The sequence below is a fragment of the Dipteris shenzhenensis genome, chromosome 16 (genome assembly GCF_047967505.1).
Source record: "Dipteris shenzhenensis isolate YYH24624 ecotype China chromosome 16, Dip_SZ_1.0, whole genome shotgun sequence".
Taxonomy (NCBI): domain Eukaryota; kingdom Viridiplantae; phylum Streptophyta; class Polypodiopsida; order Gleicheniales; family Dipteridaceae; genus Dipteris; species Dipteris shenzhenensis.
This window is the reverse complement of record NC_141611.1, coordinates 7,364,254-7,486,149: the sequence shown is the minus strand read 5'-3', so window position 1 is coordinate 7,486,149 and position 121,896 is coordinate 7,364,254. Positions and strand designations below refer to the sequence as shown.

At 42.5% G+C, this 121,896-nt stretch overlaps 3 protein-coding genes and 1 pseudogene across 7 annotated transcripts in view; 1 reads left to right on the top strand and 3 right to left on the bottom strand.

Annotated features, from left to right (window-relative positions):
- Nucleotides 1–5,326: 5,326 nt before the first annotated feature.
- Nucleotides 5,327–7,300, bottom strand: LOC147892486 (plant-specific TFIIB-related protein PTF2-like). Its single transcript, XM_087387302.1, has one exon. It carries the CDS (start codon nt 7,212–7,214, stop codon nt 5,436–5,438), a length of 1,779 nt encoding a protein of 592 aa, XP_087243428.1. The 5' UTR covers nt 7,215–7,300; the 3' UTR covers nt 5,327–5,435.
- Nucleotides 7,301–25,154: 17,854 nt separating this feature from the next.
- Nucleotides 25,155–33,356, bottom strand: LOC147892485 (ETHYLENE INSENSITIVE 3-like 1 protein pseudogene; annotated as a pseudogene). 4 transcript variants are annotated; one of them, XR_015542374.1, is made up of 3 exons: nt 33,243–33,356; nt 27,854–28,127; nt 25,155–27,300 (listed from the first exon to the last, which is right to left on the bottom strand). The product of XR_015542374.1 is annotated as an ETHYLENE INSENSITIVE 3-like 1 protein pseudogene, transcript variant X1 (transcript). The 4 variants fall into 4 exon arrangements; XR_015542375.1 differs by lacking the exon at nt 33,243–33,356 and adding an exon at nt 33,004–33,231; XR_015542376.1 differs by lacking the exon at nt 33,243–33,356 and adding an exon at nt 30,301–30,407.
- Nucleotides 33,357–41,910: 8,554 nt separating this feature from the next.
- LOC147892484 (E3 ubiquitin protein ligase DRIP2-like) lies at nt 41,911–82,017 on the top strand. The gene is made up of 6 exons (XM_087387408.1): nt 41,911–42,074; nt 47,951–48,050; nt 79,997–81,055; nt 81,214–81,264; nt 81,429–81,501; nt 81,584–82,017. Exons 1-6 carry the CDS (start codon nt 41,960–41,962, stop codon nt 81,776–81,778), a joined length of 1,593 nt encoding a protein of 530 aa, XP_087243534.1. The 5' UTR covers nt 41,911–41,959; the 3' UTR covers nt 81,779–82,017.
- Nucleotides 82,018–118,155: 36,138 nt separating this feature from the next.
- Nucleotides 118,156–121,896, bottom strand: part of LOC147892483 (E3 ubiquitin protein ligase DRIP2-like) — a 20,967-nt gene continuing 17,226 nt past the window's right edge. The window contains exons 3-6 of the mRNA XM_087387660.1: nt 118,923–119,987; nt 118,706–118,756; nt 118,469–118,541; nt 118,156–118,386 (exon numbers count right to left, since the gene is read on the bottom strand). Coding sequence (XP_087243786.1) covers nt 118,192–118,386; nt 118,469–118,541; nt 118,706–118,756; nt 118,923–119,987 — 1,384 coding nt within the window. The 3' untranslated portion in view covers nt 118,156–118,191. The remainder of the gene's footprint in view (nt 118,387–118,468; nt 118,542–118,705; nt 118,757–118,922; nt 119,988–121,896) is intronic.

Here is a 121,896-nt window from a genome sequence, read left to right as displayed (position 1 = left end):
TCAAACTTCTTTAGAAACATGTCCATAAATATGCTATAAAAACACTCAAAAGATATTGCCATATGATATAAATGTGTTAATAAGTAATTATATATCATAGTATTATTACATTGAGAGTGATTATGAGAAATGTTTCTTAAAGGAATCAACACTTTTTTAAGGTAATAACAGGGGTACAAAGGGATGTCTCTAAATAAGAAAATTATGTTGTGTAAAAATGAATGAGTGACTAGTCTGTATATTTTTATGATAAAGGGATCTAGTTCTAGTGAAAATAAAAGTGTAAAAACCATGTTTCCTAAAGAAAAATATTTTTAAAAATCTCTTGAAAAACATGCTCGAATAAACCTGCTCATAGGTTTTTGCTCGTAAAATTGACGCATCCGAATTTTCGCTCTTGACCATCCCCCATGGAAAGGATTAAAGGAAGTTTCATCTATAAAGCTAGAGGCTATTTCAATTCTTAGCTCCAAGGTATGCCCATGGCAAGACAAGGCCTCTAAGCTAGGGTGGAATCAATGTATTTATTGTGAGGGATAGGCCTAATGGGTGTAGGTAGCATAAGTAAAAAAGTTTGAAAATGGTGGACTATAGTCTAATTTACAAATTTTAGCCACCAATAAAGGATGTAGATTGTAATGTGACCATGACACCCCTCGAACATCCACCTTGGGACCTTCTTGGGGAGATTTGGGGGCACATGTGGCTAAGTAGTGGGTGCTTCAAGACCTCCCACATGTGACACTACCTACAGGTACGTGTAGAAGGCCTATGAAGGGGACTGTCTCTCTAGAAATCTCCACCAAGAGTCCTTGGAGTTATTACTAAACAAAATGTTTAGTAATTCCTCCTTCTTACAGTAGATAAATTCATGTTTCTTCCTGCAAACCATCTGGTAGTAGTCACGTATTGTGTCAAGGATGTTAATCCCATATGCAATATATTCAGTGCATAGACCCTCATGGTCCCATTATGAAGCTTCATTACAGCATCCTTCACACCCCCTTTAGTAAAGAGTGTATAGGAAGTAGGACGAGGTACGTGTGAGAGGTCAGGATTAGGATGATTTGGGATGTCATATAACGTGGGCATAATCACACCAATCATGAGTGTCAAGTTGCAAAAATTGGATGAAGACTAGCACATGGCCATGCAACACGTTAAGGCTCAAATGAAAAGGAAAGCGCTCATGACGACCTGAAGACATCCATTCTTTCAAGCAAGGTGAATTGGACCTACTTTTTGCTTCTTGCATTAATAAGGGATCATGGGACAAGCAATGCTAAAGTCTACAATGGGATGTACTTCAAGAAATTTAGGCTTGACATATTTCACTCTAGGCAAAATCCATCAAATCTACTCCCAATTGAATTTCATTCACTTGGAGTTGAGGGGGAAGCTGTCATTAGAATAAAATAACCAACCTATAACTTTAGAGACATTCCCTTTATACAATTGTTTGTACACTATATGCACCTAGTGGAATTTACATATCCTCAACAGAAAATGACTAGCAATTAATAGGCCAAAGAGAGACAAGAGGGGAATCCCTACCAAACCCTAATAAAGGTAGAAAATCACAAGCCATAAACACATAGAGGCCCATATAGTGCCCTTGCACTAAACCAAATCCACCATCTTTGGGTCCATTTCAAATGCTTCATTGGAGGCAAGCATCATGTATCCTTTCATGTTACGTAATCGTACTTGTAAGTTGTTGGCCATTGCAAATCAACCAAGACATTACAAGCACCATCATTGTGCCATTGCTACCTTCATCGTGCACTTCCAGTCGACCTTTGATGAGTGCTTATGATAAGCTTTCCTAGCAATGTGGATTACTTGTATAAATGTACCTAAAAGCATCCAAAATAATTCTGTCAATTTCAATAAGGAAATTTGTGATGTTCCTTTTCTATGTGTTAACTTTCTCCTATTGTTTCTAGAATTCCTTAATCAACAAGTTAAGATGAGAATTTGAGATTTCATAATCAAAAAGTCATTAAAAATAAATGTTTTGATAGGGGATCTCCTAATAAAGAAATACCATGTTATGCTGTCCATTTTCGACTAGTGGAGAGCTTCTTCCCTCAAATCCTACATTCCTCGTGTTCATCGTTATTAATTCAACATTGATGTTGAAAGCTTATGTCATTTCATTTGTTAAGGAGTTGAGTCTCCTCCAAAATACTTTTGAAGTCAAATGTGCCCTTCAATAACAATTGAATGCATTGATGAGAACCCTTCTCTATGGGATGGGATTGAAGACCACAAGAAGATCTCTAAGTTAATATGGGACTTTTGTATTTGGCTAAAGAATGCAAGAAAGGACTTAGGATAGCGTATGTACAACTCACAAGATTATTAAATCAAGGGACATGCACTCTTGTTTCACTTTTAAAGCTTTTTGGTTCCAAATTTCTAACCACAATGGATATACACAATTGCAAAAGCTTGTTGAAGAAGATGAACATGTTTTTGATAAGTGTCACCCTATGCTCACCACATCGTGCCATGTGTCCACCTTATCCATAGGGGTAAATCTACATTTTTACCCCTCTAGGTGATTCATTTTCATGAAGGAAAGATTAAGAATTCAATTGATTGGTTCGATCAATCCTTCAAATGTCAAGGTCTATCTAAAAAAATTCAAGTCTCTTCATTGACATTTTAAATCAAACTCAAGTCAATTTGCTTAAGCTCTTCATTCACATTTGAAAATCAAACTTGGGCTATTTCACAAGCATTGCCAATGCCTCGATAAGCTTTGAATTGTTCAACTCCTCTTCATCCTCAAACTTTGCTAAGCCTTGAGAAGCCTCTTCAAGCCGTGCCAAGAATTCCGGATTTTCTTTTTGATATTGAACTTAAGACAGTTTTGTACTTCTTCAACATTGGGAGTCTTTGTGCTCCATACATTTTTCAAGCAGAACTTGCATCAACTTGAGATGACATATAGAGAAGCATAGGAAACACATGGATGACCGAAAACATTCAAACTAGACCTTACATAGTCGTCAAGGAATCATGACGTAACATAAACCCGTGTTTATACATAAATGATAAAATTTTCCATGATATGTCATCCAAAGGCATGATATAGGTCCTTCAAAGAATAAATAAACGCCTAGAATGCGTAACATCAAACATGGCACATATCAATGACTCACAAGTAGATAAACCATCAAAGCCTTACCACATAAGTCTAAAGTCGTATCACGTATGGAAAGACAATAGCAAAACTGTGGAGTCTAGACTCTACATGTGTGATACAAATGTGGTGGAAGGGCCAGAGTACATTGACATCCCAATAGGGACAAGGGTGTCCAAGCATGATGAGGGAGAACGAATCTTCAGCCTTCAAGCACAAAAGAAGGACAACGTGGATGATGAAGGGGCTGAAGCTAAGACTCAAGAGGGAGTAGGCTGAACTTTGAAGCAAAGAGGGGGTAGGCTGAGAGGGCAAGGGGGGCTGAGCGAGGGTTGAGAGGGCAAGGGCTGAGAGACCAGGTTTCTAAGAAGCTGGAGAGATGGGGTTAAGAGGGCTGAAAAGCTGAGAGAATGGAGCAAAAAGGGCAACACCCATTCAAACTGTTCCTAGGGGGCTCCCAACTTCGGTTACACGTTTTTAACCAATCTCAAGGAGTAAGTGATCAAGTGGATCAACATGTGTTTCTTCTTTTGGTATTAGGTGACAAGGGACTAAACGATCAACTCAATTATAACAAGATTTATACAGCACACTATGTTTTGCTTTGGAGAAACACATTACATTGTAAGGACCTATCATGCAGCTATAGCTACACACTTTTGATTGAGAAGACCTATAGTTTCTCACCTTTTAGTACTGAGTTATTTCATGAGAATAAGTAAGAATCTTGCCTTTAGATTACCAATGCAAATGTGTGACTGGCTTTGGTCATGTTAGTAAACTATCCTGCCTTCACCTTTGTGGGAACATGCAATGTGGCCTAATTTGGGGACCCTATGGATCTGCACGTGGTTAATCATGAGAGGGCTATAGACCCGAGTATCATGGGGGGGCACAAGTCCAAGGGCTTGGATGGAATATCTCACATTGGGGAAAGCACAAATGCGTGTTGGCATATATTGGATTGAAAGTATACATCTCACTGGCTTTTTGCTGACTGCTACTTAGGCAGGCTAAGCATTGGTTAGAGACGGGTAGGAAGCCCACTACTCAGCACATCCTTGGTATGGCATGTGGCATAGCTGCCCATGGTCTATGCCTTCACTGCAGGTTGTAGCTTCAGCAAGGCTATCAACAGAAGTTTTGTCAAAGAGAGCTCAAGGTAAAGTGTATCTTGACGCTTCCTGTATGGATTATGAAGTTGTTAATATTGCTGATATCAAAGAAATGAAGTGACAACTCCATGAACAAGTGCAGAGAGTTTCAAATCGTTGCTTGCCTTGTTGCATGTCCACGTTGATCTCCCCATGACCATCACCTACATCGCAATTGTTTCCCAGCCCGCTTGCACAGCTGCAATTATGATTTTTTAAATGTCAAAATATGAGAAAAGACAACCCATGGTGCATCCAAATACTGATTTGATATAAGACATTGCACCCAACACAATTCCATCAAAGACATTGTGAAGGCCCCACCTGGGGGTCTATCTAGGCCTCCTGGATGCCACGTGGCAGCCTCTGATGAGGCGCATCATGTTGGTCAGGTGTGGGGGACTTTCGTTGGCCACTCGTAGAGCAGTTGACCAGCCCCTTTGGAGGCATTTTCTAGGCTAAGGTTGGCCGACCAGCACTAGTCAGGCCATGGAGAGTGGGGGGGTCAACCCTAAAGGCTGTGCACAGCAGCGGCCCTGTTGGGAAGGCCAGTCAGCTCTAGAGCCAAGAGTAGAGGCCCCTCTTGGGCTGCGTAGCAGCCCCTACATATAGGGCTGATGGGGTCAGCCCCTAGAGCTGCTGAGCCGGCTCCATATGCAGGAGGGGAGCCCTCTTATGTGTGCCAGCCCCTGGGCTGTAGGGGGGTCGGCCCTAGGAGGTGGTGGTTGGCCCACCTCAGGCCTGCTGGTCGGCCTAGTAGACCAGCCAACAAGGGAGGGGGTGGCTGCCTATATAAAGGCCCCCCCTTCTCCCATTTGTTGCATCTCAGTTCAAAGCAGTTTTGCCTATATACAGCAGAGGTTTTCTCCGCAGTTCGGGGCATCTGTTTCAATGCAATCATGCTTCTGTAGAAATTATTGATTCTATCAACCAACAGCCATAGCCAAGTGAGTGTCACACTAAGAACATCTGAGTAATTTCAAGAATGCAAGAAAAATCATGTTATAACTCAGATAAAAAACATAGGCCGCTGTTTGAGTTGCAAAAGAAAGAAAAGATCTTTACACTCGTGAGAAAGTGCTGGATAAGAATTTACTGATTATTGCATAGTTGAGGAAGGCAGAGCTCATCTATCCTTCATCAGGCATTAACCAAGGATGCACAGGCTCCCCCTGGCTCAAGGATAGCAAGAACTCTACCTCACTTGTACTCCTCAAACACTGCAGCAAATCCTCGTCCAGCACTGGCCCATCTTCAGGTTGGACAGGTGAAGAGGAAAGCAGAAGATTATAATGGCCATCCTGAATCAAATCTTCATTGGCCCCACGGAGCAAAAGATACTCTATCAGAAGATCCTCTGCACCAAGCCCCTTCGATGCAATGTGCAAATTTACATGTAATGGTGCTGAAACTGTTGACTTCTGCTTTTCATTCCAAGACCCTTGATGGGACTCTGATGATGCTAAAACACTTTCCCTTTTTAACTGATTTGCCATATCTTGCGTCACTGCCGCAATGCGCTTCTTTGCTGCCTCAATTTTTAAAAGGCGTGCAGCGCGCGCAACTTTATTTGCCACAAAGGATGGAGGTAAAGGCTCCCACCCAGGCTGTTCCCTTTGCAAAGTAGATGCTTCCTGCACCTTAGAATGCTCATCACAATTTACAGCTGGTGCACTGCTGCAGGGATATGCTACCCCCTCCTCTTGTGTAGAAGGAGATCCATTCTGCTCACATGCACTGGCATCCAGCTTTTTCCCTTTAAGACACCTGGTCGCCTCCTTAGCGGAAGAAAAATCCGTGTCCCCTAGCACAGTATAAGGATGACTATGTAAGCTGCTCTTAATTCGCTTTCTGTATTTAGTACATAACGATTTATCAAGGTGACTGACAGCTGCACTCTCATGTGATAAGTTCGGAGAAACCTCTTTCCCTGCCTCCATAGATATGTTTAGATTTGACGAGGCATTTTTATGAGACTTCATCTGCATTTTGGCCTCTAAGTACTGTAGAAGAAACGGCAAATGCCTGTTTACTGTCCTCAACGTGATGTCATTTCCCCAAGGCAGGCTTTGCCCCACGCCAACCAACGACTGCTGGAATTCCTTCAAACGTACTCTGGCAGTTTTTGGATCAACATGCAGGTCTCTGGAAACCTCATTGACCTCTACATGAACCTCATTTGCTTTGGCCACGATCACCACCACCGCAGCCACGATAGCAAGAGGATGGCGACCGGTAGATAAGAACCACTCCGTGCTACAATGGAGAAGGAGATGACCTTGTTTCGATAACCTCCGAATCAAATCTTTCTCCAATTTCATGAAAGGAGGAAAATTCGACAAGATCCTATCAAGGTAAACAACCGGATCAATCTCTGGAGTTTGGATATCCGTAACATGAAGCACTTGGTAATACATGCGAAAAAGCTCCTTGACATCACAATCCACAGCTTCCCCAATCTCTGCGGCGGAAAGCGGCAAGTGGTTTTGTCTAGCTACAATATAAATGCATGAAGCTACCAAAATATCCATCCAGCGACCAGTGCCCCATTGGTCTTCTGTGACAACCTTGAGCAGGTGCCTAACATCATCCGCTTTGTCCTTGGGGAGGCGCAAAAGGGATGCCAAATCATCTAGCTTGCTAGTGCTATATTTCCTCTTTCGATTGGTTTGGCATCCTAATCCGTGAGAGACAGCCCATCCAGGGCGACCAAAGGAGCTAAGAGTGGAGGTACCTGTGCCGCGCCCTCCAACGAAGTTGCCAACACGATCGCCGTCGGTATTGAACTCAGGGTTTTGGAAACGAGTTTCTTCGCGGACAAGGCCACAAGATTCACAAGCGAAGATGCCGGCGATGGGATCAAAAGAGACGCAATCGGCTCCACAACCCTCGCAGATCTCCCTCTCCATCAATCTCTATTCTCAAGCACAGAAACGACTGCACAGAAGAGCAGATTCAAAGCTCCATGTCTCCATAGCCACCAAAAACAGAACGATCTTCCTCAAGTATATTTTAGGGCACAGCTTCCCTTACTCCAAATTTTGGCGGGAAATGTCGTCTGAAGTTTGAAACATATACTGGTCAAGATGACTCGATGACCTTTGAAAACTACAAAGTCAAATGATCACATGTTTTAAGATGAATGGATGACCTATGATGGAAGCCTGTGCATAGAACCATTGCTACGATTCAACCGCTTGCAAAGCATTGTGCAAACGCTGTGTGTGTGTGTGTGTGTGTGTGAGAGAGAGAGAGAGAGAGAGAAAGAGAGAGAGAGAGAGAAAGAGAGTTGTCATTCAGCTTCAACGTTTAAGTCTCAATTAACAGGCCAAACTAGATTTGCACAAATTGTAATAGCCTTGGTTGTCATCCTTTCTCACTCGCTATCAGTTGCTCCGAAACCGAAGTATTTGCAACTGAAGTTTTGGTGCATGGTCATAAGCAAACTTAAGCACGCCAAATTCTAATTGAGTGTTCAGCTAATCAAATCTTCTAATGATTTGTTGTTAGAGTAGTCGCTTATCCTTGAGTAGTTGCTATTTCTTAGATCAAGATCTTGTTTATCTGGGAAACCTATATAAGCGAGCATGGTGTAGCGTGAGGCATCTGCTATTATCCGGCTTATGTCTTAGATTCTTCATCATTCTTGGCACAACCTTATGCCAATTCAATGGACACTAAGAGCATTGGATTTGGGAAAGTTTGTTGATTTCTTGTTTTTTGGCATTTGTTTCGACTTCTTTACTTCCCATTTCTTTACTTCCTCTTTCTTTGCTTTTGTTCGAAAATATATTTTCACAATACTAGTTACCTCTCTCACCCCACCTCTAATTTCTCAAAAAATATATATATGAATTTTGGCATCTTGCTGTCATGGATTGGTTCTAAATGCCTCTAACTCTTGCACTTCACTTGTCACGTTGATACCTAGTTTGTTGACTTGGTTCTTCTCGATTGATCCATTGCAAGTTGAAGAGCTTGCCTTTCTTTAGCATTAAGATATATTTTTTATTCTTGTAGCTGCATGTCATCGGCCACCTATAGTGTCACCCTTGTTTCTAGCTTGTCCTATAAAGGCTTGGATCGAATAGGCTACATAAACACCTTTTCTTTTAATTCAATGATTGATCCATGGATTTGTGAATAGGTTTCGGTACCATGGTTTGATTCCAAGTGCATGTTGCAAGTACATTCGGTCTTTTGGAAAAACCTTGGTGAAGAGCAGCTCAAGTCCTCCAATGTCCATAGGAATCCCTATTGTTGTGACAACGCTACCAAAGGCAAGCAAAGACACAAATTTGCTTTAAAAATCACCTATCAAGAAAATGGCGAGGATATCCTTCAAGAAAAGCTTTCCAAGGTGTTGCCAAGAAGGGATACACTGAAGATAGATGCTTCTTCACTTCCTATTTGTTGTTCCATAGTTTTGCCTAGCATAAGCTTGTGGATTTGTTTAAAGATGTGCTTGCATGTTTTTTGCAGCTCTACAAATCTTGCATAGTGATGATTCACCACATATAAAAGTTAGAACTTAGAAGCACAATAATTGTTTTGCTTATATGTGTGCCCGAGAGCCGCAACTCGAGTGACCCCCGAAAATAGTGTTTAATAGACTTGTTATGATGATGGCATGCTTTCATACAATTGCATGTATTTGAGAGGTGTTTGGTGGAGCATATGTTATTCTATGCTTGTCTTGGCCTTGCAAACAAAAAACTCATCATTGTTGTTATTTTAGAGGTTTAAGCTTCAATAAAATTTTGTTAGCACTATGATGATTTGTGTTTTGAGGATAGTGGAGTTTGAATGATTGCTACTGGAAAACACAGTCAACAATTATGACCTTCAAAAATTATTTTTGCTTCATAGAGGTAGGATTAAAAAAGAAACTTAATAAAATTTTATACACTACATAGTTGTAAATAGATTCTTCAGAAAGAAGTATTTCTTTAAAAGGCTTCACATACTATATTTCAAAGAAAAGGAATTGAAAATCAAAGTGGGTGATTTCTCTTCTTTAAACATTTTGCACTACAAGTAAGATCTTAAATGCAAACAAATTTTTATTGCATTATAATTATCCTCCATTTTTCATTGTCTTTCTTGACTTTGCAATTGCATAAAGCACATTCCACTCACATTGTAGTTACTTCAATCTTCTCATTATCGTATGAATGTGCATGCCAGCAAGCACAAACATTGCAATTAAAAAAGAACAAATGGAATAAAGCCACTCTTTAGCACCATCTGCTTAGCTAGAAATAAACGAGAGGAAACCTTGGAATCAAGTGGAGGCTCCTCAAGAGCTCTAGTCCCCGCGGATCCTAAGCCTTACAACTCAAAATCCTTGCCAATAATACCTACTAAAGATTTGGTGGATTTTGTTCCTTATTGCTTTGTATTCGAAGGCGAGTATTTGGCCAAGTATGGGAGATTTAAAGAAAAGGAACCCTCATATCCCAAAATTGCTGCAAGGTAGTGACAATCACTATTTTGCACACATTTGTCCTTCATTTAAAGGACATTTTGCATGCTGGTGGTTTTTACAGGATAGAAGGTCCCACATTAGCAAAGAAAATAGTTGGGGAAAGTGGGACATGTTCTGTCTCACTTCATCTAGATGCAACCCCAAGTGTGATTAAGTTTGTACCATTTGATTAGGTCATGTGTTCCTGACACTACTATAGGCTCCTATGTGCCATGGGTTAGTGTTCAAATGCAAGCTGGCAAAACCTCTATTACAACTGTAATGGAGACACTTGCTTTTGGTATAATTAAAGTGGACATGGATGGACCTGCATCTGACCATATAATTTTTGCAGATGGGCCCAAGAATTAAGACTGCACTATGGTGAGACCATGCCACAATAGGTTTTAATCTTTTCCTTTTTTGTCCTTCTTAAGCTCATTAGACTTTGTTGTATGTAGCTATCTTATGTAGGGGAGAGGAAAAACATACTTAGCAGATTGGTGCAAGAGTATGCTATTGTTATGCATTTTTTGAAGGATGAACCTTTTATGCATGCCAAAAACATGTTTGATGTGTTTGCCTTCACTATCTTGGCCAACATTCTAGAAGGTTTTTTACATGACACTCTGTAGGATGCATTTGTGCAACAAGTGTCAAAATTAGGATACATACAAAATGTGATGCTCTCTATTGTGTCTGTTTTTAAACTTTAGCAAGTTCGTGCTAACGAGTGATCTTTTGAGGATAGGTTTCTGGTGTCTTGCAGTTCACAGCCTCAATTCTCAGCTCATTGAATGCTTGTGTAATGCTTGCAGATCTAGCAAAGTCAATAGCAATCCCACAAAGCCTTTTTGCTTCTTTTGCAATGCTCCCCAATCCATTGCACGTGTATCTTCGTTGAAGGCTCGAATATTACTTAGAGAGGGTTCCCAGTTTGTTGTGCAAGTTCGTGGCTTCCATGTTGACAATTCGCTAGCTCTTGATTGTGCATTCATGGACTTGTATGCTCGGAGTTTGGTGGCTGCACACACTTTGCTTATGGAGAGTAGGCCATTAGGAAGTATTACAGTCAATAGTTCAGGCTTTTATTGTATTCGAGGGGAATGCATATGTGGTGTCTCTTTTTCATTTGGATGCTATGATAGCCTTCGTGTACTTGACTTTAACCATGCATGAAAGTATGATTGCCTTCCATAGGCTAGTAATGATAATTGTTGATTTGCAAACTTTGTTGTAAGAGCTAATTTTGATGTGAGACCAATGTTAACATTGGCATTTTCAGAATTTGATTGCATCAACCTTAATATTGCAACACTTATTAAATTTCTTTGTCTCAAAGGAGGTTCCAAGAAAGTATTCTCCCTTTGTATTAAAAAATGTTTGCTTTTCCCTTACATGTTCAATTCACATTTGAATGGACTTTTGCCCCTTCAGCTTCTCAAATCATCTATCTTTACTTTTATCTTGTCCATGTGTCATGGTGACATTCATCCCTATGCCTTAATAAATCGAGGCACCACTCTCTTTTATTTTAAGCATGGAGCTTAATCTAAACAATTCCTCTTATCGCTCCTGGCTTTCCTCATCTTCACTGTTTCGTTCAATACAACTTCTAGCTGCCACCATATCCTGTACGAAAATTTAGCTTGTTAGCATAAGAAGTACATGATTAAAAGAAGCGAAAAAGAAAGCTAGAGATATTCCCCTCTTCTACTGAGTTCAAATCAAGCAGCCATGTGCGTAACGTATCCTCCTCGAATGATTTTCCACTCATGGGTCCATACAAAAGGGATCTAAGACAGAATTTGACTTCAGTAAATGAAGTCATGTAGTAACTGGCCATTGTCTTGGAAGGAAAGTGAGAGAAGGAAAGTGAGGGAGTGATAGTGAGGGATGCATAGTGAGCCGCCCCTCCTTCAAGAGTGATAGAAAGTGAGGGAACATACAATGACGTAAAGTAAAAGAAGCACCCTTTTCGAGGTGGTCTTGTCCTTGGATCACTTTTGGTCAATTATTTATTTCACTTTTTGTATACTTTATGTTGTGGATTACTTTCCTTTAGCTCTATCACTCGTTTTTCCAAGATATACCTCCCAATTTTTTATGTAGAGAAATTGAGAGAGAGAGAGAGAGAGAGAGAGAGAGAGAGAGAGAGAGAGAGAGGATAAGTGTAGGAATGTGGTTCGTGAAGTAGAGAAAAAGAGGTAGAGTGAGAACCAAAGAAAGAGAGAGAGAGAGAGAGAGAGAGAGAGAGAGAGAGAGAGAGAGGAAGAAGAGGAATCCAGTTTGTCTAATCCAATCCATCTCACTCGGGTGTGATCAAGTGCCTACCGTAGAAGGTTCTCAAGGTGCCTTCTCTCTTTCCCTCACTCCCTTTCCATCCCCTTCGTTTTTCAATGCGTTTTTTAACATTACGATGTATTTTCATAGGTTCCAATGGATCCAACCGAAGATGATTTGAAAACGTATTTAGAACAACTATATCTCCAATATAGAGATATTTTTAGACCCCCTATTGAAACGGGAACTCTGCCTAAAGCATTTCTCATCCCTAGCACACAAGATGGCGTTGGCTGCTCTCTCAGATTATGACAAGTCTGATTGAGAAATTTTAGAAGATTCAATTAATGAGATGAAATTATGGATCGAACGAGAAGGACACACACCTTTGGAAATCAAGCAAGAAGAGGACTAGGAAAAAGGAAAGGAAAAAAGAAGAAAGACAAGGCAGAGTCAAGCAAGAGTGGCAAACCCTGCCTTGACATATTGTTGAACTTTTGCTTCAGCTGAATTTTCCTGGAACTTGTAGTTGTGCCATAATATCTTGTCAAGATATCCCATGCATTCTTGGGAGACTTGCAGTTCAGAATTTACATAACCATGGCATTTGAAATAGATATTGAAAACTAGTGAAGTACCTCCGTGCTCTTTCTAGCCAAGCTTTATGATTGTTAACTTGTTCTACAGTGGCATTTCTTTTTGGCAAATCAGGCTCTTTCTCATCACCTATAACCAAATCCCAATAGCCTTTTCCAATCAAAAAGTTATCCATTCTAAATTTCCAAATGGAATAGTTATGGTAATCTAATTTCTCACCAACAATCTGAATGATATTATCAAACCCACTTGCATTTGCCATAATTACAAAAAAATAGATTCCTGCAACTTTTTACTATTTTGGACTATCAATATCTTTCACACCTTAGCTTGGATGCAAATACTATCGAAAGAAAAAATGTAGCCAGTGCATGGCTCTACAAACTTCCAGTTCAGTGTAGATCCAAATTCCTTAAGGATTTTCTGATATCTGCTGCTGAAAACAGGCACCTGCACACTTTTGACAGCAGTCCGAAAACTTCAGTTACTAGTTCAACAGATCAACTAAACTCAAAATGCCACTTTGCTACTATCACTGACAAGGCATAGCATTTGTCAAGCTACTTGACATTAACATCCAACCACTAGGCATCCAAATACCATCACATATATCCATGAACATTGCAATATCATGCCTGCAACTGCATTTGACAATTTGACAGTAAGTTGTAAACTGTGACTTTTTCTGATTTTCCCAAGCTCATAAACAGTAAATCCAAATGAACTTGCTTCCAAAAGCAAAGTCGGAGCTTGTATACTTGCCTCCAACTTCTTAGTTCAGACCAGCATCCAAATCCACACAGTTTGAGAAATAAACAGTCTGGAAAATGACAATTTGATCACTGTTGAATAGAAAAACAGCAGCTGCACTTTTTGTGTTTGGAGGAACACGGGAGTCCTAGTAGCTCACAGAGAGACTAAGACTCCACAAAAATGATGTATGAGGATATAGTAAACCTTTGGGGTGCTGGAAAAGGAAGAAAGCAAGTCGTATATCACTTTTTAAGTCTCCAAAAGCTGTCCAAGAGTAAAAAAACGAGATCTACAAGCTAAAGGTTCTCCTCACTTGATACCCGGGGGATTCACATGGGGGAACTTATGATATCATGTGAGTGTACAATAGGGGGGTTTTCTGAAATGAGGAATAAGCTTATACATTAGGGGTGGGGGCCCTTTTTATTTTTTCCCAATATTGAATTTAAGTTAGGGGGGCCATGCCATATTTAAGAGGGGGGGACATAGTATAGGCTACCTTGGGTAACTAGTCCGAACAAGTTTGGTTTTGTGTATGGTTTTAAATAGTGACAAGGAAAGTAGTCTAAAATTTCTTATTGTGTAATCTAAATTCTTGAGAAAGAACGTAGATTTAAGGAAAGGGGGGGACATAATAGAATTTTGGTGGTATCTTATAAGCTTAAATAGGGGTGTTTTATCATCCTACATGGATCTTAAATAGGGGGTTTTCTTGAAGTTCATGCATGCAGGTGATGTCCCCTTTTAATGAAGAGTGAATCCCCCGGGACTTGATAGGAGATGTAGGAAGTTTTTTCCAGCCACTAACAACCTCCAGAGAGCTGGGCGATGAGGTTTGGAGAGACGTTTCACAAACAACCTCCAGAGAGCTGAATGATGAGGTTTGGAGAGACGTTTTTGCTTCTTACTGCTATATATACCTCTTGCTTGGCTCAAACCAAGTCGTAGTTGTCCAAAAAAAGAGATCAACTCCATTCTATCACACCCAAACAGTAAAAACGAGTTGTGTTCTGTCAACATACATCTCCCACGAGCAACCTATGGGTAATAGCGATCTCCCCTTAGCAAGAAGACATCAATTGGACAGCTCCCAAGCCAAACAGAAGCTGGAGATTGCTACTTCAGTCCAAAAAACGAGATCTCTTCTCATCGCTTCAAAGCTTCAAAGTAGAAGAAGCACTCCCGTAAGCTTCCACAAGCAGGGTCCAACCAGAAGGCAAGGAATGGTAGCTCTGATACCATATTAGAAAAACACAAGAAGAGAGATATAGGAAGCAACTAGGAGAGAGCAACAGTCTCCTCCACAATCAGCTCATATTCACCCCACACAATACAATTGAATACTACTAAGGTCACACCCATACATAGTAGATAAGAACTAACTATGGTTGAGTCAATGTGACTCACCTTATTCACCTAGTCACACAACAGGAACAATAACCGAGAGTTTGATTCCCAACACTAGGTCAACGCATGTTTGACCGATGAGATGGCTAACTAACAATAATTAATTATGGTGATGGGTTACGTACTGACATGTGTCAGGTCATGGGAATAGGGCTAAGTCGATGTGTTAACATAAGTTTGATCGATGGGATAGAGCTAAGGTGAGGGGTCAATGCAAGTTTGACCAATAGGATAGCTGACTAACAGTATTTAATTAGGGTGGTGGGTTAGGTACTAGCATGTATCAGGTCGTGGGGATAGGGCTAAGGCAATGATTCAATGCAAGTTCAACTGACGGGATAGCACTAAGGTGATGGGTCAATGCAAGTTTGACTGGCGGGATAGCACTAAGGTGACGAGTCAACATAAATTTGACCAATGGGATAGCGATGACAACGACCCGTGGGGATAGGAACAAGCAGTTTTTCAAACTAGTTTTTGATATTCTTGATGATTTAGAAGTTTCTGTTCATGTTTTTTTGTGATGGGGGGATGCTAAACTACCTAATCTACCTACCCAATGCAAAAAGAAAGAAAGAAAAACAACATTTGAATGCAAAATGAGAGATTTCTTGAAGATGTGACTGTCAACACTCAAAACCACTTCAATTTTCAACTTGATTCCTTATTCTTGGTTTTTTTTTGTGAGTTTTGACATCATACACTCCTAAGCAATTTTTCCAACTATCTTCTTTTTTTTTTTGCCGAAAAAACAGTGCTGATTATATTACTTCGAAAACAAGATACATGAGGTCAGCTTTGCAACTGACGGGGCTGCATTCACAAATCGGACGCAGCCCTAAAAGAAAACAAAAATGTAAAGCTCTCTCTCACGGAGGGATTAGGCGAGTGTGAATGAACAGCCAGAGAGGTGGTGAGTAGCGCCATTGAAGGCCCTGCGAAGTATGCTCGAAGAAGAGGCCCTGTGTATCCCAATCACGAAGGAAACGTCTCCGCTTCTCCCGGCCAGCCCGGGAGTCTTTTCCAACTATCTTCTTACCAACTTAAAACACTAAAAGACACAAAAAACAACCTTCAAATGATCAAAACGACTTTCCCACAAAAAATAATAGTTTTCCTCACTTTTCCATCCAAACTCACACTTCTTCACTCTTTCCTCTCCTACAACTCCACTACTATCAAAGCTAAAATGTGTAGTCTCGACGGTGACACGTGTCATGGGGATCTTGACGGAATGCCGATAGAGCCTCCACTTCAAGCTACTCCACAATGCAAAGCACAAGCCATCCACATGTGTCACTTGTGCATACAACAATGAAGACCAAAGTCAGGGATGATTTTTTTGCATTAGTTTCGTTGATAAGCGAAAGTTTTATATGGGTTGTGAAAGTTTATATGCTTTTATAAAAATAATATCTCAATATATTCGCCACAATTTGAAACTAAAATTAAAAAAAGAGACAGGTTTAGCCTTTAAAATTATAAAATTATAAATAACGTCCATGAAAATTTGCCAAAGTTTTATATAATAAATAAATATATTTGGAAAATTTTGCTAGCATATTAAATTTTAAATTTAAAGATATGGCTAAATCCATAAAATTAAGCACCAAAAGAAGACTTGTGCAATCAAGTACAATCTAGTGTTAACATTTAATGTTTGCTAGAATGATAATAATGTGGAGGTTTTATCTATTTGAACATGAAGCCGTTTGATATTGCATGAAATGTAAATGCAATGTACTATTGTAGCCAATATATTCGGCATAGTACAAATTGAACTCAGTACTCAATCAGTACCTTAACATGACTAATGTGTGGCCTTATATCCAACATATATGGCTAACTTAAGCCTATGGTAGGCCCATCACCAGTACTATGTCTACCCCTTGTCAATGGTAGGGATATATGTCTTCATTCTTCTATCTTCAACAAGGACATGGAAGGACACTACATACACATGTAAACATAAGCAACACGTAGATTCTTAACAAGAAGAATCAAATGATTAAAATGACACAAAATCAAAGAATGAAATTTTCTATGTGGACTTTTTGGGTGACATTTTCTTTGTAGATTTTGTTAATATGGATTCATATGGTGGCATATAATATTAAAAGATGTGTGCGTGGAGTGTATATGTGTGTGTGTGTTGACAAAACATGCGTGCTTCAGGATCTATGGAGTGCTCTAAGGTGGATGGAACCTATGTGGAACATGATGAAGAGAGTGCTCATGACAAGCACCTCAAGTCAAGTCAATTAGGTTCCAAGATAGATTAGCTTGGACTCATAAACAGAATCTTGAGTGATAGGCCTCTTATATAGAGAGTGCCCTTGGAATAGTCAACACTTGTGGGATCCTTTGATCCACATCTCTCCTTGTGGATATCCTCGATCCACATCTCCACATCATGTAGTCCACCTCCTAGGGTGGCTACTTTAATACACTCCTTTACCATACCTTTGCCTCTAATTCATGTGCAAATAGCACCATATCTCAGCATGTGTGTGGTTGTTTCTTTGCTATGTGTGTGTGTGTGTATTAGGGTTCCCCTTTCAAAAGTTAGCCTATAAGTTCCTGATAGAGGATGATGACTTGTGAGTACTATTATGTGGTCTTAATTTATGTGTCGAGGTAAGTAGGTTTTCATTTCAATTTGGTAATAGGAATTAGCTTAGACTACTTACTTTTCATGATGAGAGTTCATAATATTTCTAATTAATAAGTTTAATGTTTGTTGTTGTTAGCCATTTAAGCTTTGCTTTATTTGTTAATTTTGATGTGGTCATGTGGTAATCTCTTATGAGATTATTGGTTGGGCTAGAAGTCATATTAATGATTGTTTAATCTACTTAAAGTGGATATATAATCTTAGATTTAAAAATTTTTACATTTACTAATCCATGGTTTAGTAAAAGAAGCCTTGGAGTAGTACTCTCGGAGTCTAAAAGAATGTTAGGTGGTTGTTGATGGACCTTTAATCTAATACTTATTGAGGTGTGTGCGAGTGCCTTTGTTAGATTTATATTCTTAGGGTGTTACTAATGTGCTATTGAAATGGTAAGGCAATAAAGAAGGGATTGAATGGAATTGATGACAGTTTGTCGAATTGATGTGGCATTGTGTTCCTCTAAGCCCGAACAATTGTTTATTAGGGAAGAGATACCAAGAGGTAGCCAAAGGGGAAAGTGAGCCTAAATTTGAGTGTTTATGTATGCATGTCTCCTAAGTTTGAGTGGTTATGTGTGTATGTATACATGCGCACATGAGTCCATGTGTCAGTGTGTGTGAGGGGAATATATCATAGAAGAGAATTTGTTTGCATATGAGAGAGAGAGAGAGCATGTATGTGTGTTGGGGTAAGGGGGTGAGTAAATTGAGCATAGAGCTAAGTGAAGTGATGTCTACAATGGAGAGGGTCTTGAAACTTGAAGTTTTATTTCATGAAATCAAAGAAATTTGAAGATCCCACACCTCGAGACCCAGTGGAGTGGGTCTCTAACCTATCATAGATGGGTCATGTAACTCATCTTCTTCTTACTATATATTAAGGAGGGAGGGAGGCACAAGAGGATGCCATGTGTCATTCAGAGGGAGTCCATGTTGTAGCCAAAGAGGTCTCCACGTGGCTAGAGGAGGGCATGTCGATTGAAGCACAGTTTGAATTTGAATTTTTTGCCTCTAGACTTCGTGTTATGAGTGCATCTTGCCCTTCCAAAATCCCGAATGAGATTCCCACCACCATCATCTTCAGTGTATATGTAGGCAAGATCTATTGGCATAGAGCATTCAACAATTTGTATCGCTAATAGATTCCATTCATTCGCCCTTTTCATCTCCAGTTATTTTTGCAATCTATGATGTCTCTTTTGTAGGCCAGAGAGAAGCCTCAAGGATATTGGATAGAGAGCGGCGAGTGGAGGGGAAAATCATGTTGTGTGAGAGGAGAGAGTCACAAAAGGCTTGGAGGTGAAGGAGACAGAAGGAGTAGGAAGATCCTCACAAACACAATAGAGAGCAAAGCAGAGCTCATCGCAGACAACCATCTTCTCCCAATGACCTTGATTGGCTTTAAGGAGGGGATGCACTAAAAACTTACATTTTCATGATGGGAAGCAACCCCACAATCACCATAGCCTCTAACGGCACAGAGCTCAGCATGATGCCAACTCTCGTGATCTCCTTGCCTTCTCCTCTCACGAAGTCCCAATCCTCTTCCTACTCAAATTTTGAAGCTCAACTTGACAACTCCTAGGATGACATCCTCGCATCTTACATTGGTGCAATCTACCCAACTAGCCTTGAACCAGTGCTCCATTTCTCCTTGCATGAATATCTCCTTGATCCTTTTTGATAGCTCGATCAACGTGTAGGGGTGTGCTCCCCTATATCACTACATCTCTCTCCAAATCTCGGAGGTGGCCATATTCAGAGCCCCCTATTGAATCATAAAAGAAGAACACTTCAATGAAGATATTTAGTAACTATTCTGGTAGGAAACCTTTTACACAAGATAAGCCATCTTTGGGATGCCTCTTTTGAGGAGGTTCAATGCTCCGATTTAACAATAAATTGATCACTCTTCAACTTTGTGTTGCACGATCTAGACTCTATGTAAAAGAGAGAATTTATGATGAATTTGTGGGGAGAGCCAAAGCTCGGGTGGTGGCGAATTTATTTTAGGCAAGAATAGACCATGGCTCGTAAATGAAAAGTAAAGGATGAAATATGTTCTTTACAAAGATGCCATTGTAGATGGGTTATTATGATCAAACACGTTGTTGCCCCTATGTAGGTGGCCAAGTTGAAACTCATAAGATATATAGCACTAGCTTAGGAGAAGTGAGCCAAGTTAATATATGGAGGAAATCATCCTAGAAGGAAGGAATTATTTATTGAACCCACAATATTCTATGATGTCGAGGTACTAACCCAAGAAAATTCATTAATATTCTAAGGGTTGAAGGGATGGAACTTCTTCATATCTGCATAGAAAATGAGTTCCACTAAGGGGGTTTTGTTGGTGGGTTGGTGCTCTAATGGGCATTGCATGAAGATTTCACAAGAGAGATCTTTGGACAAATGATAGCCATTAGAAGTTCAATAAGGTAGTAAAGATAGAATGACGATAAAGGTTCTTAGGGCAATGCAGCATCTAGATCTAAGGGGCTACAACTATTTATATAAAGAGGTATCTTTTGGTAGCCAAGAGAAAGAAGCATGTCTTTTGTTGCAGGAGATAGAATGTATGCTTCCCTGAATGCCATGGCCCCATCTTCACCCAGCATGTCCCCCCCGCCAACCCCCCACCCCATCGATCATGTCCTCTCTCAATTTTAAAAATTTAATGCCTTTCCACTAAAAGGCCATCGATTAAAATCTATATGAAAAATGCATGTCTTCACTATGTGATCTATTTAATATGTATGTGTGCTGCTTCTATTCATCTATTCTATTTCTTAAGGAAAAGTTGTGAGTTGTTGGTAGAGGAGCAAAGGTGACACATAGAGAGCACAAGACCTTCCTTTACTCTCACCCCCTCCATGTGGCAGACTTTGTATCTGAGGCATGGGCTTGAAGCTTCCATTTCAATTTTTTTATAGGCCTAAATCTTGGAGGCATGGGCTTAAAGCTTCCTCAGTTGAGTTGATTCACCATTGCCCCTCCTCTCTTCGTGTAAATAAATATGTGGCTGTAGGGATTGTTGTTGTAATAATCCATTACCAACACATGCTGGTCGGCAATTCATGTCAAAGATTGTGCTTGATTTTTTATTCTCACTTGCAGCATCATATAGCATGCTACAACTCTTTGGATTGGACATGGGAACGAGGAGGGATAAGGGGACTGCACTTGACATGACGTTGTGAGGGATGGAGCATGGTCTCTTGAAAGCTTCTCTACTGTTTGAAACACGCCATGGTTTTGTTGCTCCATCATCGACGACTACCATTTTGATCATACTTCTCAAAGTTGCCCATTTTGGATGAGAATCCATGGTGATGTTGGTGCAAAATGAAGGATGATAATGATTAGATTCCCAACCCAAGCCACCTCCTATTGATCTTGAAAAGATCTTGTAAATCAGATCAAAGCGGGTTGTGTGAACTCAGCAAACACAACGAGATACAAAGACATTTTACTATGGTGATTGTAGATGAAAATAATATCTTTGGCCTTGGAAGCTAATCTTGAAAGGCCAAGGGACTTACAAAGGTGCAAGAAGCAAAGTTAGTTCATACACTCAACATGTAACCATGGTGACAAATTCTTGTGGCTGGCTCTACTCTCTAGGCTCAGAGGCATGGGTTGAAGCTTTTTGAGTTGAGTTGATTCATCATTGCTCCTCCTCTCTTCATGTAAATGAATCTTTGGCTGTCTCAATCGTTGTTGTAATCATGGATTATCAAAACAAAATTTGCAATGCTCTAGTGGATGTTGAGAATTGAGTTGCACTTGGAGTTCATATCTATGAGCCATCGTTCGCCCCTGCTCCTTCCAATCTCAATGCTTCTTCCAACTTTTGCATCGATATCTAGGCATTACTACAATAATCCATCACCAAGATGATATACATGTCTCTTATCTGACTCTAGGTTATAAGAAGCAATTGTTGTAAGAAATGACTAGCAAAAAGTTTGTAGTGCTTCACTAGACATTGAGAATCGAGTTGAATTTGGCAATGTGCATGAACTTGAGAGCTTTTATCTTAATTGAGAGCTGTGACAAGTCTAGAGTACTATAACTTGATCTTCAAGTATGAATTAAGCATGCCTTCCACTATGAATCAACCATGTAGTGGAATGTGTTATCGCAATGCAACCACTACCTTAGGCAGGAAAATTGAGTTGATTTCTCTACAGGACAACTACATCATTTCGAACAAGAAAGTGGAGGCTGTTCTAATTACAAACTCTTCAAGCCCATTATCATCCACTATAGTAAAAAAGAAATGGTTGAGCCTGCTGCTTTGCTTCTTCTTCATTGGCTATGGTAGGGGGAAACTATTAATAAGTGAACAATTAAATCTTCTTCTTCTTCTTTTCTATTCTTCCTCCTCTTCTTTCTTCTTGAGCTGAGCAATTTTTCTACGTGCACTACTTGGTGCTTCTTCACAAATCAGGATATTGCTCTTTGTTGCTCATTCTTTTTCCTCTCATCCTCCTTGAATGAGGGCTAGAATTATGACATGATGTTGTTGCCTAATCAGTGATGAAAATCCTATGGCATGGATGCCTAAAGCATATACACTCCTAAGAGCATTTGCCCACTTTTGACCCCCCCAAGCTTGAAGAAGTAGGCTAGTGTTCACTCTGCCTTTTGTCACATCAGAGAGCTAGCTTAACAACCCTATCTAGCTGCTATAGTGTGCGAGACTCACAACATATTTATACTTGATGAGCTAGTTGTGGGGATACCCATCCCGTTGCAAATGGCAAACAAGATCCTCCTATTGAGCCCACCACTTATGCAACACAACATCCCTCTGAGTCGATTCTCAATGGGCACTAAGAGATGGCTCTGAGGGAGTCCATAGGTGGAACTACACATTGGTGATCAGCCAGTCCAAACATGGAAGTTTCAATCGTGTCATCTGTGATTGCAAGAGAGGAAGGGCAACTCTGCCTACCATTTGCTTATATTAACACTGGGTGCTTGCGATTATTGTATCTTGATTGACACATACATAGTGGCAACAACTTTGGTAAACCACTCTTCTACTGAGTTGATGGAGTATTGAGAACACTACTACTCCAACTACTTCAACACCAATTCAGGAATCATCCACTATGGAGGACTATTTTCTCTCTCTGAATTTTACCCTTGCAAATAGCATAATGATTCAATTGTTTTTTGCGAGATAAGAAGATTCAATTGTTGATGGTATTGTATATTTGGATTCTTTATTTTAATGTGTTCTTAAATGTTGGGCTACCTATTTGATGATAAGGTAGTGGTGTCTACTCTATCGATAAGCAATCTCTCCTCTTGATGGAGAAAGATGGCGGGGGGCGTGGGTTCACGGGTCAAGCCTTAGGTTGACTTGTGAAAATGAATCTTTAATTATGCGCAAATAAATAGGCCCCGACGATTACTTTTATTCTTGGATTAGTAAAAGTCGAGGGGGAGGGTAAGCGTTCCAATATTAGGAAGTCTCCACCTTCTCGCCTCACCGTCTATAAAAGGTTGGTTCGCTCCCTCTCTGCTCCGCCTTCTCCCTCTGACCTGGCTACCTGCCCAGCGTCACCTTCTGCCTCTCTGCCACTTGCAACCGTCAGGGGGATTTTGGTTACAAAATAAGGGATCAGATCCAATTGATTGGAGCTGTGAATGGTTGTTAGATCGTTAGAAATAAATTAAGCAGCAAGAGTACAATTCGTGCTTCGGGACCTATGCACTGGGTTTGTTAGAGTGCCATGCACTAATCTATGAACATATTTGAAGGCTCAACATTAGTAATCAAACAGAATTACTATGTGCGCTCCATACGGGGTGACTAACACCTAGGGCTTGAACTCAGGACCGGCACATACCCACCCATACGTTTAAACCGCTTGGTCTAAACGTTGTTGGCAACTACAGGTTCACTCTTGCTTGTTTATTAATATAGGTCCATTCCATCTAGCATTGTTCCCCAAGTTATGCAACTTTGAGTTTCTAGACTACACCATGAGTGAAGCATTGCTCCTCCTTGTGTTAGCTTATACATCTCATCATGTTCCTACAGAAAGAAATGGGGAGCTAGTGACTTGATCGAGAGGTAGTGATTCCTAATCCACTCTCCGCTAGGCATTAACCCAAACTTCAACTTCCCTCTTAGTGCTAGTTTTTTGAATCGACTTTATTGCATCATGGGAATGTTTTCAGCGGCAAGTTGAAGGCTTAATGGGCAATATGCAAATGAAGCCTTCACTCTCTCAGCGCCTTAGATAGACTTCGAGGGTAGTGAACTAGAGTAGTTAACCTTTCAAAGCTTCTCCATTTGCTGTTAAGAATTTTTCATTTTGTATATCACATTGTGGTAATGTTTCGGCCCCCAATTCAGGCTTATGGGCAATAAGCAATGGAGGCCTTTGCTTTGCCTACACCTAAGCTAGCCTTTGAGGATATAAAGCTGGAGCTATAAATTCTCCGAAGCTTCTTCACTTGCTGTTAAGAACAGTGTTGTTACTTGGCTCATCTTGTAACTTGTATATTAGGAGTCCGGTCATGGATACATCTTTTACATCTTCGACAGCTTGGCGTCTCATCACAGCTCTAAAAGGTCAACTTTATTTTTTCTTTTGGTAAGTTCTGAAGTCAAGCTCCTTGTGCTAACAAGCTGAGTACCCCCCGTTGTAATGCACAGCCTAGCACTAAGCACCTCTACCTATTCTATAACGTTATCAGATCCTTCTTTCTTGAAACAGAATATATTGTTACCCTTTCCCCAATAAGAAAATAGGAATTTGATGCTCTTATCAACAAAATGGACAAACAGCTTGCGAAATTGGCATTCAAGCATGTAAGGAAAATGTTCAAAAGATGTGAAACTGTGTCATGCACAATGAAATGAAAAACCAATATCATCGACAATAGTTTGATACTCCATGCACATTCGAGTATTTGCTATACTTTGAATGCAGATTTAAGATGTTAGGTGATCACGTAGTGACTTGAAACCATGTTGGCTTTCTTTTTAATACTACAAGTTCATGAAAGAGTTCATAGCATCGATGGGGTTTATTTTCCTTTTTTGTGTGTCATGGAAGAGTTCAACTAGAGTTTATAAACTTTTTAGCAGAAGGAAGAATAATGTTACTCACGTGAATCCCATTACAAGCATCTACATGATAGGGAAAATCACAATGAGTACAATAACCACAATACTCACAATTCTTATCACATCAAGGGTACAAGGTGAGGCTAATTCATTGTACTTGTTAATACCTAACAATTTGGGTATGTTTCCTCTTAGTCATATGGATTCAACCCCATTTATGAGAAGCACCTGCCTTAAGGGGGCCAACAAACTTAGCTTGATGGATACAAGGGAAATTAAAATTCTTAACAAAGTCTCACATTGAGCAGTTTAAATTAGACACTTGGGACGACTGAAATTCCTAGAAGATTAAAATGTTGTGGTGGGCCTTCCCTACTATCAACCAAGAACTTGAGCCGTCATTGCAGATGCTAAATTTCAGTGGAAGATACTAAAATACAACGCAGTACAAAAAAGCCAGCATTCCATTTGGAAAATTTTTGCCTCTGCAACAGAAAAGAATCCACACTTCAAGCTGTCTTAATTGCACAACATGAAGACAGGTCAATGTGGCCAACAAGATTTGAAAGCAGTAATCAATCCAAGATGATCTCACACTGAAAGTACACAAATCCAGTCAGTTCAGCTTGGCCACCACTACAGGAAAAAACCCATTCACCTATCAATCCAGGTCAGACAAGTAGATAATTACAACCAAAGTTTGGATAATCTACAAAAGTATTCACTTCACGATAGCGTACAGTGCAACGAGTACAAAAAACTGCTACACAAACTTTGCATTTTCATGATGCTCCACCTTCAATCATGCTCCAAAATACCAGATGAAGTCCTCAAATGTAGGAAACCCGTCTCTTAACGAGTCTGGACTGTCTATACCTGTTGGGGAAGATGACCTGTAGTCATACTCAGTCATACTTTCCCCAGGTTGAGACCCAAATGGGTTTCCTACACCTTTGCCATCATAACTAGGGAGCCCAGCTTTCTGCACCCCATCATTGATCATATTATTACCATGGCCTTGCTCAAATACTAAGTTCTCTTCCAAGCTGATAGTGAAGGCATTTCTGACCTGATTGTTGACCTCCATGCCTGTTTCAAAATATCCACTACCATCAAGCACTCCTAAAGTTGTTGTACTTGCAGAGCTATTATGTTGTAAACCTGGACAGAAATTCATCAATGAATCAGACTCTGGTAGGTGATCTCCCTCAAATAAATTAGAAGAAACCACATGGCCTGGCCTTCCTTCACTGAAGGCACCTCTATATGGTCCCTGCAGATGAACTGCCCTTCTGTCAAACATCACTGAACTCTCTCTATCTGAATTCTGCAATATGCCAGCTTGCAGTCCTGTATTGGGGCAATCTGCCCCATATGAATAAACAAACTTTCCCTCTGAAAATGCATTCCTATCTGAGGGAGAACAATTGTTTGAATAAGTGGATTTTACATGTGAAATGCCTACAGGCTCTCCTGCTCGCCTTCTCTTTCTTCTAGCCTCTACAGACTGCTGTCGCTCCACCATCATTGCAGCACTCTCAAAAGAAGTCTCTGTTCCTTTATTGTGAGAGCCTCCTTTTTGTCTTGTACTTACGGTAATATCTTGTGTTACAACACTGTCCTGACCCTCATCATTGGTGATGAAGATAGGAGTATCATCAAAATCTTCCGCATCATACTCGCTGGTACTACTCCGGGTTATGTCTCCCGAATTACCTGCACTAGAAGGTCCATTAATGATCACTGCATCAGCAACATTAATTTGCACGAGTGCCTCTTCTTGGTTTAACACTGCTAGCCATGTTGCATTTTCCTTGGCTGTCATCTTGTCTTGTAGACATTTTGACTGCCTCACAAGATTACGAACTTTACTTATATCTGGGGACATGTGCTTTATGACAGCAGTAAGTACCCCAACCTTCCAAGCCTTCTTCAAATCATGTGGCTTCTTGTATGGAGGCGCTCCTTGCCCTTTTGGCAAACCAACTTGTGGCCACCATTCCTCATCACCCGTTGGCCACCAAGGAGGTGCTACCCCTTTTTCTAAAGGAAATCGTCTCTGCTGAGGATTACAATGCTGCATAAGGGCTGAAAGAAGAGAACCCAGTGTAGTGTCCTGAAGCTCTTGAAGAGTGTGTGGGGTTGTAGCAGCAGCCATGGTGCCCTCAAACTTATCCACTAAGCCATGCTCCGCTTGATATTTAGCTATAGCTGCTGGTCCATTCCTGTCGAACCTCACCTTCTCTTTCCACCAAGCTCTCATATTATCTGATGCACCACTCACCGGTTTTCCCTTTTCTGGTATTATGCCATAAACAAATCCCTGTGCATTACAGGCCTCCATCATCTTAATCATGTACTTGAGAATGGCATCCTGTGCCCGTGACATTTTTTTCCTACGAGCTTGCTCATGGGACTGCTTAGGCTTTGGCCTCTCACCTTGTCCTTTCAACTTCTGCTGCTCCTTTATACGTTTCAGCCGAACACGATCTCTCCAGATCTGCTTCTCCAATTCATCCACATCTATTTCATCATCACTAAAGTCATCTTCCTGAAGTCCATCTCCATCATTCTCCCTTATGATGTCTGTTATATCACAGTCCAAGGTTCCAAAACAGCCCATTTCATTGGCATCCATAGTCTCAAGATGAAAACTTCTGATTTGTGAGCTTGTGTCTGAACTACGAAGATCGCAGAGTAGCTCATGTCAGGCTTGATTAACCTGCAATATTAAGCCATTAGTGGCCTATTTCAGCATGTTGGTGTAACAAGATAAATGCCCATATAAGACAAAAAAAGAGGGAACGTGCATTTGTTAAAGAAGCCTTGTTTTCCTTCCAATATCTTGAAAAGGTGCAAAAGCAGGAACAGAACCAGATGCTTGTGACAGGCTTTCAGCATTACACATATATAATATCAAGAAATTAGAATTATCTTAGGCTTTCAACAATGTCTTCATCATGAATTTATCTCTTCACAACTCTAGAATAGATTGAATATAATCTTGACAAAACGAAGATGGGAAGAAGAGGGGTCCATTGGGGCTTTTCATAAGAAGATATAAAAGCAAAGTATCCAAGCACAAGCTGCCCTGCATATTTCAAAAAGCTTTAATATGATGACGTGCCACAACCACAAACCTCTTACTAAACCACAGAAGACTTCACCATAAGCAACCCAAAGAGTAATACCAATGGCTGTAAGTAAAGAACTGCGATAAGAAATTTCTACTACATAGGAGCAAACTTCATTGAAGCTGTGAGGCTTGTACTTGCCTATTAAAGCTGCCCTCTTCTGTGTCCCTTCCTGAATGCTATTTGACAAAGGGCATCGCACTTGCAAGTGCATCAACTTCATGAATAATTCTGCCCCATGTGTCAACGCAAAGCGTGGGCAGCCAACAAAGGAACAGAAAAAGGCTTCTTGATTCTTGGAAAAAACTGCCTTCGTCTTGCACAATATGTCGTGGTGCGCATGATCCTAAGCCTCTTTGGAAATATTTGGTTGAAAGAGGATGTTTAGCAAGGGGAAGCAGCAAGTCCGTCCTCTCTGAACAGAAACAAATTTTATTACAATTTTATAAAATGATTTTTGAGACTGGTCCTTAATTAGCCCATTGGATAGGTTTGAATATTGGAAACCACTGGTGAAAAAGAAAGCGATTGACCACTCAAACACTGTTTAGAGTCTCTTTCATGTTCGGATAATGAGAAGCTGAAACCTTACATATCTATCCAGGAATGTCACAAGAAACGTTTCGTCTACTTCGCCGTTTCGATAGGTTTTGTTTCATTTCATTTCGTGGTGTCACACGAAACGGATAGGTTTCGAAATGATAATATATATATTCAAGGCTATTGGCTACTAAGATATGCTATACTCAAGTTTAGAGTTAACAAAGAGGAATATAAGTCAAGATACCCAAAAAGGATATATAAAACACCAACACATTCTTCAAATTCTCAAGTTTCAACTTCAGATAAATCAATCTTTAAGGATTGAAAAGCATATGTATTCTAGAATCAAGATATATGAACGTTGAATCATTGAAAAAAAATTTAAAGTTTGTTTTAAAAAATATTTCAGAATTTGGGCGAAACAGCGTTTCATCCAGAGCGTTTCGTCCTGTTTCAAAATGTTTCGTGACGAAACGTTTCGTCACACTTCAACAAGACGAAATGCGTTTTCATGTGACTATGAGTTACATGCCCAAACCCATCCTCTACAAACACAACAGTGTGCAGTTTGAATCTCATGATAGTCACTCATAAGGTTGAAAACCATAAACTCCATCACGCATAAAATTGCTAGTGACAGGGTCGCGAGTGAAATGTGGCATAAAGGACACATAGCACAATTGACACATGGCATGACATGTGGCAAGGACAGCCACATAGCACAATTGACACATGGCATGGCATGTGGCAAGGACAGCCACATGTCCTCGAGTGCCACATGGCATCACACATGGCAAGGGCAGCCACATATCATATGGACAGGTGGCAAGGACGGCAGCCACATGTCATGATTGGTGTGTAAAATGGACAGCCACATGTGATGGGCGGCACGTGTCATGACTGATGTGGCATAGAACAATCATGTGTGACCACATGGCATGACAAATGAAGCACGGCAAGATGCCATTTGGACCTCATATGGACATGTGCGTACCCTACCATCTCACACGTGGCACTACCGCTTGGACAAGTGGCAGGGCCATCCATGCATATGCACCCGCATGTCATGACTGGAACAAGGGTGCTCAATCCAAGCAACAATAATAGGAAATCCGCACAACCCTTCAGATGGGAAACTAAAGTTTCCCACGGCCATAGCCTACCACAATCTACCTGCTATGTTCAGGCCTGCCAGCCCCTACATGCTTCTAGAGAAAGCAAGAAAGGGGGGGAAAAAAAGGAAGTTTATTAAATTCTTCAAAAGACCAAGGGTCTATGAGATTGAAAAAAACAGATACAATGAGTGGAATGCACTAAGCAGGCATCTGCACCTAAGACAAATACAAACACGAATACAACCCATGGTGAAAAGGAAAGATCTGTAGTGTGGTATCAATGTGGCAGTCCTCGGTATGTTGTTTGAGGAACCTAGTTTGCTAGGCAGCTGAGAATGGATAATAGGGTCTCGGCACAAAGAGGCTCCAGTGGTGACTATTGCTGCGGGGGCATGAAACCCATAATAAAACACTGACGTCGATCAATCTGCGTGGTCTGCAATGGTTTCCTAGCAATAGCTCTCCGTCGGACAAGTGCCACTGTCACCCCCCTTGGCCATGTCCCTAGTCTGGCGAACATGGAGGGAAGATCCCCAAGCCTCATTTGTGCATTGACACACTGGCGGATCTGTTGTGTCTCTCGCTCCGAGTTTCAGCTATGCTCTCCTTGGGGACTGTTGTCCATCTTTCCCTCTCTCCTACCCCTTCTCCTTCCTTCTCTCCCATCCTCTCCCCAATCCCCCTTTCTCCAATCTGTCCCCTACCCCTTTTCTACATGAGTTGCCAGGGGTTCACATCTAGGCAGTACATTCACTGGTAGATGGTGACACATTGAACACGCTTTTGTAAAAGGTGTTGTCCATCTTTGGTGCAATTTACATTACATGTTTTGCTGTTCTACTCAACTGTGCATTGTCCAAGATCTGTGTCTGTGTCTGTGTCTACGTCTGTAATACTTGTCTGCACAAGACGGAGTGAGATTATATTTACCATTGTGTGATTCCTCAGTAATACTCTTCCACTGCGGAGTGTTTGTTACAGTTAGCAACCTCCATCTCTTTTTTCTCATACGAACAACCTTGAGCAATACAGGTGCCTTCATCAGGTTCATCCAGCTGTCCCCCTCATAAGCCAAGGACAGCCTGGCTCTATCCTAGCACCATGCTTCCAAGATACATACCTTTGTGAGACTAGAATATATCCAATCATACAAATTTAGAGTTTTTGTTGTTCTAAAGTCCAAAATTCTACAAAGAAAATAAAAGAGAAAACAAAAGAGAAGGAAAAAGAGGTAACAAAAACTTTTTGAAAAACAAAAGGAAGACATACTTAGCACCATGCTTCCAAGATCTGCTTCAAGCCGTAATCATCTGCAACCATGAAATACACCTAAATAATGAAATCCCTATGGCTGCTCCACATGGATCCCCATCATCAAATGCATTTCCAGAAATCATGGTTCATTCTCCGGCAAACTCCAGACACAAGCTCCAAATAAGCCCAAACTAATAACCACCGGGTACCTCTACACCCTCCTCTTTTGACAATGTTCCTGTCTCTGCCATAAAGGCTTCAACAGGTTCACCCTTTTCTCCCAGCATCATGCAGCTAGGCCTTGAAGATTCTCCAAATCTCCTGTCCATGTCAGCAATTCACACTCCTCAAAGCCGTCACCAATCTCCTTGACTCAAGTCATGCCGCAGGCGTTGATGGACATTGCAATAAGACTTCCCCCTCTCTCCGCCGGGAAGGTTTTCACCATCCGTAAAAGTTGACTGTGTTTAAGCTACCTATGCATACTACTTTGTTTAATGAGTTTGGTGTGTGCTATGATTTTCATCATCGTGTAGGCAACAGCCTTGTTAGAATCAAGGAGGAGAGAGAACACTTAGCAAAAGATCAACAAATGACATTAAGCAATGGAAAAAACAAGGCAAAGCACATAATGTAGCTTTAGTTGCACGTTCAATGAATCATGCACTTGAGACATCCCAGCCCAACCCAATTGTACATGCAAAAAAATAGAGTCCAAAATGCCTAGAATGTGGATCTACATGCTTTTATTCTAGAATCATCCAAAAGTCCCCTTACAAGACTCATTTTTCCTTTAGTTTTGCAAATTCAGTCACAACGAATCTGATGTGCTTGATGTGGGCATTGTTGCTAAAACTTATGGACATGTAGACTTAAGGTTTGAAGGACTCCCCGCACGCCTTTAAATAAAGTTTGTAACTTTGTTATATTCCACCATTTGGTAGTGGTAGCACTGAGGATGTAATCCCAGAACAGGCAGTTTACGAGGCACACAAATAAGCACTCAAGCAAAGCAAAGCCATGAGGTACAGCTGTAGTCCGGCATACCAAGCATATTGTATTTTATTAGTTCGTGATTCATTGTCAAATACACATCTTTGTGGCTTGCTTCTCCACTCTCCTTTCTCCTCTGCACTTTCAATTGATACCACCTCCTACTCTCATCCCTACAAGGGTGATGCTTGCCCATCACAAAAAACACGGGCTTGTTCTCTGAGGAGTACCCACCGCGATTCTCTTGTTTCCCACACTGCGATTCTGTTGTTTCCCACACCCATTCCACAATGTTAGTTGATGTTGCAGGCAGCAGAAGACTTGGAGCAGCAGTTGGGATGTTGGTTTATGACTTGAGTAAAATTTGCAGTCTGCACGGCTCTTGAACAGTCAAAACAGGAGCTGAAGTACTGACCATCTTTGCAGTGTAGAAGACGAACACAGAGCAGGAATAGAACGCGAAGTGGCATTTTCTGCCCTGCCAGGCTGCTGCCTGCTGCAGCAGCCTCCACTCCAAATCCAGCATTGGGTAAGACCAATTATGATGGGGAGGTTTAGAAGTTACGATTACAACCCTTCAAAGCAGCAGTCAACTACAGCATAGCAGCATGCTTTGGCAGTTTTATGCCCTTTTTTATAAAACTTCAGGTGAGTACCAGTATCAGTTGGCAGAGGTAGTACCTCTGCCAGGACGATTAGAGTATCTATGGACCCCAAGAACGCCTCATTGAGCCTCATTGTTCAGGGCTAGTTCTAGGCCAGCCAACTAGCCAAAGTTGGGCCTAACCTGCACAAAAGCAAGCAAGTGTTGGCAAGACTGGACAGCCAACTTGACCACCTGGTTGTCCTGCAGCTTGGCGCCAATAGCAGACCCTTCAGGCTGCCTAAAAAGAGGGCTAGGGGTGAGCCCAGCAACACCATCCCAGTCGTCAAAAGCGGCCCCCAATTGACATAACAGTCTAGAATGTACCTCAACCAGCAGGAACAGCAGCAAAGCAAACAATAGCAACCAGCCATAAAAGCTCATGTGGAGGACACGTCTGCAGCACAGACGGGCGGCTAGCCATTTGCAAAAGACTATTGGAAGTCGAGCGCGATCACATATGATCGTCTTGCCTGCAGCCTTGTCCTACACTCTATGCAAGTGTTCCAGTAGGCTAGTAGACATACATGAAATCAACAAACAGGTCTTGTGCATATTAAATGTTGTTGGGCGCCATGTGTTGATACCGCCTAAAGCACCAGAGTTTCCAGTGGTAATGCCACCCTTTAATATAGATTTAGGTAATGAGCCTGTCACATGTAACATGTGCCCATTGACAAGTCCAAACAAAAATTTTGGAAACCAATCACTACACTGTAGCCATAGATTTTTCCTGAAGTTACCGTCCCTCGATGACCTCAAACGGTCAGTCTTCCATGCTTTGTTGGTTCCCCTATTCCGATTGGAGCAGTAAGGCATGCGCGGATGCAACAAAGTACCGCTCTTTCATCCACTAAAATGGCTATGCTCGGGACTCCCCCGCAAAGTATGACCTTAATCTACGGGGTAACATTGCCACTCACGATGTCAAGGCGAAATCGCTTCTAGAGGCGGTCAAGAACTGCATTCATAAGAAGGGTACCTGGCGGGAAAAGTGAGGGAAGGGAGCCGGATTGTAGAAAGAGCGAGCCGTGATCGTTTGAGAGGGACACTCGTCTAAGAGCGAAGCAGAGAGGAAAACTAGGGTTGTACAGAGAGCCAGAGGAGTTGAGGGAGAGCGACGGAAATGTCGAGACGGCATTTTGGATGGAGCAGCGAGCTGCCCGCCTCATCCACGTCACCTTCTGCCGCTGCCCGCCCTGCCCGTCCCGCTGGCCAATCCCCGAACGCCACGTCACCTTCTGAGATGGTCTTCACGTTCCGCGTTGACCTGAATATGGCTTCCCACGTGGGCTTGTACTTTCCCCTTTAGAATAGCGGGGCAATCTTTGCAAGTCTCAAAAGAACTAGCCAATCAGGTCGGAGCATTACGTCTTTAGTGCACACGAGGGCCATCTGTTGTTCCAAAAGCTGAAATCCAATGCGCCTCTCGTGCTCAAGTTGGCACCTCCATTTTGGAGCTGCAGATTTGTTGCATTTGTGCTCATTTTGGACTTCAACCAATCCGTGATTGACATTTTGGTCTCGGGCAATTCACGATCCAAGGGGCTTCTCAAATCTCACGGACGTAGTTCTAAATGCTTTGGTCCTGCCCACGATCCTGTATGCAAAGAAACAGTCTGATATCCAATCACGCATTTTGGCTTCAAATAAGTGATAAGAGCGCCCTCAACATTGAAGGCTGCAGCATGTTGGTCATGCGAAAGCTTCATTCATCATTGGTGCCAATGGAAGCGAAGAAGCTCCCAATGGAGGTGGTGAAGAACCACCAATTGAAGAAGAAGCTAACGTTTGAACCATTTGTATGCTGCTATTTGGGTAGCCCATGTCGTAGTCAATCTGCAATCGATTCCAAAGCGAGGATTGTGATAGAAAAAGCAAAGAACCCAGCCCACTTTTGTGATGGACGACGATTGAGGGAGATGGGGAAACAGACTGCAAGAGAGAATCTGCAACGAGGAACGATGATTTTTTGTAGTTTTGTATTGTAATGGCAATCAAAAGTGCGCAAATGCGCAAGTCGTGGTTGTGCCGACGGGCATATTTTCTGTAAGAAACAGTGCTTCAAATGATAATAGAAGCTTGCAACAATTCTGGCCATTTGTGAGTGCATGGGAGAGGGGGGCACCGTCAATCATGAATCGAGGCACCTTTCTTTGTCTTCTTTCGCAAGTACTGCACCTTTCTTCCCAAGCTCAGGCTTCGGAATCCATTGCTCTTCATAGGCAAGCCTCGGGATCGGAATCTATAGCGCATCAAGTGCCAAGCTGCACATTGCAGCCAAATTATCCGAGTGATGATGGTCGAGGGCAGACACGATAATGCCCATCATGGTGTCCACGAATTCTCTCATTTGGGCGCAAGAAATATGGAGAGGAGACGGGTAGACGCAGGTGCTCTTGAGAGCCCCTTGCTGGATGCTGTCGAAGATGGCGATACTGGGTCCTACTTTGTCAGTCAAATTCGGATGCAACAAGCGAAGCAAAAATCGAGCAAGAGATTGAGCGATTGAATGTAGAGGCTACTACAGGAATTAAACTAAGGAAGAAGAAATAGGAGGCAACGAGGAGGAGGGAGGGCATCGAAATGGGAGATGTAATGGCCAGCAAGATGACAGGCTTTCTGTAGGTCTTTTGCTGAACCTACATCGTCCACAAGTCGAATCATATCATTCCACAACCAGTGTTATAGCCGCCATGGATTTCTTCACAGATTCTCTACTATTATGACCCTGCAATCACAAGCTTAGCATACTATCACCCAATCTATCGGGTGTTGTGAATGGGACACAAGGACTTGAAGGGCGATGAAGAGCAGATCCTTCTGCTAAGAATGGAGATCACTGTTGAGACACACTTGCCCTCAGACAATCAATGATCGGAATTTTTATAACCTATACACACCCATTCTATAAATTTTGAGATGATTAAAGTATCCCTTATGTATGAAAATTTCCACTTTTTGGATTAAAAAACCCCTTATGTATATATATTTTCCATAAATCCATAAAAATATAAAACCCCTTCTGTTGATTGCACGTGCCAGCTTACATATCTCTTAGTGACCCCCCCAAGGATATGTGGTGGCAAACAACATGTGCTTGATTACATGCATTTCTTTAGAGGTGGGAAAAACCATGCTAACTATGTATGATGATTTGGCAAGCCCATGAGGTGACCATTTCTGACTTGGTATGATGTGTCAAGAGGGTTTTCTATTGCTGAAATCATACTTAGGCATAGTAGCCCACATCAACCACCATGATGATTGAAGCTAGCCATGCCCACCATCAGGATGGTTATAACTATTTAGCTAAAACCAATCATGTCAATTCCATTTTTTGAAGCATCCTAGAGCTTAATGGGTATTGCATCTTAAAATTAATACCAAGATCTTCAAATAAAATATGTTTTTTATGTCTTTAAAATTAAAGGCAACCTTGAATCCCAACCTAAATTTCTCAATTTTAGTTGGCAAAAAAAGCCATACAAATCAAGTTTTGTGAGTAGTGGTAGTATTAAGTGGTATGTGAAAGAGGCTTCGAAGCAAAAAAAAAAGTGCATTGGGCTTTTAAATGATAGTTTTAGCCTGAAGGAAAAAGCTTCGTACAATAATATCCATAAAAATCTGCTCAACTCACTTAATTAGGCCAACTCAATTGACCTTTTAAAATAATCACACATGTCAATTCACAAAGGGGAACTATAGCACTACCTTCAATGAGAAAGTGCTTTACTATCAACATCATAAAAGAGAAAATGTTTATATATTACGAATTATATCACAATAGGCCAAAGACCCCATAAAATAGACTCACCATTTGATATGTGGCTAGACAAAAACCATTTCACATTTGGCAATACAAAAAAAGAGCTCCTTTAGCTACTCAACTTTTTTTCTAATTGATTCAAAGGCCTACAAATTAAAGTGGAAAAAACTCCCAAATGAAGAGGTCCAACGTCTCATTGACAAGTGCATCAGAGCTGATATAAACTCATTAAAAATAAACCTCCATGAGGATTCAAAGACCCTACAGGCTTCAACTTTATAAGGCCCAATGCCCTACCAATGATAGGAATTGGAGTGTGTCTACCATTTTTTAGTCGTGGGAAAGCAACGCCACCACTCTATAAGAAAGTAAGTATAAGAAGAGGAACAAGTGGACTTGAGGCATACTTGCCAGGTTGCTAGAGTTGGAGTATGGAGAAAAGGTTGGAGAAACTACTTCCTCCAGCTCTCATTTCACGTCATGCTCCTTTGGTCCTAGTACCTGCACTTGAGTTGTGAGAAAACGGCTCTTCCTTCACTTGGCACAATGGCTTTACTGGATCTTGAGTCACAAGATGAGCACAAGATCTCTGGCTCTAGTTTAGAAAGTAGACTTAAATAAATTGACAGAAGAAGAAACTAGTTACTTCTCATGATGAAGGAAAGGGGGGTACTGCTATTGGATTGGAGTTCTCTCTCACTATAGTGTAGGTGTGCTACATGTTGTAACAACTGCCCAGACAGATGGTTAATGCTCAAATGCCTAATGTAGGGACATGAATTTTCATCTATCTATATGTGCCCCCCAAATTTTGCTACAAACAGAAAGACAATGTGGGATTCTCTTGTTGTTGTAGAAGGCAGTTGTTTTGACCTTGGAGACTTTAATGTGGTAGAAAGGAAAAGAGATAGATGGTTGGAAAAGGGGACAGTAATTAGGGGAAGAATTCAAAGGCCAACTTCAATTAGTTGACTCTGATTTAGATGGTGATTTCAATGGTGTAATGGTCAGGTTGGTGAATTTAGGAGGGAGGCTAGACTTGATAGATTTTATGTTTCCCATGGACTATTGAGTAGCATGAGCTCTATAAAGACTCAAGAACACTCATCTTTTGCAATGTCAAATCATGAACTAGTTTTCCTCTATTATGATTTTGGTTTTGGCCAAGGATGCTCTTCTTGGTTTAAAGCACACCTAAAGCTTTTCACCTTAAGAGAGTTCAAGCTATGGTTAAAGTAGTCTAGGAAATTGCCTTCTCTGAAAACGTCCGGACCAGTTGTAGATTCATGGGTAGTTGCTATAGAGAATACACAAATTATGCTCAAAACTTCCAAGAAGAATAGGGGGAAATTTAGAGCTCAGAGGATGGACAAAATTCAAGAAAAGACAAAGAGGTTAGGAGCCCTAGCTAGATAGGAAGATATGCATGCACAGGCTGCACTGTTAGAAGTAAGGAAGGATCTTAGAAGATAGGAACATCTGAGGCTAAATGAGACTAAGGCGTACTTCAAAGATTGGTGGGTAGGGAAGTTGGATAGACCAACTAAATAAAATTTTTCAAATGCTTAAGAAGCAAGAGAGAAAATGAAAAAGCTCCTTTGCTCAAGAGGGCTAACAAACACCACCAAGGAAGAGAACATTAATCTTATTCGAAGTCACTTCCAAGATTTTCTCTCTTATTTGATTATACCAGATGAGGAGGGGTAGAGGGCTAGAGAATTATGCCAAGCTGTGAGAGAAGCACTCTGTAGAGATTTGATATGGCCTTTCTTGATAGACCTCTCTCCTTGGAAGAACTGCAAGCCTACTATCATTGTTATGGGGCTAACGGGAAAAAATCCTAAAGAGGATGGCTTGTCCATTGAGTTTTATAAGGAATTTTGGGATGTGGTTGGGCCTTACCTTCTTCTATTGTGGCAAGAAAGTGTAAAAACTGGAGCTCTGTCCTCACACATTATTAAGCTCATTCCCAAAGAAGGCCCTAAGGATGAACTTAGAAATTAGAGGCCCTTGACTATGCTCAATTGTAGCTATAAGATCTTTTCCAAAGCTTTGGCTCTCAGGGTTCAAAAGAAAATGAATGTGTGGATATTATAGGAACAAAAGGATTCATTAAGGGTAGACACCTTCTTGAGGCCATTATCAATATTTGGGAGGGCAGTGAATATGCCAAAGAAACTAAACAACGTATCTGCCTCCTCAAATTTGACTTAGACAAGGCTCATGATAGACTAGAGTGGACTTCCTCATTCAGTCCTTGTAGGATATGGGGTTGGGTCCCTTTGTTGTTTCTTATGTGAAACTCCTACTCACTAATGCTGCTACTAAAATCTATATCAATGGAGACATGAGTCAATAATTTCCATTAAAGAGGATGCCCCCTTGCTTTTGCAATTGCAGTAGATACCTTAGCGTGGCTGCTCAAATGCTAGGTTAAGGAAGAAGGACTTAGAGGCATAAAAATGGCCTCTGGCAAACACCTAGTCTACCAGAAATTTGCTGATGACACCAACCTTACACCTAGAAACACATCACAAGATGGGGAGTGTACTATGAAATGTCTGAAAAAAAATTGTAAGGCCTTTGGTTCTAGAGTAATCACTCAAAGACTGGATATACTACCCTCAAGGGGGGTGAACAGGAAATAAAGGAGCTAGGATGCCATAATATTAATAAGGGTACTATTTTTAGGCTGCTTGGAATCCCCATGGGCTTTGACATATCTATGAAGCAAAGGTAGGATAATTTTCGGAGCCATCTCATGCTCAAGGTGCTGCAATCCTTTATATGTAAGAAATTTTTTACCCTCCTATATAGTAGACGTGAGTTAGCACTTGACACTGAGGGTGGGAGCCAGAGAAGCGGCCGAGCTTCTGACTCCCTCAACACTTCCACCCCTTCTCCCTATATCTTGATCATCTCCTTTTCCTTCCCCCGCCCTGCCTCCACCACAATCGTTTGAACAGTTCCCTTGTCGTGCGATACTTCTACTGCCGTTTGCATTTGCATTTACAAAACACGACCTAGCTACTCCATGGAAGGTCGGCTAAGCTAACTACACAATATTATCAGATCTGTAGAAAAGTCCCGCAACTTCAAGTTTGCAATTCTGAGGGGACTCACCAATGGTGACTGGGTAAGTCCTCTTTGGGTTTCCGTTGGCACCAGCATGTGAGAGGAGGGCGTATTGAAGCTGGTAGAATCTATGAATTGGATGCAACAGCGACAATAGAAATACGTAGAGGCAACTTTTGTGTATGAGTGGGTAAGGCTTTACGATGTAGATGGTGCGTTAAGGATGAGGATATTTTTGAAGGGAGAAACGTAGTAGTCGAAAGCTATTGGCTTTAGTTAGTCAATCTCCACGGCGATTGAATGTCCGTGATACGATTGTGTATAGGGTATGCAAGAGGAGGCAACAACCTGGATGGATTGAAAGTTGATTGATGCAGGGATAAAAGATTCTACAAAACGGTAATGATACAAGATACATACAATTGCTGAACATATTGTGGAGAGATATAAACAGATTTCAATCGCTCTGGCCATTATCCAACGATTCAAGTTTCGGTCCACCCAAAGATGCTCAAGAGTCTGCTCCTATATCATCATCATCATCATCATCATCCGATAGAGCTTGCTGAATTTCAAATTCCAAAATGATGCTAGGCATATCAAGCGACACTGGATAAGCGTGTCACCCGAAAGCTGCATCAAGCTCACTACTTCTTGTAAAAAGAAGAATGCTCAGCAACCCATACACCTTCGATGCTGAAGTTTCCATTCCAAGTGCGAGATGCAATTTCGACTTAGTAGTTACATGCTCCACGACGGAAAGGCTGCGGGGTGCAAAACTAGTTTTTTTTTTTTAAGGAAAAAAAAAGTAAAAAAACGCTTTGTGCATTCAAAAACCAAGTAATGATGGTCTTAAGTGATTGTACAATGCTAATGATTCGTTATCACCCACAACAAAGGAATCATGGAAGTACAATCTTGATTGTTTTGGATGAATTTGTCATTCTGCTGCATGAATCGATTATCGCTAGCTAATTCTTCAGGTTTCTGCTCTTCTCTGCTCTTGAATCGAACGATTGCATCCACAGCATTGCATTCTCTGCTTCTTCGGTAAGTACGATCTTCATTGTTTTGGATGAATTTGTCATTCTGCTGCATGAATCGCTAATTCTTCTTCAGGTTTCTGCTCTTCTCTGCTGTTGAATCGAACGATTGCATCCACAGCATTGCATTCTCTGCTTCTTCTAACTCCTCGCAGAATTGGATGCGGCAAATTTGCGCGTGGATATGGCAGTAGTGGCGAGGAATTTCACTTGCAAGTATTGAATCTCCCTGTCATCGTCGTAATCGTAGTACTACGAGTACGAAAGTGGCGTACAAATAACCCATCGGTACGCTTGTCCAGACCTCAAAGATTTTGCCGTCCTTTGTTTAATGCTGCAGGCAAGAACATAAGCGCAGTGATTTGTTCTCCGTTTGAATTTAATGGGAAGAAAGTTACTCTCCGTTTAAATTTAATGCACGATACCTGAGAAGCTCGGACAGAGACCGAGGTGCAGAGACAGTCTACAATATATTGTACAATTCAAATGAAGCAAACGCACATCGACCGTTAAAGTGACGAGCGTTCTTGTTGCAGCAGCAGCACAGCAGTACCGGCGTGGAGGAGGGGACGCAGCGCAAGCTCGCAAGGAAGCCATTCTCATCAGACGGGATCCAAATGCGACAGCAAGATAGCTCGGATTTTCGCTGCTGCTTGTCGAAGCTGAAGCAGTAATGCGGAAGGATTCCTGCACTTCGTGTAAGTTCTTCGTGTAATTCAAGGAGGAGCTCCATGACACCAAAGAATGCAGAGCAAATGTTGAGTGTGCGGTTCGTGTAGCTAATGTTATGGCTGCTTAGCCTTGCCTACCTGCTTCCTGCTTGGCAACATTTCAACTGCGAGGCCATGTAGCTAGCGATGGCGGACGATCGGGCTTTCCTGCTCCTAGAACATCGTGTGCGTTTTTTATAGATTCTTTTGAAGCGGCATGCGGATTTCATCTGTTTCGAAACTTTCGATACCCCGGCAGCATTCTAACAACGTAATCTTCTAACAACGCTGCGGTGAAACGACAAGTTCCGTTTTATTTTACATTATTATGGCTTTTAGCATGCATACCGCGGTGATTCAGAAGAAGAACCTTTGGCATTTTTTTGACACCTTGAACGTGAAGACTCGTTCGATGCTGCCGGTTGCAGAATCACGTACGCCGAACCACTCGTCTCAAAATAGTTGTTGTGTAGGGATGATATTGCGCCGTGGAAGCTTTCGCTTCCAAGGACATGGGATTCCGTATCATGATTAACTCATCGCTGAGCATAAAGATGGTCTCGCAAGTGTGTTTCCATTAAGGTTTTGAGAATGTACCTCAAAGACGCGGATTAATCATTCGCCAACAATGTAGATTCGGCCCTTAGAATCCTGTGAGAAATATTTATAAAGATTGCGCTGTGCAAGGTCGAATCGACGATGAAATTTACTTGATTGCGTCATTTGTCCAGGTTGCATGTTTTCCAAATGATCGTATGCGAACTTGATTCGTGACATTCTCTATCCGATCAGCTCAGTAACGCCGGTCTATTTTGCTTTAATTTTACGGGATAGATCGGTATCGTGGTTTGAGAGGAGGTGTGTGTATAGATACGGGTCTTTTTGAAAACTAATAATGGACAAATGTACTGAATGTAAGTCTCTTTTGTTGCGACATTCTAAGCAAGGTTCCTCACAGGGATTGCAGATGCACAGTTGAAGGCGCAATTGAAACACTTCTAAAACACAGGGATATGTATTATTGACTCTCGAAGCCACAATGCCAAGCGGGAATTTCACCCGCCTGTGTCAACCTCATGATGAATATTTCTGATGCAACAACATGATATACAATGGAGCGATGGTGGCTAGGGAACCGATATTGGTGTGCCTGCAATGTCCCCTCTGCTGCAATCTCATCAATGAGGCCACCACAATCTCTGAGTGCCTCCATACGTGTACGTTGAATTCTGTGACTGTTTGAATTTTAGCTTTGATTTGATCGATACGGCAAAATATCTAGCTACTAGCAGCTAAAACACGCTTAATGAGACAAAAAGCCGCCCTCCTGTTGGAAAGGTAGCCGTAGCATGTATGAGCTTCGCATGATGACACTGGTAAACTGGCCTCTTATATAATCACTCTTTGTACAGTGCAAAGAACACACATTCTTACGAAGCAGCTCTCATTTCTCGTTTTTGCCTGATCGTGGTATTAAAGATCCTAGCATATACAAGAGAATATCTAATTGAGTGACAAACAAAAGGCAAAATTCAGTAATTTATGTTTGCGTCTGATGATCCTAGTATACAAAAGGGAATAACTGATTGAAGGTAACGACGTTTCAAAGCACAGAGAGTAAACTTTTTGTGCAGGGAGCAACAGCGCAGGGTTGAGGCTGTTGAAACTTGACACAGTCGATCCTAGCTATAGAGATCAGGCTCATCTCAGCTGTTCGCATCATGATGCCAATGGCTGTAGCCAAGTTGCAGCCTGCCTGCAGCAGTAGGTGCTTAACACTGGGGAAACATCTTCCATGAGAGACACAGAGAGAGAGAGAGAGAGAGAGAGAGAGAGAGAGAGAGAGAGAGAGAGAGATGTGATAACTAACAAATATCAATTGAAAAGTGCTCGTGTGGTGTTCTGTATGGATGAGGCCCCTCCTCGCCACCTGTACTTGCAGGACTTCAAAATGCAGTTTTCGCTCATATCTTCTCATGGCTTCTTTCTCTCCTTACTGAGCTCAGTAGAAACATAGTTCCTTGTAATTGGATCGATGTATGATTCACTTGATGTGAAAAATATGCCTGAAACCTGATTGTAGTCAATATTTCAAAGCATTGGCATAGGTAATCCTGGTCAAATGTCTGTTCTCATCAGCTGAATCATGCCAAAGGCAGTCCTCATCTAGGAGACTGCCTGCTGCAAGTGGGTCTTTTCTTCCCCAAGGACTTCTATTAATTATGACTGAATACATCAATACCAGGGGTAACTCCTGTGATTAACAATATCCCAAAAGCTAATTACATATAACCTGGATGAAAATGAAAATGTCTCAGCCAATCAAGTGTGTGAATGTGCCACAAGTGTGTGTGAAAAGAATCTTCCATTGTGATCCCAGTCCCTCATGAAAGAAGCTCTCCTAGCTTGAGCCTTGTGGAGTGAGCCCTGATGGCCATGAGTGTGTATCATGTCATGCCATATGATGCAGACAGAATGAGATGACACAAGTGAGATTTTTTGGGGGGAATTTGAAAAATTATGATTGATCCCTAGTATTAGTCTTGGTTCTTGCCATGTCTTGTTGACCAATGTGTTATGCCAGTACCCATCAGATGGTGGGACTCCCAGTGTCGAGGGGTAAGTAGCAGAACTGGTTCGCTTACTTGCCATAAATAATTGCCTAACAGCCCACCCATCTGCCCAATCTTTTTCTGAAGATCTGTCACCCTTCTATGGTTATTGTCCAGCAACTCTCTCGCTTCCTGCATCAATTGTGATGCCACAAAGAATCTAATTGGTTGAGCATGGGCCTGCAAAAGGAACATACCATGGATATACTAAGCCTTGCTTGGACTTGTCGAGGTCGACACTCTTGCAACTTGGGCCAAGCTTCCTCCAATATTGAACGAGTAGCTTCTCTACCCAGCATCCCATAGATGGCCAGCCTTGTGGACCATCCCAACGGCAATTCCTTGAGTTCTTAGAAGCCTCCCTTAGGGATATTTCTCCCTCTCATGGATGTCATCCACAGACGTTCTCATAACATATGTTACTGTTCAGGTGTGCTTCATATGGTGAACTGAGACACTATCTAGAATTACATTCCAGAAGCATATGCATTTTTCCCTGAAGTTTTTTTAAAGCGTAACAGTCAAATGAACCATCAATACTTTGTACTAAGGCCTGTAACCAAGCTAATACTATGAGGAAATGACAACATGACAGCCCCATTGTAGTTGCGTGAGGGTTCATACTCTTGCGAAGGTATTATCTGAGGCCAAATTCCACTGGTGCAAGGTGCGAATATGGTGTGCTTGTACGTCTTCATGCGATAATGGTGCAACCTTCTTGGTACGGTCACGTGTCTTCTTATTACTTAGTGCAACCCATGAATAGAACAGAAAATAGAGAGGTTAATGAACAGATCATGCTACTCATACTAAATCAAAGCAACATGGACATCAACAAATGACTACAGAGAGCACCAGCTTCTATGTTTCTATAACCGTAAACCAAGACTACTTCCCTAGGGGGTCCAGGGTCACACTCCAAACTCCTGAGTACAAGGTTCACTAACTCTGGTAAGCTCATAGCTCAAGCCTCTCTCTGTTGGAATGGTCACCTCCCCATCTGTAAGCCCCCATATGAGGAGAGCATGGGGAGGTAGACCTGGAAATATTGGGGCTGCCACATGGGCAGCACATGAGCTGCCATGTGGGCAGCTGTCAAGACAAAGGGCAGGCCATGAACCTGCAATTGGAGGCGCAGCATGGTGACCTGTTTGGGCAGGCTTGTGCACAGGGTTATTGCTTGCAGCAGGTCCTAAACAAGGTGCGGACCTGTACGGCTGTACGGCTGCATGGCAGGGGTATATGGGCAGGCATAAGGCCTGCAATAGGCGCAGGAAGGGGCAAACGCAACAGCCCAAAAGGGGCTGCCAAAGGCCCTTTTATAGGGCTGGTTGGACCAGCCAACCAAGTCGGTTTGTGACAGACCAGGTCGGCCAGTCTGGGCGGCCCAAACAGACCTAGGGTCGGCCCTACCAGGTCGGTCCATTTCAGGGGCCGGCCCAAACAGACCTAGGGGTCGGCCCTACCAGGTCGGTCCATTTCAGGGGCCGGCCCAAACAGACCTAGGGGTCGGCCCTACCAGGTCGGTCCATTTCAGGGCCCCTTGGGCCTATAAAAGAGGAGGCATTGGGCCTCATTCAATAATCACTTGGAGCAGCCCTCAGGACAGCAGACAGGAGCAGCAAAGGGGCAGCCTTAGGCCTACATTCAGGAGGACAAGGTGACCTAGGAGAAGCTGCAGACTGAGCTAGAGTGGCCTGGACAGCAAGGTGGAAGGGATCTAGACAAAGAGTCTACACATGCTCGAGGTGGAGCACACGGGCTCAGAGATCTAGAAGTGCTAGGCTTGTAGTGGAAGGACCTTTTCGTATTGAATCCTGTCCTAGTTTCTAGACCGACAGAAATATAAAGTGTTGCTTCTATATTTGTCTCTGAGCATTGTCTATTTACTAGCTTGCACATCTATGCACATAAGTTAAGAAGTTTGTGATTCCACACCCCACGCACATTGTGTGAGCTCCTGGGCATTTCTATCAGTCTTCCGCTGTGCGTACCCTCTGTTGGGTCATTTCTAACACTCTCCTCTCACACTCTCCACTATTCTCTCCTAGTATGAATGAATGTATCCCCATCCCTTTTAAAATGCCTCAAGCCGTGAGAGCTAAGGCTAGAGAAGTTCTTATGACTCGAAAGTACACCCTACCAACAGCCATACCCTACCACCCCTTCCAAGCAAAAAAAGATGTGAACATGCTTGAGCACGCAAATTGAGGAAGGGCGTGCAATATGAACCCTCTGAGCAGACAGATTGAGAAAGGGAGAGGGGTAAGAGATTGAGCTTCAATGGAGCAAGGGACAGCAAGAACATCATGAGGGGCAAGAGAGCATGCAAGGAGAGAGATGCAAGAATGATGCAGAGAAAGAGAAGGAACCTGTGTCACCTGCAACGGTTAGCTGCTAAACAAATGTCATGTGCATGGATCATATCTGACATGTGTTTAGGCACATAGGACTAGATTTGATAGCCTAGGGAGGCTAGGGGCTAGGCAAGCGGTTCTTATGTTGGGTTGCAAGGCAACAGACAAGTTAGGGTTCTTGCTATTCTTAGCGGCATTGTGCTAGAGCCTATATAAGAGGCCCAGGGGTTCAATTTCCATTCACGCAAGTCAGAGCGTAGTATTCTTCAAATCTCCTTGTGGTTCTCTGCGTTCTCCTATTGACTTTGAGCACACTTCTAGTCATCCTTATCCTTCTTCCATGGTGATTGTCACCTCTCCTTCAAATCCGTTTGTCCACCACCCATGCATTGATGGCCTCAAGTCCTAAGTGTGTGAATCTTTGGTGGCGATTTGATGGCAACATATGACATGAGGGCCGAAGTGGCCTAAAGCACCCTCATCTTGCCCTTGAATGCTAATATCATTGATCCAAACATCCAATGTAGCGCAAGCTGGTTGTTAGAGGATTCCTTCTAGGAAATGAGCCCACGAAGGATTTCTTCAAGAAGCAAATTCAAAGGTGTACGTCCTACAAAGGTAGTGATTGTAGGGGAGGGAGACGCTTCACTGGCTTGGTGTCTTCTGTACCATAGTTATTCCCTTGTTAGGTGGAGAGGAGAGTCACTTCTATATGCTGTTCGGGAAGGTTGGAGACTCGTCAATTTACTAGTTCAGAAACCAATCCAGGATGTTGTTCTCCACAGATGGATGTAGTGATGGCAACTGGTTATTGGCCATCATTCTCTTGTTGAGGAAAGATCATGGCAACTCTGGTTGCATGATGTTTGCCCCCATCAACACTTACTATGGGATCTAGGCAAGTGAGATGCTGCCCCGTGGAGGATAGTGCTGGTTTTTTAGTACATTGTTTGTAATGCCAGGAGATCACGGATTCAGGATCTGTAGTAGTCTCCCACCAAGAGTACTTTGAGAAAGATATGATGTCACCTCTCCAATCTATAATTACTTTTGGACACATCTACAGAAATCCTATAAGAAGAGATAGATTTCCATGTTCTTTTGGCTCTTTTAGCATCAAGGTCCAAAGGATCTGTCTGGGTATTGCTCTTTTATTTTGCAGAATTAGGAGAGGTGATTTCTTGATCACTTGAGAATGGATGCCTCGCTTACACAATCCAGACCACGGATGTATTATGAGAGAGCAGACGTATACATTGCACCCAGGATTGCACCCAGGATTTGTAGGGGATACCCCTACGTTGTTCGCCAAGATGCGGTGCCTCTTACTTCTTTCACATGCACCTCTTTTCCATTTGACTCAGCATGGGAGATCATTGCTATTCTGATAGCCTGACAGATTTGGAGACCCACTTGCACAGAGGCCATCGACGATTCTCACAGTTATCCAGCTCAGTCTCTTTGTGTTACATGAGGGAGTGAGGTCATGGAGGACTTTTCTTTTCACACCCACCCACCAGATCCTCATGGCATTTTGATGCACCTGACTAGCTACGTTGCTTTCATTTTCCTAGCCAGAATATGTGTAATTATCCTTGGAATGCTTTGTTGATCGCTGGGGCTCTTCCAGTCTTTGACGTATTTGGTCATGAAGTCTCTTTTTTGTTTTTTTGCTTTTTCAATAAAGTAAGTCATGGTGCTATGTTGGGCAACATAGGAATCATAAATCCCCCTTCTCTGACCACCTTTATATTGCTGAGGGCAGGTATTGTTTGCCCAAAGTGGTTGCCTTAGGTGTACCTCTTCGCAATTGCTATGTTTCCTTTGTTGATGCACATTGATGCCTTGGTTTCACACACACACATACACATCTGTGTGTATAGATTTATGTAGGGACAATGTGTATATGTATATCTATGTAGGTATATACATAGATACTTACTATGTAGGCATATGTGCACATTCATTTATTGTTGAATTTTTGGGGCTCGAGTTATATATGTATGTATATACATAGATACTTCCTATGTAGACATGCGTGCACATTCATTTATTGTTGAATTTTTGGGGCCCAAGTTATAAGTTGCAATTTTTACATGCATAAAACTAACTTATTTGCTACAGTTTGCAGAGATTGCATATATCAACAGCTAGAGGACGGTCAGACAACCTGCTGCCCAAGATGTTATGTCAACCTTTGTTGTTCACCTCTTGAAAAATTGAGGTAGGATGTGGAAAGTCTCGTGCAATACATATCATTGATTTTATGATTTAAAAGCTTTTTCAGATGCAAAAAAGTTGGCGGAATTTGTTTTTGACAAAACCGTTCTACATATGGGAATAAATTGACATGCACACATGCATGCTTACACGTGAACAGATTCATGTGCACACAAACACATACACGTTTAAGGTTAAACAACGTGAGGGAACAGACAAAATGTGTATGGGAATGCAAATTATGAAGGCCCTAAATGCAGTGGAATGCATTTCATAGGTGAATCCTTAGATCCCTAGTCAAGATATTACAGTTTTCTTGTACCTTGTGGCATGTCTTAGCTGTCAAGGTGACCCTTGGGTCTTCAACACAGATACAATAGTTCTCCTATACCATATGCAATGCTCTCTCTTCTCAAGACACAACAAATCATAGATCCTTCATACATCTTTCCTCCTCACGATTAGGAAGAGAGAACATGGTTTGCTCTATAAATTAAAATTGTGAGGTGTTTGGACATGTGCTCAAGCTTGTTGGGGTAAAGGGTAGTGTGCCCACCCACTTGTACAGTGCCCATGTATACTCATATATATATTATAGAGGAATAAGCTCGAGTAGCTTTTGCTCCACCACTTTTGGTGTCTCCTTATTCCTTAGTGTGTGCTCTCCTCTCTCACAACTGGTATCAGAGCCCATGTATCAGAGCCCATGGCGTTCGATCTATGAGGAGCTCGGTGAGAGGAGAACGGGCACTGCTTCGAGAGATCTACCGGGAGCTTTGGAGAGCTTGATTCTCTCATTCACGGAGAGATTTTGGGTAGACATCATCCAAATCTGTTTGCTCTACAATGCAGCTGCAAGAATCACTTTGGGTTATCTTCCAGCGCTCCAGTGCTCTAGCAACCTAGCGTTGGAAGGAGACCGCTGTCCATTGGTCTTGACATTGTCTCGTGGGAGCCTATCGTTGGCTGTTGATGCATCCTTTGCAGCAAGTGGCTGGCCGTTGTGTGCTTGTTGGAGGCGTTGGCTATCATGGGCAGCTAGTAGATAGGCGTCGAGCAATTGTTGCTGCTATTCTGTGAGCCAGGAGTCGGTTGGTGAGCAACTTCTTTGGCATAGGAGACCGTGAAGGAGCGCTGGAGAGCTACATATGCAACTTGTGGTGGAGTTCGCACAGTCCTCCGATTGCGATTCCGTCGACGCCAGGCTTCCTAAAAATTTGCAATTGTGCTACCTATAACCTCACATCGAGGTTTCCTCCCTGCAGATTTGGGTCTTATTTTGGCGCCATAGCCATTCTTGGCACTTGCAGGTTCCAGTCTTGGCATAGTTCTTTGCCATTGTCTCTAGCTCATCTGGGAGCTGTTGGGGAGCCTCTGGATTGCATGTTTGATGCAGTTGTATGCCTGGGAGATAGCCGGTGTTGCATTTGAGGTCTTGGAGCTGAGCATTGGCTGATTTTGGTCTCTTTGCGGGACATTTTGCAGAAGTACGCCTTGTGGACATTGTGTGGGATATGTGCTTGTGCACTATGCAGCTTCTTTTGGTTGCAGTTGAGCTTTGTTAGCTCGTGTTTTCTCGTGCATTTGGGTCCTTGTACGGACATACTCTGGTGCATCTTAGTCCTTGTGAACATTCCGTTACAGTTAGTTAGTGGGTTGCATATCTTTTTTGCAGATACATCACTTTGGCAGTGGCAGTGACACATGCTTTGACAATGGTACATGCCTGGTTGAGATGCATTGACAGTTCGTTGGATGCATGGTTATTTGCCTATGTTGGATACATACGGTGGTACGGTGATGTATTGAGATCCTGTCAGATTAGCATTGTTTGGAGCTGTTTCAGGGCTGGTTTGTCAGCATTTTGGGGCTGATTTGATGCCGTATTCGGGGCTGATTTTATGGCATTGTGTTTGCCATTGGTTAGGACATTACAATTGCTGCTGTTGCTGTTTTTATGACAAAACAGTCATTTTCAGGACTGAATATCTCTTTCCTGGTGCGGAATTGCACTTTGTGCCGAACTGGAAAGTTGTAGCTCACAGAACATACTACAACTTTGCTTTTGGAAGCAAATTGATCCGGTATAAGCTGCAGGAGTTACAGCCTCTGCAAAACCACAAAAAGTTGCAGTCTACTGTCTATTTGTGACCAATGTGCAGGAAGCTGTTTTTCAGGTGAGAATATCTGAGAATCCACAAGGATTTGGCTCTTGAGGTCAACTGACAAGTTGTAGATTTTTCTACAAGCTACAACTTTGCTGTTTACAGCTTTGGCATCCGGTCTTTCAGTGAAAAGATATCGCTGTTCAAAAACAGGGACAGCGTGTTATTTTGCCCAAAGTGGCTGTGAGGTATTGTTGTAGGAATTTCTCTTGCACAACAGTGAATTGGGAACTCACAGTAAATTACAGAAAGTGATTGGGATCTCACTTCAGTCCAAGGGCATTATTGGCATTTAGGCAAGTCACTTTGGCACATTTGGCAAGTGGTGAATGCTTGATTTTGTTGCCAAAGGATAGCACACTCGAGGTGATGCATTGGTGATGCAGTAAATGCCATTTCGATGCATTATGGATTTGCATTGGTGGATGCCGCACTGATGTTTATGGATAGATGAGCTGGGCTCCTATTGCCATTGGTTGAGCAGGCATTGCTCATTTGGTTCAGTGCATTTCTTACTTCAATTGCCAGACATTGGCAGGTTACTGGGCTGCATATATTCTTGTTTATGCCTCTTTATGGCTGAGTGCCTTTGAGCATTGGATCAGCCAGTTTATTTGGAGACATGATTGGTCTGGACAACACTATAGAGTGCCTTTGAGCATTGGATCAGCCAGTTTATTTGGAGACCTGATTGGTCTGGACAACACTATAATTTTTTGGTCATTTGGGTTGCCTATTGCACTATACTGCTCTTTGGTTGTAAGCTATTGTGCCACAGATATGGCATCTACAGCCGGTAGTGCCCTCTTTGATATTGAGAGGTTGGATGGATCAAACTTTCAGTATTGGAAAGAGCAGATTTATGATGTGTTAGTGCAGAAGAGGCAGCATAAGCCCATTCAATGCAAAGGTGTCAAGCCTAATAGCATTAAACAGAATGATTGGGATGACATGGATGAGCAAGCATGCTCTATCATTCAGTCATCACTCTCGAAGTCAGTCTACTTGCAGGTACAGGATGGTGTACAGGGTGTAGACTACCATGCATATGAGTTTTATACTCGTATATGCCGGATGTATGACCATGATAGTGTTATGTTACAGCATGATGGGCTGAAATACAGCCTTGATATGCACTCCAACGGTCGATCAATTGGTAGAAACAGGTCATGTTCAAGGGGAAATTCCAAGAGCAAGTCTAGCTCTCGGACTTGTGTTAGATGTTTCTATTGTGGAAAGTATGGCCACATGAAAAAATATTGCTGGAAATGGCTGAGAAAATACAAGAAGAAGAGCAAGGTTAAGAATGACAGGAAGAAGGAGAAGAAGCATGTTGAGCTTCAAGGCGTGGATGCCAAGGTTTCCACTGACAGTAGCAATGATGAAGGCATTTTTTTGTCTATGTCTGACACCTCCTTCTTGGCCACTGATGTACCCATTCTTGGTGATTGGATGTTAGATCCATGTGTTCATGTCATATGACCCCTCATAGGTCATGGTTCAGTGCATATTAGGAATGCATTGTGGAGAGTGGTTTGATGGGCATTGATCATTCTATGGATGTCTATGGTTATGGGGATATCCACCTTGTTATGCCTAGTGGCTCTATTCTTGTTCTACACAGGGTTAGACATATACCAGGACTTGCTACAAGCAAGATCAGTATTGGACAGTTGGTTGAGGCAGATTATCATGTCTCTTTCGGTGATCATGCATGGAAGATTGCTAGAGGCAATCTGGTTATGGCTAGGGGATCATGGGTTGGATTCTCTTATGCATTGCATGTATCAGGTGTCCAAGATAAGATGCTTATGATTAGTAAGCAGCCATCAGCTAGTTTATGGTATGCCAGACTTGGACATATGTCTACTGCAGGTATGGAAACCCTTACAACATTGAGATACATTCTTGTTATGGATGTCTCTCAAATTTTATGTCATGATTGTGATGATGGTCAGCAGTCAAGATCCTCCTTTGTGAGGAAGACAGTCAGTGAGAGGTATGTTGAGCCATTGCAGTTGGTTCATAGTGCAGTTTGTGGGCCTATGCCTACCGTTTCACTGGCTGGCGCCTCTTACTTTGTGACATTTATTGATGCTGCTACAAAGTACATATGGGTATATCCGATTCGGCAGAAGCATGATATATATGATACATTTCAGCGCTTCTTGGGTAATGCTGAAAATCAGTCAGGAAAGAAGCTATTGAGCTTGATGGCTGATGGTGATGCAGAGTTTACCTCTTCTAGATTTCAGCATCTATGTGATACACTTGGTATCAGGAGGGTGTTGACCACTCCTCTTTCTGCTCATGATCCCTTGGCAGAAGGCATAAATCGGATTCTATTGGACAGGATTGGTAGCATGCTACGATATGCAGGTCTTACCGAATGCTATTGGGCTGAGGCATGTAAGACAGTTGCATACTTGCTTAACAGGTCACCCAGGAGATCTCTGAATGGTAGAGTGCCATTTGACTTCTTGACAGGCACGGCACCATGTTATGAGCATTTACGTGTGTTTGGCTGCGAGGCTTATGCTCATGGTTCCCGATCGAGGAGGTGTATCTTCCTTGGATACAGTGAGTCCAGTAGGGACTACAGGTTATGGGATTCTTCAACTAGAGAGTTGATACGCAGCCATAATGTCTATTTCAGAGAGGATGCTATGTTTAGACAGCCCAGGACTGTGGATAGTAGGAAAGTGGTGTTCCAGGAGGGTGTAAGTGCACTAATACCTCCGAATTCTTTGCAGGGGCAGCCCATATTCCTTGGAGTGGGAGGTTTTTCCCACGGTGAGCAGGTTATAAAGTTGGGACAGCCACGATTACTTCCTGATTTTGGTCAGAGACGGTTTGGGGAGATTCAAAGCGTCCCCTCTATGGCGATCTAGTCCACTATGATCTAGATCTATACCAACCATTGATCGATGAAAGAATGACAAATAATTCCTTTTCTTTTATTCTTTTTAAGTGCTAGGTCAGATGCATCGTTGTAGGGGCTGATGTGCGTGTAGGAAGTGGATTTCTCAACAAAGCTCAAAAGTGAGTGATAATTACACCAAAATGTGTGTGATGAGATGAGCACGTGGAGCACAAAAAATTGATCGATTTTCCTTCTTAGAGCGCCCTCAAATTCTTCCTAGATCAAGAGATATGACTTGATCTAGGTGCAGGGGCAAAAAAGGGTGCAAAGTGCTCAATGATGATGTGGCACTCAGGGCCACATGCAGGGGTGTGCCTGCCAAGAGACTGATCTTGTGGAGCACTGAGTGAGGTGGCAGAAATGTCTGGAGTATTCCACAGGTTTATACTCCTATGGAGATTGTTGATGCATCTTCTATGGACAGTTACAGTTTACTCCCAGGATGCGGAGTGCCTCTTGCAGATGAGGATGAGGCTATGCATGGTGAGGAGGATACCTTGGCTAATGATGCCCGGTATGATCCATTGGCTGGTTATGCCAGGATAGATGTGGTTTCTGCAGTTATTGACTCGGGTCATATTGCGCATGGGCAGGAATCATTGATATGTTTGCTTCGTAAGTGCCTCCATGGCCAGAAGCAATCCCCTCGAGCTTGGCTTCATAGGTTTGATACCGTTATGAGAGCTCAGGATGTGATGTGCAATGAGACAGGTTATGGTCTCAGTATTCAGGAGGTTGCTATCCTTCTGAGGTTACTTGCCATATGGTTCCTTATGGACATGGATGCTTTGCAATGGGAGCTGCATGGTCTTGATGATGTTTCTCAGATACTTGGTTGTTTCAGTATGGAGAGGGGGAAGTTACTGAGTACTCCATTGCCTGTATTGGCTCCATACTTGAAACACAGTAGGTTTGACGATCACAGATCAGTTGAGCAGCAAGTTATGGTTGATATGGCAGCCATAGTACTTCATGCATCCATGATTGTGTTGAGACTTGGTTCTCACATGTTTGCCATTGGGGCTACACTTCCAGTTCTTGCTTCCATTGCAGTGGGAGTTGGTAGCATGATTATGGTAGATTTTGGCAGTAGGGAAGCGGTTGTGGACATCAGGTCCTTATGCTTCCAGGAGCAGCATGCAGGTGATGCAGGTTGGGTAGACCAGCAGAGGTCTATTGTAGGGCATGTGCTTATGGTCACAGGTGGTACAGAGACATTTTCTTTACACAGTGACAGTTCAGGTGCTATGGACTTAGCATAGGAGCACGTGGTGGTGAGAGTTCACTCTCCCACTGAGATCTGGCATGAGATCTTGGTTGACAGGCATCTACAGCTTGTCATTTTCTATCCTCTGCAAACCTGATGTCTGCTAGCAGCTTATCCTCTATGCACTTTGCACATTGTAAAGTGCCGATGGGCATAGGATGACGGTCTGGTCATCTTGTTTTTCAGCCTATGGCTGATTGTATTATATGTGTACTATACTCCCTTAAAGGCACACTGCCTTTAAGTGGGAGGTTGTTGGGGTAAAGGACAGTGTGCCCACCCACTTGTACAGTGCCCATGTATACTCATATATATATGATAGAGGAATAAGCTGGAGTAGCTTTTGCTCCACCACTTTTGGTGTCTCCTTATTCCTTTGTGTGTGCTCTCCTCTCTCACAAAGCTAGCATCCATGAGGGTAAAAAAAATCTCCTTGCAGCCACCCAGCTCTTGCTAGCCAGCCTCCCCTCCTGCTCATCCTCTTCTTCTCTCCTTGCGTAACGCATTTGCGCTGCCCATCCTACGCTTCTTGTTACCCTATTTCATTCCTCCGTTTGTTTCTGCTAGCCCCCCTTTTTGTCTCTTTTTTTGCCTTTCCCTCCTGTGCTGTCTTCACTCCCTCACCCCCTCCTCCCCCAAACACTCCCTTTTCCTTCCCCCTGCTTCCATCTTGATTGTTACATGGCCCTCTGTGCTGCCTTTCTACAGACAGTAGCAAGACAGCCCTTTGTGCTGCCTTGCTGCAGGCATTAGCAAAGGTTCACTTGAGAGGTGCAGATCACCTCCCAAGATACCTCAATTTTCATGTTCCTCTTTCTCTTGCTCTTTCAGCTTCTTCCCCTTGGCCCTCTCTTTCCCCTTTTCTTATCTTCATCCATCTTTAGCCCACTTTTCCTTTTTCTCCTTCCACCTTTTAGCTTCCACTTACCCTCATCTCTCGCCCCTCTCCACATTGGAGAGTTGTCACTAGCAGCTCCTTGAAGCTTTATTGTTTAACTTTGGGAAATATATAACAGAAGGTGACCCTTGCTATACGAGAGCTTTCATATTCAAATACTCGATACTGACCGCCATCGGGATGTCACTCCCCTAGTGGAAAGAAACAGATTGAGCACGCAGTACAAAGGAGCTATTGGACAAAATAATTGCATGGTGTATTTCTTGCCTCATCCCATATGTTCATTGATTCAAGACTGCTTTTAGGTGAGACTTGTCATTGGAAGGAGACGCTACTATTTATCAGCCTAGCTATTGTTATTCTATCTCTTCCCCATGGAGATTGCTTAGCTCTTTCTCCAACAAAGCCCAAGTGTATTTGAGTGGTCTCGTACTTAAAAGTTTGTCATTCCCTTGTACCATGGATTCATAGTGGATGGCATGGAGAAAGCAGTACATGCCTTGATATCCAAATAACTCTAAGGTAATCAAGATCGCCTAAGGAGTCTAGGCCATTTTATTGTTTATATGACCACATTTTGGTGTGACCATATATAAGCACATTTTGACTTTGTCATGTCCACCATGATGGCTTTGTTCTCATAAAAGATGAAGCATCAAAGATATGCCTACTTGTGGAAGAACTAGACACTCTTTCATCAAATATTGGTCTAAGACTTGAGGAAAGGTGAGCTTTGACAACATTTGAAGGGTGCAGATTTACCAAGACAAGTATGTTTCCTTGAGAGAGTTTGTGTTAGGAAATGGAGTTAATTTGAGTGACTTTTAGTGTGTTCTAGAGTAGTACCATACTACTTTATATCCTAGAGTGCCATGTGTCACTATGGGACTTATCCCATATACATTTGACACTTAGAGTGTGTGTGCCTATCCTATAAAGGCATTGTACTTTCATTGTCATTTTCATCAAGCCTCATGCCTTTCTTGATCATGTAAGTACTTTGCTTAGTTGTATATTTCTTTCTCGCATTATTTCATTTCCATTATGCTTTCCTAGTCTTGCTTTTCCTTTCCATTCCATTCCATGTCTTGCATCTTCAGTTTGGCCATGTGGCCAAATCTTTCCCTTGTTCCTCAAGATGTGCCTCGGCACGGTGACCAAACACTTGCTACGCATGGCAAGGGAAAATTTCACAGAAATAACAATGCCTAAGGAAGCAAGAGTGATGAATAAGCTCTATAAGAAATGGAAAGGTGAAAAAGGATAGATGAAATTCCAAGAATAGCCTGGTCATTTTATTGCAACACGTGAGAAAAGAATTGCAAATGAGAAAAAGAGATTTTGTTGCGCCTTTCACTGAGAATTCCAACTCTCAACCATAGGCCCAATTTATGCAAGATGACAAAAAGAATTTGCGGAAATCGAGGAGATCTCTCCAGCGGAAGTTTGCAGGAACAGTCTGTAGATGCAACTTCTACACATGATGCCTCATCTTCAGTTCATGATAGTTGATTTTTAGACAGTGGTGCTTCCAAGCACATGACTCTTTCCAAGGAGTGGTTATAGCATTAAAACTAATTTGTGGCAAACAGGTTACATGTGCCAATGATGCTTCACATAACATCGCAGGAGTGGGAATAATCCCATTCTTTTGTCCAATGGCAAGGCTCAATATATCCATGAAGTTTGGTATGTTCCAGACTTGAGGTAACATCTGATTTTAGGGAAACTGTTCCCATTCTTTTGGCCAATGGCAAGGCTCAATATATCCATGATGTACAATATGTTTCAGATTTGAGGTGAAATCTGATTTCAGTTCCATTAATTGCTCATGATCAGCACATATTGGTTGAATTTCAAGATGATCAATGCAGAATTAAAGACCCAAGAAAGGTATGCAATGGTTTCCAATGCTACATATTATGGGGGTCTTTATAAGCTTATGAAAAATCATTTTTACATCATGCTATTGGCTGTGTCAAATACATTCCAAAGTGCTTGTTGGCATGTTTGTTTTGGTCATGTGGTCATAGAAGGTTGCCTTACTTGTTCAATCACCATATGGTTGAGAAAATGCCAAAATTACAGTGGCCCAATTCCAAATTTTGTGAAGGGCGTCTTCTTGGCAAATGGCTTCCAAAGGATGGAGCAATGAGAGCGACAAAGAGGTTGCATCTTGTGCGTAGTGATGTTGGTGGACCCATGAATAGTACCACACATTAAGATGCAAAAACTTTGTCCCTTTCATTAACGTCTTCTCTCACATCGGTAGAGAAAATCTGAGGTATTTCATTGGTTCCATGAATTCAAGGCTTCGGTTGAGAGTCAATTGGTCCTAAGATCAAAATATCATGGGGTTGCAGAGAGGAGAAATAGATTAATTATGGAGATGACTAGGTGTATGATTACTTAAGTATGATGACTAGGTATAGAAATAGATCACTTCTACTAGATGACCAGGAAAAATAGATCACTTATGGAGATGACTAGGTCTATGATTAAGCATAAAAAGTTGTCCAAGTTGGGAGAAGCTGTAGCTACAGCCACTATATCCAAAATAGATGTCCTACAAAATCATTGGCCAATATTACTCCATTTCAAGCATTTTAAGGGTACACGCCCAAGGTTCGTCACTTTAGGTTATTTGGATCAGTGGCATATGTCTTGGTTCCAATAAAATAAATGATGATAATGGACTTAAATGTGTTTTTGTTGGTTATATTAGTGAGAGCAAGGGTTTTAGACTCTGGAATCCCAATACCAGAAAGTTCATCACTAGCAGAGATGTTGCATTTGATGAGAATGCAAGCATGATGCCTAAGATACTTGGGATTCCACTTGATGATGATACTCCTCTGAATGTGATTCAGTTTGATCCTAATGAATTGCCAACCTCCTGCCTCACATGTGTTTGAAAAACCACATCCTGCCCTAAACACTTCTAATAATGGAATACATTGAACGAACGCTCCTGCGAATGCTCCCACCCCTCCCCCGCTCCCGTCTACCCCCCCCTCGCGTTGCGCGGCCCCCTCTCCCCTCCCCCTCCTCTCTATCTGCCACCTCCCAGCTCGCAACTGCCGCGCCTCCTCCGTCCCCCTCTCCTCCTTCTCCGCCCACCATCCCCCCCCCCTCTCCTTCCTTCTCCGCCCCTCCGTCCTCTCCTCGCCTCCCCCCCCTCGCGTTGCGCTACCAACCCCCCGCCCCCTTCCTCCCCTTCCCCACCGTTGTGCAACACTGCCCCCCCCCCTTCCCCTCCCTCCTCTCCTTTCTTCCCCGCCCCCCCTCGCGCTGTGCTGCCACACCCTCCCCTCTCCTCCCTCCTCTTCCCCGCCTTGCGCTGCGCTGCCCCCCCCCTCCCTCCTCCTTTCCTTCCCCCCTTCGCCATTCGCTCCCCACTCCACCACCTCTCCTCCCCCTGCTTCCCCGTACTTCTCCATCCCTCCCTCTTTCCTCTCCCGCCTCCGTCCCACACCCCCCTCCCTCGCCTCTGCCATTTCCTTTCCCCCGCCTTTTGGAGCTTTCGCAGTTTGTCGGTGCGGTATGGTGGCCGTGAGCCCGGAACCGGTGGCCCAGACGGACCCCCCCCTCCATCAGCCTACCGCATAATACTGACAGAGCATCAGGTCTCCTTGGTGAAGCAGGCCGCCACTGACTTCTCCCAGACATCCGTTTATGGGAGAGTCATTGGCTACGCCCCTTCACGAGCAGACATCAGGGACTGGTTGCAGTCCACCCTCTACCTTGAGGACAGCCACATTGAGGAGGTCGCACTCATGGGATGTGGTATCTTCTGGCTCAAGCTCTCCTCAGCACAGGCTGCGAGCGATATGGTCAGACGGTCCCCTACTTCTGTGGGTGGGAAGATCATCCTTATGGTCCCATGGTATAGGGGTTTCAGTGTAGCGGACTTCGATGCTCGCTTCCGCATTCCTCGCCATCCAGTTACCCTCATTTTCCCAGGCCTCGCAACAGAGCTTCGTCCGATCATCAAGGACCTGGGGGCGCACTTTGGCTGGCTCATGCAGGACACCTTCGTTGATGCGGCGGCAGCCCAAGGGGTGCCACGTGTCAAAGTGGCAGTCCTAGATCCGCTAGGTATCCCCTTGGAGTTCGAGATTGAGACGGACACAGGTGTGGTGACGCAGCGCATTATGGTCACTGGTCGCCCAAATCAGTGTCTGAGATGCCATGGCTTCGGGCACCAAACGCGCTCCTGCCCTTGCTTCATGAGGACAGAACCTCAGATGGCCCCCATCCAGGCAACTCAGGATCTCCCCCGCCAGGCATCGACACCCCCTCCCGAAGGGGAAGGCTGGACTGAGGTCAAAAGAAAACGGAAAGGAAACAAAACAGGACCAAAAAAGCCTTCCCATCCACAGCAAGAGACCCCTGTGGTCACCAATCAGCAGCAACCCGGTAAGGGGAAGGAGAAAGGGAAGGAGAAGATCAGCCAACCTCCCCCTCATCCTTCACCCCACCCCCCCCCCTCCCCCCTCCTCTGTCCCCCTACCTCCCCCCCCTCCGGGATCCCCCCCAGCACCTTTGGTTTCAGCCCCCCCCTCTCCCTCGAGCATGATCCCGAGGGAACCCCCCATCTGCCTGCGCCGCCAGCGGCCCTGAAGCCAGCATAGACCTCCTCTGTGCCTATCCCTCCTGGCCCGGTGGAGGGGAGAGGCCCTTCCCCGCAGATGGCCAGCACCACTCCAGCTCATTCAACAGCCAGCACCCCTCTTTCCAGTTCCGACTCCTCATCCTCGTTCCCACACCCAAGGGCAGCTCCTAGAGCTCTACCTTTGGAGTTTTACCGAGCAGGACCTTGGGATTATTTGGATGCAGCTAGTATTGGCTCCTTCCCTGCATGCCTAGACATCAGCATCTTCTTCCTCCGAAAGGGGACGGAGGGTAAGGTGTCCGTCCTTGCCCCCCAGATGGTCCTAGCTATTCCTTCACTATCACCAGTGACGGGAATGAGCAATGGACGAATGAAAATGTTTGGGAGACGATTCGAGATCAGTCCCAGGAGTAGGTGCAGGACTGGATCGGTAGCAGAGCAGCGGAGCTTCTTCAGCAGCAGTGGAAGGAGGGTGACATTCGTCTGAGATGGCACCACAGCGCCAAACGATTCCGCCTTTTGGTCATCATTCGACCGCCTCTGGAGTGGATCTACGCGGAAGGGCTTTGCCCTTGGAGGACCTCAGAGGTAGCGGGCTTCTACAGTATTTCCTTGGCGGAGGCTTCGAGTTGGTTAGAGAGAGCTTACCACCATGGGACGAAGGGCCTCTCCCCTCTGTTGAAGGTTTTAGAGGATGGGTCCGATGATCCGGCCTCTCCTTCGAAACCCTTACAGAAGCGCCTTCGTCTGCACACTGGACATCCTCCGACCACCTCGACATCGACCGCAAGCAGACAGCTGTTTGTGGCCCATCTCCCCTCTTCATCAGTATACGCATTATCTCTTGGAACGTCAATGGGTTCCACTCATCAGGAACCCACGGCCCCAGGAAGATGGTGCTCAGACAGGAGCTCCAGCCAGCCTTGGTGGGAAGGGTAGATGTGCTCCTATTGCAAGAACACAAGCTTTCGGCTTCTCAAACCAGTAAGTGTGGGAAGGTCCTCACAGGACGCTCCCACACCTATTGGGAACCTTCGATTGGCGAGTAGGGGAGGAGCGGGGGTGTCTGTACCTCCATCGACGCTTCTCTAGTTCAGCATGTGTGTGGTTTTGGCACCTTGATCCCAGGACAAGCGCTTTGGGTGGGCTTGAATATTGAGGGATCCCGCCTCGGCATCCTCAATATCTATGCCCCGACCGACCTCAGACGGAGAGCCGCTTTCTGGAGTTCTTTGACAGACTTATTGCCAGAGATGGATTCTTGGATTGTAGGAGGGGACTTCAATAACCTTGAGACTTTAGAGGATCAGCAGGGACGGGGCCTAGAGTTCCTCTGTTACGCTCTAGCCGAGGTAGCATGACCTCGGAAGAATCAGTCGACATTTCCCTTAAAGGATCTATCTCTGTAATATATGTGTTTGCGCTTCATGTAAATGATCAGGAGGGATTTAATGTCAAGGTCCTAGGTGAGGGCTGATAGCACCAGACTAGGTAGATCTAAGGCCAAGGGCCTAGTGCAAAGATTGTGCCTAGGGGCAAGGAATTTAATGCATCCCAAGAGAGGGGTGAAATGTTGCATTAGGAAGGCCCTATATGGATGACATGTGGCATCTAGATCTATCTAGGGAATTGGGGCTTGCTAAGGCTAGTGAGAGAAGAGAAGAAGATGATTCACGTTGAATTTGTAACGTAGATCTCTGTCTGCTTGTTAGCCTCAGCGAGATATGGCTGGGTGGAGATTCGTGGTGCTGCTCCCGTGATCTGCAGTAGAATCTAGAAGAGGAAGTGTTTAATAATTGGTATCAGAGCCTTGTGGAGAGAGCAAGGGACAAGTGACGAAGGAAGGTCGTGTTCATGGGCTTGGTGGCTAGTCGTTCAACGATGGTCTACGCAAGCTAGATAGGGGATAAGAAAACCTTCACGTAAACGATATAGAGCTGGATCGTCGAACGAGCTGAGAGCAAATCGACGGATTGACCGGGTGAGGCTACAACGTGACAAAACGAGGTAGAAACGTGACAAGACGATGTGACAAAACGAGGCTGTGACGAAGCTGCTGACGACGCCCTGATCGACAGCGTTCCCGACTGTTAACGTAAAAAGGCTTGCGGGGTGACTTGGGGGTCCCGTAATGCGCTGACGCACAATTGGCTTACGAATCCGTGGGCGCTTGACTACTTTAATGGAGGTCGTCTACGATTGACGAAGGTTTCTCAATTGGGGCTGGAGCGCAGGTGGACAAGGATCGACGTGGGAGTCAGAGGCAGGTGCAAATTTTGTTACGGTCACGGGATCTGGCCGCCTCTTTCGTTGACGCCAGGAGTCCGTGAGCAGGAAAACCAGGTGGCAGAATAGCCCGACAGACCGAGAGCAGAGAGCCTGACATTGGTTAGTGTATGAAGGCGCCTGATCAGCGTAGAACGCTAGTCGAACGACCAAAGTCTGTACCTCAGCTGTGATTCCAAACTGGTCGCAAAAGAGCGAGGGACTGTTGGCCGGAATTGCATGGAACAAAAAGGGAGCGTGGCTGTTCGTTAACGACCAGGGAGCTCTCTTCGAACTCCATTACTTTCGTTTTGTTTTTTTTTCCTTTCTCCTCGATTAGTCGGGCGATGCTTTGCTTTCATAGACGGATCTTGAGGGTAATCAACCTGCATGAGGCTTTAATGTTGTAGCAGGGACAAATTATGCCTGTGTGCTTCAGTCGGAGTCAGATTGCAGAAATTTCCCTAGTATAGGAAAAAGCGCCATCTGTGATATATGCCTGTATTAAATGCTTGATCAGTGTGAATGTAGGATTGCAGGAATTCCCTAGTATAGGGAATTGTGTCAGACTGTTAGTACACTGAATTGTATCAGCTTGTAAATACAGTTCGCAAGTGGTGGTTTTAAAAAAAAAAAAACCCCAAATCAAAGCAAGACAAACCACCCATAGAACGGAATGGAGGCAGAAGAAGGGGCTTCCAGGAGGGACCCTGGTGAATCAGGAGTCCGACCGACCCAGCAGGGATCGCGCCTTGTAGCTCACACTTTATCTGGCAGGATTGCATTGCTGGAGGATGCCTTGCAACAGTTGTTAGCGCAGCAATTATAGGCCAATGCAGGGCAATCCGAACTTAGGAGATCGATACAGAGTATGTCTGCCAGACCTTCTCGAGAAGAGAAAGGAAAAGCTCCAATGGAACTGGAGTCTAGTGTCCATACGGTCGAGCCTAGGAAGGCTAAAGTGCCAAATATTGCCAATTACAGACCGGAAAAGTATTCTGGTCGGATGAACGACCGTAGCTCCGATGTCATTGAGACCTGGTTACACAAATGGGACGAGGCGTTCGCCATTTGTGAAATCAGGAATGACATCAAAAAGATCCGCGAGGCCACCCACATGTTTAGTGAGGCAGCGGATCGGTGGTGGATTAAACAACAAAAAGATGGCATAGCATCCACTACCTGGGAGGGGTTTAAAAGAGAGTTCAGGAAACACTTCTTACCTCCTGACGAAGCATCCCGAGCTTGGGATCAATATAGGAACCTTCGTCAGAGAAATATATCAGTGGCAGAATACACTGATAAGTTTCGAGAGAGTGTAATGAAGGTTGACGAACCCCTACCTCAATCAATCCAAGTGAAAGATTTCATATTTGGATTGAATGATCGAATAAAAATGGAAGTTCGGGCTAAGTACGCGAACACGCTAGATGATGCAATAGCTATAGCCCTGAACTACGAGGATGCCAAGGGCAGCAAGCCAAGTGGGTTTGCACAAGTCGGAACCCAGTATGGGTATCCGAAGAAATCTGGGTTTAAGAAGAAGTGGGCTAGTAGAGGGAGTGGTTCGCAGCCGAGTGGTCAAGCCAAGCAGGCGAGACCGGCTGAAACTCCTAAACCAAGTACTGTTAGAAATGACCCAACAGAGGGTACACGCAGCGGAAATAATGCCCAGGAGCTCATACAGTGTGCGGTGTGGGTGTGGAATCACAAACTTCTTTACTTATGTGCATTCAATAGGTGTGCAGACTCATCAATAGACAATGAACCAAACTAGATAGAGAAACCACCAAATAATATATTTCCGTCCACAACTATGGACACAATACAAGAGAGACAGATCCAGAGTCCCACCAATGGTGTGGTCCTCTGATCTTACCACAAAGTCCTTCTCCTATCTACTGGCTATCTCTAGACTAGAGTCCGCGTGCTCCACCTCGAGCGTAAGTAAACTTTCCGTCTAGGATGATCCTTTCCACCTTGCTGTCTGGAAACCAGCCTAGGTGGGCAGCCTCCTGGCTAAGTCTGCAGCCCTGCTAGCACCTCTCTATCCTCCTGAATGTAGGTCCAGAGGGTGGCTGCCTGCTGCTCCTTTCTGCTCTGGATCTGCTGCTGCAAGTGATGATTGAAATGAGGCCTGAATGGCCTCTTTATATAGGCCCCAGGGGGGGCTGATAAAAACCGACCAGCCTGGTACAGACTGGCCGACCAGTCTGTGGCTGGTCCAGCCCTATAAGGCACACAACCCAGGGCTTTCTGGCCCAAACTTCCAGGGCCCTTTGGCCCTCCTTTCAAGGCATATATCCAGCCTATAAAAGGTCTGTTTCCTGCCCACTGACAGCCACTTTTCCTGCTGCAGATCTGGGCCTGCACTCCCTGCAATGTCTGTGCCTCTGCCAGGCCCTCTTCCCGGCCACGTGTCCTGCACCGTACGGTCTGTTTCAACCCGTCCTTCCTTTGGCAAGGTCTGCAACCAATGAATATTTCCAGATAACCTGGACCATGAACTCTCGCTGAGTTCTCAAGCAGGTACTCTTCTGGCTTCAGTACTCTTTGTCCACCACCTTCTAGCAATCTGCGTCCGAGATTTGAAGAAGCACCAATACTTCCCCTTCTGCCTTCGAAGAAGGCCAATTCCTTCCAACCTCTTATCACCTGAGACAAATGAAGAGCAGAATCTCTCCACGGCATGCTATAAAGGCTCAAATGCAGAATATCAAATACATACCAGACTATTGTACTGCCTGAATGTTCGCTCTGAAAGCAAACCCTGTACCTCAATGAGGCACCCGCCAAGATCCTGTGTAATCCTGTACTGTCCCCTTCTGAAGTCCAGCATCCATCTGACCATGAGACCCCAGGGCCTTCCATGGAATCCACCCTCGTGTCAGTGTCAACAGCCACACACCTGGAAGGTACCAAGCGCTCTATGCTGTCCTTCACCTTCACAAAGGCATCTGACTCCTCGTCGTCCCACATCTCTATGTCAGACATCCTTACTGTGACTTCTGGATCAACATACCTGACCTCGGTAACACTAGGTGATGTCACCAGGAACAATTCTTCGATTACCACATTAGCTTTGGCCTTTCCCTCTGAATCTGAGTCAGACTCCTGTTTGTTTTTCAGATCCGCCTTTTTCTTTCTGCAGTCCTTTGCAAAATGTCCGAGCGTATCACAATAGAAACACTTCTTCTTGTGCTTCCTCTTCGAAGTCCCCTCGTCGTCAGAGTTATCTTTATTGGACTTGCCACTGTTAGGCTTGCCCTTTCCCTTACCTGCAGAATCCTTCACCAGCATCGCCTTGTCGTCTTTGTCCTCGTTGTAGAGCTTCTCCCGAGCTTCCTCCTGTAGCAGTAATGGACACAACTCCTCAAATGTCAGAGGTTTGGTCCTCTGTCCTGCTGTCACAGCCGTAACAAAGCTCTTCAAACTTCGAGGCAATCTCCTCAGTACCATCAAGGCCAGATGGCATGAGTCTGTCTTCTGACCAATTGCTGCCAGCTGATCCCGCACCACCTTGACCTTCGTCAAATGGCTATGTACCGTATTGCCTTCTTCCATATCAAGATTGTAGAGTTGATGTTGAAGAAGCACAATCTGGGAGGTATTATCTGTCTCGTGCACATCCTTCAGGGTGGCCCACGCCTCTACTGACGTCTCGGCCAGCTGGATATGCGGAAGAACAGAGTCCGCCATAGTCCCTATGATTATTGCCAGGGCATGGGCATCTCTTTCTTCCCAAGCTTCAAGCTCTTCTCTGTCTACTGACATGAGTACCTTCCCTTTACTGTCCACTAAGTCTTCCGGCTTCAACTCCTCTCCCATGGTCAACTTCCATAACTTCCGAGCCACTAAATGACTCCGGATCTTCACTTTCCAGATCGGGTAATTAGTCCCGTCCAGGTTCCCAGACTCTCCAAAGTTAGGGATAGTGAAAGAGAGAAAGGAGGAAGGGATAGCAGGGGCTGAAGAGGCTGTAGATGGTGACATCTCTGCTGTATATACCACACAGCAAAGTCAACCAAACTCAAATTCAGTAAACCAGAACTCTGAACGCACCTGACTGAACCTGAGTCACCCTCCTTCTTGCAAGGGCACAATCCTCCAGTCGTGGAAGTCGATTCCCTAGAGCTTCTGAATCAGGGTCGTCCTTCAGCAAGGTCCCTGCCTTCAGGCTCCCACACCTGTGAGCCTCCTACTTGGGCTCTGATACCATGTTAGAAATGACCCAACAGAGGGTACACGCAGCGGAAATAATGCCCAGGAGCTCACACAGTGTGCGGTGTGGGTGTGGAATCACAAACTTCTTTACTTATGTGCATTCAATAGGTGTGCAGACTCATCAATAGACAATGAACCAAACTAGATAGAGAAACCACCAAATAATATATTTCCGTCCACAACTATGGACACAATACAAGAGAGACAGATCCAGAGTCCCAATGGTGTGGTCCTCTGATCTTACCACAAAGTCCTTCTCCTATCTGCTGGCTATCTCTAGACTAGAGTCCGCATGCTCCACCTTGAGCGTAAGTAAACTTTCCGTCTAGGATGATCCTTTCCACCTTGCTGTCTGGAAACCAGCCTAGGTGGGCAGCCTCCTCGCTAAGTCTGCAGCCCTGCTAGCACCTCTCTATCCTCCTGAATGTAGGTCCAGAGGGTGGCTGCCTGCTGCTCCTTTCTGCTCTGGATCTGCTGCTGCAAGTGATGATTGAAATGAGGCCTGAATGGCCTCTTTATATAGGCCCCAGGGGGGGCTGATAAAAACCGACCAGCCTGGTACAGACTGGCCGACCAGTCTGTGGCTGGTCCAGCCCTATAAGGCACACAACCCAGGGCTTTCTGGCCCAAACTTCCAGGGCCCTTTGGCCCTCCTTTCAAGGCATATATCCAGCCTATAAAAGGTCTGTTTCCTGCCCACTGACAGCCACTTTTCCTGCTGCAGATCTGGGCCTGCACTCCCTGCAATGTCTGTGCCTCTGCCAGGCCCTCTTCCCGGCCACGTGTCATGCGCCGTACGGGTTCCTTGTGCTGGCTACTGCTTCGCCTTTTGCTACTGCAGATCCAGCCTAGCTCCAGGTACCCACCATCTCTATGATTCTTGCCCACATGGCATCCAATCAGATGCCCATGTGACAGACACTCAAACCCTAGGTTCACCCCCCCCATGCTCTCCTCATTTGGGGGCTTACAGATGGGGAGGTGACCTTCCAACAAGTACCACCATTGGAGTGAAGAGGAAAGTAACCCCAATGGCAGCCCGGGCTTGGTCTAAGTCTCCCTTGAACCCAGAACAAAGGGAAAAAGCGAGGAGAGAAGGCTTATGCTTTGGCTGCCTTCAACCTCATCAGTGGAAGAAATGTCCACGTAACAAAGATCGTCGGATGGCTGAGATGGTGATCTCAGAGTGCGACGTGGAGATGCAGGGAAGTCCCAGAGCAGAAGAGATGCAGATTCAGCTAGCGGGATCTTCTCAGAGGTTAGTACCTTGTTTGTTATGTGTGTCTGTTGCTAAGTTAGTAACGAGTGCACCTGATAACATCCTATCTAAGCCCGCAGCAATGGGGTATACAGCCTTTAATGATACGGAGTTAATTAAAATGAAAGGGCAAGTGGCCAATCATGATGTCATTGTGTTGTTTGACTCGGCGTCAACTCACAATGTGATTAACTCCAAGCTCGTGAAGAGGCTGAAATTAAAGACAAGTCCATCTGACTATGCGTATACAGTCAGAATGGCAGATGGAAGTTCAGCTGAAGTATGGGACCAAAGGGTTACCCAGTTGGAGCTTCGGATTCAGGACTATGCTGAGAAGCTTGATTTTGAAATGACCAAGCTTGCTCATGCAAATATAGCCCTGGGTATGGCGTGGCATTCTAGGAAGAATCCAGCCATTGATTGGAAAAAGCACATATATCAATTCAAGATGAATGATATGCTTTATGTCTTGCGAGGTGAAAAAGATATACCTCAGGGACCGTTGGTTTCCGTGATGGAAATCCGAAAAGCTCAAGTAGAGTTTTTATTCCTTTGCACAGCATCGGTAGGGCCGGTTGATGATTCTTCGGCTAGCACTGATGTTGCGCAAAGTGGTGAGATGGCCAAGCTGGCTAATCTTATAACAGAGGAGTTCTCTGAATGTTTTAGGGATGAACTACCTTATGGGTTACCTCTAGAGCGGAAAGTTCAACATAAGATTGAACTGATCCCGGGGGCAGAACCTGTAAATAGATCTCCCTATAGAATGAGTTTTACTGAAGAGGCGGAGGTGCGTAGACAACTGGAAGAATACCTCAAGTTGGGACAGATTCAACCAAGTTTCTCACCTTTTGCTTCGCCAATGATATTAAAGAAGAAAAAGGATGATACGTTTCGCCTCTGTATAGATTACAGAGCATTGAATAATATCACTGTTAAGCACAGGTATCCGATGGCTCGGATTGATGATTAGCTAGATGCATTACATGGAGCCGTGATTTTCAGTAAGATAGATCTTAAGTGCGGCTACCATCAAATCCGGATTAGAGCCGAGGATGTGCATAAAACCGCTTTCAGAAGCAGGTTTGGTCATTATGAGTTTTTGGTAATGCCCTTCGGACTTACCAATGCTCCAGCGACATTAGTCATGCTTATGAACGATTTACTACGTCCGTATATCGGAAAGTTCGTAGTACATTTTATTGACGATATCCTGATATTCAATAAAAGTATTACTGAGCATCATGAACACTTAAGAGTGGTGTTCAGTACTTTGAGGAAAGCCAGTCTTTATGTGAATAAAAAGAAAACTATACTGTGTATGGTTAGGCTTGAATATTTAGGGTTCATAATTACTCCACAGGGGGTAGAAATGGATCCGAAGAAAGTGGCTGCGATACTAACTTGGCCAATCCCTAAGAGTCTGACCGCGTTGCGATCATTCTTGGGATTTGTCCAGTTTTATAGAAGGCATATCAAAGGATATTCCGGAATAGTATCGCCATTGACTGATCTGACCTCAGATAAAGTACGATTTATTTGGGGATAGAATCAACAAGAAAGTTTTAACACCATAAAACAAGCTGTGGTCACAGGACCGGTGTTAAAAATAGTTGATCCCCAGAAACCGTTGTTCCTAGAAACCGATGCAAGTGGCATTGCGGTAGGAGCAGTTCTCCTTCAAGAGGGAAGGCCAGTAGCCTTTGAAAGCAAGAAGCTTTCTCCCTCTCAAAGGAATTGGCCAACTCATGAATTGGAGTTGTATGCTGTTATCCATGCTTTGAAAACATGGAGGCATTATTTGTATGGTTCAGAGTTTTATGTGGATGTGGATCATGATACTCTGAAACATTTTTATAAACAGCCTGACTTGAGAGGCCACCAAGCTAGGTGGGCAGAGCTCATGCAGGAGTTTAATCTAACGATTCGGTACCGAAGAGGAAAAGACAATAAGGTTGCTGATGCGTTGTCTCGCATTATGCACAACCTGAGTTTCACGGTATTAGAGAGTGCTCTAATGACCGAGATTAAAGAAACTCAAAAAGTGGACGAGTTTGTCCAGAGCTTATGGCCTAAAGCTCATGTGTTAAAACCCGGGGAAAGTGAAAAGGATGACCTGGCATCCAAAAAAGGCCAAACTTATGCAAGATATACCATAAGTGATGGTATGCTAAAAAGAAATGGCAAGGTTGTAGTACCTAGTCAGAATGATCTCAGGCAGAGAGTCATTCGACAGTGCCATGATAGCCCGTGTGCGGGACATCCAGGAGTTGAGAAGACATATGATCTCGTGAAACGAGATTTCTTTTGGCCAAAGATGAAAAAGCATATTCATGAATATGTGACACGGTGTTTCTCGTGTCAGGTAAGCAAGGCCGAGCAGGTGAAGCCACCCGGACTTTTACAGCCCTTGGAAATACCACTAAGTAAGTAGGAGAGCATTTCCATGGACTTTATTGTAGGGCTGCCTACGACGCAAGGAGGGTATGATTCTATCCTTGTGGTGGTTGATCGTCTAACCAAGATGGCTCACTTCAACTCCGATCTCTTAGAGCGCAAGATGGTAGTGTCAGGACAGATCCAGACGAGATTCGGGACTTGGCGACAGATTTCTACAGATCCCTGTTCTAGTAGGAGCCCCTAGACCCTCGTGCCCGCCGATGCAGGGAGGAGGTGTGGAGGTATACACCATCGCTCGTGCAGCCTAGCATGAGTGAAACCCTTCTCGCCCCTTTCACCGTGGCAGAGATGCAGGATGCGGTGAGCGCTATTGATGGGCAGAAATGCCCAGGTGAGGATGGGCTCTCTAGAGCTTTCTTCACCACCTTCTGGGAGCAGGTCCACCAGCCCTTGCTCGCAGCCTTCCAGCATATCTTCTCCAGCGGACAGATGCCAGAGAGCCTTGCGACAGGCTTGATTTGCCTCATCCCCAAAGGGGGGGACCGTCAGGAGATCAGACAGTGGCGCCCTATCACCCTCCTCCCGACTGCCTATAAAATCCTCGCCAAGATGATCAGTAGTCGCATCCGCCCTCTGCTACATGACTTGATCCATGACACCCAGACTGGTTTTGTCCAAGATCGCAGCATTTTGGACAACATTTTCACATTCTCAGAGGCGACGAAGTGGGCCTAGCACAGTGGCCAGCACCTTGCCATACTCCTTCTTGACTTTGACAAGGCGTACGACAGGGTAGACTAGTCCTTCTTGGAAGGTACACTCTCTCGGTTCGGTTTCCCGGACGAGTGGATCAGAGGTATTGCTAGTCTCTACAGATCGACCTCTAGCCGGGTTATCATCAGCGGCAGGATGAGGGAGAGATTCACCCTCGAGCGCTCGGTGCGTCAGGGCTGCCCGCTTGCGCCCTACCTCTTCCTATTTTTTGCGGAGGCCATGATTCACATCCTACGAGCCCGTACCACTGGTCTTCGAGGGATGCGCCTCCCTATTCGGGACGATGCAGAACTTCTGGACTCCGAGTATGCAAATGACACGGCCCTGTATGTGCAGGATGATATTGAGTCACTGGAGCGAGTGAGACTGTCTTTAGAGGTTTTTTGCCTAGGCGCTGGGGCGAAAATCAACTGGCATAAGTCAGTTGGTTTTCTTACGGATCCGGGCGCCAGCTGACAATGGGGTATTTTCCTGGGGTTTCGCTAGATCCCTAGAGGACAGATGACACGTTACCTGGGATTCCAGGTAGGTCAGGATATCACTCCGGCTCAGCAATTCTTACCGGTCCTAGTCTCCATACAATGGAAGCTAGCCTTTTGGAGCACAGCTCGGCTATCTTTGGCAGGCAGGGCCCTTGTGGTCAATCAGGTCCTTCTTGCCACCGCTTGGTACGTGGCATCTTGCTGGTGTTTCTCGAGATCGTGTGTAGCCCAGCTGAGGAGACTGGTGCAGAACTTTCTTTGGTCTGGCTCAGATGGTTCCGGCACCACCAAAGCCCGGGTCGCCTGGCAGACGGTCATTCTCCCCCAGATAGAGGGCAGTCTTGGCATCATAGATCTAGAACTGCAGAGTCAGGCATTACTTGGCAAGTTAGTCATCTGTGGTCTGACCCCAGGAGGGCAGACGTGGAAGCTCTTGCTTCAGCATGGTCTCAGCGCGTGTATCCCCCAGAGAGGGGGTGATTGGCAGCCGTCTATCTGGTGGATTTTCACTTTAGCCCCACTGACTCAGCCCCGTTCCCCCTTCCTCCATGGCCTCGTCTCGGTCTGGAGAAAGTTGCGGCACAGCCTCTCTCAGGTTCCCCCTAGCTGCCGAGAGGAGATAGACAGACAGCCCCTGATCTGGAGCAGCCAGGTGACAGATGATACAGGTCGCCAGCTTGGAGAGAGATCCCATATCCCATGGGCGCTCTGGGCGCGTGGGCCTACGCGCTCGCTCCGGGTTTGGAGGGACGTCAGCCTAGGCGAGTTGGCAGCAGCAGTAGGTACGGCACGTGGGATCCAGGCTCGGCGAGCGGAGATCGATGCTGCCATTCCTACAGGTTGGAGGATTCCCATGATCACCAGACAGCTCCTCCCGGGAGATGAGAGGTGGCTAGGGCAGTTCACACCCCATGGCATTCCTTTGGTGGTTGCAGGCCTTTTCTCGGACTCCTCGATTCACTTCTTCTCCGTCGCCGATGGTAGCCATCTCCAGAGCAGAGAGGCCGTGATCGACCCCCAGCTTCCCTGGCAATGCCTTCGCATCATAGGGCTGCAAGGGAAAACGTGGCATATAGACCCCCTGATTATGCAGGACCAGGACTGGAGACTCTGGATTTGGGAGGGCCACTCCTTGACAGAGGTGGAGTGGGACCCAGGGGAGTGGCACTGGCCACCACTGGAGACCTCAGAGAACCCTACCCCCTTCTTCTCATACAGTGCGCGTACTGGTAGGCGTGCTCTTTGGGCTCTCCAGCGCAGGCTACCCACACAGGCACATAGTTGGTATGCCCAAGGGATATCTCTGGCTTTTCTTCGCACATTCTGGAAGACTCTTTGGGCAAGCTGGCGGCCGAGGAAGATCTCTTACTTTCTTTGGATGGTGGCCCACAAGGGGCTACCAGTTGGCAGATCGCTGAGGCAAATGGGGCAGGAGGGGCACTGCCAGATGTGTTTTCAGGAGTCGTCCCTGAAGCACTGCCTTTGGAGCTGCTCGCATGCTCAGATAGTGTGGAAGGGAGTCATGGGGATCTTAGCGAGGGCTGCACCCGAGCTAGGACCGGTCACTTGGGGAGCCGTTTGCTGGTGCAGCACCGAGATGGGACATCACTTGGCTTATGAGTTCTCTAGGCAGGATCCAGTTTTCTTCATCACGTAGGCCACCTGGGCATACATGGACAGCTTCCCTTGGCATCTGACAGAGACAGATGCAGGAGCGATGACTCGGCACCCAGTTTGGGAGATCATAGGGAGTATTGTAGGCTGGCATATATGGACTTCCAGATATGGAAAGGATTCTAGAATGGACTGCCAGGGCTTATTTATAGGCCTGGGAGTGGAGTAGCAGGATCTATAGGCTGGAGGCAGCAAAAGGATCAAACAGGTCGCCATTTTTGTGGTTGGTCACTTGTAGACAGGGTCGGCCTGTCTACTGACTGGGTTGGGTATTTTGTAGGGGCTGTATCCCCCCCCCTCCCTCCTGCCCTATGTAAAGGCATTTAGTTTGCACACTTCCTCAAACCACTGAATCCCCTCAAGGCCCCGCAGACTAAAGGAGTGTAAGGACAAATCCCTTTTGTAGTTCTCAGCGCTAGCAATCTTCCTTGATTGATGTTTGGACCAGCACCCTTTGCTGGATGTGTTCAGCTGTTTTATGAGTAGGTATTCCCACACTTGTGGATGAATAAAGTCTCAGTCGGCTTCATGCATGGAAGAAGCATTTTGTATAATATTTTCTCCTTCTGGGAAGCTTCAAATTGGGCTATGCTGAGTGGCCAGCGCCTCACCATCTACTCGTGGATTTTGAAGAGGCATATGACAAAGTAGATTGGAGTTTTTAGGAAGGTTTCCTTGCACGCTTTGGATTCTTAGATGCATGGATTAGAGGGGTTTCCTCCTCATACAAATCTGCCCACAGCTAGGTGCTCATCATAGGAGAAAGGGGGAGAGATTTCAGATTTCTAGATCAGTTCATCAGGGATGCCCTCTTACCCCTTTCGTGTATTTATTTATGGCTGAAGCAATGAGCAGATTTTTTAGATCCCAAGCGGACATTGTTGGGTTGAGGCCTCCTCTTAGACAGGATGAGGAGCTCTTGGATAGTGAGCTTCCTGATGATATTGCTGTTTTTTTTAATGTCAATTTAGAAAACCTCACTTCCTTTGGAGCAGCCTTGGATTTGTTTTGCGTTGTAGCAGGCGCACACAATAATTGGAACAAATCCGATGGCTTTTGGATTAGTGATGAGGATAATCCTGCCTGGGTGGCTAACATTAGTTTAACTTGGATCCAAAGGGGCGTTTTTGTCAAATACCTGGGCAGCCAAGTCGGTGTGGCATATCTCCTTCTCAGCAATTCGCTCTTGTGCTGGAGAGTGTCGGTAGGAAGCTTCTTTTTTGGAGCTCAATTAAACTTGACCTCAATTCCAGGGTAGTGGTAGTTAACCAGGTATTGTTGTCCATGCTTGGTTTATTTGTTCTTTTTGGTGCCATTCTAGTGATAGCATCACTCAACTTAGAAGGCCGACAAGGAATTTTATTTTTAGATGGGTTGGTAGATACCAGAGCCAATGTGGCTTAGAAGACTCTTATCCTATCCAAGTGGGAAGGTGGCCTCAATATTTTAGATCCACACCTAGGCTTGCTTCCTCTATAAGCTCTTGGAGGATTTTTAGATGCCTTCTAGATGATCGCAAACTCCATTTAGTAAGTCACCTTAGTTGAAGTACAAGGAGAATCTAGTAGATTGATGTAGCCATACCCTTGGATTGGGTTCTTCCAGGTGATAGGTTTCACTCTAGGGACACGTAGCTCAGAGCCTTTACGAGATCAGAGATCCCACTTCAAGTTATGGGACTTTGAGGGTTAGAAGGGGATGCGTTGGTCTTCGATGTTCACTCTAGGAATTATCTAGATCTGCAGACGGTATTCTTATGCAAGGTTGTAGGTCATGTGGAACAATGTTTTTTAGAGGTAGGATGGTACATAGACCCTAATCCTAATCATATTCCCTTGGACTCATGGAGGCTTTGGCTCTATGGAGGTTATCCCACTAAGTATGTGTAGTGGGATCTCAGGGAGTGGGAATGGATTGATGAAAGGCACCGAGAGAAGAGCCTCTCCTTCTTTTGATACACAGTTAGTGATGCCATGAGGTTTCGGATCAGCCTTGAAGGTTGGAAGCCCACAAGAGCTCCTCATTGGGAGAATTTTCAAATTTGTTGATTTGCAAGAATAGAAAAATACTCTTTTCTTTTGGCTTTCTATTCATGGAGGGATTAATGTGAACCAGTGGAGGTCGAAGTTCAAGGATGATTCCCCTTGTTCTCGTTGTCTCTTTCTTGATGACTCTATTCAACATGCCTATGGGACTGCAAACAGTCGAGAATCATTTAGAAGGGGATCGCTAGACTGTTGAGCACATTTATGCATTCTCCTTTGACCTGGGCTCGGTAGCATGGCTCTCTTTCGGGGCTTCAGGCGTTCTATGAGACACATGAATCTTATCGCTCTTTCAATTCAATTACATTTGGTTGAGTCATGTTCTCTAGACGAGGTTCCTGGCTCTCCGTACAGACCTGCGCATGCATCTGTGGATACTTCTTGGGAGATTTTAGCGAGCATTTCAGCGTGGAATATTTGGAGATCCAGATGTGTAGAGGCCTTGGATGGTTCCCAGGTCCATCCAACACACACGTTGGCTAGTATTTGAATGGATACAGTACACTCTTTGGTAGCCATTTGGGGAACTATGCAAGGGTCTTCATGAGCAGCCTCTACCAAGAGGAATGTCTTCTGGAGGGAGTGGTGCTGCTCACGATTCGTCTCGGAAGCCCCTTCGTGGTTGAGGTGGCACTATCAGCCTCAACCTAGGTTATTTTCTTGCTTTGTTACAAGAGCTTGATTTCAATTTGGTTCTTGCATGATGTACTTTTCCACTGAGCTTTGCTCTTTGAGGTTCTTTCATACTTACAAAAGTCTCTTTTCGGCAAAATAATAAATAAATAAATAAAATCTCGGTTCTTCTTCTCTCTTCTCTGCTGTATTTTTTAAGTGAAATTTCAATGAGTGTGTGCACCTATCTTGTGTGAGAGATCATTGAGGATTTGAGATCATTCCGCGTAGGGTTACAATGCAGTAGTTCCTTCAATTCCAACATTGTATCATAGCCAAAGGTGGTACTGTCTTGTCTGCTCCAACACACTGAAGGAAGACGTCTTTTTGTTTTAAGTGTTGCACTCAGTTGAGAGATTGTCTTTTACAGGCACTTGCAAAGGGCTTCACACATGCCTATTCCCACCTTTGGAGAGAATGGGGAATTGTATGCAGCAACTATCCCATATCGAAGGTAAAGCTACTCAATCACTCAGTTGCAAGGCTGATTTGGGCAAGGGGAGCTAAAAAGAAACCTAGAGAGGAAGGACGAAAGAGGCTAGAGGGTGAGGTTTGAGAGCAGCCGCCTTTGGTCAAACCTTAAGGAAATTGTTGAGTTGACCACACAGAGAGTTTTCCTACCACATGTGGAGGGAGGACTCTGTACTATCGATCTAGAGATGCAGAGGCAAGCTAGAGCCAGGGTAGCTTGGCAAAGAGTTTTCCTACCACATGTGGAGGGAGGACTCTGTACTATTGATCTAGAGATGCAGAGGCAAGCTAGTAATGTGTGGTCTAACCCCAAGATCAGAGCCCTTACATCAATGGGGCTCCTCAGGAACATCCCCTGCGCAAGAGGTTTGTGGATGCAGTCTCATTGATGGATCTTCTCAGAGGGCCCCCTCACTTGGAAGGGTTAACCGTTGACGAGAAGTTTACATAGGGTTTGGCAACGTCTGTATGGAGGACTTATTTGAGCCATCCCTCGGTGTCATGAGATTCTGAGTGCCTTCTCTTGCACTCTGAGGGTCGAGATCAGGAGGGCTTCATGCTTGGGCAATGGACGTACATTGGTTGGGCATAGTGGGACGATGGCCCGGCTAGTTCCTTTGAAGCATGGAGTCAGCTCCCTCAAGAAGGCATGTGCGAGAGCTCTCTTTGACCTAATGGGGGTGGATATAAGGATGCTAGAGATAGACTCTCCAAGTCCTGGAGGATTGTTCTATACAGAGCCTCAGCTCCTCAAGCTGGTACAAAGAATACTCTAGGACAAGGATGCCCTTGAGGATCCTTTATATGCATTGAGCCCTCGATGCCTTCCGCCCTATGCATTACTAAGCGGACCCAGGGGGCTTTTCTTCAACCAGAGGCAGAGGCAAGGCCAGAGTGGATGGGGCCGTGGAGCTGCTTGAGTGGCTAAGGATCGAAGTAGTGGGTCACCTTGGAAAGGGTTGGTCCCTCGACCCAACAACAGTCACTTTGGGACAGGACCGGTCGCATTCATGGCTCTGGTTGGGGGAGGGCCGCCCTCTTCGAGAGGTACACTGAGAACTAGGTCAATGGTTTTGGTCTTTGAGAGTAGGGCATTCTAAGAGGATTATAGAGGTGCCCTTTGTCTCGCACTATATGCACTGGTCACCATCTTTAGCTTGAGGTGGTCACTTGGACCCCTTGGAGAGAGCAGCATTGGTGGATCAAGGAGCAGGTACCCTGCTCATATGACCCATGCCTAGAGTAGATGCAAGTGGATGGGAGGTGCCACCGATTCATGGATAGAGACCTCAGGATGATAGCACACTGTCTATGGAGCTGCCCATAGTGCAAAGGATCTGGCAAGGGACCCTCACAATCAGTGCTAGGATGTTGAGGATGCTTTACTTGGGTATTGACGGAGGGGGATCACACCTCCTTCATTGACACAGTTACACCAGCCTACAAGATCCATCAATAGAGGGTCTTCCAGATTGAGGTACAGAAGGCAACAACTCCCCCAGTTCGTGTCTTCACCTGCGGATAGTATTTGGAGATGACGTTTGGCATTACTGCTTGGAACATCTAGGTCACCCATTGCAGTTTGGTGCTAGAAGGCCATCAGGTCCCTCTCGTAGGGCCACCCTCGTTGCCATTTGGCATCTATATACCATATGGGAGCATGGACGATGGGATCTTGGACAACCGCAATAGCCGGGTGTGTTTCTACAAGGCTTGGCTTGCAGGTCATATTCACAAAGCGAGGCATTCATTGGTTGAATAGTCCCCACCCTGGTTGTTGGTCCTTGTTTTTGGCAGTGAGCTAGGTTTTCTGAAAACAAGCTGTTGACAGCCAGTGTTCTCTTTATTGGTTTTCTTCCTCGATCAGCACCACATGGATAGCATATTTGTATGGTTGGTTTCTTCTCAAGCATTAATAGGAATTTATTTTCTCTAGGGGAAAAGAAAAGAACTTCAAATATGGGTCTCAATGGATGGGATTAATACTAGAGTTTGGCATTTGGGGTTTCCTATAGGTGTGTAATCAGTGTGAAACAGCAATTTCAATGGTTTATGGAGAGATTTAGGAGAAGATGAGGGTGTGGATTCTCCATGGAATTCAAGGGCAGTTATTTTGCAACACATTGAGGTGGCTTCTGTATGTACTCATCCAGCTTATGCTGGTTCTCAGCAACTCATTGAGCTTCTTTGGAGGAGGATTTTTTGTTTTTTGTTTCCTATGGGAAAAAGAAGAAAGAAAGAAATTTTACTAGCAACCGAAGGGTCTATGAGACTGAAAAAATCCCAGATACAATGAAAGCTGAGGGGTGAGGCTATTTAAAATGGGCACCCACACTCCAAGGCTGGTGTCTAAAACAAGGAAATAAATACATCACGGAATCACTGAGAGAGAGAGAGAGAGAGAGAGAGAGAGCCCAAAATGTAAAGGGTAACTATGGGAGGCCACTAGTCGGCTGCCAAATCGGTTATACGTTTGGGTGATTGGGCCTATGTATGCTGTTTGTGGGACAAAGTCCATTGGTCGTTTGAGGATAGGTAAGTTGATCTTGTTTGATAGTGGCTCTAGATCTGGTGAGGATTGGCGTCGTCCAGGGAGAAAACCAATGATGGATCGCTGTTCCTGATCAGCATGTCCAGAGTGTCTGGGTCCCTTCCTCGTCTCTGAAGCCTCCAAGAGGAAGCTTGCCATCTGACAAGTGCCACCGTCATCTATCTCCCATGTCAAAGAGTAGCGAGATTAGGTGTTTGCTGCCCCTGGCCCAGGTTGCCGGAGAAAAAGTATGTGGTCGTCCTCTTACTGGGCTCTAACATTCCCTCTTGTGCTCTCCTCCGTGCTCGGAAAAGCTTACCTCTATGTCCCTGGCCCTTGGGGAGGAAAACAGCCACGTGTCCTTGATCAAGGTGTGGCAGAAACTCTCTAAGTACACCAAAACTGCTGTTGAAAAGACAGTGAGGGAGAACCCTATCATACCCTTCTGGGTGCCCACAAGGCTGGGGGAGGAGGGGAGGTATTGGGCGCGGATTGGGAGAGAACCGTCAGAATTCCCAAAAAACATTAGGATAGCCTCCAAAAACCAATGCCAAAAGTACTTTTTTTTGGGGGGGGAAATACTATTGGGTGGTGGCTGAGTATGCGAAGCCACCCATCCAGAAGGTGCTTTGGGAGACCGGTATATATAATAGGGTTCACCTGTCCACTGATCTCACAGTACACAAGGCATTTGAATGCAAAGTGTTCCTCTGCCTCGGTCTCCTGAATATCACATACGGTGCAGATCCATCTCTCACGTGGGATGCCCTCTGCCTGCCCTATCTGAGCCCGTACCTTGTGTGAAGATACCTGAAGCCATCCAATGGAGATCGTCAATGCATGTGGGAGATGAATCTAGGTGTACCCCGGCGGTCCAGTAAACCCCTCCTCTGAGAGGAAGAAAGAGACCATTCAGTTCCATGGGAAGGTGTGATTGCTCCAAGAGCTCGAGGCGGTTTGGGAGTCCCAACTGTGCAGCCAAGGGTGGTGGCCAATGTCTCACACTTGACTTATACATAGACTACCAACAAGGAAATACTTTTATTTGAAGGTTCACACTGCCTGTTTTTGACAAATGTTTAGAAAGGAAGGTAAGCCCATGTTATTTTTTCCCCTACCAAATTTCTTAGAATGGGTAGTGATAGATTGAGATTTATAATTGGGGTGATATTTATGAGAGTATTAATAAATATATTTGACGGTGATAGCAGTAGTGTTGCAAAATGTCTCAAATTGATAAAACATGCTTTCTTATAAATTTGACAGTGCTAACCTCCTACTGAACAGGGCTGATCATCAACTTGATGATGTATGCACCAAAATATTCCCTATCAAGACAAAGAAGAGGAAGGTTATTACCAAAGTTCATTTCAAGTCACGTGTACCTGTTCGAAGGAAAGAGCGGTCTCTGGCTTCCCTTGGTATCAGGTTCACCCTTACCCAGTCCAAGAAGTGTGAGCTGCAGGACAAAGTGGGTCTCCAAAGATCTATAATGATTAGATCTGCAAGTGCAGCAAATGCATGTGATAAGGTGAACACTGAAAATTTTGGAGCAGAAAAAGGTTGCTTAGAAGTTAACAGAACTGATGGCAATATCCAAGAGGAATGCAATTTCGATGGGAAAGTCACAAATGTTTCTCAAGGAAGGCCAAAAAGGGAGATTATTACTGATGAAAAGAGAGAGATGAGTGAGACAGAAGCCTTCCAAACACTAAAGGGAGAACTGTTTGTTCCAGAGCTGTCAAAAGAACTCTCAACAGTCCCAGACCTTTCTTCAAATACTGGTAATTATTTGTCTAACCTGCGAATGTATATTTCTGAAACTTCCAAGCTCTCTGCCACAGAGCTTGTTCTTTCTCAAAGATTTGAGACAACAGATCGATATGACAAGTTCCTTGGCAAGCATAATCCGATGGAGACTTATGATGGGGCTGATTTTGAGCCACCGACCATATTCTCTAGAATGAAAGAGCGCCTTGAAATGCCATCAGCACGTGCACACGTTGTGAACATGGCAATTGATCAAGCAGGTTGTATTGAGCACACTGAAACTACACAGGGTTGCAATCCTGTTTATTTGCATGAAAAAGGAAAAAGTGAAAACATGCGGTCTTCTTCAAAAGTAAAGAACTTACGCTGGTATTCAACGGTTCCCAGTGTAGATTCTTGTGAACAGAAGCAGGAACCGAATTTCCCTCCGCTAATGAAGAGCACTATGGCATTGAACAAGCTTCCCATTGTTATGGATAAGGGTTCAAGTCGAAGTTATTCCAACGATGCATCAATTACAAGACATCATAGAAAAAAAGTTGGGTTCTGGTTTACCCTTCAAGCCGCTGATAACCAGTCAACATCCAGAACCAGTGATCTCATGCTGATTTGGAATTGTTTCTTTCCAGTATACTGGTTACCAAACTGTTGTACATACGAAACTCCATCCTGATAGAGTGAGCATTTGAATGTCATTGCGATCTAAGCTAGGGTTGTGGCATTGAATATTGCAGGATGGGTACTAATGCTCTTCCTCAAATACACACACGCTATCTTCGAATAAAGTAAGAACTTGTGAAATGCTGTAGCCTTTGTGTGTTGCTTTCATCTCCGCTAGAATTGTAGGCCCTTCTAAGCTCTTCTGCAACTTTAGGTGTTATACATTATTAAGTGTATATTTGGACATTCTGCTTGGAAAATTTTGGAGTAACCTCATTTTTTTTCTCAGAGATGCCCAGCTCCCAGTTTCCACCGTGAAGAAGTACCTTATGGAGAAGCTTGATCTGGAAAGTGCAAGCCAGGTGAGACGTGTTTATGAGGAGAAGGGCTGTCTCTTGTCAGCATCTTCTTTGCTGGATAATAGTAAATATCTATCTTTTTTAGGTAGAGATCACTTGCCGAGGTCATCCTGTGGTTCCAAGTTTGCCTTTGGAGAGTGTACGGAGAACTTGGTATGCAACCATGCCTGCATCCGAATGGACCCAGGTTAAGGGAAGATCGGTGGACGATCGCATGATGGTGCTTACGTATGGGCTACCGAAAGTTGGGTATGAAGAGCTCGCTGGATGTGACATTTAGTCTTGGCCTGAATTGCAAAGCAAGATGTAATGCTCAACAATTCTTATATTTTGTGGCACCTCTTGTCCTAAAGAGACATGCTCTTCTTGTTTACTAGTACTTTGCACCCCCCATGGCAAGCGTTTTCCTAGCAAGGGTACTTGCTCACCTTGGAATTATCTAGACTTGTCTTTAAAACATATGTGTCTAGCATAAACCTCCATTGCTCACTCCAATCATTTTGTGATAGTTTCAAAGTCTGAAAGGTGGCTTGTTTTAATAGTAACGTTAGTAAGCTTCAAGGTTTCAATCACTTGGGAGACAACTTGGAGACTACCTAAGTGTAGGTCACAAAGGAAATTAATACTCAAGTTAGTGTGATGATAGATATAACTTTTGAGGTACTTTCATTTGCCAAAATATGTTGGCTCTTTCTATTAAAGTTATAGTGCCACTAAATACATTTTACCTTTGTTTCCATCACTGTCTCTAAAATTTAGTAACTTTTGAAATAATTGAGTCCCTTTCAACCCCTAAGTTATGGTGTATGAAAGCTAAGAAGCCACAAGTAGCCTTTATGATTGCTCTTAAATTTGAACAATGTTGGGCATGTCTACTTTTGGAATGCTAAGGTGACGAATATAAGGGAGATTTACAGCATGTTGCCTACATTCCTTCAAGAAAGAGCAATGCTAAATTTCATGCATGGAAATATTAACATTGAACACACCCCTAAAAATGAAAATATCTAATTGCATGCCGCTTTGATTGAGCATTTTTGAAAGGTTCAAGAGTATCCTAAAAATTGCCTAGAGGACAAGATTAGTTAATTAGTGTCTTGTAATCACTTGCCTTTGACTAACTAGTAACATATATTGAGATTCTCACATTGTAGACTTACAAAATTAAAAATATTGGGCATGTAATCAGCATAGGTTAAAAAATAGAAATCATGCACAGGTGAATTAATCATCAATCTAATTAAAATGGAGATCCTTTCAGAAGTAAAGATAATCAAGTTTTACTATTCTACACAATGTTAGGGAGCGCGCGCGCGCACACACACACACACTCTTTTTTTTTGTGAAAAGATTTTTCTTTTATATTACAGAGTCACAATCCCAAAGCAAGATGTGCTCAAGTACATCAAGAGAAGATGTCAAGATATGACAAATATACATCATGATCAAAAGTACCTGTTTGCAAGCAATCAAAAAAATATTACTGCAAAGAGTGCTTGAAGAAAGAGTATAGTGGAGAACGGGATCACGAAAGACTCTATGATTTCTATCTGTCCAGAGAGTCCATAGTGCCCAATATCGAACCCATACAAAAAACAAAATCAAAACCCTGTCTATGTGGGTGAATCCCAAATAACCATAAAATTTTTCCAAAAGCAGATTACAAAATTCTATGTAAATGTTGGCACAACAACCCAAAAAGTCACGTATGTGAGAGCAATGCCAAAGAAGATGAGGCACTTGACTCTCGTGGAGCCAAGCATCTGTGACAAACAGATGGAGCAACATGTCTGCGTGACAAAAGCTGTCCAGGTGGAAGAACTCCTAACAATATTCTCCAAAGAAAAACTTGCCATCGAAGTGGAATTTTAGATTTCCAAATCCCTTGCAATCTCTGTCGCTACCATTATGCAGGACGATTCATATGCCAAAGGTTGTTTGCCCCATGTAAAACGCAAGGCAAGGGTTGAAGAACCTTGCACCAAGAAGAAACTATTTATGTGAGACAGCTTCAAGGGACGACATATCGACCCTGGCAAATGAAGTTTCTAAATTTCCAAAGGAGGTATTGGAATATAAGGCTGAAGCATATGAGTAATAAGATACCAAATAGGATGGTAATGCATGCCAAGACTAAATTTTGCAACAGCCTGAGGAAAAGAAAGAGGGGTCCCATCATGAATCACATCTGCAACAGAATGGATCCCCTTAATACTCAGAAAATACGAACGTCGAGGCTCTTCCAAAGCCAACGAAGGGGAAAATGCTCTACCAATGTATGCTTTCAGAACGTAAAGAATTGCCTCGTAAAGAATCCCTGCCCTTCCATTTCAAGTGAGATAGAATATGTTTCAAGTCCAACAACATGTTGGAGATTAGTGGGCAGCCTTTGATTTTTCTCTGAATAGAACCTAAGATAAAGTCATGTAGTGGGCTACTAATAACCAAAGGCAGGGGTAGTAAGTTGAGAGAGAAAATGACACATCATGGCAGCCCATGGCTGAGAACCTTGCATAAATTGCAGCATCATTTAGCCTTTATGAGCAACAATATGTACATGAAGATTCAGAATATTAAGTCCTCCATGCATCTTGGGAGAACATAGATGCTGAACCGAAAGTAATCACAAACTTTTTTGCCATGTTTAGAGCGCCAAAAGGCTTCCATGACCAAAGACATGAAGACTACAAGATGCCCTTTTTTGAACATGATTAAGGGCAAATAAAACTGAATATATGCCTTAAGAATGGATTGAACAATCTGTAGCCTAACATGCAAAGGCCATGTGGCAAGTTTCCAGTATTCAAGTTTCTTCTTCAATTTTGCCAAACCCAATCAGATTGATGTCGATGAGTAATCATCCAACCAAGAGGATAACCCAAATGACGAACCAACTGATTTGGTTGGACAATTTCACCAAGCCATAAAAGAAAATGCCATTCCTTGGAATGCAAAGGTAACAATTTGGATTTCTGAAAATTAACATGAAGGCGAGCAACCAAACCAAAAAGAGAGAGTGCTTGCATGAGAGAGGATAAATCTTGTTGAGTATTCCTTGGAGTAAAAAAGGACTCATCAACATATACTTAAGCAATCAGCATACCATTGCTAGGAATGTCCAAACCATGAAGCATATCTATTGCTAGCAGATTCAATTATATAGACTGAAGCATGGGATGTGTAGAAATAGCATAAAGCAATGCACTAAGTGGACAGCCCTAACGAACTGAGCACCAGAGAGTCCATGCTTCAGAAATATCTCCTGAGAGTATGCAAGCAGTCTTACTATCACTATAAAGCCAGTAAATAATATTCTGTAATTTTTTACCAAAACCCAATACACGCATAGTCTATGAGATGAAATCCCATTGGATTGTGTCAAAAGCTTTAGCAATGCCAACCTGTAATAGTAAAATATCCTGGTCTGTATATTTGGCATATTTTGTACCCACATATGCATTAGCAATATTATTTGCAATATGCTATCGAGGAATAAAACCATATTGCTTAAGATGAAGGCCATCATGCAGATACCCTTTAATGCGATCAAGCACTATCTTGGTAATAATGGTAATTGGCCTCCAACATCCATAATGGTAATTGGCCTCCAATCAGCCATGGATTCACATATATTCTTTTTTGGAATGAGCTTGACAATCCCTTTTTTCCATGAATCTGGTAGATGTTGATTTCCCAAAGCAAAATTGATCATACATAAAAGAGGCAGCTTAAGAATATCCCACTATGCAAGAAAGAACTCAACTATGAGACCATCCCATCCTAGAGATTTCCATTTGCCACATGATTTTAAAGCATTAGTCAACTCTATTTCACTAAAAGGCATTTCCAGCTCAGTAGCCTGCATAGGAGAAACAGTGGGAGAAACATACTGAAGGAGAGCATTCCTGGCTTGAAGAACATCTTGTGAAGGGAATTCTGCCATCCCAAACTGACGCAAAAAATGATCAACACATGCTATAGCAAGTTGTGCTCTTGAAGAAGTCCAAACCCCATTAGGCATAAGAGCACGACAAATATTTGAAGATTGCCTCTTGCAATGCAAACTTTTAAAAAATTCTTTAGAAGAGCATCCTTTGTCCAGGAAGGCCTTTTGTCTTGATCTTGTCTCCCACTTAGAGAATTTCCTGTGATCATTACTTTGGAGATAATGTTGAGCCTGACATAAAGAAGTGCTTTCATCCATGGAGAGAGGCCAAAAATGGCTGAGCTCAGTTAAAGATTGGCAAGTCTCATTAGGAAAAAAGGGAGCTCATTTTGGGGCCCTGAGAGAAATCCATAATTTCTTCTTTTTTCGTGAGTCTGAAATATGGGAAAGTAATAAAATACTCCTTAAAATATTCATAAGTACTGTAAACATGTCAGAGGATGACAGAGGATGAAAGAATAAAGATATTCTTCTATATTCACTCCCATATCTCATGAACATTATTATCCAATGCTCCTACAAGCCACATCTTTCTCTCAATCATTTTCTAGCCATCTCCATGATCGTTAAGCTTCTCTGTCAAAACACCATAACTAATCTCGCCATATGCTTGTTTTTCAAAGTTTACCACCTTCAAGAGTCTTTGCCTTATGAAAGAGTAATGAAATTGTGAAGCAATGGAAAAACACTGCACTCAAAATGGCAACACCGAACTCCAACTCTATAGAACAAGCCAACAAGAGACGGCAACACCATCTTCATATTGATTTAGCTGAAGAATATGCGCCTCTTCCAAAACGACAACACGTCGGCACCGTGCAAAGAGAAAACATGAGGAGAGAAGGTTTACAACATATCGACTTATGGTGTGATGGGAAGATTTATCCAAAATGTCTTGTCCAAAGTTCTACACCACCATTCTCAAATCTGACAACATTGCTGAAATTTGTGGGCGACAGAACAAAAGGTATGCATGGATACATCATGGCTCAGTATCAAGTTGCGCACATGTATAAGTCTTTATATGAGCAAGAGGCGAACACAAAAATATAGCAGTACATAGCCGAAAGCTCCAGATTGAAAGAGCAGTTACATAATGAAATTGAAGAACATACGAAGACGAGGGAGAAGTTACATAAAGCAAGATCGAAAGCAACCCCTTTGGGAGATAGGCTTACAAGAAGAAAACTTCGCAACCTTGCAGAATTGAAAGCACGAAGTGGAGGGTGCAAGCATCAAGTACAAGTAGCAAGGTGAGATTGTTTAAAGCGTTTACTAGTTGCAATGTGGCTATGTAAATCTTCCTTTGTTAACTCTTATTTACGCATCCTGTTTATAGGAAAGTTTTGGAGTCCCAAGAGGAAAATGTTGATCTGAACGCTCTTCCCGTAAAACAAATGAAAGGCCTATTTTCAATGACTATTGCAAAAGGGATGATTGAGGAAAAGAAGTTTAAAACCATCAAATGCAATGTGAAATGGTTTGTGGAAAGCAATAAAGTTGATGTAAACTTATTCATGAGGCTCTCGATGAGAGTCAAGTTAGTAAGAAAGGTTATTCTTTTATTTTCAAAGCAGTGTCATCAACTTTTAAAGATCAAAGGATCAAGCGTGTGCTTCTTCCAAATCGTGCAGAAGTTGAAATTTAAGAGCTTCACTCAACGAATAAGTAGATGATTTTATTGGTCAGTGGTTGCATATTGAGGATATATTTGAAGGTAGTAAGGGGACCACTATGTATAATGCTTGGAATAATATGTTTGTTGATCTTGAACAATTACAAAAAAGAATGGTTAAATTCTATGGAATCACATTTGAAGAGTGTCAGGGACGGCTTATATTTGTCATAAAGTTGGATGAATGTGAAATTGTGAAAGAGAAAAAGATTGAAAGAGTGACCATCACACTTATGAATAGGACACTTGATACATCAATCACTAGAGAAAACTCAAAGCATTTCACTGTACAATCCGAGAAGCATATTTGGTGGTTGGGAGAATTTGAGGTAAGCATCAACTTTCATTTTTCAAATATATTGATGTTTGATTTCATCTATTAGATCTAGATGCTTTAATATAGTTTCTTCTTAATGTCAAGTAAAGACAGAGGACCACCAAACCTTGTTTTGGGTGTTTCACCATACCAAAATACCAGAAGTCATCAAAAACCAGGTTCAAGGAGGGCAACTTCATGTTGAAGGCAAGCGTGATTTCCAAGTTGATTGGCATATGGCTGGGGACCTCAAGACCCTCAAATGTATGTTCAACATAAGCAAAGGAGGTAATTCAAAATTTCCATGCCTTTACTGCAAGAAGCCAGCCCATGTCATGGATCCTAAATGGTAGAGAAAAGCTCCTAATAGAGACAAGATTGATCCTGAATTCAAAGCAGTTCTTAATATTCCTTTGTGCAATGTACATATATGCACATTGCATGATTTATGAAGAATCATTGAAAAGTTGGTCTTTTTGTATATTGGATTTGCTTGGAAGCTTCAACCAGAAAAAAATAGGAAGAAATCAATTGCTACATTAGAAAAAGTATTATCGGACATGGGTCTCCGTGGAGGAGATGTTCATATCATAATAGATATCAAAGAAAGGATGTTCCTATCAAACCATCAATTGGTGGAGTCAAAGCAAGAAGATTTTTATCAGAACTACAAAGAGAAGGGAAACTTGGTAGACGATCAAGATATGTTTCCAGGGTGAGGTACGACCTTTGGAAGCATGCGCATAATGTAGTTAAAGATGATATGGCAAATGGTGTCGCTCAAAATGTTAAAGCGGAGGTATGAAAATCCTTAGACAAGCTTTTCAAACTTTGTGACAAAAATACATGGACCAAGAGCGATCATCATGCATTAGAAGAGGAGCTAAAAACTTTTGGAAAATCAATGAAACTTGATGGACAAGTTGCAATATAACACACTACATGGTTATTTGAATTAATTTGTGTTGTATGCATAATTTGTACTTTCAAACATGGTTTACAAAATTCTGACTTAATATTTTCTATGATTGCAGCATATTCTTTACAACCACCTTCCATATTTTGTTAAAAAGTATGGATGCCGTGCAATATGATCAACACAAGGAATGGAAAAGTCTCATTACACATCAAGAAATGCTTTTTTCTGACATACACACCATTTTGGAGGAGCACATAAGGCAAATAGTCTCAAAGAAATATTTCAATGGTTTTTTAGAGGTATACTTCAAAGGTTGCACATCCAAAAAAAAAGTTTCATTGTCAAAAGTTAAACTTGCCTTTAATATGGCACAAAAGAAAAGAAGAAGGTAGATCCTTGATAATTCAATAGCTGCACAGAAACACACAGAGTGGAGACAGTCAAAGGTCTTTGTGAATCACAAGTGGATTGATAGAGTTAGAAACCTTATGGAGATTTATAACAATGAAGCACAGACTTTGTAATATTTTCCAAAAAAATTCAGTACAAATTCTGAGCTATCTTTTCTTGTAGGACTTTGTGTCCTTTGTAACTTTTGACAATACAATATACTTTAGTTTACTATTGTACTTCTTTTACATCGAGCTGCTCTCCTTCGATTTGTTTAGCCTTAGAATCTAGAAGAAGCGGCTCTCTAAACCTAATCAAATGATGCTTTCCATAACCATCTAATTGGCTAGGATCTTTGATTTTAAGTGCTAAAGCGTAAGCAGTGTATGTCAAAAAGTACCCTGCCCTTGAGCACTATTTGCCAGGGCCATATCCAAAAATGTCTAAAGTAGATAATTTCTCAATTAATATAACTTTGTCATTTTGCCAATTTACCTGGTACCCACCAAGAAACTTTGACAAACATTTTAAAAAGTAGACAACTGTCTCTCCATCGTTACTTAATTGTCTGTAGTATATCAAAATCTTGGTAGACGACATCGTGTTCATGTACTGTGCAAGGGAAGACAACTGTCCAAGTCCCCTTTCAAGACCTTCTCTAAAAATTGTCATCTTGAATATAGAGCTATAGTATAAGAAAATAAGAAATGAGAAATATATACAAGTCATGCTAAAAAAGATCTAGCTGAGAAAATAGTGAGATAGTATAAAAAAAGAAGCAATGAGAAATATATACAAGCCATGATAAAAAAGATCTAGTAGAGAAAATAGTGAGATAGCGTACCTTCATATTCTCATCATCCTCCAAAATTTTATCGGTCCAAAGATCAGTGCTTCTTTCCACGCTACTTTGTGTTTTCCTTTGCTCCTTCACCTTTGTCTGAATATCCTTCTACTCCTCCAACTTTTGCGTTCCGATCTTGTTAAAGGTCTCATCATCCGTATCCTCCTCATCCACATTTTTCTTAAACCACATCGAGAGTGCCTCCTTGGGATCAAATGTATCTTCTAGTACCATTAATTCATCGTCTTCAATTCCAACATCCTTATCTATGCTACATACTTGAGCAATTAAGGCGAAGGCATAATCTTCTTTGAGGTCAAAGATGACGCATATATCTGAGAGCAGATAATACTCTTGATCTTGAATAGTGAAGGAAGGAAGGATAGGTATAACTAGACTACTTGTCTCAAAATTCAGTCCTTCAATAGACATAGCTCCATTTACTATTTGTGACTTTAAGGCTACAAGATCCAAGGCTGCAACCTCCGTGCTCTCTTCCTCAAGATTAATATCCTCCTCATCTATTTCTTGTGCCTCTTCTATATTTTTGCCTTTATCTTCAATATCAGGTTCTTCCCCAGGATCTTCCATGGCCTCTTCTGGCATGTCTTTTGTACCTTCATGACAAGGATTTATAAACACAGCAAAAGCAAGGCTTACCTCCAATAGCCTGCATCCTTCACCATGAATATTACAAACTGCTTTGTACTTTTCTGGAAAGCTATCAAACCTCCTATTGATGGGAATCCGAAGCTTTTTGTTTGTAATCAAATCCTTGGCATGGACATACGACTTCCCAGATATGGTTACTTTCTGCTTCTCCAAAAAATTTTAAAATTTTGCTAGCTCATCTGCTAAAACATCTGTGTGGCTCTCCAAAATTGCAGCATAATCAAGCTCTTTATTCCACATGTCATAAAACAAATGGTAATCTTGTTGAGCATCACACTTCTCAAGTACATCAAAAGGTAACAAATCTGCAAGCTTTGCGTTTCTTTTAATGTCTTCCTCTTCAACGGGACTGTTGTTTTTACAAAAGACATCCCTAGAACACTTGATATCTCGATTTTATCAAGATTGTCCCTGCAACATCCTTTTCATTGACATAATTGGTGATAGTTCCGGAACCCCTTCAATTTCAATAAGTTATACAAAACCAAGTTATAAAAAGCAATTTACTGTCTCTCTCCACAATCTAAATGAAGCATCTTTCAATAAAGTTATACAATCAAAGTTATAAAAAGCAATTTACTATCTCTCTCTACAATCTAAATGAAGCACCAACAATAAAATTATGATTTCCATATCCATGCATATCACACAAAATATATAATGCATAGCTCATTCAATTATTTACAAAACCAAGTTATAAAAAGCAATTTACTATCTCTCTCCACAATCTAAATGAAGCATCTTTCAATAAAGTTATACAATCAAAGTTATAAAAAGCAATTTACAGTATCTCTGTCCACAATCTAAATAAAGCACCAACAATAAAATTATGATTTCCATATCCACGCATATCACAAAAAATATATAATGCATAGGCCATTAAAATATTTACAGCATTGATGAAAAGCATAAAGAAGACAACATGATTTCCGACTGTCCATTATTGATGGGAAACAGTAATCGAAAATACACTCTCTTTTACATGTTTTGCGAGTGTCTTCAAAACTCTTATGCATAACATCATAAACCAGTTGAGCCTCAAGCGATATCATGGTCAAAGTTGATCAGAGGGAAGTACTGGCGCAATGGTACATGGGATACACCTGTTGGTGCACATGGGAAGCAGTCCAACAGTTAAGAGGTATAGGTGGTGCACCAACCCTCTCAACCAACTAGTGTCTTGGCGGCAGGGGCGCAGATAAATTGGCATAAATCCAATGGCTTTTGGATCAGTGATGAGGACACTCCAGTTTGGGGGCTTGACATAGGGTTCACTGGGGTTCAGAGGGGTGTGCCTATCAGGTATTTGGGCTGCCAGGTCGGCTTGGGTATTTCTACCACGCAGCAGTTTGCTCCCGTGTTGGAGAGCATCAGAAGGAAGCTTCTCTTTTGGAGCTCAGCCAAGCTGATCTTGCCTCTAGAGTCGTGGTGGTTAACCAGGTCCTCTTGGCCATAGCCTGGTTTATATGTTCATGTTGGTGCCGTTCTAGGGACTGCATCATTCAGCTCAGAAGACCGATCAGGAACTTTCTCTGGAGTGGGCTTGATGGCACAGCAGATGCCTTAGCCAGGGTGGCTTGGGAGACCATCATCCTCCCTACACAGGATGGGGGTCTCAATATTATTGATCCAGATTTACAGTGCAGAGCTTTACTTTGCAAGATGGTGGTGCGAGGACTTATGCCAGGACAAGAACCGTGGAAGGACTTTCTTATCAGCAGCATACAGAGGTGCACACCTTTCTCAGGAGGAGACTAGATGAGCAGTGTTAGATGGATCTTCACCACACCACACCTCAGGTCACCTTCGTCCCCTCTCATGGTTGCCATTCTGAAGGCTTGGGCCAGTTTCAGAAGCTCTCTTCGGAGGATGGGGAACTGCTGAGGCAGAGGGAGGGGCTGAAGGAGAGGGGGCAGCAAGGGAGCGGGGAGGAGCAGCAGCTCAGGAACACGCTTTCACTGTTTTTAATCTTCATATTTCACTAACCGAAAAGAACTATTGTAAAGATGCCAAAATTCATATTTCACTAACCGAAAAGAACTATTGTAAAGAAAAGTGATAGCGAAAGCTCCTTTGTTTTGCAAGACAAGCACCCTAGAGTTCATCTACACCTCTCAGCGGTAAAACTACAAGCCAACCCAAGGGAAGAACCGTAGTCCATAGTGTAGCGCAAGGAGCCAATATGCTCTATTTTCAATAGATATTGCACAACGCTCTTGTTGCTGGTGCCGAAGAGCTACAAGCCTTGAGGCAAAGTTGCACGATCGTTCAAAGGCTTGCCCATATGTTGTCTATGCATAGCTGCCGATACTTCTCTCAAATCCTAAGATTTGAGCTTTCACCCCTCTATTAAGCTTTCTTCTTATTTGCTTGCCATTGCCGAATGAGTTGAGTTATGCTTGCAACTGTTTTTTTGTGCATGTCGTACAAATATAAGCAGTGATCCCCTGAAACAAAAAATACCAATGAGCAATAATTAAATACACCTCAAGCTCATTCCATGTTGAATGATATTTATCAGGCGCAAACAAACACAGGTCTCAAAGAAAATTGTAGTCCCAAATAATTGAAGCCCTGCTCTCAAAAACAGGGCTTCAGTCTTCACATTGAAAAACTCATTCCTAAATTGCAAAATAGTCTCCTTCACTTTGTTTTTTGACATGGTTGCAATCACTTTGAATGGACTTGGTCCTGAATATAAGTCTTTTGACACTTCTATTTTTGTGAGGCAGAATATGCTGGATTTCAATGAGCTGGTTGCTCTTTTGATCCATGAGGAAGTGAAGCTTGGGCTGAATACCAATGGCAGTAGCTCAAGGAATAGTGATGTAGTGTTCTACTCTGATCAAAGAGGCCGTGGTGGATGACACAGAGGTTCATTTCATGGTAGAGGTGATGGCAGGCATGTCGCTACAACCCCTAGTCAGTCACCTCAAAGAGGAGGTGGAGCCTTTAGAGGTAGGGGGAGAGGTGCTTCTCATGGTAGAGGTACTTCGCAGCAATCGCAATAAACAGTGCATAATCCTAATAGTGATAAGACATGTCATTACTGTGGCAAGGTTGGCCATATTGCCAGAGACTGTTTTAAGAAGCAAGCAAATCAAAGAGGAAAGGCAAATCAACATGGTCATTTTGCCTCTTCTAGTCATGCACATGAGACATCGTCAAATTAGCTATTTGCTATGATGCATGTGCAGGATCATAAGCCTACTGATGGTGGCTTGGATGATACATGGGATATTGATTCAGGAGCATTTAATCACATGACACCACATGGAGAGTGGTTTGATGAGATGACTCCTGGTGTCCATGGTTGTGTTGGCATAGGAGATGATACACATCATGACATTACACACAAGGGTGTTGTGCCTCTGGTGATGCATGATGGTTAGACCAAGAAGCTGCGTGAAGTGTTGCATGTGCCTTCGATCACCAAGAACTTGTCTGTTGGACAAATGGCTGAGCAGAACTTGCAAGTCTAGTTTAATAAGGATGGATGCTTCATTGAAGAGTTTGGTAATGGCTACAAGTTGATTGCGAAAGGGAAAAGGCAAGGAAGAATGTTTTGACATGGTTTGACATTTTTCATCTCTTCACATTTTCATTTTGTCGGGTGATTCATTTGAATTATCATATAGTTTGATATTTTTTGTTCTATCCACATTTTCATTGTGTTGAACAAGTCATTGCCTTATCATATAGTTTGATATTTTTTGTTCTATTCACATTTTCATTGTGTTGAACAATGGCATTGCATTGAGGATTCATTGATTGAGTAGTTCCTTGTATTGAGAATTTTTTAAAACTTTAGGGTTCACATGTATGACTCAATTAAGATTCATTGTATTGAGTAGCTCATTTTATTGATTAGATCATTGTATTGAGGATTCATTGTATTGAATAGTTCATTGTATCGGAAATTTCGATTGTACACATGTATGACTATTAGGATTCACTATATTGAGTAGCCTATTTTATTGATAATTTCATTGAGGAATCATTGTATTGTATTTATTATTCACATGAATCGATTAGCATGTGTCCTTAATCAAAGATGTATGACTCATGTCCACAAACTTAAGACTCATGCAAAGTTTCATACTAATTTTATGCATGCCAATCCACACAAATAGTATTTGACTGATATGACACTTTGCAAGGGCATAAAAGTCACTCAAATTAATCCCTCTAAAAGTTTAATAACAACATGACACTTTCACATATGGAGAATTTCACCGATGTGTAGCTCCACTAGGAATTTTGCATTGCCCACCCACAAAAATAGTATCCAATCGACATGAAACTTTGCAAGGGAATGAAATTTACTCAAATTAATACTTCACAAATTTACTCAAAATAGTACCTCTAGAAATTTTCATACCGAGCGACATGAAACTTTGCAAGGGCATGAAATTTAGTTAATTTAAGACCTCTACAAATTTTTATACTAATTTGGCACTTCAACATATGGAAGAAGCTCACAGATGGGTATTTGTCAATTTGGTGAGGTAGCCTATCGAGAGACTTGGCTTTGAGGATGGAAGACCATTTGTATAGGACGTGCACATGACATGTAAAGCATGCATAATGGATGGAACTAAGGGTTCTAGTGAGGATTTCATCTCGAGAAAGAATTCAATCTATGTCAAAAAGAAAATTTATTGTTTGGTATAGATAAAGATGCCAAGGTTCTCACACAAATATCATCCACATTGATATTAACTATGGATGATGTTTTGCAAGTATCAATAGCTATTTTTAAGATAAAAGTTTTTTGACAGCTCATATGTCAAGAGCCAATACTGAAGCTTCACAACTACTTTCTAGCTTAAACTTGGAAGCACACACTAACTATGTCTAAGATACTATCAACATTATACCATGTGGATGAATATTCCTAGTTTTATAGACATTGTGATCATGAGATTTGACCATGTCGCCTAAGCGCTCACACCATTCCTGAAAAAGGGGGGGAGACATAATAGCATTTATAAGTCTAGCAAACACACTATTTCATGGCTAGTTCCATATTAATCAAATTCCCCAAATCAATGGCCCTTGTTTTCATTAGGGAATCCCCAAAGTATTCAAACATTTCCAAATTTTGTCATATGGTTTTAGTAAACTTATCTATGAAAGAACCTACTCTTTCCCCTCCTCAAAGCCCATAGGGAATGTAGCCATGGATAAGTGCTCTTCCAAAATCAACATGAGATTTTCAAATGGACTCATTACACTCATATGTAAAGAAGCTACACAAAAAGAAAGACTTGTAGTGTGATGGTATCCTAGATTGATTGAGTGATGGAGGTAGACACATGTCCTTTCCCATGTAGACTTACTGCACCTTTGCAAGCTAGCCATTCTTCTCAAACTTGAACTTCAAGATGTGTCCCTTCCACTCATGCAAAATATCACCTCTCTTGATCTTGAAAAGCTTATGTGGACCTTCAACAAATCCTTTTAGGACTATCGGGTCATTCAAGCTATATGTGCAAGGGTCCACTCATCCAATGCATTTTTGGTGTTTTGAAACACATAAGAGGTCACATTGAATGGTCAAGTACTTTTATTGCTCATAGTTCTTGCAAGGCACTGAAGAGATTATAATAGCAAGAAGAAAGAGCAATAGAGGTCACAACAGCAAGAATGGACCTCCATTTGTAATTCTAGCAAACACACTATTTCATGGCTAGTTCCATATTAACCAAATTACCCCAATCAATGGCCCATGTTTTCATTGGGAATCACCAAAGTATTCAAACATTTCCAAATTTGCTAATATGGTGTCTCTATGGTGTTCATTAGACTTGCCTATGAAAGAACCTACTATTGCCACTCCTCAAAGTTCAAGCAAAATATATCTAGCATGAATAAGTGCTCTTCCAAAATCAACATAAGATTTTCAAATAGACATTACAAAAATTTTGGACTCAAAAAGGGGCCCTTTGGAGAATTACTAAAATATTGGAGGCTTGGATAAGGGAATATGGTATTCATGAAGGAGATTATGCCATGTGGACTTCTTTGTAATAGAGGCTCCCCAAATCTAGGGGAAATTTTACTTTTTTTTCAAAATACCCCAAAAAACGTCATTGTGGTTCACAATAAAAAATTATCTTTGACAAGCCTACCCTGACCACGTCAAGCCTCCTTGTTTTCCTCCCAAGGCAAACTATCCCCTAGCTAAAACTATGCTCACGTTTTCCATTTGATTCAACCATTTGGCCCAAACTTTGACTTCCGAACCAGCTCTCCCCCTATTCTCTCTCTTCCAAAATGTTTCAAACGTTCATTCCCGCCACTTTCTAGCAACTGGTTTCAAAATATCTTCTTTCCACTCTTGCTTAGTCATTCTCTCTCCTCTTTGCTCATGTTTTTCTTCCACATTCAAAAATCTCTCAGAGAAACTTCTGTCAAAGCTCTATTTGTCCCTCTTCTCTTCCATTCATTCTCTACTTATTTCACTCTCTCTTAGAAACCAAAGTTGCAACCTAAATCTGCTTGGAAGGAGTGAGAAAAACGGGTGTTCTCTCATTTTCGGTTCTTTCCTCACCTTTTTGGAGTATAGAGAGTCACCTCCTGAAGTTGCGACCTAAATTTGCTTGGAAGGAGTGAGAAAAGCGGGTGTTCTATCATTTTTGGCTCTTTCTCTACCTTTTTGGAGTATATAGAGTCAACTCTAGAAGAAGGAACACATACTTTCTAGGTAATGAAGTGATTTCATCTTGAAAGTTTTGTTTGTATTAAGTAGATATGTTTTTGTATCACACTTTGTCTATATGTTTGTTACAAGAGATAGGGAAGAGGGAGGGATTAAGGTAGATGATATATAAAACTACAAGACGATTTTTGACATTTTTTTCTTCACTACTGGTATAGGAGGGATAGATAGAGGAAGGGAAAGAGAGAGAGAGACAGAGAGAGAGAGAGATTATTTCGAACTGCTATGTTGTTTTCTATTTGAGGGGATGAGTGAGGGAGAGAGAGACATAAAATAGTCCTTTTTTTCTTCATTAGTATAGGAGGGATCGATATAGGAAGGGAGAGAGAGAGAGAGAGAGAGAGAGAGAGAGAGAGAGAGAGATTATATTTGAAAGTGCTGTGTTTTTTTATTTGTTTGAGGGGATGAGTGAGGGAGAGAGATAGAAAATAGTCGTTTTCTTATTTGCTAGTATAGGAGGGGTAGATAGAGATAGACGAAGGGAAAAGAGAGACAAAGATTATATTTTGAGAAGTATTTGAGAAAGAAGGAAGAAAAAGAGATCCTAATCAAAGAGTTTTGGAAGGGAGAGAGAGAGAGTGATACCTTGGAAGACAGACTGAGAGAGAGGAGTATTCTATGTTTTTTGTAATAATATTTTGCTTATTTTTGTGAGAGGTTTAGTTAGAGGAGAGAGGGAAGGAGGGAGACACAGAGAGAGAGAGAGAGAGAGAGAGAGAGAGAGAGAGAGAGAGACTTGCAAAGAAAGAGAAAGAGAGGGATAGAGAAAGAGAGAATAGAAGACATAAATTTGGAGGGACTTTGGAAGTAGAAAGAGCTAATTTTAGTCATATGGTACAGGGGTAGAAACTATGGAAGTAGAAAATGATAGATACAGAAGTAGTTTACAGTTTGTTATATTGAAGAATGTTAAGGATGAGCATGGGGAATGGATTCCTTAGCTCTATAGGAAATATTTTTGGATCACAATGCAACCCACTAATCATGGGTGCTACAAAGTGGGTCATGCAATGGACGTCTCCAAACATTGGAAGGGAAGGATCTTAGATTTTGAAATTTCTCCTGGTAGTAACACAGTGACATAGGTATATATTCAGCATGTCTTTACCTTTGCAAACATATATGTGCATCCGAATGCAGGACTTCCATATCGTAGGCCCAATTGTAAGTTTTTCAAAGTGTACTAATACTTCATTTGCTTTTTTGAGTATTTGCATTTATTTGGGGACGTTGACACTACTGTCTTATGCCTTATATTGTTTTACAAACTTATATTCATCTACTTACAAAGAGTGGGAGCCTGCAGCATGCATTATTGGGGTGTTGCATGTCCTCCATGTTGAGATTGGGAGTCTTTAGTATGAAGGTCGCACACCATCAGAATTAAAAAAGGAAGGGATCTTCTTCTATGACTCAATATTCATTGTGCCAGATGAAGAAGGATAGTATGGTAGATTAGAATCTCTTCCCTTGCCCTCTTTTAATAGTCCAGAATGGCCACTTCCAAGCATGAATATAAGTGAATCATATAGAAATAGAATGTTTAATGATGTGAGAAATGCTATGAAGCCAACTACTGGTGGGAGAAATGCTAGATTGAGTTGGTTTCTTCCATTTCCATGATCTGAGCTATTTGACAATGGATGAACAACAAGGACATGTCATGCCGAAGATTTAGTAAAATGTCGATTGAACACTTTAGATGTGATATTTCAGTGAGCAAATCTTACAATTCTTGTTTGTATAAAAAATGATCAAGATACTATGTATTAATAGATCCCAAATTTTGCAGGTATTTCATTGGAAGTCAAAATCTCTACATGACTTTCACATATAGAAGGTTTAGATGGAAGAATCTTCAATGGCAAGCAATGGATGATGATCTACGCGATGGGACTCACAGTCCTATTGTCAAGGTATCAATTTGTCTTGGCAAGGACATCCTGATCTAAGGTTGGAATTGGAAAAGGAGTGGATCATGCGATTTATCAGGGAAGAATTGCAGTTGGCAATACCAAGCCCTCCCCAAGAATATTATTTTAGACTTAATAATCGCAAAGTTAGATATAGGGATGAGACAAGTACCCATTGTAAGAATTTTAGCCCCCCCCATACTCTAGAGATAGTAGAGACATGATGGCAGGTATTTCATATGATATCTAGTTTCTTGGATCATTTGTGCTTCAACAATGCACTTGGCAATGAGGCATTGTTACATGGATGAACAGAAATCATATATAATACAAAGTGTTGTTTCATTTATTGTTAAGGTTTTTTTAATTAAGTTTGCACCCCTAGATTGATGGCTCTCTATGATCTATGAATGATAAATATTTGTAATTTTATATTTGTGTGGGTATTTGTATATCTGTATTGTGCAAGAGAGAGAGTGTGTGTGTGAGAGAGAGATAGCAATTAGAGTGTGCAAAAGAGACTGAGAGAGAAAGAAGTTGAGAGTACAATAAGCAACACAAATAATGCACCTAGCCATGAGACAGAGTTAGATGTATGAATAGAGAGAGAGAGAGAGAGAGAGAGAGAGAGAGAGAGAGTAGTCAGGGACACAAAGGGAGGGGAAGAGATAGAGGGAGGGGGAGGGACACAGAGAGAGTTAAGATTGCATTTATTCCTTTGCACCTCTAAGTTGAGAAAGAGAAAAATACGAAAGTTAATTAAGGTCTTTGAGAGACTAAGAGATTGAAAAAAAACCTAGATACAACTGATTAAAAGGGTGGATCCGCTAACAAAATACAAAAAGTGTATACATAAAATCAATGTACATGACAATGGAGACAGGGATAGAAAGAGGGAGATGGAGAGTGGGATAGAGAGAGAGAGAGGTAGAGAATGGGAAGAGAGAGAGACTTAAGATTGCATTTATTCATTTGCACCTCTAAGTTGAGAAAGAGAAAAATAAGAAAGTTAATTAAGGTCTTTGAGAGACTATGAGATTGGAAAAAAACCTAGATACAACTGATCTAAAGGGTGGAGCCGCTAACAAAATACAAAAAGTGTATATGTAAAATCAATGTCCATGACATAGATAGCTAAGGGCAACATGGCAACAAGATGATCATCGGGTGTCACAAAGAGAGAGAGAGAGAGAGAGAAAGAGAGAGGGAGAGAGAGAGAGAGAGAGAGAGAGAGAGAGAGAGAGAGAATAGGGACACAAAGGGAGGGAAAGAGATAGAGAGATAGAGAGAGAGCAAGGGAGAGGAGGGGAGCAAGAGAGAGAGAGAGAGAGAGAGAGAGAGAGAGAGAGAGAGAGAGAGATCAATGAGGGACACAAAGGAAGGGAAAGAAAGAAAGATATATTGACATCCTCAGAAGACCTTATACCCTATGAGAGAGAGAGAGAGAGGGAGAGGGAGATAGCTAAGGGCAACGAGAGAGAGAGAGAGAGAGAGAGAGAGAGAGAGAGAGAGAGAGAGAGGGAGAGAGGGAGAGAGTGAGAGAGAGGAGAGGGAGATAGCTAAGGAGAGAGAGAGAGAGAGAGAGAGAGAGAGAGAGAGAGAGAGAGAGAGAGAGAGAGAGAGAGAGGGAGAGACTTTCCAAAGAAAAAACATTAAATATAAAAATATTGTAATTAAGAGCATTTTTAAGGGCAATGCCCATTTATAAAGTACACTTCTAAGGTCATTTTCACATTTTCCGTTTCCCAATCTTGAGTAACCTTGCATTCCACAGCCGCCTCTTTCATCTTCTTGAGCATCCTCCTACACTCATGGCTTCCCCTAGAGAGGCTTTTGACTAGTGGATTTCATCCATTGATTCCCATGCCTCTACAGATCAGGTTTATCCTATCTTCTACAAGGCATTCCATCTTGAGTCACACTTGAGAGCTCTCCTTCTTGTTGATAATTCCTCTCTTTAATTTTTTGTTAGAATTATCCATGGGCAATCTCTTGTGATTGCTAACTCCCCTCACCAATGGGTTTCATTGGATATTTTGAGCTCTTTTGATTAGAGTGCTAACTTCAAGAAGACACTAGGTAGGGCCATGCGTAATGTCCCTATCTCTCTCCTTGAGTACACTATTCCCATCGGGGATGATTCATCTTCCCCAATTCATTTGATCGAGAGAGATGCAGCCCTTACCAGTCTCCTTGCGACTAGCAAGTTTGATGAGGATGTTGGCGAGTAGCCCGAGGGTCCTGCATCCACAAGTGGTGGAGCAAGTCCATCAACAAGTGGTGGAGGAGATGACCTAAACCTAGACCTAGAGCCTGAGGAGAAAACTATTAGCCTAGCTGAGGAGCAAGTTGAAAGTGAGGTCATCTTATCTTCATATCCGACTTGTGCATATCCATCCTCTACCTATAATCCAGATGAGGCAGCAACCAAGCCACACCTTGCTTCGGTTGATCCAATCAGGATTGAGGGTGAGGAATACCTTACCCTATTGGAAGTGATGAAGAAATCGGCGGTCTCTGAGAGGACGAGGTGCTATATTGGCTCTCGAATGACACTTTTGATGGTCATTGACTTTGATGCTCTAGTCAATCCAGCAATCGATGAGATTGCATGCTTTGATGACTCGAGCCTCACTGATTTGGAGGCAATCCAACTAACACAGAAGGCAATCGAGGATGCCGCACTAGAGTACGACATGTCCGATGAGCAATTCATGAATTTGTAGAGGGAATTGTTTGGGGACAGAGATGAAGAAACTGGCACCTCAAGCCAACATGAAGTTCAAGAACCCACCCACAAAAGGGAGTCCAGTTGGACATTGTAGTAGTTGATGCACTCCGCGATGAGGCAAAAAAGGTATGTAGCTTTGCCAGCTTAATCATGTGATTCAAAATCATCAGTATAATTCCAGGCTCCATTTTAGGAACAAAAATCATTGCTTTTTCTTCAACTGGTAGGGAATAAAAAAAAGGGTTTAGAGTAGAAAACCCAAGCAAATTTTATGATTTTAAACCCAAGACATCTTGCCATTGCCACTTGCCCCTAAATTTCTGGAAACAATTAGGGTTATGGTTTTGTAATTTAGGAATTGTTTTTAAAGTTCTAATCAAATTTGGGAGGCCACTGACAACCTAGCAACCATGTGCATCATTTTCAAGCCAAAAACCCGCATGGAAACCTTCAATCCGACATCATGTCACCAGTGCCCTGTTTCTACGATGTCGGATTTAGGGCTTCTAGGGGGTTTTTGGCTTGAAAATGATGCACATGGTTGCTAGGGTGTCAGTGGCCTCCCAAATTTGATTTAGGGAATGAAAAATAAGATTGAGGGTTTAGGGTACAAAACCCAACCAAATGTTATGATTTTAAACCCAGGATATCCTGCCACTTTCACTTGCCCTGCCACTTGCCCCTGCCACTTGCCCCTGACACATGCCCCTGCCACTTGCCCCTGACACATGCCCCTACCACTTGCCCGGCCACTTGCCCCTCCCACTCCATTTGTGTAAATAATTAGGGTTATGGTTTTTTCACATATAAAAATCATATCTTTAAGAAATCTGATTTGGGAGGCCACTGGGACCTAGCAACCATGCCCATCAATTTTATGCCAAAAAAACCCCTGTAAGCCCAAAATCCGACATCATGCAACCAGAGTCTAGTTTCTGCATCATGCGACCAGAGCCCAGTTTTTGCAGAAACTGGGTTTTGGTTGCATGATGTCGGATTTTAGCATAAAATTGATGGGCATGGTTGCTAGGGTCCCAGTGGTCTCCCAAATCAGATTTTTTAAAGATATGATTTTTATCTTTGTGAAAAAACCCTTATTCTTATTAATTCTTGAAAAATGATATTTTATTAATTTATATAATCTTTGGGTTTTGATGTAATATGTTGGTTGCAGGATATTTTATGGGTTGATGAGTATACCGGATGCAAGGGTGGAACCAGAAGGTCCTCTGGTTGGGGGATGGTGTTGAGATCGGCCACTACATCAACAAAGTGGCTCAACACATTTTGGTATTCCATCGACAATTATCGCCAGATGGAAAGATGAACATCATGAAGTTCAAGGTCCTCAATCAGATGGTGAAGATGAGGCCCATACATCCTACTACCGATCGTGTTGTTTTGATTAGGCATAGTGTAGCTTTATTTTTGTTCTTGAACACATGATCCAGTCTGCTTCATAGTATTATAGCTATTGCAGGGCTAGCTGGCATTACAGATCCCAGGCTATAGAGAATGAAATTATGTAGCCCTCTCTACTTCAGCAAAGCAAAAAAGGGATCTGAGCCAAGCAGGAAGAAGAATAGACCAGAGTAGCTTAGGCATTCAAGCTTTGATGATCTTTGTGATACTATTCAATGTAAATAAAGAATACCATTTTCAAATTATTTTCTCTTCTCATTTACAGAACATTGTTTCCTTTTCTATGTTAAGTAAAATTGAGTATTATTTCCTTTTGCATGTTCTATTAAGATTTGATGTTTATTATTTCATTTTGCTTTTGTATACATTGAGAGTGCATGTAAGTAAATTAATAGATTGCAAATACATTGAAAATAAATTTAAGATTGCACATGCAAAGACAATTCTAAAAAAGACATTTTATTATATTGATGCCCGTAGGCAAAGTACAAGGCAGAGCATACAAAACCCCTAAGTGCCCTTGGGCTTCCTAAGACATACAATAAATTGCATGTCTACAGCGGTCACCGTGACCCTTTTCCTATGGATGGTAGCCAACTAGGTGTCATCCATGATTTCTACTAGGTAGGCCTTAGATGCATGCTGCAAGGCAAGCAAGGAGTCTCTAGAAATACGCTAGGGAGCCTCCACAACTCCAAGCCTATAAAATCAGGACATTGGGCTAAGGTTGAGGTCTTGCATGACCTCACGTACCACCCTTGCGAAGTTGGCCATTAAGATGAGAAGATCAATGGACTTCTGAAACTTTCTGATCTCCCAAAGTGCCACTGTCCCTGGCTTGAATCTGTACTACCTCACTAGAGGAGGGCCTCTTTGCCCTTGATGTGGAGGGCCTCTTCCTGGATGTTGAGGACCTCTTTGACCTGCACTTGGAGCTTGGGCACCTCTCCCCCGTTGATGTGGACCCTGATTGTCTATTCTTGCCTTGGTCCTCTGCTCTGTCCTTTGTTATTCCTCTTCTGCATGCTCCTCCTCTATGCTCTCCAAGTCATCCGTCTCTATCAGAGGATCTTCTTGTGCCTTCCTTTGTCCCTCCTCTTGTGCCTTCCTCTATCTCTCTTGCTCCCTGGTGCTCCACAACTTTGTTCATCGACTCAGATGTTATCTCTGATTTTAGACTTTAGAATTTTGGATGTTGTATAATAGACTCCAACATTTTTTTTGTAAACATCAAAGAATCTCGTCCAGTAGCTCCTTCTAAGCTCCAAACACCTTGCATCATTCATGGCTCACTCAGAACATTGATTGCCTTGTCTTCCTGAATGAAATGATTTCAAAACGTGGGAGAATCTCATATGAGAGAGGAAGTGGCAAGATTTGAAGGAGAAGCACCCAAAATAGAGAAAGAAGAACGTAGGTTGAATGTCATTCAAAAATCTTGAACGTTTTGAAAGAATGAGAGTGAAATGGGATGGAAATGCAAGTAGAGAAGTGATGAGATTTTGGCATGGGAGACCACCATCCCATGAGAGGGAGAATAGAGAAAGAAGCTTGCCGCTTAAGAGCCAGTAGGAAATTTGAAAAGAGGATTGGAGCAAAGAAAAATTCAAAATGGTGCTCAAAAATGAGGGGGAAGAAAGAGGAATGAGAGAGAATGAAAGGAGTGTGGTAGTTGGATGGGAGGATTTGGTTTCAAGTCAAACGGTTCAAGTGTGGTTGAGAAACTAGGTTTCTCAGTTCGGTTATAGTTAAAAAACGTGATGGGAGAGTTGAGGCAACAAGTGGGTGCTCCACCTCATTGTTTAGGCCATTGAATAAAGAATTAGAGAAGTCGGGCCACTTCCAATATTCTATTGCCCTCCACCAACCAATATTCTATTAGGTTTTAGTCACCTTATTCTTCCATGTCACCAACTCAAGGGCTCCCTTACAGAGCCCTTTTTGAGTCCAAATTTTTTGTAATTCTCATTATTCATAGGTAAATAAGGTACACAAAAAGAAATACTTATAGTGTGATGGTATCGTAGACACATATCCTTTCCCATGTAGATGTGTTGCACCTTTGCAAGCCACCCTTTCTTCTCAAACTTGAACTTCAAGATGTGACCCTCCCACTCATGCAAAATATCACCTCTCTTGGTTTTGAGAATCTTATAGTTTGCCATGGGCACACCCATGGACATTGACTACACATAGAATGCACAAAATTTAAATAGAAGCATATATAGGCCATGCCATCCTTCAAATGTAGACAAGACTAAGCTTCTGCATTATGATCTGCAAGGTAGACCATGATGCTTCAATCGCAACCATTATGGTTACATAATAAGGAAGCATTATAGACCACTACACCCCATTGAAAAGTGATAATACTGTGACACAGATACTTTTCTAGTGTCGAGAACAGATGAATTGGAGTCCTGAGGGAGGATCCAACTCTAGCAGCCCATACTCCTTCTTGTTCAATAGCTTTTGCTATTGAAGCTTCATATGGTAAATAAATATGATGACACATAGAGGTTTTGTGTTGACTTTCGATCACTCAACAAGGTAGCAATTTGAGAAGAGTATCCTCTCCCTTGATTGGATGACATTATGGATTCCTTGGCACATTTAAAATTTTTCACAACTTTGGTAATGTCATGCCATTTTTTCTCAAAAATGCCCAGAGCACATTTTCATGTCTTATGAACTTTGTCTTGCATGATCCAATACTTCAAGGGAAGGTTTTGTTATACCTCAATGACATTCTCATTCATTCAAGGAACACAAACAAATTCTTTGCAAGGTTCTCAAAGTATCCCAATAGTTCAACCTCTACCTTAATCCAAAAAAATGCAAATGGGCATAGAAAAGTTGAAACATCTAGGTTTTATCATTCTAGAAGATGGCATCAGACCAGCTTTGGCAAAAGTAAAGCCATTGAATAACTATGCGGCTCCAACTCAGGTCAAGTGATTCCAACAATTTCTTGGAATCACAAGCTTCAGTTCTAGATTTTATCCAAAACTTGCAATAATTTTGGCTCCTTTATGCAAACTCTTGTTGAAAATGCCAAATATCAATGGACTCTTGAATTTCAAAGATCTTTTGATGCAATGCATTAGATGCTCAAGGAGGATGCATTGTTAGGTCACTGGGATCCCCCAAGATCTTAGCAAGACATTTCTCATATGTGTTGATGCATCCACAGATGGTCTAGTGATTTTTTTGCTCTACAACAAGGCAATGGTCGTTGGTGGCCAATTGTAGTCAATTGTGACAGCTCCGAGAACCAAGTTTGCTACAATTGAGAATGTTTAGCTGTGGTTTGGGGTTGTCAACAAATTACACCCTTACATCCATGGTACAAAATTTGAGATTTAAATAGATCATGTTGCTCTCTAGCTCGCTCTCTAGCTTGCTGAAGAAAAGAAACCATCATGGATGCTTGGCATGATGGGTATTCATGCTTCAAGACTACAATTTCACTATTTCATATAGGCTTAGGCAATTTAATGAAGTTGTCAATGCCATGTAAAGAGCACATATCTATGCTACCCAAGATGTTCATTTGCCCAAATGGCAAGAAATAATCTATCAAGCAACGCTCTACTCTGGCATCAACAAAAGAACTCATTGACGCTCAACATCAATATCTTGATATCAATAACATCATTCAACAACTTCACACCAAAAAAGCCCCCAAGTATTTTCGCTAAGTGGATGGGTTACTCCAATAGCATAAGCCCCCATTTCAACCTCGTATCTATCTGTGAGCATCTTTTGCAGGACAGGTATTAGCACGACTTCCATGATGGACTATTTAGAGTGCATTTGGAATCTCTAAAGGTACTCTACGCTATAATCCCTTTTTTTTGGCAAAAATTGCAGCACTCTTGTAATCTTGCCCATCTGCCAAAGTTTCAAGTCACCAATGATAAAAACCTTCCAGGAACATGCAATCTATCTTTGTAACTCATCCATTTAGTTGGTGGCATATGCTACTGTCACATGGGCTCTTTGCCTACATCTTCAAAAGCCAATAGGTACATGATTGTACTGACAGACTATCTGACTCAGTGGGACCTCGTTGGATCATAATTTCACCATTGAAGACTACTACAGCTTCTGAGGTAGTGGATTTCCTGGTCCAAAATTTGACATTGCCTCATGCAAAACAAATTCTATTAGACCAAGGCTCAATTTTGAAGTCTGAAGTCATCGATTATCATTGATTGTCTAAACATCAAAAAATTGTTTGTAAGTCCCCATCATCCAGGATGCAATGGATTGACAGAAATATTGAATTAGACAATCAAGCTTATGCTAGCAATGTACATTGATTAGTTCATACAAACTAGGGTATCTCTCCCCTTATGTCCTCATGACATACAACGTTTCCATCCGTGAGTCCATGCATGTGAGCCCATTTGAGTCCTTGTATGGGGAGCCCCCTAATTTGTTTGCTAAAGGTTGGCCTCATTCCACCTATGCAGTTCAATATCGATGCTTATTGAACCCTCCTAAGATGGGAACTATGTCCCACTTCTCTAGGATCAAACCTTTTCATGCATGAACTATAATTTCTTTAGGGGGGGATTGACATGACGAGTCATCCAACCATGTTGGCATTCTGAGATGACTCAACTATCCGCCTAGCAAAGCCCATGGTAGAAGAGAGTCGATCTTCTTGATGGAACTAAATGGCTAGAAGCTATTGTAGAAAAGGGTGCCCAATACATGTTTTTGAGCACCCTTTGTTGCTTACTCTGATTCGTTGTCGCTCTTATTTGCATTCCGATGTTTCTCCTTAGTGGTTACAATAGGCCATTGAAGTCTGACATTTTGACCCGACTTGACTTTGGTCAAGTAAACCTGACTTCGGTCGAGGAGACTTGGTTTATTACCAAGAGGTTTAACTATGGTTAACCAAAGAACCACAGAGCTGACTATGGTCAAAGAGTGTTGACTTCGGTCAATGAGACTTGGCATGTGCCAAGAGGGTTAACTATGGTTAAACAAGATGTGCCAACTTTGATTGGAGAGACTTGACTATAATTAAGGTGCCTCGACCCTTGCTCAAAACCCCTTAATTATGATCAAGAGTGTTGACTTCGGTCAACCACAGAATAAGTTTTTTATATTTGTTATGTGTGCACATGTGTTCAGTGGGGACGCCCACCGTGACTAGAATTAGTCCATAGTGTGTTATTTGCATCATTTCACCTTTTTACAGAAGGGCAAACCGAGCTAACCATGAAAAGTTATGACTCGGAAGATTTTAGGGTTTAACCCTAAACCTAGACCCATTCCCTATAAAAACCCACTCCATCCCCTCATTCTTCTTCTTTCACATCTTGCCTCCATCCTCTTCCCCACCCATTCCGAGCCCTATGCAAGACACTCCTCCCTCTCCATCCACCACCACCCTACTCCCATCCTCACACGATGAGTTACTTCAAGCCCATCTCGCAGCGATAACCTAACCATCCACCCACTGTCCATTCATCCTCAACAATCCTGTTACATCGAGAAAGACTTGGAGAGTGTTTAGGTGACCATCTTTTCCTCCCTTTGGATTTTTGCCAAAGTTTTCCGTTCATCAAGTTCCCCCCCCCCTCCACCATTCCCCCCTCCACCACCATCCCCTCACCCCCCCACCCCCTCCACCCCTCCCCCCCCACCACCACCCCCCTTTCCCCCTGCTCCTCCATCTCCACCACCACCCCCCTCTCCACTCCTCCCCCTCCAACACGACCCCCCTTTCCCCCCCCCTCCTCCATCTCCACCACCCCGCCCCCCTCTTCACTCCTCCCCCTCTAGCACCACCCCCCTTCCCCCCCCCCTCCTCCATCTCCACCACCCCCCCCCTCCTCCACTCCCCCTCCACCCCCCCCCCTCTCTCCACCATCTCCATCACCCCCCACCCCTCCTCCATCTTTCATTTACCAATTTGTTAGGCTCTCTTTGACTTTCTTTTTCTGAAGTCTCTTGATCGAGCTTCATCAGCACATGTGGTTTATACTTCCGAAACTTCTTACATTGGGAACTGTGGGGTAACTTTTTCACTAGTAAGGTGTTCCCAAGTAAGGGTTCATTTGCTACACATACTCCTTCTAGTCCCTCATGAGACCATTCAAGAGGCAGTGGTTCTGATTTTGAGGGAGCTAGCTTTGCTAGATACAATTCGATGATCCTTGTTTGGAATCATTCGAATTCATTGAAGTGTTCAACCTTGGCTTTTCTACGATTTCCTCCTGCAGCTTTCTTGCGGGATCTTTTGTTGTTCTTAAACTTTGGAGGTTCAATTTTTGGGAGCTCGACTGCCATTAGGGCATGCAGAATGGCTAAGTCATTATCAAAGATTTGATCTTCAATTTTAGTAGTCTCAGTCTCAGTTTCAAGGTCCCAAGGAAAATCGGAGTCATCATTGGTATGGGTACCTTCTTCAAGTTCATTATCCCCAGCCATAAAGAATGGCACCTCTAGATCGATTGGTTCTTCATGTGTGAGTGGAGGATCTACCTATAGCACCTTATCATCTATCTGTGAGAAGATGGGGTCTAATGAATGGCAGTGTCGATTGTTGCCAATGTTTGTATCCAGTTATTGACATTGCTTTGTGAACTATGGCATGTTGTTGCACGGGAGATGATTTGCTTGAGATTTTTGTTGAATATGTGTCATCTAATGCTCTAGACACAATTGGTTTTATAGCTCCTATCCCCACATTCACCCTCACTGTGGTGTCACAATTCTAGATTGTCAGTCTATCAGTTCCCCAGTCGTGGAGGACTGATGCTTCCAGTGACCAAGGACGTCCCAATAAGATTTGATAGGATTTTTTGGGGAGATCCAAGATTGTGAATTGAAGGGAAAAGCAAACTCCTGCAACCTTTGTTGACACACCATTCACTATTCCCAAGGGTTTAGCCCATGAATCATCGACAAGGTGTATGTTGACACACCATTCACTATTCCCAAGGGTTTAGCCCATGAATCATCGACAAGGTGTATGTTGAAATTAGCCTTTTGCATTGGTGGGAGACCGCGTTCATCATAGAGCTCCTTTGATAAGACATTTACACATGCTCCACCATCCACTCTGGCTTGGACTTCATTATATGCAAAAATATAGAAGAGGCACAAGAACTAGATGAGGAAGATATTAATCTTGAGGAAGAGAGCACGGAGGTTGCAGCCTTGGATCTTGTAGCCTTAAAGTCACAAACAGTAAATGGAGCTATGTCTACTAAAGGACTGAATTTTGAGATAAGTAGTCTAGCTATACCTTTTCTTCGTTCCTTCACTATTCAAGGTCAAGAGTCTTATCTGCTCTTAGATATACACGTCATCTTTGACTTCAGAGAAGATTATGCCTTGGCCTTAATTGCTCAAGTATGTAGCATAGATAAGGATGTTGGAATTAAAGACGATGAATTAATGGTACTAGAAGATACATTTGATTCCAAGGAGGCACTCTCGATGTGGTTTAAGAAAAATGTGGATGAGGAGGATACGGATGATGAGACCTTTAACAAGATCAGAACGCAAAACAGTGGAGGAGCAGAAGGATATTCAAACAAAGGTGAAGGAGCAAAGGAAAACACAAAGTAGCATGGAAAGAAGCACTGATCTTTGGACCGATAAAATTTTGGAGGATGATGAGAATATGAAGGTACACTATCTCACTATTTTCTCTACTAGATCTTTTTTATCATGGCTTGTATATATTTCTCATTGCTTCTTTTTTTATACTATCTCGCTATTTTCTTAGCTAGATCTTTTTTAGCATGACTTGTATATATTTCTCATTTCTTATTTTCTTATACTATAGCTCTATATTAAAAATGACAATTTTTAGAGAAGGTCTTGAAAGGGGACTTGGACAGTTGTCTTCCCTTGCACAGTACATGAACACGATATCGTCTGCCAAGATTCTGATATACCACAGATAATTAAGAAACGATGGAGAGATAGCTATCTACTTTTTTAAATGTTTGTCAAAGTTTCTTGGTGGGTACTAGGTAAATTGGCGAAATGACAAAGTTATATTAATTGAGAAATTATCTACTGTAGACATTTTGGGATATGGCCCTGGCAAACAGTGCTCAAGGGCAAGGTACTTTTTGACATACATTGCTTATGCTTTAGCACTTGGAATCAAAGATCCTAGCCAATTAGATGGTTATGGAAAGCATCATTTGATTAGGTTTAGAGAGCCACTTCTTTTGGATTCTAAGGCTAAACAGATCGAAGGAGAGCAGCTCAATGTAAAAGAAGTACAAGAGCAAACTCAAGTATATTGTATTGTCAAAAGTTACAAAGGACACAAAGTCCTACAAGAAAAGATAGCTCAGAATTTGTACTGAATTTTTCTAGAAAATATTACAAAGTCTCTGCTTCATTGTTATAAATCTCCATAAGGTTTCTAACTCTATCAATCCACTTGTGATTCACAAAGACCTTTGACTGTCTCCACTCTATGTGTTTCTGTGCAGCTATTGAATTATCAAGGATCTGACTTCTTCGTTTCTTTTGGGCCATATTAAAGGCAAGTTTAACTTTTGACAATGAAACTTTTTTTGTGGATGTGCAACCTTTGAAGTATACCTCTAAAAAACCATTGAAATACTTCTTTGAGACTATTTGCCTTATGTGCTCCTCCAAAATGTTGTGTATGTCGGAAAAAAGTGTTTCTTGAAGTGTAATGAGACTTTTTCATTCCTTGTGTTGATCATATTGCAGGGCATCCATACTTTTTAACAAAATATGGAAGGTGGTTGTAAAGAATATGCTGCAATTACAAAAAATATTAAGTTAGAATTTTGTAAACCATGTTTGAAAGTACAAATTATTCATACAAAACAAATTAATTCAATTAACCATGTAGTATGTTATATTACAACTTGTCCATGCTTGTTTCATTGATTTCCCAAAAGTTTTTAGCTCCTCTTCTAACGCACGATGATTGGAAAAGCTTTTTAGCTCCTCTTCTAACGCACGATGATTGGAAAAGTTTTTAGCTCCTCTTCTAACGCACGATGATTTCCCAAAAGTTTTTAGCTCCTCTTAGTCCATGTATTTTTGTCACAAAGTTGGAAAAGCTTGTCTAAGGATTTTCATACCTCCACTTTAACATTTGAAGCAACACCATTTGCCATATCATCTTTAACTGCATTATGCACATGCTCCCAAAGGTCGTATCTCACCCTGGAAACATATCTTGATCGTCTACCAAGTTTCCCTTCTCTTTGTAGTTCTGATAAAAATCTTCTTGCTTTGACTCCACCAATTGATGGTTTGATAGGAACATCCTTTCTTTGATATCTATTATGATATGAACATCTCCTCCATGGAGACGCATGTCCGATAATACTTTTTCTAATGTAGCAATTGCTTTCTTCCTATTTTTTTCTAGTCGAAGCTTCCAAGCAAATGCAATATACAAAAAGAACAACTTTTCGATGATTCTTCATAAATCATGCAATGTGCATATATGTACATTGCACAAAGGAATATCAAGAACTGCTTTGAATTCAGGATCAATCTTGTCCCTATTAGGAGCTTTTCTCTACCATTTAAGATCCATGACATGGGCTGGCTTCTTGTAGTAAAGGCATGGAAATTTTGAATTACCTCCTTTGCTTATGTTGAACATGCATTTGAGGGTCTTGAGGTCCCCTGCCATATGCCAATCAACTTGGAAATCACCCTTGCCTTCAACATGAAGTTGCCCTCCTTGAACTTGGTTTTGGATGACTTCTGGTATTTTGGTATGGTGAAACACCTAAAACAAGGTTTGGTGGTCCTCTGTCTTTACTTGCCATTAAGAAGAAACTATATTGAAGCATCTAGATCTAATAAATGAAATCAAACATCAATATATTTGAAAAATTAAAGTTGATGCTTACCTCAAATTCTCCCAACCACCAAATATGCTTCTCAGATTGTACACGGAAATGCTTTGAGTTTTCTCTAGTGATTAATGTATCAAGTGCCCTATTCATAAGTGTGATGGTCACTCTTTCAATCTTTTTCTCTTTCACAATTTCACATTCATCCAACTTTATGACAAATATAAGCCGTCCCTGACACTCTTCAAATGTGATCCCGTAGAATTTAACCATTCTTTTTTGTAATTGTTCAAGATCAATAAAAATATTATTCCAAGGATTATACATAGTGGTCCCCTTACTACCTTCAAATATATCCTCAATATGCAACCACTAACCAATAAAATTATCTACTTATTCGTTGAGTGAAGCTCTTAAATTTCAACTTCTGCATGATTTGGAAGAAGCACATGCTTGATCCTTTGATCTTTAAAAGTTGATGACACTACTTTGAAAATAGAAGAATAACCTTTCTTACTAACTTGACTCTCATCGAGAGCCTCATGAATTAAGTTTACATCAACTTTATTGCTTTCCACGAACCGTTGCACAACATTGCATTTGATGGTTTTAAACTTCTTTTCCTTAATCATCCCTTTCACAATAGTCATTGAAAATAGGCCTTTCATTTGTTTTACGGGAAGAGCGTTCAGATCAACATTTTCCTTTTGGGACTCCAAAACTTTCCTATAAAGAGGATGCGTAAATAAGAGTTAACAAAGGAAGATTTAGACAACCACATTGCAACTAGTAAACGCTTTAAACAATCTCACCTTGCTACTTGTACTCGACGCTTGCACCCTCCACTTCGTGCTTTCAATTCTGCAAGGTTGCGAGGTTTTCTTCTTGTAAGCCTATCTGCCAAAGGGGTTGCTTTCGATCTTGCTTTATGTAATCTCTCCCTCGTCTTTGTATGTTCTTCAATTTCATTATGTAACTGCTCTTTCAATCTAGAGCTTTCGGCTATCTACTGCTATATTTTTGTGTTTGCCTCTTGCTCATAGAAAGACTTATACATGTGTGCAACTTGATAGTGAGCCGTGATGTATCCATGCATACCTTTTGTTCTGTCACCCACAAATTTCAACAATGTTGACAAATTTGAGAATGGTGGTGTAGAACTTTGGACAAGACATTTTGGATAAATCTTCCCATCACACCATAAGTCGATATCTTATAAACCTTCTCTCCTCATGTTTTCTCTTTGCATGGTGCCGACGTGTTGTCGTTTTGGAAGAGGCGCATATTCTTCAGCTAAATCAATATGAAGATGGTGTTGCCGTCTCTTGTTGGCTTGTTCTATAGAGTTTGAGTTCGGTGTTGCCATTTTGAGTGCAGTGTTTTTCCATTGCTTCGCGATTTCATTACTCTTTCATAAGGCAAAGACTCTTGAAGGTGGTAAACTTTGAAAAACAAGCATATGGCGAGATTAGTTATGGTGTTTTGATAGAGAAGCTTAACAATCATAGAGATGGCTAGAAAATGATTGAGAGAAAGACGTGGCTTGTAGGAGCATTGAATAATAACGTTCATGAGATATGGGAGTGAATATAGAAGAATATCTTTATTCTTTCATCCTCTGTCATCCTCTAACATGTTTACAGTACTTATGAATATTTTAAGGAGTATTTTATTACTTTCCCATATTTCAGACTCACGAAAAAAGAAGAAATTGTGGATTTCTCTCAGGGCCCCAAAATGAGCTCCCTTTTTTCCTAATGAGACTTGCCAATCTTTAACTGAGCTCGGCCATTTTTGGCCTCTCTCCATGGATGAAAGCACTTCTTTGTGTTATGCTCAACATTATCTCCAAAGTAATGATCACAGGAAAATCTCTAAGTGGGAGACAAGATCAAGAAAAAATGCCTTCCTGGACAAAGGATACTCGTCTAAAGAATTTTTTAAAAGTTTGCATTGCAAGAGGCAATCTTCAAATATTTGTCGTGCTCTTATGCCTTATGGGGTTTGGACTTCTTCAAGAGCACAACTTGCTGTAGCATGTGTTGACCATTTTTTGCATCAGTTTGGGATGGCAAATCTCCCTTCACAAGATGTTCTTCAAGCCAGGAATGCTCTCCTTCAGTATCTTTCTCCCACTGTTTCTTTTATGCAGGCTAATGAGCTGGAAATGCCTTTTAGTGAAATAGAGTTGACTAATGCTTTAAAATCATGTGGCGGATGGAAATCTCTAGGATAGGATGGTCTCAAAGTTGAGTTCTTTCTTGCATAGTGGGATATTCTTAAGTTGCCTCTTTTATGTATGATCAATTTTGCTTTGGGAAATCAACATCTACCAGATTCATGGAAAAAAGGGATTGTCAAGCTCATTCCAAAAAAGAATATATATGAATCCATGGCTGATTAGAGGCCAATTACCGTTATTACCAAGACAATGCTTGATCGCATTAAAGGGTATCTGCATGATGGTCATCCTGAGCAATATGGTTTCATTCCTCAATAGCATATTGCAAATAATATTGATAATGCATATGTGGGTACAAAATATGCCAAATATACATACCAGGATATTTTACTATTACAGGTTGGCATTGCTAAAGCTTTTGACACAATCCAATGGGATTTCATTTCACAGACTATGCGTGTTTTGGTTTTGGTAAAAATTTACATAATATTATTTACTAGCTTTATAGTGACAGTAAGAGTGCTTGCATACTCTCAGGAGATATTTCTGAAGCATGGACTCTCTGGTGCTCAGTTCGTCAGGGCTGTCCACTTGGTAGGATGATTACTCATTGACATCAATCTGATTGGGTTTGGCAAAATTGAAGAAGAAACTTGAATACTAGAAACTTGCCACATGGCCTTTGCATGTCAGGCTATGGATTGTTCAATCCATTCTTAAGGCATATATTCAGTTTTATTTGCCCTTAATCATGTTCAACAAAGGGCATCTTGTACTCTTCATGTCTCTGGTCATGGAAGCCTTTTGGTGCTCTAAACATGGCAAAAAAGCTTGTGATTACTTTTGGTGCAGCATCTATGTTCTCCCAAGATGCATGGAGGACTTAATATTCTGAATCTTCATGTACATATTCTTGCTCATAAAGGCTAAATGATGCTACAATTTATGCAAGGTTCTCAGCCATGGGCTGCCATGATGCGTCATTTTCTCTCTCAACTTACTACCCTTGCCTTTGGTTATTGGTAGCCCACTCCATGGGACTTTATCTTAGGTTCTATTCAGAGAAAAATCAAAGGCTGCCCATTGATCTCCAACATGTTGCTGGACTACAGACATATTCTATCTCACTTGAAATGGAAGGGTAGGGATTCTTTACAAGGCAATTCTTTACGTTCTGAAAGCATACATTGGTCAAGAGCATTTTCCCCTTCGTTGGCTTTGGAAGAGCCTCGACGTTCGTATTTTCTAAGTATTAAGGGGATCCATTCTGCTGCAGATGTGATTCATGATGGGACCCCTCTTTCTTTTCCTCAGGCTATTGCAAAATTTAGTCTTGGCATGCATTCCCATCCTGTTTGGTATCTTATTACTCATATGCTTCAACCTTATATTCCAATACCTCCTTTGGAAATTCAGACACTTCTTTTGCCAGGGTCGATATGTCATCCCTTGAAGCTATCTCATGTCGATATGTCATCCCTTGAAGCTATCTCATATAATAGTTTCTTCTTGGTACAAGGTTCTTCAACCCTTGCCTTGCATTTCACATCGGGCAAACAACCTTTAGCATATGAATTGTCCCTGCACAATGGTGGCGATGAAGATTGCAAAGGATTTGGAAATCTAAATTTCCACTTTGATAGCAAGTTTTTCTTTGGAGAACATTGTTAGGAGTTCTTCCACCTGGACAGCTTTTGTCACGCAGACATGTTGCTCCATCTGTTTGTCACAGATGCTTGGCTCCACGAGAGTCAAGTGCCTCATCTTCTTTGGCATTGCTCTCACATACGTGACTTTTTGGGTGGTTGCGCCAACATTTACATAGAATTTTCTAATGCTACTTTTGGAAATACTTTCTGGTTATTTGGGATTCACCCACATAGACAGGGTTTTGATTTGTTTTTTGTATGGGTTCGATATTGGGCACTATGGACTCTCTGGACAGATAGAAATCATAGTCTTTCGTGATCCTGTTCTCCCCTATACTCTTTCTTCAAGCACTCTTTGCAGCAATCTTTTTTTGATTGCTTACAAACAGGTACTTTTGATCATGATGTATATTTGTCATATCTTGACATCTTCTCTTGATGTACTTGAGCACATCCTGCTTTGGGATTGTGACTGTGTAATATAAAATAAAAATCTTTTCACAAAAAAAAAGAGTGTGTATGTGTGCGTGCGCGCTCCCTAACATTGTGTAGAACAGTAAAACTTGATTATCTTTACTTCTGAAAGGATCTCCATTTTAATTAGATTGATGATTAATTCACCTGTGCATGATTTTTATTTTTTAACCTATGCCGATTACATGCCCAATATTTTTAATTTTGTAAGTCTACAATGTGAGAATCTCAATATATGTTACTAGTTAGTCAAAGGCAAGTGATTACAAGACACTAATTAACCAATCTTGTCCTCTAGGCAATTTTTAGGATACTCTTGAACCTTTCAAAAACGCTCAATCAAAGCGGCATGCAATGAGATATTTTCATTTTTAGGGGTGTGTTCAATGTTAATATTTCCATGCATGAAATTTAGCATTGCTCTTTCTTGAAGGAATGTAGGCAACATGCTGTAAATCTCCCTTACATTCGTCACCTTAGCATTCCAAAAGTAGACATGCCTAACATTGTTCAAATTTAAGAGCAATCATAAAGGCTACTTTGAAAATTTTGTAGCTTCTTAGCTTTCATACACCATAACTTAGGGGTTGAAAGGGACTCAACTATTTCAAAAGTTACTAAATTTTAGAGACAGCGATGGAAACAAAGGTAAAATGTATTTAGTGGCACTATAACTTTAATAGAAAGAGCCAACATATTTTGGCAAATGAAAGTACCTCAAAAGTTATATCTATCATCACACTAACTTGAGTATTAATTTCCTTTGTGACCTACACTTAGGTTGTGTCCCAAGTGATTGAAACCTTGAAGCTTACTAACGTTACTATTGAAACAACAAAATGATTGGAGTGAGCAATGGAGGTTTATGCTAGACACATATCTTTTAAAGACAAGTCTAGGTAATTCCAAGCTGAGCAAGTACCCTTGCTAGGAAAACGCTTGCCATGGGGGTTGCAAAGTACTAGTAAACAAGAAGGCTTTGCAATTCAGGCCAAGACTAAATGTCACATCCAGCGAGCTCTTCATACCCAACTTTCGGTCGCCCATACGTAAGCACCATCATGCAATCGTCCACCGATCTTCCCTTAACCTGGGTCCATTCGGATGCAGGCATGGTTGCATACCAAGTTCTCCGTACACTCTCCAAAGGCAAACTTGGAACCACAGGATGACCTCGGCAAGTGATCTCTACCTAAAAAAGATAGATATTTACTATTATCCAGCAAAGAAGACGCTAACAAGAGACAGCCCTTCTCCTCATAAACACGTCTCACCTGGCTTGCACTTTCCAGATCAAGCTTCTCCATAAGGTACTTCTTCACGGTGGAAACTGGGAGCTTGGCATCTCTGAGAAAAAAAATGAGGTTACTCCAAATTTTTCCAAGCAGAATGTCCAAATATACATTTAATAATGTATAACACCTAAAGTTGCAGAAGAGCTTAGAAGGGCCTACAATTCTAGCGGAGATGAAAGCAACACACAAAGGCTACAGCATTTCACAAGTTCTTACTTTATTCGAAGATAGCGTGTGTGTATTTGAGGAAGAGCATTAGTACCCATCCTGCAATATTCAATGCCACAACCCTAGCTTAGATCGCAATGACATTCAAATGCTCACTCTATCAGGATGGAGTTTCGTATGTATAACAGTTAACAGATATGGTAACCAGTATACTGGAAAGAAACAATTCCAAATCAGCATGAGATCACTGGTTCTGGATGTTTACTGGTTATCAGCGGCTTGAAGGGTAAACCAGAACCCAACTTTTTTTCTATGATGTCTTGTAATTGATGCATGGTTGGAATAACTTCGACTTGAACCCTTATCCATAGCAATGGGAAGCTTGTTCAATGCCATAGTGCTCTTCATTAGCGGAAGGAAATTCGGTTCCTGCTTCTGTTCACAAGAATCTACACTGGGAACCGTTGAATACCAGCGTAAGTTCTTTACTTTTGAAGAAGACCGCATGTTTTCACTTTTTCCTTTTTCATGCAAATAAACAGGATTGCAACCCTGTGTAGTTTCAGTGTGCTCAATACAACCTGCTTGATCAATTGCCATGTTCACAACGTGTGCACGTGCTGATGGCATTTCAAGGCTCTCTTTCATTCTAGAGAATATGGTCGGTGGCTCAAAATCAGCCCCATCATAAGTCTCCATCGGATTATGCTTGCCAAGGAATTTGTCATATCGATCTGTTGTCTCAAATCTTTGAGAAAGAACAAGCTCTGTGGCAGAGAGCTTGGAAGTTTCAGAAATATACATTCCCAGCTTAGACAAATAATTACCAGTATTTGAAGAAAGGTCTGGGACTGTTGAGAGTTCTTTTGACAGCTCTGGAACAAACAGTTCTCCCTTTAGTGTTTGGAAGGCTTCTGTCTCACTCATCTCTCTCTTTTCATCAGTAATAATCTCCCTTTTTGGCCTTCCTTCAGAAAGATTTGTGACTTTCCCATCGAAATTGCATTCCTCTTGGATATTGCCATCAGTTCCCTTAACTTCTAAGCAACCTTTTTCTGCTCCAAAATTTTCAGTGTTCACCTTATCATATGCATTTGCTGCACTTGCAGATCTAATCATTATAGATCTTTTGGAGACCCACTTTGTCCTGCAGCTCACACTTCTTGGACTGGGTAAGGGTGAACCTGCAGTGATACCAAGGGAAGCCAGAGACCGCTCTTTCCTTCGAACAGGTACACGTGGCTTGAAATGAACTTTGGTAATAACCTTCCTCTTCTTTGTCTTGGTAGGGAATATTTTGGTGCATACATCATCAAGTTGATGATCAGCCCTGTTCAGTAGGAGGTTAGCACTGTCAAATTTATAAGAAAGCATGTTTTATCAATTTGAGACATTTTGCAACACTACTGCTATCACCGTCAAATATATTTATTAATACTCTCATAAATATCACCCCAATAATAAATCTCAATCTATCACTATCCATTCTAAGAAATTTGGTAGGGGAAAAAACTAGAATAAAATAACATGGGCTTACCTTCCTTTCTAAACATTTGTCAAAAACAGGCAGTGTGAACCTTCAAATAAAAGTATTTCCTTGTTGGTAGTCTATGTATAAGTCAAGTGTGAGACATTGGCCACCACCCTTGGCTGCACAGTTGGGACTCCCAAACCGCCTCGAGCTCTTGGAGCAATCACACCTTCCCATGGAACTGAATGGTCTCTTTCTTCCTCTCAGAAGAGGGGTTTACTGGACCGCCGGGGTACACCTAGATTCATCTCCCACATGCATTGACGATCTCCATTGGATGGCTTCGGGTATCTTCACACAAGGTACGGGCTCAGATAGGGCAGGCAGAGGGCATCCCACGTGAGAGATGGATCTGCACCGTATGTGATATTCAGGAGACCGAGGCAGAGGAACACTTTGCATTCAGATGCCTTGTGTACTGTGAGATCAGTGGACAGGTGAACCCTATTATATATACTGGTCTCCCAAAGCACCTTCTGGATGGGTGGCTTGGCATACTCAGCCACCACCCAATAGTATTTCCCCCCCCCCAAAAAAAAGTACTTTTGGCATTGGTTTTTGGAGGCTGTCCTAATGTTTTTTGGGAATTCTGACGGTTCCCTCCCAATCCGCGCCCAATACCTCCCCTCCTCCCCCAGCCTTGTGGGCACCCAGAAGGGTATGATAGGGTTCTCCCTCACAGTCTTTTCAACAGTGGTTTTGGTGTACTTAGAGAGTTTCTGCCACACCTTGATCAAGGACACGTGGCTGTTTTCCTCCTCAAGGCCCAGGGACATAGAGGTAAGCTTTTCCGAGCACGGAGGAGAGCACAAGAGGGACTGTTAGAGCCCAGTAAGAGGACGACCACATACTTTTTCTCCGGCAACCTGGGCCAGGGGCAGCAAACACCTAATCTCGCTACTCTTTGACATGGGGTAGATGACGGTGGCACTTGTCAGATGGCAAGCTTCCTCTTGGAGGCTTCAGAGACGAGACACTCTGGACATGCTGATCAGGAACAGCGATCCATCATTGGTTTTCTCCCTGGACGACGCCAATCCTCACCAGATCTAGAGCCACTATCAAACAAGATCAACTTACCTATCCTCAAACGACCAATGGACTTCGTCCCACAAACAGCATACATAGGCCCAATCACCCAAACGTATAACCGATTTGGCAGCCGACTAGTGGCCTCCCATAGTTACCCTTTACATTTTGGGCTCTCTCTCTCTCTCTCTCTCTCTCTCTCTCTCACAGTGATTCCGTGATGTATTTATTTCCTTGTTTTAGACACCAGCCTTGGAGTGTGGGTGCCTGTTTTAAATAGCCTCACCCCTCAGCTTTCATTGTATCTGGGATTTTTTCAGTGTCATAGATCCTTCGGTTGCTAGTAAAATTTCTTTCTTTCTTTCTTTCTTCTTTTTCCCATAGGAAACAAAAAACAAAAAATCCTCCTCCAAAGAAGCTCAATGAGTTGTGTTGCAAAATAACTACCCTTGAATTCCATGGAGAATCCACACCCTCATCTTCTCCTAAATCTCTCCATAAACCATTGAAATCGCTGTTTCACACTCATTACACACCTATAGGAAACCCCAAATGCCTAACTCTAGTATTAACCCCATCCATTGAGACCCATATTTGAAGTTCTTTTCTTTTCCCCTAGAGAAAATAAATTCCTATTAATGCTTGAGAAGAAACCAACCATACAAATATGCTATCCATG

Coding starts and splice junctions, on each gene's coding strand:
- LOC147892486 (XM_087387302.1), bottom strand. CDS start 7,214: ATGGAGAGGGAGATCTGCGAGGGTTGTGGAGCCGATTGCGTCTCTTTT.
- LOC147892484 (XM_087387408.1), top strand. CDS start 41,960: ATGATATACAATGGAGCGATGGTGGCTAGGGAACCGATATTGGTGTGC. Junction 81,056..81,213: donor CTTCAAGCCGCTGATAACCA/GTCAACATCCAG, acceptor TGAATATTGCAG/GATGGGTACTAATGCTCTTC. Junction 81,265..81,428: donor ACACGCTATCTTCGAATAAA/GTAAGAACTTGT, acceptor TTTTTTTCTCAG/AGATGCCCAGCTCCCAGTTT.